The sequence below is a fragment of the Pinus tabuliformis genome, chromosome 6 (assembly GCF_031772625.1).
Source record: "Pinus tabuliformis cultivar Carrire ecotype Pingquan chromosome 6, CPIR1, whole genome shotgun sequence".
Taxonomy (NCBI): Eukaryota; Viridiplantae; Streptophyta; class Pinopsida; order Pinales; family Pinaceae; genus Pinus; species Pinus tabuliformis.
In genome coordinates, this window is record NC_142292.1 from 876,483,269 (window position 1) to 876,627,447 (window position 144,179).

Here is a 144,179-nt window from a genome sequence, read left to right on the forward strand (position 1 = left end):
GTGAGACACAGGTGAATTCTCTGAATGACTTCTCTTGAACATATCGGTGACACTGATGTGATGTATTGGTAGCATTACCCCAAATGTGGATGGTATGATGGGACCATGGTGATGTGATCGGTGAATGAAACAACCCAACCCGACTCGGATACGGAGCGGAAGTGTCATGTTCAAGAGCGACTTGCTACCAACAAAGTTTCTTCAAGTTTTCTTCCCAATTTTTCCCCAGTCATTGCTGACCAGTACCTCTTTATTTTTATCAAGCTTGAGGAGGATAACATATGCTTGTTCTATAATTTTCCCTTTGGGCAAACCCATCGCTATGTTTTAACAAGCCTAGCGATAGTGAAACTCGTTCTCGTCTATAGACAAGTTTGTCGCTATTAATCTTTTTAACGAGTTTAACGACAAAGATAACTCGGTCCTTTTCAATTTTAGAGAGTCTGAAAAGGAACGTAAAGGCAACTCCAAAATTCCTTTTTCGTCATCTAATCCCTTAAGTCCGAAAAATTATAAAACAATACAGAAGGGATGAATTTTCGATACTTTTAACGAGCCGAACAAAACAAGCGCTCGATCTTTTTGTGTAATAATCCCTCAAGTCCAAAAAGATTAAAATTTAGAGGAGGGATAGCACTTCCTGTCCCTTTAACGAGCTGGAGAGGCCAATGGCTCGGCAATCTTTTCATATTTTACGAGTCAGTTGAAAAGAGCTTAAAGGAGACTCGTCTTTTGAGGAACGAGTGATAAAATGGATAGCAACTGATTCCAGGTAAGGTTTGGAATTTTCCAATCACGGCAGTGTTACAAGGATGGCTAGTGAGATCACTCTTCGCAGCTATTCCTCAAAATGGGTAAACAATCAAATGGAGGTGAATGATTGGCCAATGCAAAAGTGGAGGTGATGGTGCAAACACAACCAAGGCTTTAATGGCTGAAATATTACATTCACGATGGTTATTTACCGGAAATTGGTTCATTTTTTAATGAGCTTAAACTCTGGAAGAACATGTGCTCGTCGCTTATGTTTATTTATTAATGAGCATGAATTCCATGCTAAAACTGCTCGATTAATCCAGTCATATGATAAGAATGTCTCATATAAAAACGGCAACTTTTAGATTTTTTCCCCACATCCTTTCTTTATGCAAGTTAGGAAACGACCAATCCTACGAGTTTAGAGGGTTAGAGGACCTACAAATTTAAAAAAATAAATAGTTGCTCTTCGCTTGCATGCCAAAAGGTTTGCATGCCCCCAGGTATAAAACAGAGTTTCAAGGTTACCCCTTCTTCTTCCGCCAAAACATTTGTTTTACCGAGAGAGGCCTACCTCTTACAGGTTACCAAAGAAATCACTTCTTCGGCGATATCTACCGAAATAGACGAAGGTGAGTGGCGATGCCTGCCAATTCACATAACTTTGACAAGAGAATCTTATTCCAGTCCAACTCCCTCTTCCAATCATGGACGGGAGTACGGAGGTCATATTCTCTCGCGGAAACCTACCCTATACCCGAAGCAGACCAGGGTGCATGCCCCCTGGGTTTCAGTCATGTCCCCCCGAATCACTCACGCTCATCGGGTGGATGGACTGGGGACCGAGACATTTCTTGCATGGAAAGACCATTCAGGGATGGTATATGACTATTTTCTATGCGTGATCCGGGAAATGAAAGCTGGTCTACGAGGTTGACCACTCTTCTTTCGTGCGGAAAACACATCACTCTAAAGAGTGATGAGACAATGGCTCTCATGCAATAAATATAGTCTCATCCAAGGAGTAGACTGTAATCCAGGGGTCCTTGAACTACCATCACGTTCATTTGAACGGTTTTCCCTCTCAATGTTAAGGGCACATTGGGAAGGATCCCTAACGGTCGACTGGTTCCTTTATCAAAGCCTGTTAGATTTCTCATCTCAGGCAAAAGCGATGGCGAACCAAGCGCTTTCCAAGCAGTTGAGGAAAGGATACTCACAGAAGCCCCTTCATCTATGATGGTACTGGCCATAACCATTCTATATATTTGAACAATGATTCGGAATGGTATACTAGCTGGTAAACAAGGTCTGCCTAGTTGATTCCAGTCGAAGGAGACAACTAGGTTGCTTGGAGGTGGGACCGAATAGATGGCCGGGTACGACTCTGACGAACTTCCTTCCTGCGGTAAAGGAACGGGTGAATTGCCCCCATGTTCGTTGGAGTCTGTGCTTATGAAAAGAATTTGGACGGTGTCATCCTTGTTCTCTTCGGTGGTTGTATCATCTGAAGATGGAACCTCTTAAGGCAAAACCGGGCCAACTACCGCCTCTACCTTTTGACTTTCGTCTGGTATGGGTCCAGATGGATTATACCAGACCTTTTGACTTTCGACCTTTTGACTTTCGTCTTCAATGATAGATGCTTCAGCCGACCACCTGAGCGGTCCAGCCTGATTTTCAACTAGTGACGGACTCGGCAAGAGTTTTTTATATCCAGGAGGAAGTCGTAATGGTGAAACCGGATGATCGTCCAAAACTCTTTTAGCCTCGTCTAAGAAGGGAAAACGGTGGACGGCATGATCACCTTCGCACAATTTACAAGGAAATCTATATTTTCCTTTTTGTCCATGGGCTTCACTTTCACTAGTCGACAGTGTGTTTTCAACATGATCATCAGAGGTTGACGACACCGGGTTGTGCAAACGAGGAGACTAGTCCCTTCAGATCCGAGGGATGCAAGGACAATCTCTGTGATAGTGGTCTCCTTTGCAAATGACACATGGCGATTTAGGCCTGGTCGGTGCAGTGTGTGGGTTTTCACTAGACGACGCTCATTTGCCCCCATTCGCTTTTGGCTCCTTCTTCTTCTTCTCTTTCTTCTTCTTTTCCTTCTTCTTCTCGGGTACTTGACTTTTGGCTTTACCAGCCCCGTCAAGCGAAGAGGAAGGAGGAGAGGAAGAATTAGGGGAAGTAGAAGGTTGGTGGATAACTCTGGATTCGTCTAGTTGCTGATTCGATTATTCAGGAATTGTGGTGTTCTGAACGACAGAGGTTGAGAAGAGCCATACAGGCAAGCCAATTGTCAGTCCTGGAAGCGACAATGTGGCCATATGGGGTGCACCAACATCTCCCCAAGAGGAGAAGGGACTAGGATTTCCTCCAAGGTGAACTCCTTGGTTCGTGGATTCCATTTTCTCAACCCAAGATCAACGTAGGAAAGGGTAATGAATATTCTGTTTAAAATAAATTTTTAGACGCTTTGACACAAATTGTTTTTTCAATTTTAAAGAGTCGAGAGAAAACAAAAGATGACTCTAGTCTCCTTCGATTTTTAATGAGCCTGAAGTGAAAAGTGCTCAGATGGACCTTTTCTGTTAAAGAGTCTGAAAAGGAATGAAAGAGACTGCTCTGGAAATCTAGGTAGAGGGATTACCAAACCAATCGCAAAACTACAGAATACTTTTTACGGTACGACAGTCAATCTTCCCGAATGCTGTGTTCAGTGCATTGCGATCGATAGGGCGGCAGACATAGCTTCCTATGGATAAAGGATTAAGCCTATTGGGGTCTCCCAAAATATACTCAACGGTACGTGGGAGCACCAGTCTGTACTGGCACTTATCGTCTTAAAGTGGAGGAATCACCCAACCATCAGTAAGAACAACAGTTACCAGGCTTTACGATGCCGGAATACGTCTCTAGCCTAGACTTCTAGATGTTGTGCATTAAGTTCCAAAGCATTGTTAGATTCATTGAATTTATTTTAAGTTGATCTTGTTTATGAAGTTTACCTTTCAGGTTCACCGCGAGATGTAGATGTAATTCCTAAAATGCAATCTAAGATGATAAACAAACTTTTTATCTTCTTTGTGCAATGAAAATCCTAGCTACTAAGGAAAAGAAAGACAGAATCTTTTCACAAAGAGCAAAGAGCACACTCTAGATGCACTTTCCTAAATCAAACCAATCAGACTGTCTATATGAAAATGCACATGCATGTATTTATTTTCAACTTTCTTAGTATATGAATGATAAGAAGAAAGTTGATGCACAAATCTGAATTTCTTTTCAAGCGACAAATATCAACAAGTTTCTTTTCGAAATAAAAAATGGAGACGATCACAACACCTTATGATTTTGAAATGAATAATTGTTTTTGACACTAGAAAATTACAAATTCAGACCAAAAAACAATAGTAACAGGATAATCGACTATCAACAGCAATCAAACTCTTTCCTATGATCGAAATCGACACTTGCGACAGTTTCAAATCAGAGGACGACAGTACGATTATGCTACTTTTGCAAAGGAGAACTATAAATGACTCAACAAACACACAAAAACATCTACAGTTCTTTTGTACAAAGGAGGCGGAATAACAGCAAGGAAAAGGTGTTTCAAACAGACATATACGGATCACAGGCAGCAAAATTCAGGAATAGAACTGGAAAGAATGAATCACAGAAGCCACAATTGCACAGAGCTAGTCTGATCAGCGCACCTGTAACACAGAGAATCTGAAATGCAGCGCAGCTTGTCCACTCGGGAAGTGCGCTGAAATTCAGAATCTCTGAACAGTACCTGTGCTGGGCCAGAAACGAGACTCTGTTCAGGTTCTGGGTCACAATTTGCAGTTCAGTTCTTGGGTTTTGGCCGAACAAAAAAGAAATCAGTAATGCAACAATCAGGGGTAGATCTAAGGAGGATCTAAGAGCTATGACAAGGGCAATCAGAGAATTTTTGAATCAGTTGTTTAAATCATAAACAGATCCTGGAGATTGACTGAAGCGGCATTTATCTACTTTGCATTTGCATAGAAAATGCAGTTCGAAAGCTACCTGGCACGACTTCAGGCTCCGCCTGTAAGTTTATGAAATAGACAACAAGGAAGATAAACAAACAAACTAATTCGTCCCCAGTGGAATCGCCATTTTGTTACAGGGAAAAGTGTCTATATAGAACTGCTCTATCCCACTAAGGTGTGATAGCTGCCTTAGAAACAAACAGAGAAAAGCTACTTTTGTTTTTCCTTTATGAATTATAAATAGAGAAGAACAAGAAGACCAACCTATGCCTTGCGCTAATCTCCTGATTCGATTCCTCTCTTCTTTGATAGTCCTTAGCTACCTGCTCCCTTGCATGCCCAGCTTCACCAAGTACCTGTAAGATCACAGTAGCATAGCACTATACAAAGACATGGATCTATAATCATAAACAATCTAGGATCAGATGTAAATTGACCATACAAATGCAACAAATATCAGTGACACAAGAGTATGGAGGAAAACTAGAATAGCTTTTATTGATAAACAAGAAAAGAGCCAAGAGGAGTTACAACCGGTTGTTCTGACCCAGCATCAACCTCCCAGCAAACAAGCCCCTCTTCACCTCAAACAAAGCTTAGATCACCTAACAATCTGATGTTTTGTCTGAAGAAAGCAACAGCAATTCCTTACAATATGAAAAATTCCAGCCTCTGGATCTGTGGGATGAGGGATCCATATATAGATATTTGTAAGGGGGATGAGTCAGCTTGTGATTTGATTAGTGTCTTCCATCTGGTAGTTCTTGCTTCCACTTGGAGATTGATGATCTCTTACTCATCCTTGGTCGAATTCAGAGAGGCAAGTGTCATAGGAGGAGATTCTGGAAGCTTCCATTGCCTCTCCACCTCACGGAATGACACTGCCATTTGTCATTTCTCGCCCATCACACCCCATAGAAGGGATTTTTGAAGTGCAACGCACCCACACAATGTATTTAGGTGCAATGCAACGCACTTAGCCAGTGGAGCAGCTGAAATGATCCTGTTTTGACCAATTCTAAGCAGTTTTTCATGGAGAACTTCTGGGAGAAGCTGTAATCTGTTGACCTTGTTCCTTTAGGGGTTAGAACAACACTTTTAGGGACTTAGGAGCCCTTGATTTATGGACATTTCATACTTGGGGTTGTAGGGCCCAAAAATTTCTATAACAGGCTTTAACCATTTGTGAGTGGAAGATTTGGCTCTTCACAGAGTTAAAATCACTGGGATGAAAAAGGTCATTCGGAGAGATGAAGGATCAGACTTCTAGGGGACCCATTCAAACTTGCCACCAAGGCAAGTTTTAATATGGTGGTAGTTGTTGTGGCCACAACAAACGGTCAACCACTGGGTGAACCAGTTATCTCTATTTCCAAATAAACCTTGGATCAATAACACATTAGGGTATTAAGATAAACTTGAAATGTAGACTGTACAGATGGACAGGCATGGGTTTCGCTTCAACATTAATTTCTTCAGGTGGGATAAAGACAAATATCTTCCACTGACTGATAGAGTTTTGATAGGCATTCTCCAATGGTAGTATTATGGGATTTATTGACCTTCCTTTACCTGTTTCCAACTTTCAAAATCCCTTTAGAGCCATCACTAGTCTGCCAAAACCTCTTTTAGGTGTGTAACTCAGCTCTTTATGCGGATATGTTTATCTACACTTTCTATAAGAATTTCAGTGCTATATTTTCATATGATTGAATGGGGCGCAGTCATGGATCATGCCATATTTTTAAACCACTTAAGCAAGGTTGGGCTTTCTATGTCAATCGGTACTCTGAGCCCAACAATAGTCCCTACTCTAACCAGCTTCCCAAACAACCTGTCCTTCCAGATTGGCACAAGGACTCGACATTTCATTTTATTTTAAATAAGTCCTTCCAGTTTCAGGCACAATGACTGGAGCACAATTGGATTTTCCACAGGGTATATGACAGTGAGATTAGCCCATGAAAGGAGGTTTACTTGTGGATAACAAGTATTGGACAATTTAGTGTGGTGGATGGGACCAATGGAAAATGACTGTAAACCAAATAAAGATGCCCCTACATGCTCTAGATATTCATGTTATCAATAGATCTTACCCAGTTCTCAACAGATGCCAATGAGTGGTTTGGTTTGAATTCTATAGCTGACTTTCAAGTTCTCGTGGGCTAATAGAAAGTCTTTTTGATTTCCAGGTCAATGATGGATTTAGGAACAACAAAATCATCAACAGCCTAATGAGGATGGGAAAGGCTAAAAGGTGGTGAATGAGGGCAAATCTAAGAAAGGTAAGAACAGGATGGGAGGGTCAAAATCAGTTGGCTGAAAAGGATTGTTATTCAAAATAGCAAGAAAATAGACATTGTAGAAAAAAAAAGGAAAAGACAAAAATACAACTAAACTAACAGCAAAATGAAATGAACTCTAACCTACTCAAGAGGTAACCATCATGCGGTGGCTACTGGAAGTATCTCTTCAGATGTTGGCCATTAACAGGGAGCCTTTCAGTATCTCCCTATAACGTTTTCAACCTGTAAGTCCCTTGACCAATTTTTTCAACAACTTGGAATGGGCACAGCCATAGGTGTTGAAATTTCACGTGTTTTCCTTTCGGCTCACTCAACTTGTCCCATTTCGGGACTAGCTCCCCTACATGGAAATCTTTATCTCCTACCAGATGATGATCAAACCATTTTTTTACAATCATTTGATGATTTTTGAATTTAATTCTGGCTCTATCTCTCAATTCCTCCAACCTCATCAGTTGGTTGATCCTTTCTTGAAGCAAGGCTGAAGGGGTTCCTCTTGAAGCTTGGGAGAGCTGTAAGGAGGGAAGGGTAATGTTTGGAGGCAAGATGGCTTCCTGTCCATAGACGAGGAAGTATGGGAAGTTTCCTAAGGCCACTTTAGGGGTGACCCTATTGGCCCAAAGTGCATTTTTTAGGGCGTTTTGTCAGTTCCTCTAGTTGTTAGTGACGGACTTGTGGATTACGCGAATGAATTTTTTATTTGAGGGTTTCACGACTCTATTTCCCTGGGGGTAATAGCTTGATGCATATCTTATGCGAATTGATTTATCGATAGCGAATTCAGTTAGCTTTAGTGATGAAAAATAGGAAGCGTTATTAAACATGAGAGCGTTAAGGATGCCAAACTTGTTGACAATAGACTTCCTAATGAAAGATATTACCTCGTTTTTACTCTCACTCATAAGACTGTCATGCTCCTTTTTAATGATGAGTTCATTTCTGAATGTCTTCCTACAATGTAGGAGCTTAAGGATCTGCTTGTCACCTTTGAATGCCTGCCAATTTGAGATGTTATCAGGTATGAATGGCCTGAAAATCAATTCAACATAATATTTATTCTTGTTTAAGCTAAGATCAGGCAAAGGTTTTGCAGCCAAACCAGTCATCAGATCCGCATCTTGGTTTTGCCATCGAGGTATGTGTATGATATTAGAAGAATCAAAATTGTTAATTAAACTCCATACCTCATGTTGGTATCTTTCCAAGTATGGTGAATTGTGATGTATCCTTTCCCTCACCTGGTCCACGATTATCTGTGAGTCACCAGAAGCTTTGAGATTTCTCACCTTCATATCAAGGGCCCTTTTCAAGCCCTGTAGCAAGCCTCTGTATTCTGCCATGTCGTTGGTGCATGTGGACTCCAATCAGCTGGCCATCAAATGTTGGTTCCCTTGTGGGTCTACAAGAATGCTCCCAGCACCTGCACCTTCAAGGCAGTTAAAACCGTTAAAATAGAGTGTCCAAAAATTAGAGTCTAATGTTACATTAACTGAATTGCTTCCCATGAGACTAGTTTAATCATCTACTATATTACAAGGTGGTTTGTCAATTGGACTATGGGGGAGAGCTTCCAACCATGTGTTTATTGCAGTTCCTTCACTTGTTTCAGCATGGAATTTCCCAAAATAGGTTTTTGTGGCACAAACATTGAAACTATAATTCCCAAGGATAGAGATGGTAAACATTACAGGTTCATTGGGACCATTTAGCTCTGTCACCACATACTTCATGTATCTTTCACGATCAACTCTTAGCATATCACCTTTTCCCCTTTGAGGCAACAAGAGATGGGACCAATCAGTTGAGAAATATCCATTGAGATTTGATTACAAGTCCCTACTGAGCAACATTCTAGAAGCCTCGGGTATGTCGACTACCACTATGTCAATGACTTGTGTGTATTGTGGTTTAGTAGCCATTCGAATCAACACATCTTTTAACTCTCCAATTACTTTCACATTTGTCCTGTCCAATTGCATAATCTGAGTCCCCATTTTCTTAGGTATACCATGCAATATTTTGGCAACAGTGTGAGGAATAACAATGGATGAGGCACCAGAATCTGCCAAGAAATTGTGCATGTTCATGTTGAGGATTTCAAATGTGATAAGGAAGGGTGGAGTCATGGATTTCGATTTCCTCCCTACCATGGCTGCACTGACATCTTGGGAGTTTCGATTCATTTTTGATAGGGTGGCTTCCATGGCTGCTAGCTTTTGGGTGGAACTGGGAGTATTAACAGGTCTGGAGACCAACTTCTTGGGTTGGCTACTCGGAATGGTGGGAGATTTACAATTCCGTTCATTCATAGCTTTCAGGAGCAGATCCCTTTGCTACATTAATTTTAGCAAATCGAAGTATGTTATATTAGCCCTAGATTTCTTAAGATCATCTACAATGTTGTAATCAATGTTATAAATAGGGTAGGGCAGAGTAAACATACCAGTTTTGATGTTCTTAGGTGGGAGTTTACCATTCAGAGTCGCCTTCGTTGCAGTGGGAGTTGTGTTCTCTTTCTCTGGATGGTTTTCCACTAGGGTATTCTTGGACTGACCACTTGGTCTACTCTTCTCAACAGGAACTTTGGGAGCGGGTGCCTTCAAAGGGTGGACATCTTTCTTTGTTTGGTCAAAAGGCTTCATCACCCCTGGAAGCGGCCCTTTACTTCGTGTGTAGATTTCTGCCATACAATCTTCTTCGTCATCATCATTCTCATTTGTATAAAAATCCCACAGTACATTGATCTGAGATTCTTCGCCCACGAGCTCTTCTACTTGATATTCTTCCTAATTTTCTTGTTTTGGTTCTAGCTCCACTATAGGTTCTTCTTTGTTAAGGAGTGACCCAATAAGAGCTAGCTCTTCCTTATTTAAATCCCCTTCATTGGGTGGAGCAGGAAGCAGAAGTTGACCATGAACACCTTCTATTTTCTTACGATAGAAAGGCTTGAAGGGCTTTCTATTGTTATAGTCTCCTCCACTACCACTAGTACTCTCTCCATGATTCCTTTTCATATCGATGACTGTGTTTGTTAGTTTCTTAATGATCTGATGCAAACCTTCCACATCCATGGTGTCCTTGTCTTTGGTTTCAGCCCCTTTGTTATCACTCCCATTATTCTTCTTGGATGCTTGAGAGGCTTTCTTTTCTCCGGTTATAGGGTGGCATGCTGTGAGACTCAGCATTTCATTCTCGACTTTTACTACTTCATCGATAGCACCTTGTAAGGTCTGTGCGTTACTCCTTTTGACCCACATCGCAGTAGGGACAGGGAGAGCAGTGATGTAGAATTCCATGAGCACCTCCTTAGTAGGTTTAGTGGTGGTTGGGATTCTGTTGAACAAGGTGTTGAACCAGATGTTAAAATCCTTGACCTTTTCTTTGTTTCCCATTTTCAAACAGGATAGTTGTAGCACTAGGGCAGCAGGGGCTTTGTCATTGCCATACTTGTCCAAAAACACCTGTTGAAAGGCAGCCCACGAAGTGATTGATGCTATTCTCAAGGTAAAGTACCATGTGGAAGCTGCACCAATCAGGGTAAATGGGAATAGGCGACAAACTATATCTTCATCATCTACCCCCAGCATGCGCACGGCGAGGAAGAATGAATTGATATGGTTTTTAGTGGTGTCTCCCCACTCAGGGTCGAATCTAGGCAGTACCTTTTCTGTATTCTCGGGTAAGGGATGTTGTTGCCCAAGTATCGCCACGACATCCTGAGTGAGCCGGGGAGGTAGTGCTCCCGGAGGAGGTGGGGCTTGGTTTCAACCTGGTTGAGGAATATTAGCCATATACGGGATAGGGACGTTCTGGTGGAGGTTTTCTCCATTAGGATTTTCCAAATCAAGCCAGGGATTGCCTTCAGAAGGGGAACCCTCAGGAATTTCTTCCCAAGGAGAGTCGATACTCTACAAATAATTAAGCACACTATCGTCAAGAGAAGGGTCTACAGATGTTTCTTCATTTATGTGATAGACCCTTGGATTTCTTTTTTCTATCAGAGGTAATTACTGAAAGATTGGGAGTTCTGATAGGGAACGAGCGTAAGCCCAAGTAAGTCTTCTGACTGGTTGTTACTGAATGACAAGATACTCCCACAATGTCTCTTCTTCGAAATGAGGCTTTTACGAATGAGAGGAGGGGTCTTTTCGACCTTCACAATCCATGTATTAATCTTCTTGAATCCATGCGTGGCACTTATAGATGAAATCTTGAAAAGCTGTGGATGGCGGTTCAGGTCCACCTTCTAGCACCAATTTATTGACATGGTAATTTTTTGCTATACCAACAAAGGGGACTAACCTGATCACCAGCCCCAATTAGACCTGCTTTCATTTGGAATGGCTAGTTCCAACGGGTTTTAAGGGACCCCGTAAACTATTAAATGAGTTGAAAGGCTTTTGAGAAGAAGACTTCAATTAAACAATGAAATAAAATAGCTAACCACTATATATTAAATCCTATCTACACTACTTCTAACTACTCTAATCTAGTTCTAGCTATCCTAATCTATCTTGCAGGAGAAAAATAAAAGAGATTAAACACCATAAATAAATTCCAAGTACAAAAGAATCAATTACTGAGTTCATAGATGAACAAGGTTGTATTAGAGCTTGATTGCAATCAGATTACTCATATAGGAATACACATTCCTTTTCGTACAAATAAACTAGCAACTGGTGTTTAATACGGTTATGAATCAGAGATCGCTCATAAGTTAACCATGTAATTGAATCATATTCAAATAAACAAGACTAATCATGAACAGTATGCCATCAATATGCATAAACAGAGATCACATTTATATGCATGCCAGCAGCAACACCCTACTTCAAAACACCTCAAAACAAAGGAAAATAAATTAGAAACTAAAGGCTCCTTCTTGAACCAAACAATCCTCCTTATTCACAATAAATCAAAATTATTCCTATCCAAACAAAAAAATCCCCTTCTCATTTTCCGAGGTAATACTTATGCAAAAGCCCCTGACTTTAGGTCTTCCCTACCTCTTCATCTTCCCCCACTATTTTCGATATAAAAATTGAGTATACAAAGATAGGATCGTCACCATAACCACTGACACGTAGAAATCATATCTGCTGGAGCGCTTCATCTCCTGAGGAAGTGAACAGATGTTGATAAAAAGGGTGACTGTGTGTCGCCTTCCCATGATGAAAACCAGGACAACTTTGCTTTCGAAATGTACAGGCAACGCGTGGGATTCCGACCTGGAACACTTAAGGCCAAACCTTTAAATACAATGCTTTTGCATGCATGACTCTTCGAATCCACTCCTGCATCCTTTACTTCTCACCTACAGAGACAATTATCATTAGCTTCATGATTGTGAACAATATAACAGAAATGTTCAAACAAAACATAAACGCTACCTTCATTAAATTTTATAAAAATATGGGGAACAGTTGTGAAAAAGGATTTTCACACAAAACACACGGAACACACAATTTCCCACTCAATCCATAGCCTTGGCACAGTTTTTGAGGGATTCACTTAATCGCAATCGGGTATCGACCCCTCCACGGGTTGTAGGACCCATGCCTTGCACTTCCCCGATGTGCAACTACACTATCGAGACTCCACAAGCCCACCTTTTACATGAAAAACCCGCTCCCTTTGTTATATCGAGAATTTTGGAAAACACAGGAAAATAAAGAAAATCCCGTCCCGATCACTCAAGCCAGACCTCAAATTTTATATATCAGGGCCTATAAATATCATCGGGTCTAGCATATCACATATCGCAATATGCACAAGCCTGGGGCTCTACCGATTGCGATATGCGATATGGCCCCGGACCTAAAAACATATATATCATATTTGATAAGCTCGGCGGGTCTGCCATATTGCCGCGCACATTGTGTATAAGGTCCGGGCTCCGCCGATATGCGATATGTGATGGGGGAACTCGACCTGATAATGTATATAATGTAGTTAATAATGTCATCAGGTCCGAAGGCCAGTGGCATGGCATATATATATATATATATATATATATATATATATATATATATATATATATATATATATATATATATATATATATATATATATATATATATAAACCTTGGACCCTGGCCGATTGCGATATGTGACGGGGTTTCAGGCCTGACATATACATGAAGTATGGTTAATAGTTCCGTGGCTTATGGTATGCATTGTGTGCCAAGGTTGAGTGCAATAAGCGAAAAAGGGATGATTTAGGCATGTTTTGAGCATTTCTGCTATAAAGAGCCATGACGGGAATAATGATGCAATGGGGGTTTTGTGAGTTAAATAAATCCCAATGAACATAGGAATGAAGGCCTTAAATGAGGTTGTATGGGAGGGAATTTTCAGAGGGGCTTTAACCATTTGTGAGTGGAATATTTGGCTCTTCATAGAGTTAAAATCACTGGGATGAAAAAGGTCATTTGGAGAGATGAAAGATCAGACTTCTAGGGGACCCATTAAAACTTGGCACCAGGGCAAGTTTTAATAGGGTGGTGGTTGTGGCCACAACACTTTGAGGACCATTTCTTTCATTATTTGCAAACTGTGTGGTAGTGCTTCCCTTCATATAGCCACATGAGCATAGATGCAGATAGCTGTGGAATGCTGGGAGTCCATGATATACAACTGGTCTGAGGCAGTAGTGGTAATAAAAAAGGGCCAGTTGACTAGGTGCAAGAATGGTAAACTGAAAAATTTCGGTTATGGTGCCATTCTAGTTGCTTTTTGCCATAAAGAGGGTTCCTATTCTTCAACCACAATAGATTCTGGCAAACGAGGGGGGTTTGAGGGATCCACGCTTGATGAGATAGGTTGCATTCTTGACATACCATGGCAATGATGGGCCTATAATGAGGTGTATGATAGTTTTTTTTTACTGGCTGAGCCAACAGATTGTTCTAATCAAGGACTTTCCATATGTTAGGATGGATTACAAAGGTGATCCTAATATCCCACTTCCAGTCGGAGCTTAGTGGGGTCATCTAGGTAAGAATTTCTCATTTTGACATATTTTCAAAATTTTCAATTTTCTAAGTGTTTTTGTCTTCAGAGGCTAATTATCCAAAATGCATGCGCAGATGTGGGTCTAACCTAACTAGTCGGGATGAGACGGTATGATAGACAAGGTGAGAAGCCTATGGTAGCTACGACAACGAACCCAGAGGTAGATGAAATCCTGACAGTGTTGGAGCACAACCTTGAGAGGTTGGCTACCAACATCTGAGAGAATGGAGCTTATGACATTCCACACACCTATGAGAGGCACGTAGTTGGGGTTCTAGGGTCTCTCAGATGTTTGTTGCATCGAGTTTCTCGTGCTATCGTGTGTTATCATGAGCATCATCAAGCTTAACTATTCTATTTTCTAGGACCATTTTTGAATTTTTGTGTCACCATTTTTGGAAAATAAAGGGCTACGGGGCCTTATGTCCTCGGATGACATATTCTATAGACACACCCAAACTCTATTTTAGTGAAAAACCTGCTACTTTTTACCTATGTTTATCTTGATCAATGTATGAATATTGTTTTTAATTTACAAATGTGGAAAATGTCTATTTAACACATGATTTTCCAATGCATCTATCAATGTGTTTAAATATCTCAGGATGTGTTGATATTTAATATAATCAAATTGCCTTTCCAAGAGAAGGACTCATAAAAATACCCTTAACATGGTTGGACTCCTTACTGAATAGACACCATTTAAATGTAATACTACGAGCTTCAAATCTAACCTAACGATCCAAATCTGGATACCAATTGTAATGACATCAACTAATAGCTCAATGACTACACTATATTCTGCTATATTGTTTGTTTCTTGACCGACAAATATTTCATGAATAGAGACTAGCTCATCACTGGGTGAATAGATAACCCAGGTTAAGGAAGATAAATTCTGAGTACTATGACTAGCACCATCAGAAAAACGAATGTAAGTTGAAGAAAATGTCAACATCTGCAAATCAAGTGTAAAAACGAGATAAGTAGGAGAAGTAGTAAAAAACACTAATTTATCACACATACCTTAAAATGGTAAATAATGTACAAATATTCACCAAAATTTTATGAAAAATATTTCTTTAGTTAAAGATAATTTGTGAGCTTTCCCAAAGGAACACCACCATAATCAACCAGCTGATAAGCACCTTTAGCTAATATAGGTTTAATTATGATGTAAGGGTGATGCCACATGGCCTCAAATTTCCCTATACCTAGCTTGTCATGATCTTGATCATATACCAAGACTAGGTCACCTTCTGAATATGTACAAGGATTAATGTTTTGATCGTATTGGGCTTTGCCATGTTTCTGGTGAGCTTCACTAGCGAATAATTTGAGGTAGCAGGTAATAATTTGATAGATAATTTAAGAGATGGAATTTCAAATTCAATAGGTAATACAGCTTCCAAACCATAAACAAGTTGGAAAGGGGTAAAATTGGTCGATGTTTTTACAGTAGTACGGTAAGCCCACAGTGCTAGAAAGAGCATAGAGTGCCAATTTCCTTTATTCATACCAGCTATACATTTAATCATATTGGTTAAAACTTTATTGACATCTTCAATGTGACCATTAGATTGTGGATAATACAGAGTAGAGCTATCATGGCAGAGGCCGAGTTGCACCAATAGTTTGACCATCATAACGTTACAAAAATGAATTATGTGGTCTATAACAATAGCTTGTGGAATTCCGAACCGAGCAATGACATGATTGAAAATGAAAATAGTTACAGTTTCGCTGTCATCTTGATATGTAGGCATCGCCTCCAACAATTTTCTAAAGTAATCAACAGCAAGGATAATGTATCAATGCCCCCTAGCCGAGTGAGGGTTACAAGTGATGAAGTCAATGCCCCATTTGTCAAAAGGACCAACAACTATGATATGGTGAAGAAGAGCAGAAGGTGTCCGCATTTTGAGATCATAAATTTCGCAATTATGGCATTTTCGGACTGTAGTGATGCAATCTTTGAACACTGATGACCAAAAATAGCCATCACGTAATATATTTTGGGAAGTAACATACTTAGACATGTGACCACCACATGCTTTAGAGTGACATTCATTTAAATTTTTTTCAATTTCTTGAAAAGTTAAACAACATTGGAATATAGAATCTGCACCACGATGATGAAGAGTGTCGCCAATAATTTTGTATTGTTGGGATTGGTATCAGATTCGCCGATGATCAGTTTTGGATAACTCGTCCCTAAAAGTTTGTGTTTCGAGATATATAATGATGTCTCCTTACCATGGATCTAATGTACTAATAAGATAGAGGGATTCATCAGTAAAATAATCTTCTTCTACAATTTCTATATCAGTATGGGGGAAGACACACAATAGTTCGACGAAAACCAAGGATTTCTTTGATTTGTATTTTTCAAATTCTAAATCAAACTCTTGTAGAATGGCTATCGAGTTCGAGTATTTCCCCCCTAGCAATTGTTTGGTAATAGTGTACACATCATGGGGTTGCAATCTGAAATAATAGTGGTTTTTCAGAGAAGTATATAGTGATGAAATTGTTGAACAACTTATACAACTACCAAGGATAGCTTCTCCACATGTGCATATTTAATCTTAGTTTTAGTGAGACTCCTACTCAAATAGTAAATCAAATGTTTGTTGCTAGAATCATCCTCTTGGACTAACACCATTCCAATAGTGGCATCATATGCAACTAAGTACATAAAGTAGTCTCGATAATAATTAGGTGGATGCAGTAAAGGCACATTAGTCAGCGCATGCTTTAATTCATCAAAAGCTTTATTACCAAGCTCATCGTAGAAAAATGGAATACCCCTTTTCAACAGTCTAGTAAAATCTTGTGTTACTTCAACATAATTGTGGATGAATCTACACAAAAGTTTGCCTTCCCTTGCAAACTTTGGACTTTAGTGAGGCTAGAAGGAGTAGGAAAATTCAAAATTGCTTCTACCTTGACGAGATCGACACAGATTCCTTCCTTCGAAATGATCAAACCTAGAAGCAGACTGGATTGTACACAAAAGATACATTTGTGCGGATTCAAGCAAATATTGTAATGTTTACACCTAATGGAAATTGATTTTAAGTTCAATGGGTGATCATGCAGTTTCATGGAATGAGTCAGGAGGTCATCTAAGTAAGGCTAAACAATATGCTTGATATCGTGGAATGCGTAAGAGATTGCTCATTCAAAATTTGTGCCAACATTTTTTAGGCGAAATGGGAGTTTGCAATAAGCAAAAGTTCCCCATGGGAATATAAATGTAATTTTATATTGATTGGCAGGGAGTATGTTTATCTGATTGTAGCTAGAAAATCCATCAATAAAGGAAAAAAATCTCATTTCCTGCACAATCATCGACAATTTGGTCGATATACGGAGTTGGATAATTGTCCTTGGCACAAGCTTTAATGATATCTTGGTAATCAACACACTCGAATAGTTCCTTGGTTTTTACTAATGGGAACAATATTTGATACCCAATCGGTTAAAGGAACAGGGTAAATGAATCCTACTTTCAAAAATTTCTCAACCTAAGTTTTGATAGCAACAACTTTTTGCGGATGTATAGGATGTAATCATTATCTAACTGGCTTAACATCTGAATAAGTTTTTATTTCATGTACAAAAATTCTAGGGCCAATTCTTGGCATCTCTTCATAGGACCAAGCAAAAATGTCACGGAATTCTTGAAATACGGCTTTGTAAGTTAAAATATCTTCTAACAAACAAGAATCTCCTATATGAATATTTTCAAGTATTCTGGGTTTCACTGAGATATCGATAGGTATCGTTGCCAATATGTTCCCTAAATTCTGTTCAGAACTGGAAGAAAGGGTAGATATTGTATTTTGAGGATTGTTAAGGATCTGAGATGAAAATAATGATGAGAAATTATTCTAAATTTTATCAAAGGATGGTAATAAATTTGAACGATGATGAGTATCGTTCCATGACATTTCATATGAGGTCATAACTTCCATAATCCCTTCATCAGTTAAAAAATATTTGTTAAATGGATCAAGGGTAGAGATTGGTTCCATGCATGACAAATGATAATATTCATCAATTATCATATTCATTTGATCATCATCAGATTTTGATGGGTTGGAAAAAGATAGAATGGCCTCATAGGCTAACTCGAAAGGACTATGAGACATTTCATCACCATATAAAATCATTTATGATTCTGACGGTACTTTCCATGGATCTCCCATTTCAAAAGTACTTGATGTAATCATGTTAATATATGCTTCATTATGAAGAAGAATGGGTGGAGGGAATGTGAAACTTCCCATCAAAGATGAGTCTTTGAGTAGCCCAATACTAACTTCCTCATATGTAGTGGATTTTCTAACAAATGGGATACTATCGGTGGAATTAGGGTTAGAGGTATAGTAGGACAATTGATCCACTTTCACAATTATTCCTTTGTGAAGAACATAATCATCCCAAAATATGACGATATTACTCCCACCATGGTATAAGTCTAGATCCGACCAAGAAAAAGGTTATATTCAAGTTGAGCATCAACAACCTCAAAGTATATTGCAACTGCTTTTCCCTCTAACTCGATTGGAAAATCATTTAAAAGTCCATACAGACGGAAACCTCTTCCATCAAAGGATTTCAAAGCTATGGGAGATTAATTGATTGTTAGAGAACCCAAGTCTCTACAACAAGTGATGGACATAATACATGTTGACGATCCTTCATCAATGACTGTTCAAAAAACTCGTCAACTTTTGACATGAACTAGTATATGAAAAGTCAGTTGGTGTGGGAGACGTGAGACATGATTTTTGAGATCAAAAACAATAAAATGGGAGGCTTGGGGATATACAACTCCTACGGTTGATAATAATAACTTCCTTTATGTTGGACAAGTCTACAGCACTTCAAGGGAAAACATGGCCATAAGTGACATAGCCAGAGCTTCGACGATGCTATAATTTTTCGCAACCCTCACATGAGGATTAAAGGCTAACTTATGAAGCATAGCCTTAGGAGGTGTACAAAATATCATATCAAGATTTGGTTTTTCAATATGTAATGGTTCAGAGGAAGGAGGACTAGATGTAGAAGTTTGACCAATTGAGCTGGAGTCATATCCATTTTCAACAGGACTCTTTGACACGTAATCTTTGGATCTCATTGCTACCATAACATTGGAAGACATCATCATGATATCTGCCGATGGGGATCAGGAGGATTGGTCGTGAGAGACCATTTTACTATCTTGTGGAGGAAAGGTATCCTTTAGAATAGTAGGCGTGAGTGAAATTTTGACGAATTTGGAAACTTCGACACAATAAGGGTACTCCTTAGTATAATTATCTTCTTCACAAATTAAGCAAGGATAGCAAGGTTTCCCCTTTTCGTCAGATTGTTCGTTCTTGGTTGATTTCTACTTAGAGCAGTTGTCTTGTTTAGTTTTCTATTTTCCCTTTTTCTTATTTCCAGATGGCTTACCCTTGCCAGTAGATGAATCTATGATGTTGATTTCAGAGGTAATTCTGGGAGAAGGATCTTCCTCAAGTGAATCAAATAGAGCCGAAACCTAAACATTCTTAGAATTTTTATTTTTGTTTTGATATTTTTGGCTCACAAAACCAATCATGCCATCTGTGACATGTGATCCTCAAAGAGGTGGATTATTTGGAGTAGATCGGGGTAAATCTGGGATCTTTTCATATAAAGTACCAGACTGAGTATAAACAATATGGATATATTGAGTGCGTAAAATTACCTGATCTTCAGTTACAACACCCGCTTTGGCCACATCTTTAGTTATTACTGGTAAAAGAGATTTGATGAACCATTTGGCCAAAATCTAGTCTGGAATGTAAACCTTAACTAGGTGACATCATCATCTCCATTCATGAATGTGATCTGAGATATGGGTTGACGTTGACTACTTCAAATAAGTCAAAAGTTCAGTTTCATTGTCATACCAAAATGACAACTAAAAATGGGTCAAAAAGGTTATCGTAAGGGTATTAAATGTGTTGAAGGAAGTGCACGACAATCCTACATACTATTTGGCTACCAAACCGATCAAGATTCACTAAAAAAATCGTAGTCTCATAAAATTGTCGCTTAATGAGTTGGATGTGCACCAAAGATGGTGGGTAATAACATGGTTGGATGGATCTTCAACCAACTGACCTTCGAACTTAGGAATATCAATGGGAAAATTAGTAGGAATAGTCAGCCAATAGGGTAAATAATTAAGTGGATCATTAGTTAACTGAGAAAGGTTAGGAAAATCCAATGTTGCAATGAAGGGCAACTAGCGATTACATTCATGTGATGGATATTGATAACCCTGAGGGACGAGTCCCCTAGTGGGAGGAGGATATCTAGGATATCCTCGAATAGCATGAGTAGTTGGAATCTGCATATCTCCTGGGTATCCTAGATGAGCTCGATGATATTACGTTTGAATAGGTTGTTGAAATGTATGATGTGGGAACGGTTGATTATGGAAGGGGAGACTCTTACCCATTTCACCTTGAACAAACTATCCTTAAAAGGGTTGACTTTGCAAGGGTTGAACTTGGAGAAATTGAGTTTGAAAAGGTGTACCTTGAACAAACTGACTCTGGGGTAAACCTTGGAAAGGTAGCCCTTGAAAAGCTACTTGCATATATGGGATGCTAGGCTGAACAATAGGTATTTGAGGTGCTAAAGGAATCATAGGAATGGATTGAACACCAGATGCTTGAGGTAAAGAATTAACAAGCGGTTGCATAGTGACCTATGATGTAAGTAGAACAATTAACTACGATACTTCTGGAATGGGAGTTTGAGGTGATCCTGAACCTGGTTTCTGAACAATTGTTGGCATGGCAGACTGCCCTAAGGTTTGATGGGTACCTGGTGCAGACTGCTGAAGTGATTGCTGGATACGTGTCAATGGGTTAGCATGGATGGTTGTTTGGACTTGAAAAGGTATACCTTGAAAAGGCATTTTCTGTGTAGGTTGTCCAAGACGTTGGCTAGGTTTATATGAAGGCACTTGAGAAGAAAAAGGAATTGACTGTTGAGAAGAGTTCAAGATTGTATTCAATCCAGGGAAAGGAATTCCAACAGTGGCTTGAGGCATAATAGGCTGACCAAAACCAGTTTGAGGCATTTTATCATAAGCAAAGTAGTTTTCAATGGGGGGTTGCCCCCTAGTTGTAGGGCAAAGTTCACCAAAAGGTTGTCCTCCGAGCGAAGGATATCATGGTGTCCCCCCAAGCGGATAATAAAAACCTGTTCGGTTACCTTGTGGATTACCAACATTAGCATAAATCATAATAATGAGTTTTTCAAATGCCAAACCTTCATTGGTACGGTTAATTACACCAGTTGACATGTTTGAAGATGAGTTCGAGGAAGAAGCTCCTCAATGAGCTCATGCGAGAGAGTGATATCCAAGTGGTAAAAAACCACCATACAATGTGGACTTCAGAGAATTGGAAAACATAGATGTATCTAACACAACACTTCTAGGAATCATTCATGACTAGTCAAAACTAGGTATGGTATAATAAGGAGTCATGTAACGAGAAGTGTCTTTCCCTAAAAGGTTGAACGTTGTAAAATACCAAGGGTCAGGGTGAAGAGATCGAAACAAAAGTTTCGAGATATTTGTAGGTTCACTGGTAGAAACTGTAGGTTCTCCCTCTTCATTCGAAACAAGTTGTTCAATGCCAATAAGACCAACAAGGAGACTATCAGTAATGATACGTTTCACATGTGGTGAAAGTGGAGGATCTAAAATATGTGCTGTAGCAGATTTATGAATTTCAGGCTCAAAAATATCAAACTTAGGTTCGTCGATATTTGGTTTGGAAATTAGGTTTCTATCGGAAGATTCTCCAGTATCTGATTCAGTTTGAATGAGTTTAGTAACTTGTAAATCAGTTACTGTTGAGTGTGATGTTAAATTTTGAGTTGGATCAAATTCAGTTTCTCTTACTTCAAAATATAAAAAATTAGATGTTATAGGTTGATTAACTTCAGTTCCTCTTACATCAAAATCTATAATAGTATAAGTTTCAGTTTCTGCTGCAGTTCCAATTTCAAATGATTTAGATTTTTCTGCTTTAATCTTTTCTAATTGACTCGGTGTATGCTCAGGGGGATGCTCGAGTATCCCATGTTATTGTCTTGGAAGGTCCACCAAAATGAAGAATTTTCAATTGATTAATCACACAATATCTAAATTACACCAAAGTCTCTAAAAAGTAAAAAAAACAACATAGAAATTAACATGCACTAAAAAATTTAGGAGTTCAAACCATACAAACTTACTCTTCACAAAGATTAATATTTACTAGTTGGTGATGAAATCCAACATCGGAGAGATCAAGGTGAATTTTTTTATAGAAAATGAGTGTTCGAAATCAAATACCTCAACAACATTCTTAATGAAATGGTCTGGTTCAAGTAACTCTGCTATAAACCATCTCAAGCAAATATTACCCTCCAAAGATTCTAAGTGAGTCTAGCCAACATCTATTCCAGGTACAGTAAGACCTTCCCTCTACCATCACCTTAGGTAGAGCCCTAGGATTATAGTCATTATGTTCACCAAATACAACAATTTTACCTGGGGGGACAGTCGTAGATCAGAAGTACACGAAAGGGCAGAGTAACAAGCTCAATCCATTTGAAGGATCCTCCACATGATCAATTAGAGGTTTACTTTCCAGTGACCACAAGTAGCTTTCGGTATCATTTTAATACATGCAAATCATTGTATCTAGGCCAATGAATTGGATCTGATCACTTCACCAGATTCGACACAACCTCATGCTTAGCTCCTGTCTAAGAAAAACTTCCCAGAGAAAAACATAAATAATTGGATTTTCACTCCCTAACTCAAGATTCTATAATTCGTTTGTATCTTTAGAAAGTTTACTTCCTTCCCTATTCCAAAGCTCTACACTTAAGCTACTGTAGGTGAAAATAGCCATAAACAAAATAAAATTCTAGGTGAATTTTAATTAATGTTGTATTATTAAGTTGTTCTTTTACTCAATGGGTGATGAAGGTGAAACTTATGATGTTGTGACATGACTCAAAAACTTAATGTGCTCTAAAATGCAAAAGCAACTTTCAATTTCAATGAAATTCTATTTAGAGAAAAGAAAGAGTTTTCTTTGATTTTTGAGAAATAAAATGTGACAACTCACAACTTTTCCAGTTTTTCTCAAAGCAACCAATTTCACTAATTTTTAATGAAAAACACAGTCCAGCTAATTTCTAGATTTCCCTAATTATCAAAATAAATTAAAACACTCTTTTCTTCTAATCACTCGAAACTTTGAACCATACAAAAATCAATGAAGAAGGTTGGAGAAAAGATGTATTCTCCTATGAATGCTTTTATTTAATGACAGTAATAGTGCAATCGTGAAAATTTTCCGAAGATGAAAGAAACAACTCCTTTTATCAAGCAAAAATAACCACGATGCTTTCACAAAATCACAACGTCTTCAGAAACCCTAATTTGCAATTCAAAGTGATTTTGACTACAAATAAGCAATATTTAAGGCTTAACCAATGTATTTGAGAGAGAAAATAAGGATATCAGTTACAAAAAGGCATTCAAACTTGTTTTGATCAATCAACAAATCAACCAGGAAAAAACGTAAGATATTCTTTAAAGAAGACGTAATCTTCAAAAAAAATCAACAATGTAAACTTTGAAACGGGAACTATAAACTCAAAACAGGAACTTTGGCCAAAAAAACCCGAAAAAAACGTCAAAAATAATGCTAAAACCAAAAAGTGTGTATACTGGAATGATGGTGTTTTTTTTATTAGGGTCAATTTTGAACATGTTTTAAAAATGGCTGTGAAAACGAAATTTTCGTGCAAAAAACACCCTAAAAACGAAAAGTGTTGATATTGGAATGATATTTTTTTTTAGGGCCACTTTTGAACATTTTTAAAAAATGGCAATAAAACGGATTTTTTATGTGCAAAAAAATAGATGTTTATGAGGAAAAAACATACTAATTTTTTTGGTAGAATAACATTTTTCTTTCCTAAGTATAAATGCAATATGTTTTAGTAATGACCATAAAGATAAAATAATGGGATCTGAAATACATTAAAATTCTATTAGTTTTCATCCATGTTGTTAAACATATAATAACATCACACTAAAGATTGCTCAAATTCTAATTGTTTTCAACCATACCATTAAAGATACAATAAAAAATGAAATTTTTTCAACCATAAAATTAGAAAACCATGACATTATGAACAAATTACATCACTAAATTAATCAAAATGCCATTATTTGTATATTGAATGAAACATACATTATATCTCTAATTTAATGTTGCATTGTAGGTATTTTAAACAATAAAAATAATCATAATTACCACATATAATCCAACAACATAAAAATGACTCATAACTTCTGATTTAACACCATATGGAAATCAAAATTTTTATTTCAAGATACGATGCAAACATCAGTTATATAAACTGTCTTAGACAATTATTCAAAATCACTCATATTTTCTTGTACACCATCATAATTCACATCTTCAGATGAATGACTGGATGCAGACAAAGATGTTCCATATTCTTCTCCTTCATCAACTAGTGCCCCATCTGAGTCCACATGCATGCCCACCATTTCAGGTTTCAAAATTCTTCTAGATCTACGACTGGTTTGAGCATACTCCCATCTCAACACTGTTCCTTTTGGTAACAACCTTTTCAGAATCTCTATCGTCTTGAAGTGAAGAGTTCATCTCTTTGTTAAATTGAAGTCATAAACAAGTATGTCAACATCGTCCAGTTTTAAGAGGTCTATGCGGTGACGATTTATATTTGTACCCTTTCTTTTTCTCTTTCCACTAATTTTTTGTCAACTACCATCTCTGGCTTATGCACACCATTGAATGGGGTGTGTATTTGTGGCATACCAACATACTTCAACATCTATAACATCCTCATTTTCTGTAAATACCTTTATAACCGTAGCAACCCAGAATGGATAGCCATTGGAATCTCCATCTGTTAGCACTGCAATCATGCAACCCTCCTTAATTTACTGTATTGAACCCCTCTAAAGGCCTTCCATGGCCTCACATTGTGCATGAGATCTTCTAGAACCAATATACATCTCTCTTTCCTCTGCGTGTGAAGAATTAATAATACCTTGAGATTATTGTTGTTCAACAATGTTTATTTCCTCATGTTCATTTGACACATTTTGTGGCCAAATAAATGGATTTTTCAAAGGTATATCTTCATTTGTTGTTTTTGAAATGATATTACTTTCATTATTGAAAAATGACTCCCACAAAACTAAATCAGCAATGTCAAAGTACTCATATGTATATCTAATACATTTTTTAATTTCTTCTAGGCAATCAGAATAATTTATATCTCTATTCTGTCTGCGTGCATTATGAACTTCACCAACTGATTATAATAACAATATTTTTGATGAAAATATCAGATGATCTAGAATGAACTTAAAAAATTCCAAACCCGATGACGGTGCCCATTCTACAGTAGTTGAATACTTCATGCCCCATATTAGTGTTTTCCCATCAATATTTTTGATACGAAATTGATGTTGGAAGCTAATGTCATTAAGTTGTTCAATGGATTTCTCCTCACCATGCAATCCCAGAATAAACCTTTGCATGTCAACAGTTTTTTCCAACAAATCAAAAGTAGGCTCTGGCATGTATGATTTCTTAATACATTCAATTAATGATGGCAAGCTCCCAACTTCCTTCCTCCTCAATGTGACTGAAAAATGACTGAACATCTGATCAATATGGTCATGAGTGTGCCCAACAAGAAGAAAACTAACCTTTACCTTTTGAAAAATTCTCAATTCAACAAGCATGTTTAGATATCCAAAAACAACCTGAATTTTGTTTTCACGACAAGTGTTGTCCAATTGTAGATACAAAACTTCAGGAAGATTACCAGACCAATGAGAAAGCACATCATGAATTATGGTTATTGTCATATTTGCATCATTGTCAATATTTGGAGCTGTGAACTTCACCCTTGGAAACATTTTCCAATTGAAGACCATACAACCCGCCAAGTGATATTGAATAAAATTTTCCTCTTGTAAATTTTTGGGTGTGCGAACAAAATCTAGTAAAAGCGTTTTCTTCTGGTCCATACCATCAATTATCAAACCCAAATATTTATTCGGATTATCATAACACCTTTTCGATGCTTGTACAACTTTCTCCTTTCACTTGTTTGTTGTTCACAATGCTCTTGAAGTTCTTTGACAATTGGACCTACACAACATAAAAGAAAGCCATTAAGAAATACGTTTCAATAGTTAATGACTATAAAATTTTAAAAGTTAAAGTTATAAATGCTTACCTCTTTCTGACCCTTCACATTTGTCCCTTTTTTATTTAAGAGAAGCACATGTACTACAAATCCCCATCCTTGTCTTCTTCTAGATATGGACATTGTTGAATTATTTCTTCCATACCTTCACAAAATATTGATATGTAATAAACCGACCATGTCCCTCATAAACTTCTTCATATTCTTTGTATAAGTTGTAGATTTCTTGTCTTGAAAAATTATCTCGAATATGTATTGTCTCTCTATTTGGCATACACTCTCCATGCTTTGAAAAGAAATCTTTCATCCATGACATTGCAGTATTTGATAATGGCCCAAACTGTCATTTATGATGTACTTCTGAATAAAATGTGGGATCCTTTTTCAAATTTTCTTGGATTCTCGAGAGATGAAAATTTCCCATCGAATGAAACATTTTGAAAGTCTTTCTACAGATAAATAAAGACCCAATACAATAATCATAACTTGACAATGCAGATTGCATGCACCCAACTAAATATGAATTTTGCATGTTGTTATTCATTGACAAATATCTCTTCCTTTTCTCTAATGCTAATTTGAAATCCATATGTTTCAAGCAATCTTTTTGACAAAATTCACTTGAAATGAGAGTGCTGATAGAACTTATTCTCATCAGATATTATACTCTACCCCTTGTATAACTAGAACATCTTGGATTGATACGAAAAGGTCTGCTCATATTCCTCGATACAATATTTCTTGGCAACATCTCCATCATTGGATCATCATTTGTATAAGCATTTCCATCATCATTCTGAGGAATGTTATCCACACTATGATCAACTGTGCTTTTCAAATACTGACTTGGACGATATTCTTCATCTTCCCCTAATTCAATGCTACTGTCATAGTCCTTAGAATTGGGACTAAATGCAAAATTTGACTCGATGTTTATTGGATATTCTTCCTCATGTGCATTGTCAGTGTTGCTCTCATAGTCCATAGAATTAGGACTATGTCAAAAATGTGACTGTTCACCTACTGAAAATGCTACATCCTGACCTTTTTCACTTCTACTCTCATAGTCCTTAGGATTAGGACTAAGTGCTTCATCATGTCCTTCATCACTACTGCTCTCATAGTCCATAGGATTAGGACTAAGGGGCCACCGTGACACTCCATTCTTTTGAAATTTTTCATCATGCTCTTCATCACTGCCGCTCTCATATTCCATAGGATTAGGACTAAGTGGACACCATGACACTCTATTCTTTTGAAATTCGTCATCATGCTCTTCATAACTGTTGCTCTCATAGTCCATTGGATTAGGACTAAGATGACACCGTGACACTCCATTCTTTTGAAAATTTTCATCATGCTTTTCATCACTGTTGCTCTCATAGTCCGTAGGGTTAGGACTAAGTGGAAACCATGACACTTCATTCTTCTCAAATTCTTCATCATGATCTTCATCACTGTTGCTTTCATAGTCCATAGGATAAGGACTAAGTGGACACTATGACACTCTATTCAGTTGAAATTCTTCATAATTGCTGCTCTCACAATCCATAGGATTAGGACTAAGAGCACACCATGACACTCCATTCTTTTGAAATTTTTCCTCATGCTCTTCAACACTGTTGCTTTCATAGTCCATAGGATTAGGATTAAGTGGACACTGTGACACTCCATTCTTTTGAAATTCATCACCATGCTCTTCATCACTGTTGCTCTCATAGTCCATAGGATTAGGACTAGGAGGACACCATGACACTCCATTCTTTTGAAATTTTTCATGATGCTCTTCATCACTGCTTCTCTCATAGTCAATAGGATTAGGACTAAGTGGACACCGTGACACTCCATTCTTTTGAAATTTGTCATCATGCTCTTCATCACTACTACTCTCATAGTCCATAGGATTAGGACTAAGTGGACACCGTGACACTCCATTCTTTTGAAATTTGTCATCATGCTCCTCATCACTGCTGCCTTCATAGTCCATAGGATTAGGACTAAGTGGAAGAATTGACTCTCTATTCATAGTGGAAGAATTTCCATTATATTCATCAATATGAATAGAGTTGTTACGCAACGAAGATGTTGATGCTTCACAAAGAGAAACTTCACTATCAGGAGAATCCATCCCTTTTAAATAGAAGAGGTTGAATGATACAAATGTAGACTCCCCTAACGATATTATATTAACTTAAATAATGAAATTTACCCTCCAAAAATTTCATTTCATGTATTTCCCTCCATTACTTGATTCTACAATTTATGGTAAATTTCTAACCAAAATTTTCTTATGAAATAAATCTTTAAATTTAAAATTGTAAACTAAATCTTTTACCTAAATTAATTTAATATTTAAACTATATAATATTTACTAGACAATTGAATGTTTTTTTAAATTTTTATAATACCTTCTAAAACAAATTAATCCCACATTCACCGTGTTGTAAAAGAATTCCATAATATTTGCTTTATCATAGTTTCCTATATCGCCATAACAAAATTAACATGTTAATTTTCTTTTGAAAACAAATTAATCCCACATTAACCATACGGAAAAACATTTTCGTAATTTCGCCTATATAATAAATTTCATTATCACTATTACTCACATCACATCAAGGTTTTCTGAGGTTCGTTAAAAGACTTGGAGTGAATTTGTGGAGAAGCTACATTGCTATCAACAGCATATTCAACGGAGGATTCTCGCATTTGAAAGGTTAGTTAATTTTTTTTCTTTGCAAATTTTTAAATTAAAGAAGTTTAATGAAGTTCATTTTTTTTTTAAATTAAAAATTTTTGTGGGCCAAATTTACCTACTATGTCTACAGTGGACATGGTGGGCCCCGTAATGCTCACGGTGGCCAAACAGACCCGTGGGTTAGGGGAGGTGGGGATGGCTACCCGGCACCCCGCCCCACCCTGGTGGCCTAAAGGGCCATGGAATCGCCCCGCCACCCCCACGGCGATTGGGCCGCTGAGGTGTGGTGGGGCTCGGGTTCGGGAGGGGGGGCAGTTGTTGGGCCGCCAAGGTGAGCTAGGGGGGTCGGACCCAACAGTCGGCTCAGTTGGCCGACCGATTTTCAGGGTGGGACAGCAGGGCGATGTATTTTTTAAATTTCTTATTTTTTTTAAAATTGTTATGGTTTACAAAATTAATTATCATTTATCGTTTTCATTGTTAATTTAAGTTATTATTTTTTGTGATTTATTGATTTATATGTGTCTTTTTTTCAAGAAAATGGCATCAAAGAAGATTTATGAGAATCTTTGTGGACCAAAGACTCTTAAAGGTGGATTTTCAAAAAACATTGTTGAACAAACCCCGCCTAAGCTGATGGCTACAAATATTTCAAGTGCCTCAAACGATAAGAAGATGATTTCATACTGGAAGAAATCAAAAGAAGTGAAACTTCCATCAAATGTCTGGTATGTCAAAGAAAGAGAAAGCCAAGATGTGAAGATATATGTATATGTTGATATACCTAATGATAATGGAATTTATGAGGTGATGGGAAAGGTCATTGACATGTGTTCGGTACCAGACACTGAAGTTGTTTACATACTTACAAAACCGCCCAAGTCACATGAAAGGATTAAATACCAATTATCATATTCATTGTATGACACGAGAGAGGTATCTACAAAGTTATGTAAATAAATCATAAATGAGATGACACAAAATATCATCAGTATTGTTATTTATATTTGTGTTTTGCGTTCTTGTAACTATCTCACTATATTTGTATAACTTTGTTTTTATTGACATATGATATTTTGTATGGCAGAATTTTGTTGAAAGTTGTTCAATTATGTTGGGAGGCATTCATTTAATAGAGAATGATATTATGAAAGTTTTCAATAGTTTCTACTCAGTGTCAGAAGAAGATATGTCAAACAAGAAAAATGTAGTAATTCATGATGCTACAAAACTACATCCAAGGGATTAGAAAAAAATCCTATAGTGGATAAATCTAGCAAAGATAGACAAGTTACTTTTGAAGATGAGGAAGTTGAAACTGGTAGTGAAGAATATGTTGTTGTTAGTGAGGATGAAATTGGAACTGAGAAGAGTCGTAAAAGACCAAAAGTAACGATGCCCAAGAATAAATCTGTTCCAGTTAATGAAGAGAATGTTATGAGGAAGAAAAGTAAAGTTGAACATTTTGAAGTAGTCATTACCAACAGTCAAGAACCTAGTGAAACTTCCAAATAAAGTAAAGAAATCATTACACCAGGAGCTGATTTAGAGGATGGAATTATCAAAACAAAACAAAATGCCATTCAACCGAACTTGACAAAGAGAAACTTAATTGAGGGCGGTCGTACATTTCATCTTAATGTCAGGCAAATCTGTTACGCAAGTGAAAGACAATGTAAATATCAAATCACAAAGCCACACCATCTACATGTTCATAACTTGAAGACATCGATGAGGTACAATCCATATGCTCATGTGGTTAATTATGTGCTTCTTGTTGATCCAGTTCAAGTTCCCAACAAAGAAGAATTTGATAAGTCAAAATGTTTTGCATACAATTATTATGTGCTTGGGGGGAACCATTCTGTAGAAGCTCAAAGACCATTGATGGAGGAATATCCCAATAACCCACGTTTTGAAACAATGAAATGTATCATTTATGTTGGTTTATCAGATAGAGAAGTAAGGTTAGTGGCACAGGATCATAATTCAAATAATGAATATAGGATGTCTATGACTTTCATCCAAACAGTTAGATTTATTCATAGTGAATTTGAAGCAAAATGTGGTTGGGATAAGCTAAATGTTACTGTAGATTTCCAAAAGGAATGTTGTATGGAAATAGGCTATCAAATTGAAGAGAAAATAAATTCAAAAGGTGACAGATTTAGTGATTTATTCAGAGGTATTGATAACATTTTCTAGTTCGAATTTAAAACTGGAGAGATATGGGAGTTGATTAATGAGATTTTTATCATGTGGGAGAACATTGGCATTAAAAACCAGAAGGTCAAAAGGTCTAAACCATTGATATGTTGCAACAGTAAATCAAGTCCTAAAATGAAGTATCTTCTAGAAGATATGACTATCACACCTTAGAGAACCTTGCAAGGAGTGAAGGATGAAAAACTTGTCAAAGAAATATTATCTCGTGTGAAGTCAGGGGAATTATCATTGGAGGAAATGTCTGAGGAATTTCAAAAGTAAGTTTGTTGAATTATTTTTATTTATTTCTAGATTATAATTCTCTTTTAAATATAACATATTGTTCTTGGTATTATTTGTTATACATATCATTATATTAACTTCTTTTACTTTATCTATGCAGTCACAAAGTTTACATGAAAATTCAATAACAAATGGTCAAATTGTTGAATGAATATAGTTGGGATGATGTTGTACGTAACTATCTAGATTCAAGTTCTACATCAACATTAAAAAAAAATAATCTTGCATTTAAAAAGGTATGTTGATTTATAAATTCATTTTTATTCATCTATATACTATTTTAAATTTATAGCTTACACATATATTTGTTTATTTTATAAAAGATGAAGAAGGATGCAAAATGAGCACCAGATAGTTTCAAAACCTTTAATGAAAAAATTAAGATCGAAAGACTAAAGAAGCAACGTGTTAAGAATGTTGAACTTAATCCAACTCTTACTCATTTCATTTGGAATGGACTTGACACTATTCAATATCAAGTAATACAAGATGACTCTGAAGAAACTGCTAAACTCATACCTAAAAGGGATTATGCCCTAGTTATTGGAAATATTCCCCATGGTTTCAATATTCCAAACATTGACTATTATAGTGACCCTTATACTTATAAATCTCTTATTAAAATGGTTGTGAGATTTCTAGAGGTCACGCCATCAACATTATGGAGATTTGTGACATTTCATTTAGACACAATTGACAATGTTATTGTCAAACTTCAAGGGGAAAACAAATTCAAGGATGCAACTTACATAGTAAGACGCTTAAAATGTATATTTGATTAATGTTAAAAAAATCATTTATGTACAAGTTAATTGAACTTTTACTATTTCATGTTATAGGCACAAGTCAAATCTTCTTAACCGTGAAGATCAACCATTTATAAATGATTGTGAGTTCATCCATATTGATAGTTGGGCAAAAGATGATAGCTATATGTCTATGATTTTTAATCTGGTATATGGAAAGAGTCATAGCCAAATACAGACTTATGATGATGTTGTGAGAAAGCTAACATATGAAGACAAAGAAGCAAAAGAAGAGATAGTTAACATTTATCATAAACCACAGTTATTGATTAACTATCTTATAGACATATGTTCAAATGAAGGAGATTGGGTTATGGATTTATTTTTTGGCTCAGGTAAGTTTTATTACATGGAATTGAATTTCAATGTGTCATTTCTTAATTTATATGTCATTGTACTAATTTACTTCATTATTTCTTTTGTGCTCCATAATTAGGTACAACACTAGCGTGTTGCCTTCAAAAGGGAAGAAATTGCATTGGCATTGAAAAAGATCCAATACATTGCAATTTTATTAAGTAAAGAATTAATGCTCTTCAATTTCTTCCAGATGAAATGCAAGAAATTGGGTTAAAGAAAGGGGAATTTAGTGAATCTCATGTGGGAAAAAAAGAAAAAGGAACCTCAACCACCATTACATGGTATGATTGGAAAGGCATACATTGGGAGATTCATAGACATAAAAGGTCCATTAGAAGAGGAAAATTAGGAAAATGAAGCAGAAAATATTGTGGAAGAAGACAATGATGAAACTCTAGAGGACGAAGAGTTTGGATTACATGACATTGTTGATTAAATTTAAGTTATGCATGGAAATGAAGCTCATTTTTTTGTAACTATTAATTAGTTATACTTGTAATATTTTGACTTCGACATTTTATGAGAAGAATAAGAACTCAATTAATGTTGTTATGCGTTCAATATTTGTATTATGCGATTTTCGCATTAATTTTTATGTTAATCATTATTCTTTGAAAAAAATAGTGATTATTATTTTTTTTTGACATGAAATTCATATAAAAAACTATTATCTAACCATTTTTAGTTAAAATTTTCTATAAAATTGTGATTTTGACATGTCATTTCTACCAAAAAATTACAAAAAATTATCAAAATATGTAGTTTTTTAGTTATATTTATGTTGAAAATGGTTATTTTTATGTCAATTGTTAGAAATTATTGCTTTTTAGAGACAATTATTTCATGTGGATTGAAAAATTAATTAACGATGTATAAATGTGTAGAATATAAAAAATTCAAAATATCGACATTCTTCTTTAAATATGCAAAACAATAAAAACCTCACTACAAAAAAAAAATTAAAATAAAAACAAGAAAATATGAAGAAGAAGACCACTTCAAAAATTAGTAAATTTAGAAAGTAATTATTTACATTTCATACAGTAGAAAATTTAAAGTCAAAAAATAGGACTTTTAAAAAAAGGGTCTGATGCAAAATTACCACTTTTTAAAATCATCATGAAAATCACTACCATTCTAAAACGTAATGTACATACAAAAATTTAATGTCCCAAAAACTATGTTCTAAAAAAAACATGTGTCTTCTGCATCACCGCTTTTCAAAATTGGGTCACTTTTTTGCTATCTCTACGAAACGAGTAACAATATCAGTTCCCATTTCAAAGTTCACATTTTTAATCAACAACAAAACAACCAACTGAGCTTAGAAAATACAACACATAGTCCAAACAAATAGAATGACACTCTCAGAAAGAAAAATTCAGGTATGGGTTGAAGCTAGCATGAAATTTTCAAAAAAAAATCAAGGCTTGCGCGGGTTTCCAGTATAAAACAGAGCGCATGTGCTCAGTTGCTACGACAGAAAGGGCACAAATCTGCACTCTATGTACAAAGTGAAACAACACAGGGAGGAAAACATAAAGAAAGAATAAAAAAATTGAGAATCAATCAATCAGATCTAAAAGGCCATTAATTTATGAAGACTCAGGTTTGGATAAATCAGAAAAATCAGAAAGCAAGGCTAAGGGAAAAGGTGAGAATCGAGACGTTCCCTAGTATGGTCACCAGTTTGTTACACCAAAAAATCCCTCTTGCAGATAAGAGTGATCTCCCTAGATTCTAAATGGAAAGTAGAAACAATCATGACAAATGAACTGACTCTTTCCCTAAGTTGAACTTGTTTGAATTACAAGCAGTATAGCTAATGCATAGACCTCTTACTAGTTTCACGAAATGCCTGATGAAGATCCCTCATTGTGACTTGATGCAACTTTTCAATGCTTAATAGGACCTACAAGCATAAACCATAAAAGGATCAAAAGCACATGTGATATAATAATCCAAACAACCTAGCCTAATGATCAAGGAAATCGGGGATTGAATTTGTCTTAATAAATATAATAAATAATTGCAAACCATTCATCATCCACAAAAGACAAAATCAATGTGAGAAAGTGTTCATTTGTATTAATCAAAAGATAGCGGGATCCTTACAACCCTCTCTTTGATGTCATGAGGTCCCTCCCAAATGCCTTCAATCTCCTCCTCAGATGACAAGATCTCCAATCTCGGACTAACAACATAAGTTTGTATTCTTTGAATTCTGACCTCCTTCATCCCTGAACCCTCTAGTCCTTTTAGAGATCAAAGAAGAGGATGTTTAAGATTCCTAAGAAGAGGATGAACCTGCTTTAATGTGGGATGAGGTTACCATGAGAAAATGGATGGAGATGCATCTTATGAGGGTTATAGTTCGAATAGTCATCACCTAGAATCTTTTAGTTGGGAAATATTCGAACAACTATGCTTCTAGAATGTACTTTTTATTTTTTCTTTCTGGAATTCACATGTGTGGGCTTAGAGTTAGAGACAGAGCCTAGATTTTCACTGTTCTCAGAGTCAATTTCAACACATGTGCAGGAAACTCTAGAGAAATCAGCACAAGTGGAACTTAGCAAGGTGTGAGATCTATTTGACCCAAATTTCTCATGTACTTCAACATATATTGAGTTGTTTGACTTCTAAGGGAGTTCATTTCAACAGGTTCACAGATGGTAAACTTATCCATATATTGACCAAGTGTCATGGAAATAAATTGATGTGTAGCAATATCATTTGTTCAAATGCGATAGTTCGCTATTACAAAATGACAAAATATCATCTAAAATTTTATTCTCCATTTAAACCATACTTTTGCTAATTTAATCAAGGTTTAAGGATAATAAACAAAACAACTTAGGTGACATTTTGGCTATAGCACTCTTTTGAGGATTATATTTCATTCATTTTTTTTAAATACATTTCGTTTATTATTCTCTTCATTTTTTCTCTATTTTTCTTTCTTTTTCCATTTTCATCTTTTCTATTTTTCTATTTTTATTTTCTTTCTTCTTTCTCTATTTTTCTTTTTTAATTTTTCTTATTTTTTTTTAATAGCTAAAAAAATGAAAATAAAAAATAATTTACAACATCCCACTAGGATAAATGGATAGATAATCATACCTTGATCACTATATTTATAGGACCCTAACAACATAAAAAAAAATGCCTTTCCTTCCCGAAGTCTTAAGCTTGTTCCTCTTATCCTTAGGAACATTAATCCATATTGGACAACCAAAGATTCTCATGTTCCTGACCTATAAATTCATTTTAGAGAAGGCTTCCTTAGAATTCAAAGCTTCCATGATCCTTCACCCAATAAGAACAATGGTAAGTACAGGTCATGCATCATAGTCTTGAAAAATTCTTCAATGTACCTATTCTTTATTTCTACTACACCATTCTCTTGTGGAGTATGTGGAACAATGATCTACCTCTTAATCCGAACTTGCTTGCAGAAAGCAACAAGCTCCTTTGATATGTATTGTCCTCTATTTCTAGATCTCAATATCTTGATCTTTCTTCCTGTCATGTTTTCCAGTCCATCATTGAATTCACGGACCTTTTCAAATAATTCATCCTTAGTATTTAAGATATATATCGATGTATTACAAGAGAAATCATTGGTAAATGTGACAGAGTATGATGAACCACCAAGTGATTTTACATGCATCAGACCATATACATCAGAATGAATCAAGTCCAAAGCTTCCTTAAATCTGTCGACACTATTTGGAAATGGTTTCTTGATGTTCTTCCCAAGATCATAGCCTTTGCATAAACCATCATTCTTAGTTTTTAGTTTAGGAACCCCTGACACTATCTAACTCAATTTTGACAATGTTCTAAAATGAATAATTTCATACCTCCGGTGCCATAACTCACTTGGATTTATTTTGTCATTTGCTAGTGCTTGATATGGTTGATTTAAAAGTATATAGACTCTTCCAACATGAATCCCAATAACTGTAGCATCATCTATACTAAAGCCCTTGGATCAATTGAGTAGTTTTCCATCCACAAAAGCAAGTTTGTCTCCTTTACCTTATAAAATAGAAACAAAGAAAAGACACTTTTCTAAACCTAGTACATAGAGAACATTGTTGAGATGTACAATGTTTCCAAATTCTAGCTCTATGGCCACCTTTCCAAGTCCTTTGAATGCATAGTTATTGTCTCCTAGCTTAACCCTTTGAGACAACTTGTTATCTGTCATTCTTGAGAGATTCCAACACTCTCTAGTTAAGTTTTGTGATGCTCCACTATCTACCAACCACATGTGATGATCATCTACAAAGGAACCTGTTAGGTTCCTATACCAATAGGAGTCATAATTTTGAATGACTAAGGTTAAGCCTTGTAATATTGTACATACCTTTGCTTTCTGCAAATGTTTTCCATATTAAAAAATTAAAAAATGTAAAAAGGGTATGTCCGAATAGAATAATCAAAGGACAAAAAGAATAAGAAAAGGTCAAAAAATGAAAATATATGAACCCTAAAATGAAAAAAGAGACCGTGAAAGTCAGCGAGTCAAAATGCCACTACTATTTACTTTTGTGCATAATAATGATTATGTGCAGCTTGTAATTCATGCCACAATCCATGGTAATCAAACTGTTTAATCTTGATTATACCATGCTTTGAATTTTATGTTTATAGTTAGAGAATAAAATCTGACCAAACAGTTTAACGTTGGCAGATCATTAGATAGGTAGAGTAAATAAAAGGAGCTCATCAGTTTAATCTGAGCCCTTGGATGTTATAAGGTTAGAATTAGATAGTTTTCTTTGTAAAATAAAAGGATTTGAAAAGGGTTTTCTAGCCTAAATTCACCCAAATAAAATGAAGAAAAAATGGTAGGATGAGTAAATGGATAAGTAGTAGAAAGGTTGCAGAAATATCATGTGATTACACGAAAGCACTTATCTCATTGTTTTAAATGCATCATTCAAATATGCATAAGTAGTAAACAAAGCAAAGGCAATGGTTCACAATATGGTTTATTTAACATCCCCTCATTCATTTCACTCATTTACTTCACTAATTTCCCATAAATAAGTTGTAGTACTTAAAACCTACAACTCAAAGAGGCTCAGAGCATTTCTATGACTTTTGGAGGGACCAAACCCTCCGCTTGATGACTTATGAACAACAAGTACTAGAACCCCCTTCATGAAAACACATTCTCCCTTCATTTCTCCTCATTTCCTTAATAAAACCCCACTTTCCTATGGTTGGCATCATTTACCTAGGAAAAGTGGAAACCCCCATGTAAATCCATTTTCACTCAAAAACACACAATAAACCCACAAAAAGCCTTTTCCCTAAGTATAAAGCTAAGTGTGTGAATGTTTAGTTTACCCTTGTACTAAGGAAAAACCCACTCTGCCATTGCATTTTCATATTAATCACTAACTTTATTATATAAATTCCCCGAAATCCCCATTATCCCATATTAAACTAATTCCCTTACGTAAATACCCCCGACACTTAGTTTTCATAAAAACTATATAAACCACCCATATCTTGATACAATCTTACTTATTTGCCTAATCTCGGTAAACTTAAGTTAATCTCGGTATTAACATCACCCGACCCTGTGATCCCTCATTAAGCACGGCCCAATCATTTTAAACTTGTGATTTACCCCTAAACTAATGCCAAACCACCGTGATTAAATCCCTAGGCCCCCCATCAACTCCTGTCATTTCCCCCCGCGCAACTCTTCCGCCCAACTACCATTGATCATCACCCCCCCTCATCGAACGGCGCACAGCCATATCGACCATGCCTAATGGTTGAACATTAACCACCTAATAAAATGGTTTTCCCCAACCCTGCAGATGCTACGTGTCAAGTGATGTATCGCATTGGGTGACCCCTCCTGAATATCGCCCGCGCCATAAAAGCAATGCGATGACCCTCCAAAATTGCTTCCCCCATTTAACCGAAAAACTGTCAACTGTTCATATGAAAGTGAACCCGCCAAAATTAATCATTTTTCTATAAAAGGTTGTGAAGCCCTGTTTTTCCCTTTTAGCCTCTGGGAGTCCAATTTACTGAGATACCAGTTCCCCCAAGTTCATATCTTTCCTGAAATCGTTCATATGTGATATGAATGCTACGTCCCCAGCCATAGAGCCATAATGTCTCATAACCAGAAGGTTCTATTCACTATCACAGCTGAGTCCATTAATAAAATGATGTAGTTCCAACCAGGGCCAAACCTAACCCCACTCTCAATTGGAGACCTATTGGACTAGTATCCCAAGCTAAGCCCATCAAGATTGGTCCAGTTGTTTCAAACCTTCATTAGAGAGAAAAAGCATATCCCTAAGGACCCCCCTCCATATGTATCAGCTATTTTCTCTCAATGGGGCCAAAACATTGTAACCATAATATCATGTGTTTTGGGTTAGTCTACCAGTGAATACATTGATGAACTTATTTTAGATTTCATGTCCATTTATACCCCAGGGCAACCTCCTACAATCACATATGACTTTGCCAAATTCATAGCTGATAGGATGCATGAGTAGTTCACAAGAATGGGCAATGAGAGAGTATTAAAATACTCCTTTGTATTGTACCATCTATTTTTGTATTATCAGTTGGATAAGTTTCCTTTTACACTCCAGAAGCTTGACACCAGAGGCCAGCCTAGATATGTCATTTTTTGGATCCCACTTTTCCATGAGTATAGATCACCTTATACATACTCTGACTTCATAGATTCTTTTGTGTATCCAATCACTACTATGCTCACTAGAAATCCTCCACCTAGGATAAGTCCAAAGATAAAAGGAGTCCTCCAGCTTTCCAAGCAAACCAAAGTGGGAGATTGGTACCTTTACCAAAACCACACAAAAATCAGAATATATGATTCCCTGCTTGCACCATATAAGTTTCTAAGGTACCTCCCCATGAGGTTGTTTGAATTAGAATATTACAGAAATATCATTATTGCAGATGAGGTCAACTTTGGCAATGCTAAGAAGAAGGCCAATTTTGAAATAAAAGACCAGTTAGGTCCCTTCATATGCAATTCTAGAGAGGCAGGGAAAGAGGCAGACCTAATCCTATAAAGCTTGAAATTCCAAAGGAGTTTTGTATGGAGATATAACCCTTTAGAAATCATTACCAAGGAAAGGAAAAAGGTCAAGCTAGGACCTTTTATCCACCACCCCATACCATAAATAGAAGCATATGACAATCACACATAGTGGGTGGAAAATACCTTAGTAGACAGCGACAGCACAAGGGTAGATGTAGAAATTTCTCTAATTGATTTCGAAAAATAGCTTGATGAGAGCTCTTTTCTGCAAGTACCAGAAGAGAAAGAAAGAGCCATGATCACCCCTCCAGTCATGCAGAATCCTTAGAATGAGGAGAAAAATCCAAAAAGAAATAGAGAGGGAGCTTCCACTTAAGGAATGGACACCTCTAATCTGCAGCAGGAAACAAGTCACAGTAAGAGGCAAAGGTTCAATCCAGCCTCTGAACAGGAATATACAGAAGGATTAGCACAGGTAACCAACATAGAGGTAGACAGAAGTAGGCCCACAACTCCATCTGAAGATATACAATAGCCTTCCACATCATAGACTCAAATGTTGGAAAGGCAACTTAATGTGGAGGTGTCTTCCTTCAGTAGGCCTGCTGACAAATACCAAGACATAAAGGATAGGTATAACGAAATCAAAATGAGGAATGAGAGGCTTAAAGCTGAAACATATGCTCAATACCTAAAGCTCACTCCCACAAATCAAATAAGGCTAATGTCAGCCTTTGACATCAAGGAGGGAAAGTTGCAGATGTCCTTTATCAAGCCTACACCTGAGCAGCCCAAAACATCATCAGATTACAAGAGGGTTGACTTTGAAGTGTTGGCAAGGTACATTCATCCCATACACCAAATAGAACTACATAAACAGGCTAGAGAAATGATATACTCCACCCTAAGAGGTAAAGTCATAGCTGCCCATTAGCTACAAAACTTAGTAAACAACATCACAACATAGGTTCAGTTGGAGAAGGCCCCCTCACAAGCCAAGGATACAAGGATTAATTCATTGGAAGACTTGATTATTGAGTTGGGACATGATCCCAAAGATATAAAAGCTACTTAGCAGCTGATAAAGAAGAAGAATGATGATATTGTTGCATTGAAGAAGCAATTGAAAATTCCCCAGCTACAACATCCTCAAACGCTGGAAGTTTTGGAGAGCCAAACCAGACATGAAGAGTTGATGGACTTGGTCCTAAAACTCAATGATCAGCTAAAGGAAATAGAGAAAGAATTGGATAATTTAATCCAAATGAAACAAACTGACATTGCATCAACTTCTGCAAACGTCATCCCTACAGTGTCTACAACAGTCCCTTCCACACTGGCAGCTTCACTTGCACCAACAGCTCCACCTGCCACATCATTGCCAGTTACAACAGAATCTACAACAACAAGTACACCAGGAGAGGATGCAGATAAATTAGTCAAAGCCATGAATGAAATGTCCATCCAAGCCACTGAAATGAACAGACTAAGAGAAAAGGTGGCAAGTTTAGAAACTGATTACAAACTTGCCCAAATTATGCAAAAAGAAGAAACTCAGAAGGCCAACAGGATGAATGAAAGGGTCAAAGCCTTGGAAAAGGACCTAACATTAGAGAAACCCCTTGGACAGGCCAAGGAACTATTATGGGCAAATATCTTTGACTCCGTCAAGGATATTTGGCCATCTATTCAAGTTATTTTTGAGCAAACAGAACTGATAAAGATAGCTACAATAGAAATTCAAAAAGTCAAGGAGGAATTTGGTGACATGCCAGAGGATGGCAATAGAATCATCCATTTCCTTAACAAAAAAAACAGATATGGGGTCCAAGAGTTAAATATAGAAGAGAGAATTGAAACTATTTTGGAAATAAGAAAGGTTCTTTCCAAGAGGAACCTAATGCTAAACTTGGAGGAAAAGTGCAAGAACATGTAGGTGGCCATTGATAGATTCATGGCCAAATTCCAAATTTTGAAGGAAAAAGGATTTCCCAGTCCATTAGTCATAAATGGAAAACTTATGACAAAGCAAGACTATGAAAATAGACTCAGGCAGTTGGCCAAAGAACAAGCTAGCACTTCATCTATTAAAGCCCTATCAACAGGCAGAGTTTTGTATAACACCTTCGAGAACTTGCTTTTTCTCCAGCATGAGATTAAACACTTGTTCATCACTAAGCCCAATTTTACCAATTATACTGAAGCAGATGAGATATACCGAAGGATGATGAATGTCAAATTACCTGATGCAGAATGGTGGGAAAGCATGACTCATTTACTATGAGAAATTTACAGTAAAAAGTTACTGCACAATAAAAATAGAGCATCTAGGTAAATAGATGAAAACATGATAGCATGGTAAAAGAGTATCAAGGTCAAAGAGTATCAGGTAAAAGATAAAAGTTGAAGAAGAACCCAGCATAAAAGACCGTAACTACAAGCCAACATAAAGGGCTACAAATCGAACCATAAAAGCCAGCAGTACCATAATAAACAGGACATCATGAAACTGATCAATAGTTGTCTCTATCTTCTTGCAAGAAGATATTTGTATTCGCTAAATTAAATCTCAAGTTTGTTTTGAGATATTTTGTAATAGTTTTTGTATAAATACTTCACCATTCAAAGTATGTAGGGTGGATTCTTAGACATTTCTATATACCTTTTTGATCTAAGATTGTAAGCTATTGTATCACTTTTTGGACCAACAAGCTGGATTAATGAATAAAGACAAGACATTTCACTAGATTCATGTGTAGAGTGAAGTACAAACAAGTATTTTCTCTTGTGTTGTTATCTTTCTTTAAAAGTTTTTCCACAGTCTTTAATGTATCTAAAATCTGAATGCTATAATATGGAATGATATCTTAGAATTTTCTTTATTGCACACTCTTTTAACTATTATACATTTTAATGTTTCCTGCTAATTATCTAAATTAAGGAATTCTTGATTGCTCCTTAGTCTAGGTAGTCTCCTTGTGGTCTATAGAAAAGGATTTTTAATTGCCCTTTGTTCATGATTATCCTCTATTCCTCATTTTAATCCCGGTGTGAGAATTCTTAAGTGCTCTCTCACCCTGGTTAAGATCATTTCACCCATCTGGCTCAAAAAATTACACTTTACTCTACTAGCTTGCCCTTTGAACACTCCCTTTAGTGAGTTAATTCCGGTTATGTTGCCCTCCTTTAACTCCATAGCCCAATGGTTAAAAGACATCAATCTATCCATCCTCTCAAACAAAGCTAAATCATATAGAGAGAGCCCTCTCGAAGTCATAGGTCGGCTAGAGCCTATGCTTAAAAGATTGGTTTGTGGTCACCTCGGTCCTTTCCTTCTTCTGAAAACTTCTAGGGAAAAGTTGTGAGTGATAACATAGTGTAGTGTTGTCTTCCAGAGTCATCGCATTTAGGTTTTGTTGTAATCGACATTTCGAACCAACCTCTATGGTTCATCATCAGGAATTACATCCATGAGTGAATAACTCAGAACTCGATAGGTTTATTCGAGATCTGACTTCTTCTTTGCAATCAGTGATCTGAACCGTTCTAATAACCGAACTTCTCTTAATTTCTCCCTGCCATACAGGTTGAAAATTGTTGATTTGAGACTTCTCCGATCTATATTCTATGTAGTGTTGTCTTCCGGAGTCATCACATTTAGATTTTGTTGTAATCACTAATTGCAAAGAAGAAATCAGATCCCGGATAAACCTATCGAGTTCTGACTTATTCACTCATGGATCTAATTCCTGATGATGAACCACAGAGGTTGGCTCGAAATGTCGATTACAACAAAAACTAAATGTGATGACTCTGGAAGACAACACTACACAGAATATAGATCGTAGAAGCCTCAAATCAATAATTTTCAACCTGTACGGGAGGGATAAATTAAGAAAAGTTCGTTTATTAGAATGGTTCAGATCAATGATTACAAAGAGGAAGTCAGATCTCGTATAAACCTATTGACTTCTGACTTATTCACTCATTGATCTAATTCATGATGATGAACCACAGAGGATGGTTCAAAATGTCAATTATAACAAAACCTAAATCCGATGACTCCAGAAGACAACACTACAAAGAATATAGATCGCAGAAGCCTCAAATCAACAATTTTTTACCTGTACGGGAGGAAGAAATTAAGAGAAGATCGTTTATTATAACGGGTTCAGATCACTGATTGCAAAGAAGAGGTCAGATATCGCATAAACCTATCAAGTTTTGACTTATTCACTCAGGGATCTAATTCTTGATGATGAACCATAGAGGTTGGTTCGAAACATTGATTACAACGAAACCGAAAATGCGATGAATCTGGAAGACAACATTACACAGAACATAGATCGCAGAAGTCTCAAATCAACAATTTTCGACCTGTAAGGGAGGGAAAAATTAAGAGAATTTTTTTTATTAGAATGGTTCAGATCACTGATTACAAAGAAGAAGTCAGATCTCGCATAAACCTATAGATTTTTGACTTATTCACTCATGGATCTAATTCCTCATGATGAACCATAGAGGTTGGTGCGAAATGTCGATTACAACAAAACCTAAATGCGATGACTCTGGAAGACAACACTACACAAACTATAGATCACAGAAGCCTTAAAAAAGAATTTTCAACCTGTACGAGAGGGAGAAATTAAGATAAGTTCGTTTATTAGAACGGTTCAGCTCGTTGATTTCAAAGAAGAAGTCAGATCTCGCATAAACCTATCGAGTTTTGACTTATTCACTCACGGATCTAATTCCTCATGGTGAAAAACAGAGGTTTGTTTGAAACATCGATTACAACAAAACCTAAATGCGATGACTTCGGAAGACAACACCACATAGAATATAGATCGCAGAAGCCCCAAATCAATAATTTTCAACCTGTACGGGAGGGATAAATTAAGAGAAATTCATTTATTAGAACGGTTCAGATCACTCATTGCAAAGAAGAAGTCAAATCTCGCATAAATCTATCGAGTTCAGACTTATTCACTTATGGATCTAATTCCTGATGATGAACCACAGAGGTTGGTTCGAAACATCGATTAAAACAAAAACTAAATGTGATGACTCCGGAATACAACACTACATAGAATATAGATCGCAGAAGCTTCAAATCAACAATTTTCATCCTGTACGGGAGGGAGAAATTAAGAGAAGTTCGTCTATTAGAACAGTTTAGATCATTAATTGCAAAGAAGAAGTCAGATCTCGCATAAACCTATTGAGTTTTGACTTATTCACTCATGAATCTAGTTCGTGATGATGAACCATAGAGGTTTGTTCAAAACATCGATTACAACAAAACCTAAATGTGATGGCTATGGAAGACAACACTACATAGAATATAGAACGCAAAAGATTTAAATCAACAATTTTTGACCTGTACAGGAGGGAGAAATTAAGAGAAGTTTGTTTATTAGAATGATTCAGATGACCCATTGCAAAGAAGAAGTCAGATCTTAAATAAACCTATCGAGTTCCGACTTATTCACTCATGGATCTAATTCCTGATGATGAACCACAGAGGTTGGTTCAAAACGTCGGTTACAACAAAACCTAAATGCGATCACTCCGGAAGACAACACTACATAGAATATAGATTGCAGAAGCCTGAAATCAACAATTTTCGACCTGTACGAGAGGGATAAATTAAGAGAAGTTCGTTTATTAGAACAGTTTATATCAATGATTCCAAAGAGGAGGTCAGATCTCGGATAAACCTATCGACTTCTGACTTATTCACTCATGGATCTAATTCCTAATGATGAACCACAAAGGTTGGTTCGAAACGTTGATTACAGCTGAACCTAAATGCGATGACCTCCGGAAGACAACACTACACGGAATATACATCGCAAAAGCCTCAAATCAACAATTTTTGACCTGTACGGGAGGGAGAAATTAAGAGAAGTTCGTCTATTAGAATGGTTCAGATCACTAATTGCAAAGAAGAATTCAGATCTCACATAAACCTATCGAGTTCTGACTTATTCACTCATGGATCTAATTCCTGATGATGAATCGCAGAGGTTGGCTCAAAACGTGGATTACAACAAAACCTAAATGCGATGACACTGAAAGACAACACTACACAGAATATAGATCATAGAAGCCTCAAATCAACAATTTTTGACCTGTACGGGAGGAAGAAATTCGTTTATTAGAATGGTTTAGATCACTGATTGCAAAGAAGAAGTCAGATCTTGCATAAACCTATCGAGTTCTGACTTATTAACTCATGGATCTAATTCTTGATGGTGACCCACAGAGGTTGGTTTGAAACGTCAATTACAACAAAACCTAAATGCGATGACTCCAGAAGACAACACTATACAGAATATAGCTCGCAAAAGCATCAAATCAATAATTTTTGACCTGCACGGGAGGGAGAAATTAAGAGAAGTTCATTTATTACAAGGGTTCAGATCACTGATTGCAAAGAAGAAGTCAGATGTCACATAAACCTATCGAGTTCTGACTTATTCACTCATGGATCTAATTCCTGATGATGAACCATAGAGGTTGGTTTGAAACATCGATTACAACAAAACCGAAAAGCGATGACTCCAGAAGACAACACTACACAGAATATAGATCGCAGAATCCTCAAATCAACAATTTTTTACCTGTACGAGAGGGAGAAATTAAGACAAGTTCATTTATTAGAACGGTTCAGATCACTGATTGCAAAGAAGAAGTTAGATCTCGCATAAAACTATCGAGTTCTGACTTATTCACTCATGGATCTAATTCCTGATGATGAACCACAGAGGTTGGTTTGAAACGTCGATTACAACAAAACCTAAATGCGATGACTCTGGAAGACAACACTACACAAAATATAGATTGCAGAAGCCTCAAATCAACAATTTTTGACCTATACAGGAGGGAGAAATTAAGAGAAGTTCATTTATTAGAATGGTTCAAATCAATGATTGCAAAGAAGAAGTCATATCTTGCATAAACCTATCGAGTTCCAACTTATTCACTCATGAATCTAATTCCTGATGATGAACCACAGAGGTTGGTTCGAAATGTCGATTACAAGAGAACCTAAATGGGATGACTCCGAAAGACAACACTACACAGAATATAGATCACAGAAACCTCAAATAACCAATTTTCGACCTATACGGGAAGAAGAAATTAAGAGAAGTTCGTTTATTAGAACGATTTGGATCGCTGATTGCAAAGAAGAAGTCAGATCTCACATAAACCTATCAAATTCTGACTTATTCAGTCATGGACCTAATTCCTGATGATGAACCACAGAGGTTGGTTCGAAACATCGATTACAACAAAAACTAAATGTGATGACTCTGGAAGAAAACACTACACAAAATATAGATCACAAAAGCCTAAAATCAACAATTTTTGAACTGTACGAGAGGGAGAAATTTGTTTATTATAATGGTTTAGATCATTGATTGCAAGGAAGAAGTCAGATCCCACATAAACCTATCAAGTTCTTACTTATTCACTCATGGATCTAATTCCTCATGGTGAACCACAAAGGTTGGTTTGAAACGTCGATTACAACAAAACCTAAATGCGATGACTCCAAAAGACAACACTACACAGAATAATGATCACAAAAGCCTCAAATCAATAATTTTCAACCTGTAGAAGTGGGAGAAATTAAGAGAATTTCGTTTATTAGAAGGGTTCAGATCACTCATTGCAAATAAGAAGTTAGATCTCGCATAAACCTATCAAGTTCTGACTTATTCACTTATGCATCTAATTCCTGATGATGAACCATAGAGGTTGGTTCGAAATGCTGATTACAACAAAACCTAAATGTGACGACTCTGGAAGAGAACACTACACAGAATATAGATCACAGAAGCCTCAAATAAACAATTTTTGACCTGTACGGGAGGGAGAAATTCATTTATTAGAATGGTTTAGATCACTGATTGTAAAGAAGAAGTCAAATCTCGCATAAACCTATCGAGTTCGGACTTATTCATTCATGGATCTAATTCCTAATGGTGAACCATAGAGGTTGGTTCAAAATGTCGATTACAACAAAACATAAATGCAATGACTCCGGAAGACAACGCTACACAGAATATAGATCGCAAAAGCCTCAAATCAGTGATTTTTGCCTTGTACAAGAGGGGGAAATTAAGAGAAGTTTGTTTATTAGAAGGGTTCAGATCACTGATTGTAAAGAAGAAGTCAGATCTCGCATAAACCTATCGAGTTCTAACATATTCACTCATGGATCTAAATCCTGATGAAAAACCATAGAGGTTGGTTCGAAACGTCAATTACAACAAAACCTAAAAGCAATGACTACGGAAGACAATACTACACAGAATATAGATCGCAGAAGCCTCAAATCAACATTTTTTGACCTGTACGAGAGGGAGAAATTAAGAGAAGTTTGTTTATTAGAATGGTTCAGATCATTGATTGAAAAGAAGAAGTTAGATCTCGCATAAAACTATCGAGTTCTGACTTATTCACTCAAGGATCTAATTCCTGATCATGAACCACAAAGGTTGGTTCGAAACGTCGATTACAATAAAACCTAAATGGGATGACTCTGGAAGACAACACTACATAGAATATAGATCGGAGAAGCCTCAAATAACCAATTTTCAACCTATAAGGGAGGGAGAAATTAAGAGAAGTTCCTTTATTAGAACAGTTTAGATCGTTGATTGCAAAGAAGAAGTAAGATCTCGCATAAACCTATCGAGTTCTGACTTATTCAGTGATGGAACTAATTCCTGATGATGAACAACAGAGGTTGGCTCGAAACGTCAATTACAACAAAACCCAAATGCAATGACTGCAAAAGACAACACTACACAGAATATAGATCGCAGAAGCCTCAAATCAACAATTGTTGACCCATACGGGAGCGAGAAATTAAGAGAAGTTCGTTTATTAGAATGGTCTAGATCACTGATTGCAAAAAGGAAGTCAGGTGTCACATAAACATATTGAGTTCTGACTTATTCACTCATGCATCTAATTCCTAATGATGAACCATAGAGGTTGCCTCGAAACGTCAATTACAACAAAACCTAAATGCGATGACTACGGAAGACAACACTACACATAATATAGATTACAGAAGCCTCAAATCAACAATTTTCAACCTGTTCGGGAGGGAGAAATTAAGAGAAGTTCGTTTATTAAAACAGTTCAGATCACTGGTTGTAAAGAAGAAGTTAGATCTCACATAAACCTATCAAGTTTTGAGTTATTCACTCATGGATCTAATTCTTGATGGTGAACCACAGAGGTTGGTTCGAAACATTGATTAAAACAAAACCTAAATGTGATGACTCCGAAAGACAACACTGCATAGAATATAGATCGCATAAGCCTCAAATCAACAATTTTCGACCTGTATGGGATGGGGAAATTAAGAGAAGTTCGTTTATTAGAATGGTTCAGATCACTAATTGCAAAGAAGAAGCTAGATCTCACATAAACCTATCGAGTTCTGACTTATTCGCTCATGGATCTAATTCCCGATGATGAACCACAAAGGTTGGTTCGAAACGTCGATTACAACATAACCTAAATGCGATGACTCCGGAAGACAACACCACACAGAATATAGATAGCAAAAGCCTGAAATCAATAATTTTTACGGGAGGGAGAAATAAAAAGAAGTTCATTTATTAGAAGAGTTCAGATCATTGATTGCAAAGAAGAAGTTAGATCTCACATAAAACTATCGAGTTCTGACTTATTCACTCATGTATCTAATTCCGGATGATGAACCATAGAGGTTGGTTCGAAACATCAATTACAACAAAACCTAAATCTGACGACTTCAGAAGACAACACTACATAGAATATAGATCGCAGAAGCCTCAAATCAACAATTTTCGACGTATACCAGAGGGAGAAATTAGGATAAGTTCATTTGTTAGAACAGTTCAAATCACTGATTACAAAGAAGAAGTCAGATCTCACATAAACCTATCGAGTTCCAACTTATTCAGTCATGGATCTAATTCCTGATGATGAACCACAGATGTTGGTTTGAAACACGGATTACAACAAAACCTAAATTCGATAACTCTAGAAGACAACACTACACATAATATAGATCGCAGAAGCCTCAAATCAACAATTTTCGACCTGTACGGTAGGGAGAAATTAAGAGAAGTTCGTTTATTAGAATGGTTCAGATCACTGATTGCAAAGAAGAAGTCAGATCTCGCATAAACCTATCGAGTTCTGACTTATTCACTCATGGATCTAATTCTTGATGATGAACCACAGATGTTGGTTTGAAACGCCGATTACAAAAAAACCTAAATAAGATGACTCTGGAAGACAACACTACATAGAATATAGATCTCAGAAGCCTCAAATCAACAATTTTCAACTTGTACAGGAGGGAGAAATTAACAGAAGTTCGTTTAGTAGAACGGTTCAGATCACAAACTGTAAAGAAGAAGTCAGATCTCGCATAAACCTATCAAGCTCTGACTTATTCACTCATGAATCTAATTCCTGATGATGAACCATAGAGGTTGGTTCAAAACATTGATTACAATAAAATCTAAATGCAATAACTTCGGAAGACAACACTACACAGAATATAGATTGCAAAAGCCTCAAATCATCAATTTTCGACCTGTACGAGAGCGAGAAATTAAGAGAAGTTCATTTATTAGAATGATTCAAATCATTGATTGCAAAGAAGAAGTCAGATCACGCATAAACCTATCGGGTTCTGACTTATTCACTCATGGATCTAATTCCTGGTGATGAACCACAAAGGCTGGTTCGAAATGCTGATTACAACAAAACCTAAATGTGATGACTCCAAAAGACAACATAACACAAAACATAGATCGCAAAAGCATCATATCAACAATTTTCAACTTGTACGAGAGGGAGAAATTAAGAGAAGTTCATTTATTAGAATGGTTCTGATCACTGATTGCAAAGAAGAAGTCAGATCTCACATAAACCTATCGAGTTCTGACTTATTCACTCATCGATCTAATTCCCGATGATGAACGACAGAGGTTGGTTCCAAAGGTCGATTACAACAAAACCTAAATGCGATGACTTCAGAAGACAACACTATAGAGAATATAGATCACAGAAGCCTAAGATCAACAATTTTCGACTTGTAAGAGAGGGTGAAATTAAGAGAAGTTCATTTATTAGAATGGTTTAGATCAAAAATTACAAAGAACTTAGATCTCGCATAAACCTATCAAGTTCTGATTTATTCACTGATGGATCTAATTCCTGATGATGAACCATAGAGGTCGGTTTGAAACATCGATTACAACAAAACCTAAATGCGATGACTCCGAAAGACAACACCACACAGAATATAGATCGCAGTAGCCTCAAATCAACAATTTTCGACCTGTACGGGAGGGATAAATTAAGAGAAGTTCAATTATTGGAACGGTTTAGATCACTGATTGCAAAGAAGAAGTCAGATCTCACATAAACCTATCGATTTCTAAGTTGTTCACTCATGGATCTTATTCCTGATGATGAACCACAGAGGTTGGTTCAAAACGTCGATTACAACAAAATCTAAATGCGATGACTCTGGAATACAACACTACACAGAATATAGATTGCAGAAGCCTCAAATCAACAATTTTCAACCTGTACAGGAGGGAGAAATTAAGAGAAGTTCGTCTATTAGAACGGTTCATATCATTAATTGCAAAGAAGAAGTCAGATCTCGCATAAACCTATCAAGTTCTGACTTATTCACTCATGGGTTTAGTTCTTAATGATGAACCACAGAGGTTTGTTCAAAACTTCGATTACAACAAAGCCTAAATGCGATGACTCCAGAAGACAACACTACACAGAATATAGATCGCAAAAGCCTTAAATCAACAATTTCCGACCTGTACAGAATGGAGAAATTAAGAGAAGTATTTTATTAGAATGATTCAGATCATCCATTGCAAAGAAGAAGTTAGATCTCGGATAAACCTATCGAGTTCCAACTTATTCACTCATGGATCTAATTCCTGATGATGAACCACAGAGGTTGGTTCGAAACGTCGATTACAACAAATCCTAAATGTGATCACTCCGGAAGACAATACTACACATAATATAGATCGTAGAAGTCTCAAATCAACAATTATCGACCTGTACAAGGGGGAGAAATTAAGAGAAGTTCGTCTATTAGAATGGTTCAGATCATTGATTGCAAAGAAGAAGTCAGATCTCGCATAAACCTATCGAGTTCTGACTTATTCACTCATGGATCTAATTCTCGATGATGAACCACAGAGGTTGGTTCGAAACGTCGATTACAAAAAAACCTAAATGCGATGACTTCGGAAGACAACATAACAAAGAATATAGATCATAAAAGCCTAAAATCAACAATTTTCGACCTGTACGGGAGGGTGAAATTAAGAGAAGTTCGTTTATTAGAATGGTTTAGATCATTGATTGCAAAGAAGAAGTCAGATCTCGCATAAACCTATCGAGTTCTGACTTATTCACTCATGGATCTAATTCCCAATGATGAACCACAGAGGTTGGTTCGAAACGTCGATTACAAAAAAACCTAAATGCGATGACTTCAGAAGACAACACTACAAAGAATATAGATCATAAAAGCCTAAAATCAACAATTTTTGACCTGTACGAGAGGGTGAAATTAAGAGAAGTTCGTTTATTAGAATGGTTTAGATCACTAATTACAAAGAAGTCAGATCTCGCATAAACCTACCAAGTTCTAATTTATTCACTCATGGATCTAATTCCTGCTGATGAACCACAGAGGTTGGTTCGAAGCATCGATTACAACAAAACCTAAATGTGATGACTCCAGAAAGACAAGGCTACATATAATATAGATCATAGTAGCCTCAAATCAACAATTTTCGACCTATACGAGAGGGAGAATTTAAGAGAAGTTCAATTATTAGAACGTTTCAGATAACTGATTGCAAAGAAGAAGTCAGATCTCACATAAACCTATCGAGTTCTGACTTATTCACTCATGGATCTAATTCATGATGATGAAACACAGAGGTTGGTTCGAAACGTCGATTACAACAAAACCTAAATGCAATGACTCTGGAAGAAAACACTAGACAGAATATAGATCACAGTAGCCTCAAATCAAAAAATTTCGACATGTACGAGAGGGAGAAATTAAGAGAAGTTCATTTATTAGAATAGTTCAGATCACTGATTGCAAAGAAGAAGTCAGATCTTGCATAAACCTATCGAGTTCTGACTTATTCACTCACGGATCTAATTCCTCCTGATGAACCACAGAGGTTGGTTCGAAACGTCGCTTACAACAAAACCTAAATGCAATTACTCCGGAAGACAACACTCTACATAATATAGATAGCAGAAGCCTCAAATAAACAATTTTTGACCTATACGGGAGGGAGAAATTAAGGGTAGTTAGTTTATTAGAATGGTTCAGATCACTAATTGCAAATAATTCTTGATGATGAACCACAAAGGTGGGTTTGAAATGTCGATTACAACAAAACCTAAATATGATGACTCCGGATGACAAGACTACATAGAATATAGATCATAGAAGCCTCAAATCATCAATTTTCAACTTGTATGGGAGGGAGAAATTAAGAGAAGTTCGTTTACTAGAACGGTTCAAATCACTGATTGCAAAGAAGTAGCCAGATCCTGCATAAACCTATTGAGTTATGAGTTATTCACTCATGGATCGAATTCCTAATGATGAACCACAGAGGTTGGTTCGAAACATCGATTACAACAAAACCTAAATGTGATGAGTCCGGAAGACAACACTACACAGAATATAGATCACAGAAGCCTCAAATCAACAATTTTTGACCTGTACGGGAGGGAGAAATTAAGAGAAGTTTGTTTATTATAATAGTTCAGATCACTGATTGCAAAGAAGAAGTTAGATCTCGAATAAACCTATCGAGTTCTGACTTATTAACTCATGGATATAATTCAAGATGATGAACCAGAGAGGTTTGTTCGAAACGTTGATTAAAACAAAACCTAAATGTGATGACTCAGGAAGACAACAATACACATAGTATAGAACGTAGAAGTCTCAAATCAACAATTTTTGACCTGTATGGGATTGAGAAATTAAGAGAAGTTTGTTTATTAAAACATCTTAGATCATTGATTGCAAACAACAAGTCAGATCTCACATAAACTTATCGAGTTCTGACTTATTCACTCATGGATGTAGTTCCTGAAGTTGAACCACAGAGGTTGGTTCGAAACGTCGATTACAACAAAAGCTAAATGCGTTGACTCTGGAAGACAACACTACATAGAATATAGATCGCAGAAGCCTCAGATCAACAATTTTCGACCTGTACGGGAGGGATAAATTAAGAGAATTTCATTTATTAAAATAGTTTAGATCACTGATTGCAAAGAAGAAGTCAGATCTCACATAAATCTATCGAGTTCTGACTTATTCATTCATGGATATAATTCCTGATAATGTACCATAGAGGTTGGTTCGAAACACCAAATACAACAAAATATAAATGCGATGACTCCAAAAGAAAACACTACGCAGAATATAGATCGTATAAGCCTCAAATCAACTACTTTCGACCTGTACAGGAGGGATAAATTAAGAGAAGTTCATTTATTATAACGGTTGAAAACAATGGTTACAAAGAGGAAGTCAGACCTCGCATAAACCTATCGAGTTCTGACCTATTCACTCATGGATCTAATTCCTGATGATGAACCATAGAGGTTGGTTCGAGACATCAATTACAACAAAACCTAAATGTGATGACTCCGGAAGACAACACTACACATAATATAGATCACAGAAGCTTCAAATAACCAATTTTCAACTTGTACGGAATGAAGAAATTAAGAGAAGTTCGTTTATTAGAACGGTTTAGATCACTGACTACAAAGAAGAAGTTAAATCTCGCATAAACCTATCAATTTCTGACTTATTCACTCATCGATCTAATTCCTGATAATGTACCATAGAGGTTGGTTCGAAACGCCAATTACAACAAAATCTAAATGCGATGACTCCAGAAGACAACACTACACAGAATATAGATCACAGAAGCCTCAAATCAACAACTTTTGACCCGTATGGGAGGGAGAAATTAAGAGAAGTTCATTTATTAGAATGGTTCAGATCGCTAATTGCAGAGAAGAGGTCAGATCTCGCATAAACCTAGAAATTTCTGACTTATTCACTCATGGATCTAATTCCTAATGATGAACCATAGAGGTTGGTTCGAAACGTCGATTACAAAAAACGCTAAATGCGATGACTCTGGAAGACAACACTACATAGAATATAGATCGTAGAAGCCTCAAATCCACAATTTTCCACCTGTACAGTTGGGCGAAATTAAGAGAAGTTCGTTTATTAGAACCGTTCAGATCATTGATTACAAAGAAGAAGTCAGATCTCGTATAAACCTATCAAGTTTTGACTTATTCACTCACGGATCTAATTCCTGATGATGAACCATAGAGGTTGGTTCAAAACGTCGATTACAACAAAACCTAAATGCGATGACTCCGGAATACAACACTACACAGAATATAGATTGCAGAAGCCTCAAATCAACAATTTTTGACCTGTACGGTAGCATGAAATTAAGAGGAGTTTGTTGATTAGAACGGTTCAGATCACTGATTGCAAAGAAGAAGTTAGATCTCGCATAAACCTTTCGAGTTCTGACTTTTTCACTCATGGATCTAATTCCTGATGATGAACCACAGAGGTTGGTTCGAAAGGTCAATTACAAGAAAACATAAATGCCATGACTCAGGAAGACAACACTACATAGAATATAGATCGTAGAAGCCTTAAATCAACAATTTTTGACTTGTACGGGAGGGAGAAATTAAGAGAAGTTCATTTATTAGAATGGTTCAGATCACTGATTGCAAAGAAGAAGTCAAATCTCACATAAACCTATCGAGTTCTGACTTATTCACTCATGGACCTAATTCCTGATGATCAACCATAGAGGTTGGTTCGAAACATTGTTTACAACAAAACTTAAATGCAATAACTCCGAAAGACAACACTACATAGAATATAGATCGCATAAGCCTCAAATCAACAATTTTCGATCTGTACGGTAGGGAGAAATTAAGAGAAGTTCATTTATTAGAACGGTTTAGATCACTGATTGCAAAGAAGAAGTTAGATCTCGCATAAACCTTTCGAGTTCTGACTTACTCACTCAAGGATCTAATTCCTGATGATGAACCATAGAGGTTCGTTCGAAAGGTCGATTACAACAAAACCTAAATTTGATGACTCTAGAAGACAACACTACATAGAATATAGATTGCAGAAGCCTTTAATCAACAATTTTCAACCTGTATGGGAGGGAGAAATTAAGAGAAGTTCATTTATTAAAATGGTTCAAATCACTGATTTCAAGGAAGAAGTCAGATCTCTCATAAACCTATCGAGTTCTGACTTATTCACTCACGGATCTAATTCCTGATGATGAAACACAGTGGTTGGTTCGAAACATCGATTACAACAAAACCTAAATGTGATCGCTCTGGAAGACAGGACTACACATAATATAGATCGCAGAGGTCTCAAATGAAATTTTTTTTACTTTTACCGGAGGGAGAAATTAAGAGAACTTCATTTATTAGAATGGTTCAAATCACCGACTGCAAAGAAGAAGTTAGATCTCGCATAAACCTTTTCAGTTCTGACTTTTTCACTCACGCATCTAATTCCTGATGATGAACCACAGAGGTTGGTTCGAAAGGTCAATTACAACAAAACCTAGGTGCAATGACTCCAGAAGACAACACTACACAGAATATAGATCACAGAAGCTTCAAATCAACAATTTTCGTCCTGTACGGTAGGGAGAAATTGAGAGAAGTTCGATTATTAGAATGGTTCAGATCACTGATTGCAAAGAAGAAGTTAGATCTCTCATAAACCTTTCGAGTTCTGACTTACTCACTCATGGATCTAATTCCTGATGATCAGCCACAGAGGTTGGTTCGAAATGTCGATTACAACAAAAGTTAAATGCGATGACTCCGGAAGACAACACTACACACAATATAGATTGCAGAAGCATCAAATCATCAATTTTCGACCTGTACGGGAGGGAGAAATTAAGAGAAGTGCATTTATTAGAATGGTTCAAATCACTGATTTCAAAGAAGAAGTCAGATCTCACAGAAACCTATTGAGTTCTAACTTATTCACTTATGGATCTAATTCCTGATAATGTACCATAGGGGTTGGTTTGAAACGCCAAATACAACAAAATCTAAATGCGATGACTCCCGAAGACAACACTACACAGAATATAGATCGTAGAAGCCTCAAATCAACTATTTTCGACCTTTACGGGTGGGATAAATTAAGAGAAGTTCATTTATTAGAACAGTTGAAATCAATTATTGCAAAGAAGAAGTCAAACCTCGCATAAACCTATTGAGTTCTAACCTATTCACTCATGGATCTAATTCCTGATGATGAACCACATAGGTTGGTTCGAAACGTCGATTACAACAAAACCTAAATGCGATGACTCTGGAAGACAACACTACAGAGAATATAGATCGCAGAATCCTCAAATAACCAATCTACGATTTGTACGTGGGGGAGAAATTAAGAGAAGTTCGTTTATTAGAACCGTTCAGATCACTGATTGCAAAGAGGAAGTCAAATCTTGCATAAACCTTTCAATTTCTGATTTATTCACTCATGGATCTAATTCCTGATAATGTACCACAGAGGTTTGTTCGAAACAACAATTACAAAAAATCTAAATGCGATGACTCCGGAAGACAACACTATACAGAATATAGATTGCAGAAGCCTCAAATCAACAATTTTCGACCTATATAGGAGGGAGAAATTAAGAGAAATTCATTTATTAGAACGGTTCAGATCACTAATTGGAAAGAAGAAATCAGATCTCGCATAAACCTATCAACTTCTGACTTATTCACTCATGGATCTAATTCCTGATGATGAACCATAGAGGTTGGTTCGAAATGTCAATTACAACAAAACCAAAATGAGATGACTCCAGAAGACAACACTACACAAAATATAGATCACAGAAGCCTCAAATTAACAATTTTCGACCTGTACGGTAGGGAGAAATTAAGAGAAGTTCATTTATTATAATGGTTCAGATCACTGATTGCAAAGAGGAAGTTAGATCTCGCATAAACCTTTTGAGTTCTGACTTATTCACTCATGGATCTAATAATTGATGATGAACCACAGAGGTTGGTTCGAAACGTCGATTACAATAGAACCTAAATGCGATCACTCTGGAAGACAACACTACATAGAATATAGATCACAGAAGCCTTAAGTCAACAATTTTTGACCTATACGGGAGGAAGAAATTAAGACAAGTTCATTTATTAGAACGGTTCAAATCATTGATTCCAAAGAAGATGTCAGATCTCACATAGACCTATCGAGTTCTGACCTATTCACTTATGGATCTAATTCCTGATGATGAACCAAAGAGGTTGGTTCGAAATGCTGATTACAACAAACCCTAAACGCGATGACTCCGAAAGACAACACTATAGAGAATGTGGATCGCAGAAATTAAGAGAAGTTCATTTATTAGAATGGTTGAGACCACTGATTGTGAAGAAGAAGTTAGATCTCGCATAAACGTATTGAGTTCTGAGAGAAGTTCATTTAATAGAATGGTTTAGGTCACTCATTGCAAAGGAGAAGTCAGATCTCACATAAAGCTATCAAGTTCTGACTTATTCACTCATGGATCTGATTCTTGATGATGAAACTCAGAGCTTGGTTTGAAACGACAATTACCACAAAACCTAAATGCGATGACTCCGGAAGACAACACTACACAGAATGTAGATGCTAGAAGCCTAAAATCAACTATTTTCAACTTGTACTGGAGGAAGAAATTAAGAGAAGTTCATTTATTAGAACGATTCAAATCACTGATTGCAAAGAAGAAGTTAGATCTCACATAGACCTATCGAGTTCTGACTTATTCACTCATGGATCTAATTCCTGATGATGAACCAAAGAGTTTGGTTTGAAACGCCGATTACAACAAACCCTAAATGCAATGACTCCAAAAGACAACACTACAGAGAATATGGATCGCAAAAGCCTCAAATCAACAATTTTCAACCTTTACGGGAGGGAGAAATTAAGAGAATTTCATTTATTAGAATGGTTGAGATCACTGATTGCGAAGAAGAAGTTAGATCTCGCAAAAACGTATTGAGTTCTGAGAGAAGTTCATTTAATAGAAATGTTTAGATCACTGGTTGCAAAGGAGAAGTCAGATCTTGCATAAACCTATCGATTTCTGACTTATTCACTCATGGATCTGATTCCTGATGATGAAACTCAGAGGTTGGCTTGAAATGTTGATTACAACAAAACCTATATAAGATGAATCCGGAAGACAAAACTACACAGAATATAGATGGCAAAAGCCTAAAATCAACTATTTTTGACCTGTACAAGAGGGAGAAATTAAGAGAAGTTCATTTATTAGAACGATTCAAATCACTAATTGCAAAGAAGAAGTCAGACCTCGCATAAACCTAACAAGTTCTAACCTATTCACTCATGGATCTAATTCCTGATGATGAACCATATAGGTTGGTTCGAAACATCGATTACAACAAAACCTAAATCCAATGACTCCGGAAGACAACACTACACAAAATATAGATCGCAGAAGCCTCAATTAACCAATTTTCGACTTGTAGGGGAGGGAGAAATCAAGAGAAATTCGTTTATTAGAACGGTTCAGATTACTGATTGCAAAGAAGAAGTTAGATCTTGCATAAACCTATCAAGTTCTGAATTATTCACTCATGGATCTAATTCTTGATAATGTACCACAAAGGTTGATTCGAAACGCCAATTACAACAAAATCTAAATGCGATGACTCCAGAAGACAACACTTTTCGACCTGTATGGTTGGGAGAAATTAAGAGAAGTTCGTTTATTATAACAGTTCAGATCAATGATTTTAAGGAAGAAGTTAGATCTCGCATAAACCTCTCGAGTTCTGACATATTCACTCATGGATGTAATTCCTGATGTTGAACCACAGATGTTGGTTCAAAACGTCGATTACAACAAAGGCTAAATGCGATGACTCTGGAAGAGAACACTACATAGAATATAGAGAAGACAAGCCTCAAATCAACAATTTTTGACCTGTACGGTTGGGAGAAATTAAGAGAAGTTCATTTATTAGAACCGTTTAGACCACTGATTGCAAAGAAGAAGTCAGATCTCGCATAAACCTATCCCATTCTGACTTATTCTCTCATGGATCTAATTCCTGATGATGAACCATAGAGGTTGGTTCAAAACGTCGATTACAACGAAACCTAAATGCGATGAATCCGGAAGACAACACTACACTGAATATAGATCGTAGAAGCCTCAAATCAACAATTTTCAACCTATATGGTAGGAAGAAATTAAGAGAAGTTTGTTTATTAGAATGGTTCAGATCACTGAATGCAAAGAAGAAGTTAGATCTCGCATAAAACTTTCAACTTCTGACTTATTCACTCATGGATCTAATTCCTGATGATGAACCACAGAGGTTGGTTCGAAAAGTCGATTACAACAAAACCTAAATGCGATCACTCTGGAAGACAACACTTCATAGAATATAGATCGCAGAAGCCATAAATCAACAATTTTCGACCTGTACAGGAGGGAGAAATTAAGAGAAGTTCATTTATTAAAATGGTTCAAATCACTGATTGCAAAGAAGAAGTCAGATCTCTTGTAAACCTATCAACTTCTGACCTATTCACTCATGGATCTAATTCCAGATGATGAACCACAGAGGTTGTTTCAAAATGCAGATTACAACAAAACCTAAATGTATTGACTTCGAAAGACAACACTACACAGAATATAGATCGTAGAAGCCTAAAAACAACAATTTTTGACCTATACGAGAGGGAGAAATTAGGAGAAGTTCGTTTATTAGAACGATTCAAATCACTGATTGCAAAGAAGAAGTCAGATCTCGCATAAACCTATCGAGTTCTGACTTATTCACTCATGGATCTAATTCTTGATGATTAACTACAAAGGCTGGTTCGAAATGCTGATTACAACAAAACCTAAATGTGATGACTCCGAAAGACAACACAACACAAAATATATATCGCAAAAGCCTCAAATCAACAATTTTCGACCTGTACGGGAGGGAGAAATTAAGAGAAGTTCATTTATTAGAATGGTTCAGATCACTGATTGCAAAGAAGAAGTCAGATCTCGCATAAACCTATCGAGTTCTAACTTATTCACTCATGGATCTAATTCCTGATGATGAACCACAGAGGTTGGTTCGAAACGTCGATTACAACAAAACCTAAATGCAATGACTCCGGAAGACAACACTACACAGAATATAGATCGCAGAAGCCTCAAATCAATAATTTTTGACCTGTACGGGAGGGTGAAAATAAGAGAAGTTCGTTTATTCGAATGGTTTAGATCACTAATTGAAAGAAGTCGGATCTCGCATAAACCTATCGAGTTCTGATTTATTCACTCATGTATCTAATTCCTGATGATGAGCCACAGAGGTTGGTTCGAAACATCGATTAGAAAAAAACCTAAATGCGATGACTCCAAAATAGAAGACTACACAGAATATAGATCGTAGTAACCTCAAATCAACAATTTTTTAACCGTACGGGAGGGAGAAATTAAGAGAAGTTCGTATATTAGAATGTTTTAGATCACTGATTGCAAAGAAGAAGTCAGATCTCACATAAACCTATCGAGTTCTGACTTGTTCACTCATGGATCTAATTCCTGATGATGAACCATAGAGGTTGGTTTGAAACGTCGATTACAACAAAAACTAAATGTGATGACTCCGGAAGACAACACTACACAGAATATAGATCGTAGAAACCTCAAATCAACAATTTTCAACGTGTACAAGAAGAAGAAATTAAGAGCAGTTCGTTTAATAGAACGGTTCAGATCACTGATTGCAAAGAAGAAGTCAGATCTCGCATAAACATATCGAGTTGTTACTTATTCACTGACGGATCTAATTCCTCATGATGAACCACAAAGGTTGGTTCGAAATGTCGATTACAACAAAACCTAAATGCGATGACTCCAGAAGACAACACTCTACATAATATAAATAAAAAAAGCCTCAAATAAACAATTTTTGACCTATACGTGAGTGAGAAATTAAGAGAAGTTAGTTTATTAGAATGGTTCAGATCACTAATTGCAAAGAAGAGGTTAAATCTCGCATAAACCTATCAAGTTCTAACTTATTCACTCATGGATCTAATTCTTGATGTTGAACCACAAAGGTTGGTTTGAAACGTTGATTACAACAAAACCTAAATGCGATGACTCCGGAAGACAACACTACACAGAATATAGATCATAGAAGCCTCAAATCAACAATTTTCAACCTATATGGGAAGTAGAAATTAAGAGAAGTTCATTTATTAGAACGGTTCATATCACTGATTGCAAAGAGGAAGTCAGATCTCTTATAAACCTATTGAGTTCTGACCTATTCACTCATGGATCTAATTCCTGATAATGAACCACAGAGGTTGGTTCGAAGTGTCGATTACGAAAAAAGCTAAATGCGATGACTTCAGAAGACATGACTACACAGAGTATAGATCGGAGAAGCCTCAAATAAATAATTTTCGACTTGTACGAGAAGGAGAAATTAAGAGAAGTTCATTTTAGAATGGTTCAGATCATTGATTGCAAAGAAGAAGTTAGCTCTTTCATATACCTATCGAGTTCTGCCTTATTCACACATGTATCTAATTCTTGATAATGTACCACAGAGGTTGGTTCTAAATGTCAATTACAACAAAATCTAAATGCGATGACTTTGGAAGACAACACTACACAAAATATAGATCGCAGAAGCCTCAAATCAACATTTTTCGACCTGTACAGGAGGGAGAAATTAAGAGAAGTTCGTTTATTAGAACGGTTTAGATCACTGATTGCAAAGAAGAAGTCAGATCTCGCATAAACCCATCAAGTTCTGACTTATTAACTCATGGATCTAATTCCTGATGTTGAACCACAGATGTTGGTTCGAATTGTTGTTTACAACAAAAGCTAAATGCGATGACTCTGGAAGACAACACTACACATAATATAGATCGCAAAAGCCTCAAATCAACAATTTTCGACCTGTACGGGAGGGAGAAATTAAGAGAAGTTCATTTATTAGAACGGTTCAGATCACTGATTACAAAGAAGAAATTAGATCTCACATAAACCTATCGAGTTCTGACTTATTCACTCATGGATATAATTCCTGATGATGAACCACAGAGGTTGGTTCGAAATGTCAATTACAACAAAACCTAAATGCGATGACTCCAGAAGACAACAATACATAGAATATAGATAGCAGAAGCCTCAAATCAACAATTTTTGTCTTGTACGGCAGGGAGAAATTAAGAGAAGTTCATTTATTAGAATGGTTCAGATCACTGATTGCAAAGAAGAAGTTAGATCTCACATAAACCTTTCGAGTTTTGACTTATTCACTCATGGATCTAATTCCTGATGATGAACCATAGAGGTTGGTTCGAAACATCAATTACAACACTACATAGAATATAGATCGCAGAACCATCAAATCAACAATTTTTGACTTGTACGAGAGGGAGAAATTAAGAGAAGTTCGTTTATTAGAACAGTTCAGATCACTGATTGTAAAGAAGAAGTCAGATCTCGCATAATCCTATATAGTTCTAACATATTCACTCACGGATCTAATTCCTCATGATGAACCACAAAGGTTGGTTCGAAACGTCAATTACAACAAAACCTAAATGCAATGACTCCAGAAGACAACACCCTACATAATATAGGTAACAGAAGCCTCAAATAAATAATTTTTGACCTATACGGGAGGGAGTAATTAAGGGAAGTTAGTTTATTAGAATGGTTCAAATCACTGATTGCAAAGAAGAGGTTAGATCTCACATAAACCTATCAAGTTCTGACTTATTCACTCATGGATCTAATTCTTGATGTTGAACCACAAAGGTTGGTTTGAAACATCGATTACAACAAAACCTAAATGTGATGACTCTGAAAGACAACACTACACAAAATATAGATCATAGAAGCCTCAGATCAACAATTTTCGACTAGTACGGGAGGGAGAAATTAAGAGAAGTTCATTTATTAGGACAGTTCAGATCACTGATCGCAAAGAGGAAGTTAGATCTCGCATAAATCTATTAAGTTCTCACTTATTCACTCATGGATGTAATTCCTGATGATAAACCACAAAGGTTGGTTCAAAACGTCGATTACAACAAAACCTAAATGTGGTGACTCCAGAAGACAACACTCCATAGAATATAGATAGCAGAATCCTAAAATCAACAATTTTCAACCTGTACGGGAGGGAGAAATTAAGAGAAGTTCATTTATTATATCGGTTCAAGTCACTGATTGCAAAGAAGAAGTCAGATCTCTTATAAACCTATCGAGTTCTAACCTATTCACTCATGGATCAAATTCTTGATGATGAACCGTAGAGGTTTGTTTGAAGTGTCGATTACAAAAAAACCTAAATGCGATGACTCTAGAAGACAACACTACACAAAATATAGATTGCAGATGCCTCAAATCAACAATTTTCAACCTATACGGGAGGGAGAAATTAAGAGAAGTTCATTTATTAGAACAGTTCAGATCACTGGTTGCAAAGAAGAAGTCAGATCTCGCATAAACCTATCGAGTTCTGACTTATTAACTCATGGATCTAATTCCTGATGATGAACCAGAGAGGTTTGTTCGAAACGTCGATTACAACAAAACCTAAATGCATTGACACCGGAAAAAACACTACACATAATATAGATTGGAGAAGTCTCAAATCAACAATTTTTGACCTGTACGGGAGGGAGAAATTAAGAGAATATTGTTTATTTAAACGGTTCAGATCACTGATTGCAAACAACAAGTCAGATCTCGCATAAATCTATCGAGTTCTGACTTATTCACTCATGGATCTAATTGCTGATGTTGAACCACAGAGGTTGGTTCGAAATGTCGATTACAACAAAAGCTAAATGCGATGACTCTGGAAGACAACACTACACATAATATAGATCGCGGAAGCCTCAAATCAACAATTTTCGACCTGTATAGGAGGGAGAAATTAAAAGAAGTTCATTTATTAGAACGGTTCAGATCACTGATTTCAAAGAAGAAATCAAATCTCGCATAAACCTATCGAGTTCTGACTTATTCACTCATGGATCTAATTCCTGATGATGAACCATAGAGGTTGGTTCGAAACATCAATTACAACAAAACATATATGTGATGACTCTGGAAGACAACACTACATAGAATATAGTGTTGGAAATAATACTGAGAGGGGGGGTGAATCAGTATTATCTAGCAATTTAACAAATCTTCCTTATTTGATCTTTTGAATTATTCTTGCATATCAGTACCATAAAATAATGAGCATGAATAAAGAAAATAGACAGTCACACCAAAGAACACAAGATGTAAGGTGGAAACCCAATGTGGGAGAAAACCACCTGCTGCAATATGTCTCTATCTTCTTTCAATTTGGAAATTCTTTTACAATGATTTTGTACTGGTGCAGTCCTTTACCAGTACGCAGGCTGCAACCTGCAGAGAGCTACAACTCTCTCTCGTTTTCCAGTCTCTCCTGGAAGGGAGCTACAACCCCCTACTTCTTTTCATGAAGAATCAAATGATCAACAAGTATATAATAGTTACAGTCCACTACAGTTATCAGATCAGTAATCATAGAACTAACCCAGAACACCTTATGAACAGAAAAATACAGTCAACAGATCATCTTAAGACAGGGACGCAATTTTTCTTTCTGTGGCCTGCGACTGGACGCAGTTTACCTTCTGCTTCTCTGCGTGCCGACGCACTGTTCCTTTAAACTGCTCTGCGTACCGGCGCACCCAACAATACTATCGCGCCGCGTCTTTCGCTTCAGAGATGCATCCAATAACACTATCGCGCCGCGTCTTTCGCTTCAGAGACGCATCCAATAACACTATCGCGCCGCGTCTTTCGCTTCAGAGACGCACCTGAGCCCGGTCTGCCCTGCGTCCCCATGCAGGTCTCTCTCTACTGTACTGCGTCTCGGCGCACTTGCCCTTCACTGAACCTGTGTCCCTTCAGATATAAAAGATATGAAGACTTCAGAACTAACCCAAACAGTCAGATCTACAGATCTGATCATGCGCCATAGAGATCACAGTCCATTAGAAGATTCGCCCTCATAGATCTGGACTAGATCTCACCAAAAGATATTCAACCAAAGACGATGCCAAATCCAAATGAACTCCTTTGCTTTATATAGGCAAGCTCCTCCCCAAAACATGGAACAATACCACGAGCCGACACCATAGAAACACAAAAACCGTCGGCTAGATACCACACAAGAAACCCCCACGTGCTTTTCTCTGCCTTGAAATGTGTGCACTGGGTGGACGCACCCCCTGAACGGCTGGCCTGCGTCCCTGGACGCGGGTTCTGCATGGTATACCTGCGGGGACGCACTTTCTGAACAGATTGTCTGCGTCCTTCTTAAAAATAGAGAGCTCATCATCAAGAATAGTGATCTACCACCTGAATGGGTTGCCATCAAGGACAACACCTGAATCATAATGCCAACAATCTCCCCCTTTGGACTTGATGGCAACCTCATGATCTTCAGCTTCATTCTCCCCCTTTGACATCAAGGGCAAAGGGTATGCTCCCCCTACACTCATGCTCCTCCAGATCTGCAACAAATAACCAGAAATCCACCATGAAAGAGATAGAGACATATTGCAGCTATTTCCAAGATCTCTTTCTCCATAATGCCAACAATGCATTATGTGCTCCCCCTGAGCCTATACCACCAATAAGAAGATGTTCAACAATAAGATGATGCATCAACAACCCCCAGCTTTTGCCTGAGGTATTCAAAAGTGTCCCTGGGCAACGGTTTGGTGAAAATATCAGCAACTTGTTCCTTAGAAGGAACATACTCCAACTTGACCTTCTGTTCAAGTACTTGTTCCCGGAGAAAATGGTACTTGATTGGTATGTGCTTGGTTTTTGAATGCATAACCGGATTCTTTGAGATGCTGATTGCACTTGTGTTGTCACATAAGATAGGGATTGGAGGTGTACAAGTGATTTGATAATCCTGCAAAGTCTGCATCATCCAAAGGAGTTGGGTGCAACAAGATGCAGCAGCAACATATTCCGCTTCAGCTGTAGACAAGGCAATTGAACTCTGTTTCTTGCTGAACCAAGATACCAGTCTGGAACCCATAAAGAACGCACCACCACTTGTGCTTTTCCTGTCATCCACGCTTCCGGCCCAATCTGCATCTGTATAAGCATGAAGAGTGAGATCTGTATCTCTAGGATACCATAAGCCATAATTTTGAGTCCCTTGAAGATATTTGAAAATTCTCTTCACTGCCTGAAGATGAGTCTCCTTCGGATTTGCCTGAAATCTTCCAACTATTCCAACTGCATGCATGATGTCTGGTCGGGTACCTGTCAAATATAGTAAACTTCCAATCATAGATCTGTAGGTTGGTTGATGTACTGCTGCAGATTCATCATTTGCACTGAGACTACATCCTGTGACCATGGGTGTACATACTGGTTTTGCATCTTCCATGCCATATTTCTTCAAAATCTGCTTGAGATACTTGGTTTGAGATAAAAGGATTCCTCCTTCCTTTTGTTGGATTTGCAAACCAAGGAAGTATGTCAGTTCTCCTAGCAAGGACATTTCAAATTCTTTCTGCATGACCGAGGCAAAGCTTTGACTCATAGCTTCTTCATTGCTGCCAAAAATAATGTCATCTACATACACAACAAGTATTAGCAATTTGTCATTTTCAACTTTTATATACAGATTGCTATCTGCTGAACCTTTTGAAAAACCTTGTTGATGAAGATATTTGTCCAACCGGTAGTACCAAGCCCTTGGAGCTTGTTTGAGACCATAGAGAGCCTTTTTCAATCGGCATACAAGATTTGGATCATTTCCAAGAATGAACCCATCTGGCTGTTCAATGTACACTTCTTCTTCCAAGTCTCCATTCAGAAAGGCTGATTTCACGTCCATTTGAAATACTTTGAAGTTCTGAAAACTTGAGAGAGCAAGGAACATTCGGATGGCCTCAAGTCTTGCAACAGGAGCAAAAGTTTCTTCAAAGTCTATTCCTTCTTGCTGCGCATACCCTTTACAAACAAGTCTGGCTTTGTTTCTAATTACTTCTCCATTTTCATTCAATTTATTTTTGAAGACCCATTTTGTTCCGATAACATTCTTATCCTTTGGTCTAGGAACCAGCTCCCAAGTGTTGTTCTTTTCGATTTGCTCAAGTTCTTCATCCATTGCTTTCACCCAACATTCATCTTTGCATGCCTCTTTCACATTTTGTGGTTCAGTAGAGGAGAGTAATGCCAAATAGCTTGAAGCTTCTGCAACTGTTCTTCTAGTTTGTATACCTGCTTCTTTCTGTCCCATGATCTGAGATTCTGGATGGTTCTTCTGAACATATCTGGATGGAGTCTTTTCTTCTATTCTTGTTCGTTCTTCGGATTCTTCGTGAGGTTCTTCTTGAGATTCTTCTTGAGGTTCTTCTTCTTCATCATTCTGTCTTTGAGGGTAGCTTTCATCTTCTTCGATGTCTTCACGATGTATTTGCCTAGGAATGTATCCCTTCTCATCAACCACTACATCAATGCTGTCAACAATTCTGCCAAGTCTTTTATTGTAGCATTTGTATGCTTTGCTATATGGAGAGTAACCAAGAAGAATACCTTCATCTGCTCTAGGATCAAGTTTGCCAAGCTGCTCATCAGTATTCTTGATATAGCATTTGCTCCCAAAGATTTTGAAGTGCTTTACCGAAGGAGTTTTACCACTCCAGAGCTCATGAGGAGTTTGAGTGCTGTTCACCCGGACATTTGTCTTGTTGAGAATAATAACCGCAGCATGTGCAGCTTCACCCCAGAAAGTTGCGGGAGTTCCTGATTCATCAAGCATAGCACGAGCCATTTGTTGGATTGTTCTGTTCATTCTTTCAACAACTCCATTTTGCTGAGGAGTTCTAGCTGTAGAGAATTCTCTCCTTATCCCATGTTCATCACAGAAATCGAAAAATTCATTTGAAGTAAATTCCCCACCTCTGTCGGATCTGAGGCACTTAATTTTGTGACCTGATTCATTTTCAACCAAGGCTTTGAAGGATTTGAATTTTTCGAATGCTTCATCTTTGTGCTTCATAAGTCCTAACCAAACAAACCTGGAGAAATCGTCAATAAATAATATCAAGTATTCCTCTCCTCTAGGTGTTCTTTTCCTGAATGGTCCACATACATCTGTATGTACTAGCTCAAGAGGCATGCTAGCTGATCCTTCTTTCTCTGGAAAGTTAGTCCTGGTTTGTTTTCCAAACTGACATGATCTGCATATGGTGTTGTCAGGAATTTTGATATCTGGAAGATCGCGAACTGCCTGATATTTGCATGCTTTCCTTATTTGTGAGAAGCTTAGATGTCCCAACCTTCGATGCCATAACCAGTGCTCTTCATCCTTGCTTAGATAGCATTGTTGTTGTCCTTCTTCAAATATGTATAGATTATTTGGAGTTCTTTTCCCTTTGAGAACTGTTTTACCTGTATCAAGATCACGAACAAGACATCCATTTGATCTGAATATAACCTCGGTTCTTTGATCACACATCTGGCTGACACTTAGAAGATTATGCTTCAATCCATCAACATACAAAACATTTCCAGCCTTAACATCTTCTTTTAAAGGAGCAATACCTTTTCCTTTTATAGTTGCAGGAGTATCATTTCCAAAAGAGACTTTCTTTCCCTTTTCTAAAATAGAATAAGACTCAAGTTTTTCTTTATCACCTGTCATATGCTTCGAACATCCACTGTCAATGTACCATAGATTTTCCTGTCCTTCTGCATAAAATGCTATCCCACATCTTTCTGTTTGAGGTTCCTTTATTCTCCATGTTTTGGTGCCTGAGGCTTGTTCCTTTTTCCACTCTTGTTCCTTTCTTTCCTGAAACCTGCTCCTGCATTCAGAGTCTTCATGACCAAAATTATTGCAAATAGAACATTCAACTTCATTTTCAAGAGCCGAAAAGTTGTTATAGGTCCTTTTTGTAATCCCTGTCATACTTCTTTGTTTTTGAGCTTCCCTAGTCATGATTGTTTTATACGCAACACATTGAGCTGCTTTGTGACCAAAGTTATGGCAAGAAAAGCATTGTCCATTGAAGAAGCTTCTGCGGTTATTGAATCTACCAGCCAACTGATTGTAATTTCTATTTTCATCTATTCTTGAACCAAACTGAGAAGATTTTACCTGTGGCTGGTTGTGGCTTTTGTTCACCCTTAAGCTGGATTTCCCCTGATAGTTTCTGTTTGAAATTTGTCCCTGCTTTACCTGATGATCTTCATTGTGCTTTTGCTCATTTCTTCTTGCTGCATCAAGATAACTTTTTGAAGTGGATGCTTGAGAAGTTTCTCCATTATAGCCCAGACCTGTCTTATTTAGTGGAGACCGCTGCACACTGATAATCTCATCCAAAGTTTCAGATCCTTTGACAAACTTGAGATTAATAGCTTTTGTTTTCTCAATTTCTTTTCTAAGACCAACAATTTCACCTTCTAATTTTTCAAGATGTTTTTCCTTTTCATCAATTTGAAATTGTAGAGTATCAATGATCATGTTCTTTTCTTCTATACATCTCTTGAGTCTAGTAATTTCATCATAAAGGTTATCCACATCTACAGCATCCTCATAATCATCATCTTCAAATGCCATTAACAACTTATATTTATTACCTTGTTCATCTTCATCACTGTTTGATAAGCCATCACTATCTTCATGGGTGTAGTAGCTTTTCTTATTTGCACTTTGTTTCTTGTTCCATCTAACTGGTTCCTTTCCTTTATCCTTATAAGGACATTTTGCAGCATAATGACCTACTCTTCCACAAGCAAAGCATTTGAAAGGTAGCTTACCTCTGAACCTTCCAGAACCCCTTTGAAGATTTCTGACAAAATTTGATTCTTCTTCCTCTTCTTCTGGAACATGGCTTGCTTCATAGTAATCTTCTTTGCCTGATGCCTTAAAAGCAGCTTCCCTTCTGTCTGATGGACCTCCCTTTCTCATTTCATAAGCAGTTAGAATTCCATGTAGCTGAGACATAGTGAGAACACGGAGATTTTCTTTTTCTTCTATTGCAGATACTTTAGATTCAAACTTGGGGGATAATGATCTTAGAATCTTTTGAACTACTATAGCCTCTTTTATTTCTTCACCCAAATTTTTCATACAATTAACAATCTCATCTACCCGAAGAAAATAATTAGCCACACTTTCATCATTATACATCTTGAGAGTCTCATATTGAATCCTGAGAGTTTGAAGTTTAGCTTGTTTTACCTGTTCATCTCCTTCATAGCTCGTGATCATTTTGTCCCATATCTCTTTTGCTGATTTGAAGTGCATTACCTTCATGAATTCTATTTGGGATATACTTCCTAATAGAGTACTGACTGCTTTTGCATTTGTTTCATACTTCTTTTTCTCAGCTGGATCTGTAGGAGTAGCTGAAGGAAAAGCATAGCCTGTTTCTACAATGTCCCAAACTTCTGTACCAAGAGATTGAAGATATGCAGTAACTCTTACCTTCCAATAATTGAAGTTTGTCCCATCAAAAACCGGTGGCCTGATTGATGCTTCTCTCTCGTAGTTGCTCATGATGAACGATCTACCTTCAAGCGATCAAGCTTTTCTGAAGGACCTGCTCTGATACCAATTGTTGGAAATAATACTGAGAGGGGGGGTGAATCAGTATTATCTAGCAATTTAACAAATCTTCCTTATTTGATCTTTTGAATTATTCTTGCATATCAGTACCATAAAATAATGAGCATGAATAAAGAAAATAGACAGTCACACCAAAGAACACAAGATGTAAGGTGGAAACCCAATGTGGGAGAAAACCACCTGCTGCAATATGTCTCTATCTTCTTTCAATTTGGAAATTCTTTTACAATGATTTTGTACTGGTGCAGTCCTTTACCAGTACGCAGGCTGCAACCTGCAGAGAGCTACAACTCTCTCTCGTTTTCCAGTCTCTCCTGGAAGGGAGCTACAACCCCCTACTTCTTTTCATGAAGAATCAAATGATCAACAAGTATATAATAGTTACAGTCCACTACAGTTATCAGATCAGTAATCACAGAACTAACCCAGAACACCTTATGAACAGAAAAATACAGTCAACAGATCATCTTAAGACAGGGACGCAATTTTTCTTTCTGTGGCCTGCGACTGGACGCAGTTTACCTTCTGCTTCTCTGCGTGCCGACGCACTGTTCCTTTAAACTGCTCTGCGTACCGGCGCACCCAACAATACTATCGCGCCGCGTCTTTCGCTTCAGAGATGCATCCAATAACACTATCGCGCCGCGTCTTTCGCTTCAGAGACGCATCCAATAACACTATCGCGCCGCGTCTTTCGCTTCAGAGACGCACCTGAGCCCGGTCTGCCCTGCGTCCCCACGCAGGTCTCTCTCTACTGTACTGCGTCTCGGCGCACTTGCCCTTCACTGAACCTGCGTCCCTTCAGATATAAAAGATATGAAGACTTCAGAACTAACCCAAACAGTCAGATCTACAGATCTGATCATGCGCCATAGAGATCACAGTCCATTAGAAGATTCGCCCTCATAGATCTGGACTAGATCTCACCAAAAGATATTCAACCAAAGACGATGCCAAATCCAAATGAACTCCTTTGCTTTATATAGGCAAGCTCCTCCCCAAAACATGGAACAATACCACGAGCCGACACCATAGAAACACAAAAACCGTCGGCTAGATACCACACAAGAAACCCCCACGTGCTTTTCTCTGCCTTGAAATGTGTGCACTGGGTGGACGCACCCCCTGAACGGCTGGCCTGCGTCCCTGGACGCGGGTTCTGCATGGTATACCTGCGGGGACGCACTTTCTGAACAGATTGCCTGCGTCCTTCTTAAAAATAGAGAGCTGATCATCAAGAATAGTGATCTACCACCTGAATGGGTTGCCATCAAGGACAACACCTGAATCATAATGCCAACATATAGATCGCAGAAGCCTCAAATCAACAATTTTCGACCTGTACTACAGCGAGAAATTAAGAGAAGTTCATTGATTAGAATGGTTCAAATCACTGATTACAAAGAAGAAGTTAGATCTCGCATAAACCTTTAGAGTTCTAACTTATTCACTCTTGGATCTAATTCCTGATGATGAACCACAGAGGTTAGTATGAAACGTCGATTACAACAAAACCTAAATGTGATGACTTAAGAAGACAACACTACATAGAATATAGATCACAGAAGCCTTAAATCAACAATTTTCTACTTATACGGGAGGGAGAAATTACTAGAAGTTCATTTATTAGAATGGTTCAAATCACTGATTGCAAAGAAGAAGTCAAATCTCCCATAATCCTATCGAGTTATGATCGCAGAAATTAAGACAACACTACAGAGAATATGGATCGCAGAAGCCTCAAATCAATAATTTTTGACCTTTACGAGAGGGAGAAATTAAGAGAAGTTCATTTATTAGAATGGTTGTGATCACTGATTGCGAACAAGAAGTTAGATCTTGCATAAACATATTGAGTTCTGACTTATTCACTCATGGATCTAATTCCTGATGATGAACCACAGAGGTTGGTTCGAAACATTGATTACAACAAAACCTAAATGCGATGACTCTGGATGACAACACTGCACAGAATATAGATCGTAGAAGCCCCAAATCAACAATTTTTGACCTGTATGGGAGGGAGAAATTGAGAGAAGTTCGTTTAATATAACGTTTTAGATCACTGATTGTAAAGGAGAAGTTAGATCTCGCATAAACCTATCAAGTTATGACTTATTCACAAATGGATCTAATTCCTGATGATGAACCGCAGAGGTTGGTTCGAAACGTCCTTTACAACAAAACCTAATTGAGATGATTTGGAAACACAAAACTACACAAAATATAGATCGCAGAAGCCTCAAATCAACTATTTTCTACTTGTACGGGAGGGAGAAATTAAGTGAAGTTCATTTATGAGAACGATTCAAATCACTGATTGTAAAGAAGAAGTCAGACCTCGCATGAACATATCGAGTTCCGACCTATTCACTCATGGATCTAATTCCTGATGATGAACCATAGAGATTGGTTTGAAACATCGATTACAACAAAAGCTAAATTAGATGACTTCGGAAGACAACACTACACAGAATATAGATCGCAGAAGCCTCAAATAACCAATTTTCGACTTGTACAGGAGGGAGAAATTAAGTGAAGCTTGTTTATTAGAATGGTTCAGATCACTGATTGCAAAGAAGAAGTTAGATCTTGCATAAACCTATCGAGTCCTGACTTATTCACTCATGGATCTAATTCTTGATAATGTACCATAGAGGTTGGTTCGAAATGCCAATTACAACAAAATCTAAATGCGATGAATCTAGAAGACAACAATATATAGAATATAGATCACAGAAGCCTCAAATCAACCATTTTCGACCTGTATGGGACGGAGAAATTAAGAGAAGTTCATTTGTTAGAACGGTTCAAATCACTGATTGCAAAGAAGAAGTCAGACCTCGCATAAAACTATCGAGTTCTGACCTATTCCCTCATGGATCTAATTCTTGATGATGAACCACAAAGGTTGGTTCGAAATGACGATTACAAAAAAACCTAAATGCGATGACTCCAGAAGACAACACTACACAGAATATAGATCGAAGAAGCCTCAAATAACCAATTTTTGACTTGCATAGGAGGGAGAAATTAAGAGAAGTTCATTTATTAGAACGGTTCAGATCACAGATTGCAAAGAAGAAGTTAGATCTCGCATAAACCTATCGAGTTCTGACTTATTCACTCATGGATCTAATTCCTAATAATGTACCACAGAGGTTGGTTCGAAACCCCAATTACAACAAAATCTAAATGCAATGACTGCGGAAGACAACACTACACAGAATATAGATCGCAGAAGCCTCAAATCAACAACTTTCGACCTGTACGCAAGGGAGAAATTGAGAGAAGTTCATTTAATAGAATGGTTTAGATCACTAATTGCAAAGGAGAAGTCAGATCTTGCATAAACCTACTGAGTTCTGACTTATTCACTCATGGATCCGATTCCTGATGATGAATCACAGAGGTTGGTTCAAAATGTCGATTACAACAAAACCAAATTGCGAAGACTCCGAAAGACAACACTACATAGAATATAGATCTCAGAAGGCTTAAATCAACAATTTTAGACCTGTACGGGAGCGAGAAAGTAATAAAAGTTCATTTATTGGAACGGTTCAGATCACTGATTGCAAAGAAGAAGTCAGATCTCTCATAAACCTATCAAGTTCTGACTTAATCACTCAAGGATCTAATTCCTGATGATGAACAATAGAGGTTGGTTCGAAATTTCAATTACAACAAAACCTAAATATGATGAATACGGAAGAGAACACTACACAGAATATAGATCACAGAAGCCTCAAATCAACAATTTTCGACTTGTACGACAGGAAGAAATTAAGAGAAGTTCATTTATTAGAATGGTTCAGATCATTGGTTGCAAAGAAGAAGTTAGATCTCACATAAACCTTTTGAGTTTTGACTTATTCACTCATGGATCTAATTCTTGATGATGAACCACAGAGTTTGGTTTGCAACGTCGATTACAGCAAAACCTAAATGCGATGACTCCAGAAGACTACACTACATAGAATATAGATCGCAGAAGCCTTAAGTAAAAAAAATTTGACCTGTACGGGAGGGAGAAATTAAAAGAAGTTTATTTATTAGAACAGTTCAAATCACTGATTGCAAAGAAGAAGTCAGATCTCACATAAACCTATCGAGTTCTGACTTATTCACTCATGGATCTAATTCTTGATGATGAACCAAAGAGGTTGCTTCGAAACACCGATTACAACAAACCCTAAATGCGATGACTCCGAAAGACAACACTACATAGAATATGGATTATAGAAGCCTCAAATCAACAATTTTCGACCTTTACGGGAGGGAGAAATTAAGAGAAGTTCATTTATTAGAATGGTTGAGATCACTGATTGCGAAGAAGAAGCTAGATCTCACATAAACGTATTGACTTCTGACTTATTCACTCATGGATCTAATTCCTGATGATGAACCACAAAGGTTGGTTTGAAATGTTGATTACAAAAAAACCTAAATGGGATGACTCCGGAATACAACACTACACTGAATATAAATAGTAGAAGCCTCAAATCAACAATCTTCGACCTTTACGGGAGGGAGAAATTGAGAGAAGTTCATCTAATAGAATGGTTTAGATCACTGATTGAAAAGGAGAAGTCAGATCTCGCATAAACCTATCGAGTTCTGACTTATTCATTCATGGATCTAATTCCTGATGATGAACCTCAGAGGTTGGTTTGAAATGTCGATTACAACAAAACCTAAATGCAATGACTCCGGAAGACAACACTACACAGAATATAGATCGCAAAAGCCTCAGATAACCAATTCTCGACTTGTATGGGAGGGAGAAATTAAGAGAAGTTTGTTTATTATAACGGTTCAGCTCACTGATTGCAAAGAAGAAGTTAAATCTCACATAAACCTATCGAGTTTTGACTTATTCACTCATGGATCTAATTCCTGATGATGAACCACGGGGGTTGGTTCGAAACGTCGATTACAACAAAACCTAAATGCGATGACTTGGGAAGACATAACTACATAGAATATAGATCGCAAATTGCAAAGAAGAAGTCAAATCTTGCATAAACCTATCGAGTTCTGACTTATTCACTCATGGATCAAGTTCCTGATGATGAACCATAGAGGATGGTTCGAAAGATCGATTACAAAAAAACCTAAATGTGATGACTCTGGAAGACAACACTACACAGAATATAGATCGCAGAAGCCTCAAATCAACAATTTTTTACCTGTACGGTATGGAGAAATTAAGAGAAGTTTGTTTATTAGAACGGTTCAGATCACTGATTGGAAAGAAGAACTTAGATCTCGCATAAAGCTTTCGAGTTCTGACTTATTCACTCATGGATCTAATTCCTAATTATGAACCATAGAGGTTGGTTCTAAAGGTCGATTACAACAAAACATTAATGCCATGACTCTGGAAGACAACACTACAGAGAATATAGATTGCAGAAGCATTAAATCAACAATTTTCTACTTGTACGAGAGGGAGAAATTAAGAGAAGTTCGTTTATTAGAACGGTTAAGATCACTGATTGTAAAGAAGAAGTCAGATCTCGCATAAACCTATTGATTTCTGACTTATTCACTCATGGATCTAACTCCTGATGATGAACCACAGAGGTTGGTTCGGAACGTCAATTATAACAAAACCCAAATGCGATGACTCCGGAAGACAACACTACACATAATATAGATCACAGAAGTCTCAAATAAACAATTTTTGACCTGTAATGGAGGGAGAAATTAAGAGAAGTTCATTTATTAGAATGGTTCAAATCACTGATTGCAAAGAAGAAGTCAGATCTCGCATAAACCTATCGAGTTCTGACTTATTCACTCATGGATCTAATTACTGATTATGAACAACAGAGGTTGGTTTGAAACGCTGATTACAACAACCCCTAAATGCGATGACGTTGGAAGACAACATTATAGAGAATATCGATCACAGAAGCCTCAAATCAACAATTTTCGACCTTTACAAAGAAGAAGTTAGATCTCACATAAACGTATTGAGTTCTGACTTATTCGCTCATGGATCTGCTTCCTTATGATGAACCACAGAGGTTGGTTCGAAACGTCGATGACAATAAAACCTAAATCCGATGACTTCAGAAGACAACACTACATAGAACATAGATGGTAGAAGCCTCAAATCAACAATTTTTGACCTGTACGTGAGGGATAAATTGAGAGAAATTCGTTTAATAGAACGGTTTAGATCACTAATTGCAAAGGACAAGTCAAATCTCACATAAACCTATCGAGTTTAGACTTATTCACTCATGGATCTGATTCCTGATGATGAACCAGAGAGGTTGGTTCGAAATGTCGATTACAAAAAAACCTAAATGCGATGACTCTGGAGGACAACACCACACAAAATATTGATCGCAAAAGCCTCGAATCAACAATTTTCGACAAGTACGCGATGGAGAAATTGAGAGAAGTTCATTTAATAGAACAGTTTAGATCACTAATTGCAAAGGAGAAGTCAGATCTGGCATAAACCTATCGAGTTCTAACTTATTCACTCATGGATTTAATTCCTGATGATGAACAACAGAGGTTGGTTCAAAACATCGATTACAACAAAACCTAAATGCGATGACTCAGGAAGACTACACTACACAGAATATAGATCGCAGAAGCCTCAAATAACAAATTTTCGGCTTGTATGGGAAGGAGAAATTAAGAGATGTTCATTTATTAGAACGATTCAGATCAATGGTTGCAAAGAAGAAGTTAGATCTCGCATAAACCTATCGAGTTCAGTCTTATTCACTCATGGATCTAGTTCTTGATAATGTACCACAGAGGTTGGTTCGAAAAGTCAATTACAACAAAATCTAAATGCGATGACTCCGGAAGACAACAGTACACAAAATATAGATCGCAGAAGCCTCAAATCAATAATTTTTGACTTGTACATTAGGGATAAATTAAGAGAAGTTCGTTTATTATAACGGTTCAGATCACTAATTGCAAAGAGGAAGTCAGATCTCGCATAAACCTATCGAGTTCTGACTTATTAACTCATGGATCTAATTCCTGATGGTGAACCACAGAGGTTTGTTCGAAACATCGATTACAACAAAACCTAAATGCAATGACTCCCGAAGACAACACTACACAAAATATAGATCGCAAAAGCCTCAAATCAACAATTTGTGACCTGTACAGGAGGGAGAAATTAAGAGAAGTTCATTTATTAGAATGGTTCAGAAAACTAATTGCAAAGAAGATGTCAGATCTCGCATAAACCTATCGAGTTCTAACTTATTCAGTCATGGATCTAATTAATGATGATGAACCACAGATGTTGTTTCGAAACATCGATTACAACAAAACCTAAATGCGATGACTCCAATAGAGAACACTACACAGAATATAGATAGCAGAAGCCTCAAATCAACAATTTTCGACCTGTATGGCAGGGAGAAATTAAGAGAAGTTCGTTCATTAGAATGGTTCAGATCACTGATTGCAAACAAGAAGTTAGATATCGCATAAACCTTTTGAGTTCTAACTTATTCACTCATGGATCTATTTCATAATGATGAACCAAAGAGGTTGGTTCAGAACGTCGATTACAACAAAACCTAAATGCGATGATTCCGAAAGACAACACTACATATAACATAGATCGCAGAAGCCTTAAATCAACAATTTTCAACCTGTATGGGAGAGAGAAATTAAAAGAAGTACATTTATTAGAACAGTTCAAATCACTGATTGCAAAGAAGAAGTCAAATCTCTCATAAACCTATCGGGTTCTGAGTTATTCACTCATGGATCTTATTCCTAGTGATGAACCACATAGGTTGTTTCGAAACACCTATTACAACAAACCCTAAATGCGATGACTCTGGAAGACAACACTACAGAGAATATGGATCGTAGAAGCCTCAAATCAACAATTTTCGACCACTACGGGACGGAGAAAATAATAGAAGATCATTTATTAAAATGGTTGAGACCACTAATTGCGAAGAAGATGTTAGAACTCGCATAAACATATTGAGTTCTGACTTATTCACTCATGGATCTACTTCCTGATGATGAACCACAGAGGTTGGTTCGAAAAGTTGATTACAACAAAACCTAAATGCGATGACTCCAGAAGACAACACTACACAGAATATAGATCGTAAAAGCCTGAAATCAACAATTTTCAACTCGTACGGGAGGGAGAAATTAAGATAAGTTCATTTATTAGAATGGTTCAAATCACCAATTGCAAAGAAGAAGTCAAAACTCACATAAACCTATCGAGTTCTGACCTATTCACTCATGGATCTAATCCCTGATCATGAACCATAGAGGTTGGTTCGAAATGTTGATTACAACAAAACCTTAATGCGATGACTCCAAAAGACAACACTACACAGAATATAGATCGTAAAAGCCTCAAATCAACAATTTTCGACTCGTACAGGAGGGAGAAATTAAGAGAAGTTCATTTATTAGAACTGTTCAAATCACTAATTGCAAAGGAGAAGTCAAATCTTACATAAACCTATCGAGTTCTGACTTATTCACTCATGGATCTGATTCCTGATGATGAACCATAGAGGTTGGCTCGAAAGGTTGATTACAACAAAACCTAAATGCGATGACTCCGGAAGACAACACTACATAGAATATAGATCGCAGAGGCCTCAAATCAACTATTTTCGACCTGTACGGGAGGGAGAAATTAAGAGATGTTCATTTATTAGAACGGATCAAATCACTAATTGCAAAGAAGAATTTAGACCTCGCATAAACCTATCGAGTTCTAACCTATTCACTCATGGATCTAATTCCTGATGATGAACCATAGAGGTTGGTTCGAAACGTCGATTACAATAAAACCTAAATGCGATGACTTTGGAAGACAACACTACATAGAATATAGATAGCAGAATCCTCAAATAACCAATTTTCAACTTCTACGGGAGCGAGAAATTAAGAGAAGTTCATTTGCTAGAATGGTTCAGATCACTGATTGCAAAGAAGAAATTAGATCTCGCATAAATCTATCGAGTTCTGACTTATTCACATATTGATTTAATTCCTAATAATGTACCACAGAGGTTGGTTCGAAATGCCAAGTACAACAAAATCTAAATGCGATGACTCCAGAAGACAACACTACACAGAATATAGATTGCAAAAGACTCAAATCAACTATTCTCGACCTATACCGGAGGGATAAATTAAGACAAGTTCATTTATTAGAATGGTTCAAATCATTGACTGCAAAGAGGAAGTCAGACCTCGCATAAACCTATCGAGTTCTGAGCTATTCACTCATGGATCTAATTCCTGATGATGAACCACAGAGGTTGGTTCGAAACATCGATTACAACAAAACCTAAATGCAATGACTTCGAAAGACAACACTACACAGAATATAAATCGCAGAAGCCTCAAATATCCAATTTTCGACTAGTAAGGGAGGGAGAAATTAAGAGAAGTTTGTTTATTAGAGTCGTTTAGATCATTGATTGCAAAGAACAAGCTAGATCTCACATAAACCTATCGAGTTCTGACTTATTCACTCATGGATCTAATTCATGATAATGTACCACAAAGGTTGGTTCGAAACACCAATTACAACAAAATCTAAATGCGATGACTCCGGAAGACAACACTACACAGAATATAGATCGCAGAAGCCTCAAATCAATAATTTTCGACCTGTACGGGAGGGAGAAATTAAGAGAAGTTCATTTATTAGAACGGTTTAGATCACTGATTGCAAAGAATAAGTCAGATCTCGCATAAACCTATCGAGTTCTGACTTATTCACTCATGGATCTAATTCTTGATGATGAACCACAGAGGTTGGTTCGAAACATCGATCACAACAAAACCTAAATGCGATGACTCCAAAAGACAAGACTACACAGAATATAGATAGCAGTAGCCTCAAATCAACAATTTTTGACCCGTACGAGAGGGAGAAATTAAGAGAAGTTCATTTATTAGAATGGTTCAGATCACTGATTGCAAAGAAGAAATTAGATCTTGCATAAACCTTTCGATTTCTGACTTATTCACTCATGGATCTAATTCCTGATGATGAACCACAGAGGTTGGTTCGAAAGGTCGATTACAACAAAACTTTAATGCGATGACTCTGGAAGACAACACTACACATAATATAGATCACAAAAGTCTCAAATAACCAATTTTCAACTTGTACGGGAGGGAGAAATCAAGAGAAATTCGTTTATTAGAACGGTTCAGATCACTGATTTCAAAGAAGAAGTTAGATCTCACATAAACCTATCAAGTTCTGAGTTATTCACTCATGGATCTAATTCCTGATGATGAACCAGAAAGGTTGGTTCAAAACATCGATTACAACAAAACTTAAATGTGATGACTCCGGAAGACAACACTACACATAATATAGATCGCAGAAGTCTCAAATCAACAATTTTCGACCTGTACGATAGGGAGAAATTAAGAGAAGTTTGTTTATTAAAATGGTTCAGATCACTGTTTGCAAAGAACAAGTCAGATCTCGCATAAACCTCTCGAGCTCTGACTTATTCACTCATGGATGTAATTCCTGATGTTGAACCATAATGGTTGGTTCAAAACATCGATTACAACAAAAGCTAAATGTGATGACTTTGGAAGACAACACTACACAGAATATAGATCTCAGAAGCCTCAAATCAACAATTTTTGACCTGTACGATTGGGAGAAATTAAGATAAGTTCATTTATTAGAACAGTTCAGATCACTGATTGGAAAGAAGAAGTCAGATCTCGCATAAACCTATCGAGTTCTGACTTATTCACTGATGGATCTAATTCCTGATGATGAACCATAGAGTCTGGTTCAAAATGCCAATTAGAACAAAACCTAAATGCGATGACTCTGGAAGACAACACTACAAAGAATATAGATCGCAGAAGCCTCAAATCAACAATTTTCGACATGTATGGTAGGAAAAAATTAGGAGAAGTTCGTCTATTAGAACGACTCAGATCACTAATTGCAAAGAAGAAGTTAGATCTCGCATAAACGTTTCGAGTTCTGACTTTTTCACTCATCGATCTAATTCTTGATGATGAACCACAGAGGTTGGTTTGAAAGGTCGATTACAACAAAACCTAAATGCCATGACCCTGGAAGACAAAACTACATAGAATATAGATCGTAGAAGCCTTAAATTAACAATTTTCGACCTGTACGGGAGGGAGAAATTAATAGAAGTTCATTTATTAGAAAGGTTTAGATCACTAATTGCAAAGAAGAAGTTAGATCTCGCATAAACCTTTAGAGTTCTGACTTACTCACTCATGGATCTAATTCCTGATGATGAAACACAGAGGTTGGTTCGAGAGATCGCAGAAGCCTTAAATCAACAATTTTCGACCTGTACGGGAGGGAGAAATTAAGAGAACTCCATTTATTAAAACAGTTTAAATCACTGATTGCAAAGAAGAAGTCAAATCTCTCATAAACCTTTCGAGTTCTGACTTATTCACTCATGGATCTAATTCCTGATGATGAACCACAGTGGTTGGCTCGAAACGTCGATTACAACAAAACCTACATGCGATGACTCCAAAAGACAAGACTACACATAATATAGATCGCAGAAGTCTCAAATCAACAATTTTTGACCTGTACGGGGGAGAGAAATTAAGAGAAGTTCATTTATTAGAATGGTTCAAATCACTGATTACAAAGAAGAAGTTAGATCTCACATAAACCTATCGAGTTCTGACTTATTAACTCATGGATCTAATTCCTGATGATGAACCACAGAGGTTGGTTTGAAACGCCGATTACAACAAACCCTAAATGCGATGACTCCGGAAGACAACGCTACGGAGAATATAGATCGCAAAAGCCTCAAATCAACAATTTTTGACCTTTACAGGAGGGACAAATTAAGAGAAGTTCATTTATTAGAATGTTTGAGATCACTAATTGTGAAGAAGAAGTTAGATCTCGCATAAACCTATTGAGTTCTGACTTATTCACTCATGGATCTACTTCGTAATGATGAACCACAGAGGTTGGTTCGAAACGTCGATCACAACAAAACCTAAATGCGATGACTCCGTAAGACAATACTACACAGAATATAGATCACAGAAGCCTCAAATCAACAATTCTCGACCTGTCCGGGAGGGAGAAATTAAGAGAAGTTCATTTATTAGATCGGTTCAAATCACTGATTGCAAAGAAGAAGTCAGATCTCACATAAACCTATGGAGTTCTAACCTATTCACTCATGGATGTAATTCCTGATGATGAACCACAGAGGTTGGTTTGAAACGCTGATTACAAAAAAACCTAAATACGATGACTTTGGAAGACAACACTACATAGAATATAGATCGCAGAAGCCTCAAATAACCAATTTTCGACTTGTACGGGAAGGATAAATTTTCGAGTACAGACTTATTCACTCATGGATCTAATTCCTGATGATGAACCACAGAGGTTGGTTTGAAATGTCGATTACAACAAAACCTAAATGCAATGACTTCGGAAGACAACACTACACAAAATATAGATCACATAAGCCTCAAATCAACAATTTCCGACCTGTACGGGAGGGAGAAATTAAGAGAAGTTCATTTATCAGAACGGTTCAGATCACTGATTGCAAAGAAGAAGTCAGATCTCACATAGACCTATGGATTTCTAACTTATTCACTCATGTATCTAATTCCTGATGATGAACCAAAGAGGTTGGTTCGAAACGATGATTACAACAAACCCTAAATGCAATGACTCTGAAAGTCAACACTATAGAGAATATGGATCGTAGAAGCCTCAAATCAACAATTTTCGACCTTTACGGGAGGGAGAAATGAAGAGAAGTTCATTTATTAGAATGGTTGAGATCACTGATTGTGAGGAAGAGGTTAGATCTCGTATAAACATATTATGTTCTGAGAGAAGTTCATTTAATAGAACGGTTTAGATCATTGATTGCAAAGGAGAAGTCAGATCTCGCATAAACCTATCGAGTCCTAACGTATTCACTCATGGATCTGATTCTTGATGATGAAACTCAGAGGTTGGTTCGAAACATCGATTACAACAAAACCTAAATGCCATGACTTCAGAAGACAACACTACAGAGAATATAGGTTGTAGAAGCCTAAAATCAACTATTTTCGACCTGTACGAGAGGGAGAAATTAAGAGAAGTTCATTTATTAGAACGGTTCAAATCACTGATTGCAAAGAAGAAGTCAGACCTCGCATAAACCTATCAAGTTCTGACCTATTCACTCATGGATCTAATTCCTGATGATGACCACATAGGTTGGTTTGAAATGTCGATTACAACAAAACCTAAATGCAATGACTCTGGAAGACAACACTACACAGAATATAGCTCGCAAAAGCCTAAAATAACCAATTTTCGACTTGTATGGGAGGGAGAAATCAAGAGAAATTCCTTTATTAGAATGGTTCAGATCACTGATTGCAAAGAAGAAGTTAGATCTCGCATAAACCTATCAAGTTCTGAATTATTCACTCATGGATCTAATTCCTGATAATGTAACATAGAGGTTGATTCGAAATGCCAATTACAACAAAATCTAAATGCGATGACACTGGAAGACAACACTACACAAAATATAGATCGCAGAAGCCTCAAATCAACAATTTTCGACATGTACGGTAGGGAAAAAATAAGAGAAGTTTGTTTATTATAATGGTTCAGATCACTGATTGCAAAGAAGAAGTCAGATCTCGCATAAACCTATCGAGTTCTAACTTATTCACTCATGTATCTAATTCCTGATGATGAACAACAGAGGTTGGTTCGAAACGTCGATTACAACAAAACCTAAATGCGATGACTCCGGAAGACAACACTACACATAATATATATCGCAGAAGTCTCAAATCAACAATTTCTGACCTGTATGGGAGGGAGAAATTAAGAGAAGTTTGATTATTAAAATGGTTCAGATCACTATTTGCAAAGAACAAGTCAGATCTCGCATAAACCTTTCAGTTCTGACTTATTCACTCATGGATGTAATTCCTGGTGTTGAACCACAGAGGTTGGTTCAAAACATCAAATACAACAAAAGCTAAATGCGATGACTTTAGAAGACAACACTACACAGAATATAGATTGCAGAAGCCTCAAATCAACAATTTTTGACCTGTACAGTTTCACGAAATTAAGACAAATTCATTTATTAGAACGGTTAAGATCACTAATTGCAAACAAGAAGTCAGATCTTGCATAAACCTATCGAGTTCTGACTTATTCACTCTTGGATCTAATTCCTAGTGATGAACCATAGAGGTTGGTTCAAAACGTCGATTACAACAAAACCCAAATGCGATGACTCCGGAAGACAACACTACACAAAATATAGATCGCAGAAGCCTCAAATCAACAATTTTCGACCTGTAAGGTAGGAAGAAATTAAGAGAAGTTCGTTTATTAGAACGGTTCATATCACTGATTGCAAAGAAGAAGTTAGATCTTGCATAAACCATTCGAGTTCTGACTTATTCACTCATGGATCTAATTCCTAATGATGAACCATAGAGGTTCGTTCGAAATGTCGATTACAACAAAACCTAAATCCAATGACTCCGGAAGACAACACTACACGGAAAATAGATCACGGAAGCCTCAAATCAACAATTTTCGACCTATACGGTAGGGAGGAATTAAGAGAAGTTCATTTATTAGAACGGTTCAGATCACTGATTGCAAAAAAGAAGTTTTATCTTGCATAAAGCTTTCAAGTTCTAACTTACTCACTCATGGATCTAAGTCCTGATGATGAACCACAGAGGTTGGTTCGAAAGGTTGATTACAACAAAACCTAAATGCGATGACTCTAGAAGACAACACTACATAGAATATAGATCGCAAAAGACTTATATCAACAATTTTCTACCTGTACGGGAGGGAGAAATTAAGAGCAGTTCATTTATTAAAACGGTTCAAATCACTGATTGCAAAGAAGAAGTCAGATCTCTCATAAACCTATCGAGTTTTGACTTATTCACTCATGGATATAATTCCTGATGATGAACCATAGAGGTTGGTTTGGAACGTCGATTACAACAAAACCTAAATGCGATGACTCCGCAAGACAAGACTACACATAATATAGACTGCAGAAGTCTCAAATCAATAATTTTCGACCTGTACGGGAGGGAAAAATTAAGAGAAGTTCATTTATTAGATTGTTCAAATCACTGATTGCAAAGAAGAAGTTAGATCTCACATAAACCTATCGAGTTCTGACTTATTCACTCATGGATCTAATTCCAGATGATGAACCACAGAGGTTGGTTCGAAATGCCAATTACAGCAAACCCTATATGCGATTACTCCAGAAGACAACACTACAAGGAATATAGATTGTAGAAGCCTCAAATCAACAATTTTCGACCTTTACAGGAGGGTGAAATTAAGTGAAGTTCATTTATTAGAACGTTCGAGATCACTAATTGCGAAGAAGAAGTTAGATCTCGCATAAACGTATTGAGTTCTGACTTATTCACTCATGGATCTACTTCCTGATGATGAACCACAGAGGTTGGTTCGAAACGTCTATTACAACAAAACCTAAATGCGATGACTTCGGAAGACAACACTACACAGAATATAGATCGTAGAAGCCTCAAATCAAAAAAATTTGACCTGTATGCGAGGGAGAAATTGAGAGAAGTTCGTTTAATAGAGCGGTTTAGATCACTAATTGCAAAGGAGAAGTTACATCTTGCATAAACCTATCGAGTTCTGACTTATTCACTCATGGATCTGATTCCTGATGATGAACCACAGAGGTTGGTTCGAAACATCGATTACAACAAAACCTAAACGCGATGACTCCAGAAGACAACACTACATAGAATATAGATTGCAAAAGCCTTGAATCAACAATTTTTGACTTGTACGCGAGGGAGAAATTGAGAGAAGTTCATTTAATAGAATGGTTTAGATCACTAATTGCAAAGGAGAAGTAAGATCTTGCATAAAGTTATCGAGTTCTGACTTATTCACTCATGGATCTGATTCCTGATGATGAACCACAGAGGTTGGTTCGAAACATCGATTACAACAAAACCTAAATGCGATGACTCCGGAAGACAACACTACAAAGAATATAGATCACAGAAGCCTCAAATTAACAATTTTTGACCTATACGAAAGGGAGAAATTAAGAGAAGTTCATTTATTAGATCGGCTCAAATCACTGATTGCAAAGAAGAAGTCAGATCTCACATAAACCTATCGAGTTCTAACCTATTCACTCATGGATCTAATTCCTAATGATGGACCATAGAGGTCGGTTTGAAACGCTGATTACAAAAAAACCTAAATACGATGACTCCGAAAGACAACACTATATAGAATATAGATCGCATAAGCCTCGAATAATCAATTTTAGACTTGTACGGGAGGAAGAAATTGAGAGAAGTTCATTTAATAGAACGGTTTAGATAAATGATTACAGAGGAGAAGTCAAATCTCACATAAACCTATCGAGTTCTGACTTATTCACTGATGGATCTAATTCCTGATGATGAACCTCAGAGATTGGTTCGAAACATCGATTACAACAAAACCTAAATACGATAACTACGGAAGACAACCCTACACAAAATATAGATCGTAGAAGACTCAAATAACCAATTTTCGACTTGTACGGGAGGGATAAATTAAGAGAAGTTCATTTATTATAACGGTTCAGATCACTGATTGCAAGGAAGAAGTTAGATCTCGCATAAACATTTCGAGTTCTGACTTATTCACTCATGCATCTAATTCCCAATGATGAACCACAAAGTTTGGTTTGAAACGTCGATTACAACAAAACCTAAATGCAATGACTCCAGAAGACAACAATACACATAATATAGATCGCAGAAGTCTCAAATCAACAATTTTCGACATGTACAGGAGGGAGAAATTAAGAGAAATTTGTTTATTAAAAACGGTTCAGATCACTAATTGCAAAGAACAAGTCAGATCTCACATAAACCTATCGAGTTCTGACTTATTCACTCATGGATGTAGTTCCTGATGTTGAACCACAGAGGTTTGTTCAAAACGTCGTTTACAACAAAAGCTAAATGCGATGACTCTGGAAGACAAAACTACAAAGAATATACATCGCAAAAGCCTCAAATCAACAATTTTCGACCTGTACAGTTGGGATAAATTAAGAGATGTTCATTTATTAGAACGGTTCAGATCACTGATTGTAAAGAAGAAGTCAAATCTCGCATAAACCTATTGAGTTCTGACTTATTCACTCAGGGATATAATTCCCGATGATGAACCATAGAGGTTGGTTCGAAACATTGATTACATCAAAACCTAAATGCGATGACTCTGGAAGACAACACTACACAGAATATAGATCCCAGAAGCCTCAAATCAACAATTTTCGACCTATACGGTAGGAAGAAATTAAGAGAACTTCGTTTATTAGAATGGTTCAAATCACTGATTGCAAAGAAGAAGTTAGATCTAGCATAAACCTTTCGACTTCTGACTTATTCACTCATGGATCTAATTCCTGATGATGAACCACAAAGGTTGGTTCGAAAGATCAATTACAACAAAACCTAAATTCCATGGCTCTAGAAGAAAACACTACATAGAATATAGATTGTAGAAGCCTTATATCAACAATTTTTGACCTGTACGGGAGGGAGAAATTAAGAGAAGTTCATTTATTAGAACGGTTCAGATCACAAATTCCAAAGAAAAAGTCAGATCTCGCATAAGCCTATCGAGTTCTGACTTATTCACTCATGGATCTAATTCCTGATGATCAACCATAAAGGTTGGTTCGAAACGTCGATTACAACAAAACCTAAATGTCATGACTCCGGAAGACAACACTACACAGAATATAGATTGCAGAAGCCTCAAATCAACAATTTTCGACTTGTACGGTAGGGAGAAATTAAGAGAAGTTTGTTTATTACAACGGTTTAGATCAGTGATTGCAAAGAAGAAGTTAGATCTTGCATAAACCTTTCGAGTTCTAACTTACTTACTCATGGATCTAATTCCTGATGATGAACCACAGAGGTTGGTTTGAAAGGTCGATTACAACAAAACCTATATGCGATGACTTTGGAAGACAACACTACATAAAATATAGAACACAGAAGCCTTAAATTAGGAATTTTCGACTTGTACGGGAGCGAGAAATTAAGATAAGTTCACTTTATTAAAATAGTTCAAATCACTGATTGCAAACAAGAAGTCAGATCTCTCATAAACCTATCAAGTTCTGACTTATTCACTTATGGATCTAATTCCTGATGATGAACCACAGTGGTTAGTTTGAAACGTCGATTACAACAAAACCTAAATGCGATGACTTCGGAAGACAAGACTACACATAATATAGATCGAAGAAGTCTCAAATCAACAATTTTCGAGCTGTACGAGAGGGAGAAATTAAGAGAAATTCATTTATTAGAATGGTTCAAATCACTGATTGCAAAGAATAAGTTAGATCTCGCATAAACCTATCGAGTTCTGACCTATTCACTCATGGATCTAATTCCTGACGATGAACCACAGAGGTTGGTTCGAAACGCCGATTACAGCAAACCCTAAATGCGATGAGTCCAGAAGACAACACTACAGAGAATATATATCGCAGAAGCCTCAAATCAACAATTTTTGACCTTCACAGAAGGGAGAAATTAAGAGAAGTTCATTTATTAGAATGTTTGAGATCACTAATTGCGAAGAAGAAGTTAGATCTCGCATAAACATATAGAGTTCTGGCTTATTCACTCATGGATCTACTTCCTAATGATGAACCACAGAGGTTGGTTTGAAACATTGATTACAACAAAACCTAAATGCGATGACTCCGGAAGACAACACTACATAGAGTATAGATCACAGAAGCCTCTAATCAACAATTTTCGAACAGTACAGGAGGGAGAAATTAAGAAAAGTTCATTTATTAGAATGGTTCAGATCACTGATTGCAAAGAGGAAGTTAGATCTCGTATAAATCTATCGAGTTCTCACTTATTCACTCATGGATCTAATTCCTGATGATAAACCATAGAGGTTGGTTCGAAATGTCAATTATAACAAAATCTAAATGCGATGACTCCGGAAGACAACGCTACATAAAATATAGATAGCGAAAGCCTCCAATCAACAATTTTCGACCTGTACGGTAGGGAGAAGTTAAGAGAAGCTCATTTATTATAATGGTTTAGATCACTAAATGCAAAGAAGAAGACAGATCTTGCACAAACCTATCGAATTCTGACTTATTAACTCACGGATCTAATTCCCAATGATGAACCAGAGAGGTTAGTTCGAAACGTTGATTACAACAAAACCTAAATGCGATGACTTTGGAAGACAACACTACACATAATATAGATCGTAGAAGTCTCAAATCAACAATTTTTGACCTGTATGGGAGGGAGAAATTAAGAGAAGTTTGTTTATTAAAATGGTTTAGATCACTGATTGCAAACAATAAGTCAAATCTCGCATAAAGCTATCGAGTTCTGACTTATTCACTCATGGATCTAATTCCTGATGTTGAACCACAGAGGTTGGTTCGAAACATCGATTACAACAAAAGCTAAATGCGATGACTCTGGAAGACAACACTATAGAGAATATAGATCACAGAAGCCTCAGATCAACAATTTTTGACCTGTACGGGAGGGAGAAATTAAGAGAAGTTCATTTATTAGAACGGTTCAGATCACTGATTGCAAAGAAGAAGTCAGATCTCACATAAACCTATCGAGTTTTGACTTATTCACTCATGGATCTAATTCATGATAATGTACCACCGAGTTTGGTTCGAAACGCCAAATACAACAAAATCTAAATGTGATGACTCCGGAAAACAACACTACATAGAATATAGATCGCAGAAGCCTCAAATCAACTATTTTCGACCTGTAGGGGGGGGATAAATTAAGAGAAGTTCATTTATTAGAATGGTTCAAATCAATGATTGCAAAGAAGAAGTCAGACCTCGCATAAACCTATCGAGTTCTGACCTATTCAGTCATGGATCTAATTCTTGATGATGAACCACAGAGGTTGGTTCGGAATGTCGATTACAACAAAAGCTAAATGCGATGACTCTGGAGGACAACACTACACAGAATATATATCGCAAAAGCCTCAAATAACCAATTTTCGACTTGTACGGTAGGGATAAATTAAGAGAAGTTAGTTTATTAGAATGGTTCAGATCACTGATTGCAAAGAAGAAGTCAAATCTTGCATAAACCTATCAATTTCTGACTTATTCACTCATGGCTCTAATTCTTGATAATGTACCGCAGAGGTTGGTTTGAAATGACAATTACAACAAAATTTAAATGCGATGACTCCGGAAGACAACACTACACAGAATATAGATCGCAGAAGCCTCAAATCAACAATTTTCGACCTGTACGGGAGGGAGAAATTAAGAGAAGTTCATTTATTAGAATGGTACAGATCACTAATTGCAAAGAAGAAGTTAGATCTCGCATAGACCTACAAGGTTCTGACTTATTCATTCATGGATCTAATTCCTGATGATGAACCACAGATGTTGGTTCGAAACATCGAATACAACAAAACCTAAATGCAATGACTCCAGAAGACAACACTACACAGAATATAGATCACAAAAGCCTCAAATCAACAATTTCCGACCTGTACGGCAGGGAGAAATTAAGAGAAGTTTGTTTATTAGAATGGTTTAGATCACTAATTGCAAAGAAGAAGTTAGATCTCACATAAACCTTTCGATTTTTGACTTATTAACTCATGGATCTAATTCTTGACGATGAACCACAGAGGTTGGTTTGAAACTTTGATTACAGCAAAACCTAAATGCGATGACTCCGGAAAACAACACTACATAGAAGATAGATCACAGAAGCTTTAAGTCAACAATTTTTGACCTGTATGGGAGGGAGAAATTAAGAGAAGTTCATTTATTAGAACGGTTCAAATCACTGATTGGAAAGAAGAAGTCAGATCTCAGATAGACCTATCGAGCTCTGACTTATTCACTCATGGATCTAATTCTTGATGATGAACCAAAGAGGTTGGTTCGAAACGACGATTACAATAAACCCTAAATGCAATGACTCTGAACGACAACACTATAGAGAATATGGATCGCAGAATCCTCAAATCAACAATTTTCGACCTTTACGGGAGGGAGAAATTAAGAGAAGTTCATTTATTAGAGTGGTTGAGATCACTGATTGTGAAGAAGAGGTTAGATCTCGCATAAATTTATTGAGTTCTGAGAGAAGTTCATTTAATAGAATGGTTTAGATCATTGATTGCAAAGGAGAAGTCAGATCTCACATAAACCTATCGAGTTTTGACTTATTCACTCATGGATCTGATTCCTGATGATGACACTCAGAGGTTGGTTTGAAACGTCGATTACAACAAAACCTAAATGCGATGACTCCGGAAGACAACACTACACAGAATATAGATGGCAGAAGCCTAAAATCAACTATTTTCGACCTGTACGGGAGGGAGAAATTAAGAGAAGTTAATTTATTAGAATGGTTCAAATCACTGATTGCAAAGAAGAAGTCAGACCTCGTATAAACCTATCAAGTTCTGACCTATTCACTCATGAATCTAATTCTTGATGATGATCCACATAGGTTGGTTTGAAACGTCGATTACAACAAAACCTAAACGTGATGACTCTAGAAGACAACACTACACAGAATATAGATCGTAGAAGCCTCAAATAACCAATTTTCGACTTGTACGGGAGGGAGAGATCAAGATAAATTTGTTTATTAGAATGGTTCAGATCACTGATTGCAAAGAAGAAGTTAGATCTCACATAAACCTATCGAGTTCTGACTTATTCACTCATGGATCTAATTCCTGATAATGTACCATAGAGGTTGGTTCAAAATGCCAATTACAACAAAATCTAAATCTAATGACTCTGGAAGACAACACTACACAAAATATAGATTGCAGAAGCCTCAAGTCAACAATTTTTGACCTGTACAGTAGGGAGAAATTAAGAGAAGTTCGTTTATTATAACGTTTCAGATCACTAATTGCAAAGAAGAAGTTAGACCTCACATAAACCTATCGAGTTCTGACTTATTCACTCATGGATCTAATTCCTGATGATGAACCGCAGAGGTTGGTTCGAAACGTCGATTACAACAAAAGCTAAATGCGATGACTCCGGAAGACAACACTACACATAATGTAGATTGTAAAAGTCTCAAATCAACAATTTTTGACCTGTACGGGAGGGAGAAATTAAGAGAAGTTTGTTTATTAAAATAGTTCAGATCACTATTTGCAAAGCACAACTCAGATCCTGCATAAACCTCTGAAGTTCTGACTTATTCACTCATGGATGTAATTCCTGTTGTTGAACCACAGAGGTTGGTTCAAAACGTTGAATACAACAAAAGCTAAATGCGATGACTCTGGAAGACAACACTACACATAATATATATCGCAGAAGCCTCAAATGAACAAATTTCGACCTGTACGGTTGGGAGAAATTAAGACAAGTTCATTTATTAGAATGGTTAAGATCACTGATTGGAAAGAAGAAGTCAGATCTGGCATAAACATGTTGAGTTCTGACTTATTCCCTCATGGATCTAATTCCTGATGATGAACCATAGAGGTTGGTTCAAAACGTCGATTACAACAAAACCTAAATGCGATGACTCCGGAAGACAATGCTACACAGAATATATATTGCAGAAGCCTCAAATGAACAATTTTCAACCTGTACGGTAGGAAGAAATTAAGAGAAGTTCGTTTATTAGAACAGTTCAGATCAATGATTGTAAAGAAGAAGTTAGATCTCGCATAAACCTTTCGAGTTCTGACTTATTCACTCATGGATCTAATTCTTGATGATGAACCACAGAGGTTGGTTCAAAAGGTCGATTACAACAAAACCTAAATGCCATGACTCTGGAAGACAACACTTCATAGAATATAGATCGTATAAGCCTTAAATCAACAATTTTCGACCTGTACGGGAGGGAGAAATTAAGAGAATTTCATTTATTAGAATGGTTCAGATCACTGATTGCAAAGAAGAAGTCAGATCTCGCATAAACCTTTCGAGTTCTGACTTACTCACTCATCGATCTAATTCCTGATGATGAACCACAGAGGTTGGTTCGAAAGGTCGATTACAACAAAACCTAAATGCGATGACTGTGGGAGACAATAGTACATAGAATATAGATCACAGAAGCCTTATATCCACAATTTTCGACCTGTACGGGAGGGAGAAATTAAGAGAAGTTCATTTATTAAAACGGTTCAAATCACTGATTGCAAAGAAGAACAATGTAAACTTTCAAACGGGAACTGATATTGTTACCCATTTCGTAGAGATAGCAAAAAAGTGACCTGATTTTGAAAAGGGGTGATGCAGAACGAACATGTTTTTTTTAGAGCATAGTTTTTGGCACTTTAATTTTTTTTATGTACATTACGTTTTAGAATCGTTTTAAAATGGTAGTGATTTTCATGCTGATTTAAAAAAGTGAGTATTCTGCATCACCCCCTTTTTTTAAAAGACCTGTTTTTTGGCTTTAAATTTTCTAATGTATAAAATGTAAATAATTATTTTGTAAATTTGATCATTTTTGAAGTGGTCGTTTTCTTCACATTTTCTTGTTTTTTATTTTAATTTTAACCTTTTTTTTTAGTGAGGTTTTTATTGTTTTGCATTTTTAAATTAGGAGGTCAATATTTAGAATTTTCGATATTCTACATATTTATACATCCTTAATTAATTTTTCAATCCACATGAAATAATTGTTTCTAGAAAACAATATTTTTTAACAATGGACATAAAAATAACCATTTTTAACATAAATATAACTAAAAAACTACACGTTTTGATAATTTTTTGCTAGAATTGACATGTCAAAATCACAATTTTTATACGATAATTTTAACTAAAAATAGTAAAGTAATAGCTTTTTTTTATGAATTTCATGTCAAAAAAATAATAATAATCACTTTTTTTTCAAAAAATAATGATTAACTTAAAAATCAATGCGAAAATCAGATATTACAAATATTGAACGTATAACAACCCTAATTGAGTGTTTATTCTTCTCATAAAATGTCAAAGTCAAAACATTGCAAAGCTTGATTTACAAGCATAACTTAAATTTAATCAACAATGTCACGTAATCCAAACTCTTTGTCCTCTAGAGTTTCGTCATTGTCTTCTTCCAAAATATTTTCTGTTTCATTTTGCTCATATTCCTCTTCTAATGGGTCTTTGATGTCTGCGAATCTCCCAATGTATGTCTTCCCAAACATTCCATGTAATGGTGGTTGGGGTTCCTTTGCCTTTTTTGCCACACCTGATTCACTAAAGTCCCCTTTCTTCAACCCAATTTCTTGCATTGCATCTAGAAGAAATTGAAGAGCATTAATTCTTTGCTGAATGAAATTGCACTGTACTAGATCTTCTTCAATTGCAATGCAATTTCTTCCTTTTTGAAGGCAACATGCTAGTGTTGTACCTAATTATCAAGCACAAAATAAATAATGAACTAAATTAGTACAATGACATATTAATTAAAAAATAGCATATTGAAATTCAATTCCATATAATAAAACTTACATGAGCCAGAAAATAAATCCAGAACCCAATCTCCTTCATCCCAACAAATGTCTATAAGATAGTTAATCAATAATTGTGGTTTTTGATAAATGCTAACTATCTCTCCTTTTGCTTCTTTGTCTTCATACGTTAGTTTTCTCACAACAGCATCATAAGTCAATATTTGGCTATGACTCTTTCCGTCTACCCGATTAAAAATCATAGACATATGGCTATCATCATTTGCCCAACTATCAATATGAATGAACTCACAATCATTTATAAATTGTTGATCTTCATTGTTAAGAAGATTTGGCTTTTTCTTGTAACATGAAATAGTAAAAGTTCAATTAACTTGTACATAAATAAATTTTTCAACATTAAGCAAATATACATTTTAAACGTCTTACCATGTAAGTTGCATCCTTGAATTTGTTTTCCCCTTGAAGCTTGACAATATCAATGCCAATTGTGTGTCTGAATGAAATGTCACAAATCTCCATAATGGTGATGATGTGACTTCTACAAATCCCGCAACCACTTTACTAAAAGCTTGATAAGTATAAGGGTCACTATCATAGTCAATGTTTGGAATATTGAAACCATGGGGAATATCTGCAATGACTAGGGCATAATCCCTTTTAGCTATGAGTTTAGCAATGTCTTCACAGTCGCCTTGTATTACTTGATATTGAATAGTGTCTAGCCCATTCCAAATGAAATGATTAAGACTTGGATCAAGTTGAACATTCTTAATATGTTGCTTTTTGATTCTTTCGATCTTTATCTTTTCAATAAGGGTTTTGAAACTATCTGGCGCTCCATTATCATCCTTCCTCATCTTTTATAAAATAAACAAATATATGTGTAAGTTATAAATTAAAAATAGTACACAGGTGAATAAAAATGAATGTATAAATCAAGATACCTTTTTAAATGCAAGATAAAAAGCTTTTAATGTTGATGTAGAACTTGAATCTGGATAGTTGCATACAACATCATCCCAAGTATCTTCATTCAACAATCTAACCATTTGTTCTTGAATTTTCATATAAACTTTGTGACTGCATAGATAAAGTAACAAAAAGTTAATATAATGATATGCATAACAAGTACTACCAAGAACGACATGTTTTATTTAAAATATAATTATAATCTAGAAATAAATAAAAATAATTCAACAAACTTACTTTTGAAATTCTTCAGACATTTCCTCCAATGATAATTCCCCTGACCTCACACGAGATAATATTGTTTTCACAATTTTATCATCTTTCACTCCTTGCATCGCCCTCCAAGGTGTGATAGTCATATCGTCTAGAAGCTGCTTCATTTCAGGAGCTAATTTACTATTGCCACATATCAATGGCTTAGACTTTTTCACCTTCTGGTTTTTAATGGCAATGTCTTCCCACATGCTAAAAATCTCATCAATCAACTTCCAAACATCTCCAGTTCTAAATGCCAATTAGAAAATGTTATCAACACCTCCGAATAAATCACTATTTTTGTTTCCTTTTCCACCTTTTGAATTTGTTTTCTCTTCAATTTGATATCCTATTTCCATACAACATTCCTTTCGGAAATCTGCAATAACATTTATCCTATCCCCACCACATTTTTCTTCAAATTCACTATGAATAAATCTAACCCTTTGGATGAAAGTCATAGACATCCTATATTCATTATCTAAATTATGATCCCATGCCACTAACTTTGCTTTTGTATCTGATAAACCAGCGTAAATGATACATTTCATTGTTTCAAAATGTGGGTTATTAGGATATTCATCCATCAATTGTCTTTGAGCTTCTACAGAATGGTTCCCCCCAAGCACATAATAATTGTATTCAAAACATTTTGACTTATCAAATGCTTCTTTGTTGGGAACTTGAAGTGGATCAACAAGAAGCACATAACTAACCACATGAGCATATGGATTGTACCTCATCAATGTCTTCAAGTTGTGAACATGCAGATGATGTGGCTTTCTAACTTGATATTGACATTGTCCTTCACTTGCTTTATAGGTTTTCCTGACATTAAGCTTAAATGTGCGACCACCATCAATTAAGTTTCTCTTTGTCAAATTCTCTCGAATGACATTTTGTTTTGTTTTGATAATGCCATCCTCTAAATCAGCTCCTGGTGTAAGGATTTCTCTGCTTTCTTTTGAAGTTTCACTAGGTTCTTGACTGTTGGTAATGACTGCTTCAAAAATTTCAGCGTTACTATTCTTGGTCATAACATTCCCAACAGATTTATTATTGGGCATTGTTACTTTTGGTTTTTTATGGCTCTTCTCAGTTCCAATGTCATCTTCAGTAATGACAACATATGCTTCACTGTCAATTTCAACTTCATCGTTCTCAAAAGTAACTTGTTTACCCTTGCTAGATTTATCCACCAGAGGCCTTTTTTTTCTCATTCTTTGGATGTAGTTTTGTAGCATCATCAATTACTACATTTTGCCTATTTTCCATATCTTCTTCTGACACTGAGTAAAAACTGCTGACAACTTTCATGATATCATGCTCTATGAAATGAATGCCTCCCAACCTAATTGAACAACTTTCAACAAAATTCTGCCAAACAAAATATCATATGTCAATAAAAAACAAAGCTAAAAAATATAGCGAGACACTTTCAAGAACGCAAAATACAAATATAAATAACAACACTTACAATGTTTTGTGTCATCTCATTTATGATTTGTTTACACAACTTTGTAGATACCTCTCTTGTGTCATACAATGAATATAATAGTCGATATTTAATCCTTTCATGTGACTTGGGAGCATTTGTAAGTATGTAAACAACTTTAGTGTCCGGTACCGAACACATATCTATGACTCTTCCCATCACCTCAAAAATTCCATTATCATTATGTATATCAATATATAGATATATATTCACATTTGTCCTTTCTTTTTCTTTCACATACTAGATTCTTGATGGAAATTTCACTTCTTTCGAATTCTTCCAGTCTGAAATCATATTCTTATCACCTGAAAGATTTGTAGTCATGAGCTCAGGTGGAGTTCATTCACCAATGTTTCTTGAAGATGCACCTTTAAGAGTCTTTGCTCTAGAAAGATTCACTGAAATTCTCTTTGATGCCATTTTCCTGAAAAATAGAAACATATAAATCAGTAAATAATAAAAACATATTAACTTAAATTAACAACGAAAATATATCATAAATTTTTTATTTGTATGATCAACAATCACCCCACCAACCGCCCCTCACATTCCAGAAGGGCATGCATTAACATTCTAGTGTAAAAAAGGTAAATCGTGAATAAAACATTTCAAAATTAACTATATATATATATATATATATATATATATATATATATATATATATATATATATATATATATATATATATATATATATATATATATATTATATGAAATGTTAATTTTTTTTAATAAGTACAAAAAAAATATGTAATGGTGCCTCACCCCAACCCCTCAGCACCCCAGGCACACCCACCTAGGCCCCCCTGCGGGCGCCCACGCAGCCCCCCCCCACCAGTGCCCCTGCGGCCCAACCCTCCCACCACACCCTCGGGCGCCCTCACCCACCCCCCCGCCTGGGCGCCCTCACAACCCCATGCGCCCCAACCCTCCCAAACCCCCCCCCCCACCAACTGCTCGGCCGGACGCCCTCACCCACCACCCCGCCCGAGTGCCCTCGCAACCCCCCCGGGCCGGCGCGGGTGGCCTTACCCACCCGCTCACCCTAACCCTCCCAACCCCACCTGTAAGGTCCTCGGGCGCAGGCGCGGTTGGGCGCCTAGCGAGTCGGCATGCACGACGGGCGCGGGTGTGGGTGACCGGCGAGTCGGGCTGCACGATGGGCACACGGGCCGGCGCGTGGGCCGGCACACGGGCGAGCGCACGGGCGGGCGGGCGCGCGCTGCACGACAATGCGACAAAACGGCGAGTTCCATGCGATGAAACGGTGACAGATTTACGACACTTGGAAAATTGTGATGGAATGATAGAGCACTTATACCCACGGTTGAGAGCGCTTGCAAAGAAGGCTGGCCGACCTATCATGGGAGATGTGGCTGACTTAAAAAGAAGCGTGCAGGGGTGTGTATAGTAGCTTTGGGGCGGTCGGTTGGGCAGCCCACCCACACGCTATGGTGACTATATATTGGCATGCGTTGGAGCATCAAAGGACAACCAATTCGACAAGCATCATTCGCTTGAGAATAGTGCGCAAATCTTAAGTGCGCAGAAGTGGCAAGAGGTGAGCGCATAACTCATGCGCTAGTCTTGGTGAACGCATGAGATAGTTCGCACTTGGAGATTGGGTGAAGGCGTGGGCAAGGTGTGCCCGATGTTCGGTCAAAGTGCAGATTTGTGCTGGGATTGACAAGAGTGTCTTGGTGACTCGGGTGAGCACCCACTCTTTGTGCAAGGCGTGCACATGGTTATTGTAAAAGGCTGATTTGCCTATATTGTAAAAGAAGCTAAGTATTGGCTTGGAATTTGCCAAGCATTACTTGTGATGATTGTATTATTGAAGAAAGATTGATTATAATATATTGTCGGGCAGACTCATTGTTCAGGGAGTTGCCCCTCCCCTTTATACTGTGCAATTGTTGTTCTCTTTTATAATTGTTGTGGATAATGAATGATTATGGGTGTTCATTAGTATAAAGGATAAACATAATTTTACTTGGTTGCGAAAAACAAACTAAGTAAGGACAAGTGAATTAGGCGTAGTCCATGAATGCTAGTATTGGTGAAAAGAAAGCATTCGGTGGTTTCGCACCTCGCTATAAGCAGTTGGAAGACTACCGCAAGTGTAGGGGCATGACAGGTGGTATCAGAGCTTCGGTTTGAAGCTGGTGAGTAGGGTTGCTCGTGACTGTGGAAAGGGTACTTGCAGGTGAAGGAAGCCATTTCACACAAGTGGAACAAGGGTTGGTTCAGGTTGCAGGCTACTTGGTGAAGCTGTTGGATGGTCGAAACTAGATTGCAAAGAAGAAATATGCTGTTAGAGATGGCAGCTGAATCTCAGGCTGGGTCTGGTCATCAGGGTGTGCAGGATGCTACCATCACACTTATGGAGAAAGTGTTGATAAGAATGGAGGTTATGGAGACTTCTTGGGATAAGAAGATGGACTTGCTTGCTAAAGAACAAGAGGCCAATTCGAAGATGAAGGAAGAACTCGATGCACTCCGAACACAACACGATGAACTCCGGACACAATATGAGTACACTGATCTTATGTGTACATAACTTGAAGGAAGGGTCAAAGAGGTTGAAGAAGCAAGGGATCGTGATCTTGCAGAGATCGTGAACTTGAAGAAAACTCTTGACGAAGCCAAGGATGAGATCGCGGTGTTGAAGAAGTCCGTGAGGCATAACTCAGGTGGAGGAGTGCCTCATGTGAAGGTCAAAGAACCGGAATCTTATGATGGCACAAGGAATGCAAAGACTCTTGGCAACTTTCTATGGGACATGGAGCAATACTTGGAATAGTTGGGCCTATCTGATGATGAGACGAAGGTCAAGGTAGCTGCTCAGTTCTTAACAAAGGATGGTAAGATGTGGTGGCGAAGGAGGTTAGATCAGATTGCCAATGGCAGTGCTGATGACATTACTTCATGGGATGACATGAAGAAGGCTTTGCAGACCCATTTCAGTCCTCAGGATGAAACATGGGAAGCAAGGGCAAAGATTAAGTACATAAAGCAGACCGGGAGCCTACAAGCATATCAACGAGAGTTCACAAGTGCAGCTTTGGAACTTCCTGACATGGCGGAGAGGGACAAGGTGTTCAACTTCATTATTGGGTTGAAGCCTTGGGCACACAATGAAGTGAAGAGGCAGAAGATTGGGACACTTGAAGAAGCTTTTGCTGCTGTTGACAGGTTGGTGGAGCATTATGATGAGACTTCTAATGACAAGAAGAAGAAGTCCGATAAGCCGAAAGATAAGAAGAAGGATGATGCTTCGAAATCGGATGATAGTTCGAAGACGAGGAAAGCCTTGAAATGTTGGATATGTGCTAGACGACACACGGTGAAGAATTGTCCTTCTAAACCAAAGGTGGCTGCTATTGCACAATCTGATGCAAAGAATGAAGGTGCTTCTGTGGGGATGATGCAGATACTTGGTGCTTCTACTACTACGGAGGTGGTCTCTAGGAGGGATCCTGAGAGGAACAAATTGGAGTATGTTCGAATGAAGGTTGGAGGTGTTGATGTACTCACTATGGCAGATAGTGGGGCTTCTCACAACTTCATGGGTGAAGATACTGCAAGAAGGATTGGGCTGAAATTTGTACCGGCAAAGGAACAAATGAAGACAGTGAATTCTCCTCCTATTGAGATTTTTGGTATCGCTGAGAGGGTGAACACTACACTTCGTGAATGGACAGGGAAGGTTGACTTCACTATAGTGCGGATTGATGACTATGAAGTTGTATCGGGGATGGAATTCATGAAATAATTTGATGCCATGATTGTTCCACATTTGAATAAGCTCTACATTTATGATGGAAGGGAAGATGTACCCATTGGTGTGCCAACCATTGGTGTGACAAGGCCTGATTGTAAATTGGGAGTGATGCAAATGGAGGATGAGAAGAGAATGGGAGACATGAGTAAGCGATTGTCTACCGTTGAGGCAAAGCTTACCGAGCAGTCATTGGTCATTAGATGACTTTCAAATAGCATCTTGGATTTATCAAGAAGGCTAGAGTTGGTTGAGGATGATGATGATGATGAGGAGGTGTATGTGAGGCCGGATGTCCAGAAGGAAGACCAGGTTGCTTATCTACAAAGGATGGAGATTGAGGATCCTGATAGGTGGATCGAGTTGATTAGTGAGGGAGAGCCTTCAGGCTCTACTCCCTCTACATCTTCTTAGGTGGATGAGAAGATGGGGCTCATTGTTAGCTGCTCATGGCAGTGAGTCCCTAAACATATTGAGCAGGTATGACTGATGGTGCAGGGATGGCTTGGCATCAAGCATCATGACATGTTGCAAATGGATGGAGTTTCCATGGACCTGAGCATGGATTGCACTTATGGAGATAGATTCTTGATGAGTCAAGAATGTGGCAGGATGTTTTGACGAACAACTGATGATGGCATGAGGATGTTCACTCTCATGGTTTTGAGCGTGGCAGTTGGATTAGCTACCCAACTAGTTCAGACATGGGGTCGCGAAGTGTGCAGAGATGTGTTAGCATTTTGTTGGAGTATCATGATAGAGGTTCACATGGAGACACATGATGAGGTCGACACAGATGTTGCAGTGGAGATTGTGGGAGAGGGGTCGATGATCATGGATCGAGATGATATCTGATGGAGGACATACTGATGAGGTGTATACCTTGGTATGGTGAGCTTGGTGGCAGTTGGTCACTAAGGTGAGACATGATGGAGATGGAGTTCTACATATGTTGCAGGGATGTTTGCCTTATGTGGAAGAGTTGACATCATGGATAGTGATGATCCTGGTGGATAGCTACCGGGATGGTATGTTGTCGAGGACGACAATGATTTTAGGTGGAGGAGGATGTAAGGTCCTCGGGCGCAGGCGCGGTTGGGCACCGGGCGAGTCGGCGTGCAAGACGGGTGCGGGTGCGCGTGACTGGCGAGTCGGGCTGCACGATGGGTGGGCGAGCGGGCGTACGGGCCAGCGTGCGGTGCACAGGCAGGCACGTGCTGCACGACAATGCGACGAAACGGCGAGTTCCATGCGACAAAACGGTGACAGATTTATGACACTTGGAAAATTGCGATGGAACGATAGAGCACTTATACCCACGGTTGAGAGCGCTTGCAAAGAAGGTTGGCTGACCTATCATGGGAGATGTGGCCGACTTAAAAAGAAGCGTGCAGGGGTGTGTATAATGGTTGTGGAGCGGTCTGCTGGGCAGCCCACCCACATGCTATGGTGACTATATATTGGCATGCGTTGGAGCATTGAAGGACAACCAATTCGACAAGCATCATTCGCTCAACAATAGTGCACAGATCTTAAGTGCATAGAAGTGGCAAGAGGTGAGCGCATAACTCATGCACTAGTCTTGGTGAACACATGAGATAGTTCGCACTTGGATATTGGGTGAAGGCATGGGCAAGGTGTGCCCGATGTTCGGTCGAAGTGCAGATTTGTGCCGGGATTGACAAGAGTGTCTTGGTGACTCGGGTGAGCACCCACTCTTTGTGCAAGGCGTGCACATGGTTATTGTAAAAGGCTGATTTTCCTATATTGTAAGAGAAGCTAAGTAATGGCTTGGAATTTGCCAAGAATTACTTGTGATGATTGCAATTGTTGTTCTCTTTTATAATTGCTGTGGATAATGAATGAGTATGGGTGTTCATTAGTATAAAGGATAAACATAATTTTACTTGGTTGCGAAACAAAAAGTAGGTAAGGACAAGTGAATTAGGCGTAGTCCATGAATGTTAGTATTGGTGAAAAGAAAGCATTCGATGGTGCCGCACCTCGCTATAAGCGGTTGGAAGACTACCGCAGGTGTAGGGGCGTGACACCGCCCCCCTCGGCAGCCCCGACGCCCCCTACCCAACGCCCTTCACCCGGCGCGGGCGCCCACACCCCCCCACCCCAACCCCCCCAATCCCCTCTGTAAGGTCCTCGAGTTCTCACCGGGCGCGGGCACAGTTCGGCGCCGGGCGAGTCAGCGTTCACGACGGGAACGGGTGCGGGTGACCGACGAGTTGGGCTGCACGATGGACACGCGGGCGGGTGCACGGGCGGGCGCGTGGTGCACGGGCGGGCACGCGCTGCATGACAATGCGACGAAACGGTGAGTTCCATGCGACGAAACGGTGACAGATTTACGACACTTGGAAAATTTCGATGGAACGATAGAGCACTTATACCCACGGTTGAGAGCGCTTGCAAAGAAGGTTGGCCGACCTATCATGGGAGATGTGGCCGACTTAAAAAGAAGCGTGCAGGGGTGTGTATAGCGGTTGTGGGGCGGTCGGCTGGGCAGCCCTCCCACACGCTATGGTGACTATATATTGGCATGCGTTGGAGCATCGAAGGACAATCAATTCGACAACGCACTTGATCTTCGCTCTTGAGAAGAGGTTGGAGTGCGCAGATTTAGAGAGGAGATGAGCGCATAGCTCATGTGCTCCTCTTGGAAACGCACTTGTTGAAGCCGCTCATGGTTGAAGGTGATGGTGTTAGGCAAGGTGTGCCCAGGGTTCGATCGAAGTATAGATTTGTGCCGGGATTGACAAGAGTGTCTTGGTGACTCGGGTGAGCACCCACTCTTTGTGCAAGGGGTGCACATGGTTATTGTAAAAGGCTGATTTGCCTATATTGTAAAAGAAGCTAAGTATTGGCTTGGAATTTGCCAATCATTACTTGTGATGATTGTATTATTGAAGAAATATTGATTATAATATATTGTTGGGCAGACTCATTGTTCAGGGAGTTTCCCCTCCCCTTTATACTGTGCAATTGTTGTTCTCTTTTATAATTGCTGTGGATAATGAATGAGTATGGGTGTTCATTAGTATAAAGGATAAACATAATTTTACTTGGTTGCGAAACACAAACTAAGTAAGGACAAGTGAATTAGGTGTAGTCCATGAATGTTAGTATTGGTGAAAAGAAAGCATTCGGTGGTGCCGCACCTCGCTATAAGCGGTTGGAAGACTACCGCATGTGTAGGGGCGTGACAGGTGGTATCAGAGGTTCGGTTTGAAGCTGGTGAGTAGGGTTTCTCGTGACAGTGGAAAGGGTACTTGCAGGTGAAGGAAGCCATTTCACACAAGTGGAACAAGGGTTGGTTCAGATTGCAGGTGACTTGGTGAAGCTGTTGGATGGTCGAAACTAGATTGCAGAAGAAGAAGAAGCTGTTGGAGATGGCAGCTGAATCTCAGGCTGGGTCTAGTCATCAGGGTGTGCAGGATGCTACCATCACACTTATGGAAAAAGTGTTGATAAGAATGGAGGTTATGGAGACTTCCTAGGATAAGAAGATGGACTTGCTCGCTAAAGAACAAGAGGCCAATTCGAAGATAAAGGAAGAGCTCGATGAACTCCAAACACAACATGATGAACTCCGAACACAATATGAGTACGCTAATCTTATGTGTACACAACTTGAAGTAAGGGTCAAGGAGGTTGGAGAAGCAAGGGATCAGGGTCTTGCAAAGATTGTGAACTTGAAGAAAACTCTTGACGAAGCCAAGGATGAGATCGCGGTGTTGAAGAAGGCCGTGAGGCATAACTCAGGTGGAGGAGTGCCTCATGTGAAGATCAAGGAACCAGAATCTTATGATGGTACAAGGAATGCAAAGACTCTTGGCAACTTTCTATGGGACATGGAGCAATACTTGGAACGGTTGGGTCTATCTGATGATGAGACAAAAGTCAAGGTAGCTACTCAGTTCTTAACAAAGGATGCTAATATGTGGTGGCGAAGGAGGCTGGATCAGATTGCCAATGGCAGTGCTGTTGACATTACTTCATGGGATGACATGAAGAAGGCTTTGCAGACCCATTTCAGTCCTCAGGATGAAACATGGGAAGCAAGGACAAAGATTAAGTACATAAAGCAGACCGAGAGCCTACAAGCATATCAGCGAGAGTTTGCAAGTGCAGCTCTGGAACTTCCTGACATGGCGGAGAGGGACAAGGTGTTCAACTTCATTATTGGGTTGAAGCCTTGGGCACGCAATGAAGTGAAGAGGTAGAAGATTAGGACACTTGAAGAAGCTTTTTTTTCTGTTGACAGGTTGGTGGAGCATTCTGATGAGACTTCTGATGACAAGAAGAAGAAGTCCGATAAACTGAAAGATAAGAAGAAGGATGATGCTTCGAAATCGGATGATAGTTCAAAGATGAGGAAAGCCTTGAGGTGTTGGATATGTGCTGGACCACACACGGTGAAGAATTGTCCTTCTAAACCAAAGGTTGCTGCTATTGCACAATCTGATGCGAAGAATGAAGGTGCTTCTGTGGGGATGATGCAGATACTTGGTGCTTCTACTACTACGGAGGTGGTCTCTAGGAGGGATCCTGAGAGGAACAAATTGGAGTATGTTCGAATGAAGGTTGGAGGTGCTGATGTACTCACTATGGTGGATAGTGGGGCTTCTCACAACTTCATGGGTGAAGACACTACGAGAAGGATTGGTATGAAATTTGTACCGGCAAAGGCACAAATGAAGACAGTGAATTCTCCTCCTATTGAGATTCTTGGTATGGCTGAGAGGGTGGACACTACACTTGGTGAATGGACAGGGAAGGTTGACTTCACTATAGTGCAGATTGATGAAGCTATATTGGGGATTCATGAAACAATTTGATGCTATGATTGTTCCACATTTGAAGAAGTTCTACATTTATGATGGAAGGGAAGATGTACCCATTGGTGTGACAATCATTGGTGTGACCAGACCTGATTGTAAATTAGGAGTGATGCAAATGGAGGATGAGAAGAGAATGGGAGACATGAGTAAGTGATTGTCTACTGTTGAGGCAAAGCTTACCGAGCAGTCATTGGTCATTAGATCACTTTCGGATAGCATCTTGGATTTATCAAGAAGGCTAGAGTTGGTTGAGGATGATGATGATGATGAGGAGGTGTATGTGAGGCCAGATGTCTAGAAGGAAGACCGGGTTGCTTATTTACAAAGGATGGAGATTGAGGATCCTGATAGGTGGATGGAGTTAATTAGTGAGGGAGAGCCTTCAGGCTCTACTCCCTCTACATCTTCTTAGATGGATGAGAAGATGGGGCTCATTGTTAGCTGCTCATGGCAGTGAGTCCCTAAACATATTGAGTAGATATGACTAATGATGCAGGGATGGCTTGGCATCAAGCATCATGACATGTCACACCCCTACACCTGCGGTACTCTTCCAACCGCTTATAGTGAGGTGCGGCACCACTGAATGCTTTCTTTTCACCAATACTAACATTCATGGACTACGCCTAATTCACTTGTCCTTACTTAGTTTGTGTTTCACAACCAAGTAAAATTATGTTTATCCTTTATACTAATGAACACCCATACTCATTCATTATCCACAGCAATTATAAAAGAGAACAACAACTGCATAATATAAAGCGGAGGGGCAACTCCCTGAACAATGAGTCTACCCGACAATATATTATAACCAATCTTTCTTCAATAATACAATCATCACAAGTAATGCTTGGCAAATTCCAAGCCAATACTTAGCTTCTTTTACAACATAGGCAAATCAGCCTTTTACAATAACCATGTGCACGCCTTGCACAAAGAGTGGGTGATCACCCGAGTCACCAAGACACTCTTGTCAATCCCCGCACAAATCTGCACTTCGACCGAACATCGGGCACACCTTGCCCACGCCTTCACCCAATCTCCAAGTGCGAACTATCTCATGTGTTCACCAAGACTAGCACATGAGTTATGCGCTCACCTCTTGCCACTTCTGCGCACTTAAGATCTGCGCACTATTCTTGAGCGAATGATGCTTGTCGAATTGGTTGTCCTTCGATGCTCTAACGCATGCGAATATATTGTCAGCATAGCGTGTGGGTGGGCTGCCCATCCGACCGCCCCACAACCGCTATACGCACCCCTGCACGCTTATTTTTAAGTCGGCCACATCTCCCATGATAGGTCGGCCAACCTTCTTTGCAAGCGCTCTCAACCGTGGGTATAAGTGCTCTATCATTCCATCGCAATTTTTTAAGTGTCGTAAATCTGTCACCATTTCGTTGCATGGAACTCGTCGTTTCGTCGCATTGTCGTGCAGTGCACGCTCGCCCGTGCGCCCGCGCCCGCGCGCCTGCCCGCCCACCCATCGTGCAGCCCAACTTGCTGGTCACCTGCACTCGCGCCCGTCATGCACGCCGACTCGCCCGGTGCCCAACCACGCCCGCGCCCGGTGAGAACTCGAGGACCTTACATCCACCAAGATCATCACTATCCATGATGTCAACTCCTCCACATAATGCAAACATCCCTGCAACATATGTAGAGCTCCATCTCTATCATGTCTCCAACTTAGTGACCAACTGCCACCAAGCTCACCATACCAAGGTATACACCTCATCGGTATGTCCTCCATCAGATATCATCTCGATCCATGATCATCGACCCCTCTGTCACAATCTCCACTGCAACATCTCGTGTCGACCTCATCATGTGTCTCCATGTGAACCTCTATCATGATACTCCAACAAAATGCTAACACATCTCTGCACACTTCGCAACACCATGTCCGAACTAGTTGGGTAGCTAATCCAACTGTCATGCTCAAAACCATGAGAGTGAACATCCTCATGCCATCATCAGTTGTTCCTCAAAACATCTTGCCACATTCTTGACTCATCAAGAATCTATCTCCATAAGTGCAATCCATGCTCAGGTCCATGGAAACTCCATCCATCTCATCTGCAACATGTCATGATGCTTGATGCCAAGCCATCCCTGCATCATCAGTCATACCTACTCCACATGTTTAGGGACTCACTGCCATGAGCAGCTAACAATGAACCCCATCTTCTCATCCATCTAAGAAGATGTAGAGGGAGTAGAGCCTAAATGCTCTCCCTCACTAATCAACTCGATCCACCTATCAGGATCCTCAATCTCCATCCTTTGTAGATAAGCAACCCGGTCTTCCTTCTGGACATCCGGCCTCACATACACCTCCTCATCATCATCATCATCCTCAACCAACTCTAGCCTTCTTGATAAATCCAAGATGCTATCTGAAAGTGATCTAATGACCAATGACTGCTCGGTAAGCTTTGCCCCAATGGTAAACAATCGCTTACTCATGTCTCCCATTCTCTTCTCATCCTCCATTTGCATCACTCCCAATTTACAATCAGGCCTTGTCACACCAATGGTTGGCACACCAATGGGTACATCTTCCCTTCCATCATAAATGTAGAGCTTCTTCAAATGTGGAACAATCATAGCATCAAATTGTTTCATGAATTCCATCCCCAATACAGCTTCATAGTCATCAATTCACACTATAGTGAAGTCAACCTTCCCTGTCCATTCACCAAGTGTAGTGTCCAGCCTCTCAGCTATACCAAGAATCTCAATAGGAGGAGAATTCATTGTCTTCATTTGTGCCTTTGCTGGTACAAATTTCAGCCCAATCCTTCTCGCAGTATCTTCACCCATGAAGTTGTGAGAAGCCCCACTATCCACCATAGTGAGTACATCAGCACCTCCAACCTTCATTCGAACATACTCCAATTTGTTCCTCTCAGGATCCCTCCTAAAGACCACCTCTGTAGTAGCAGAAGCACCAAGTATCTGCATCATCCCCACAGAAGCACCTTCATTCTTCGCATCAGATTGTGCAATAGCAGCCACCTTTGGTTTAGAAGGACAATTCTTCATCGTGTGTGGTCCAGCACATATCCAACACTTCAAGGCTTTCCTCGTCTTGGAACTATCATCCGATTTCGAAGCATCATCCTTCTTGGAAGACTACCACAGGCGTAGGGGCGTGACATCGCCCCCCCCCCCCAGCGGCCCCGGAGCCCCCTACCCAAGCCCCTTCGCCCGGTGCGGGTGCCGACACCCCCCCCAACCCCCCCTGTAAGGTCCTCGAGTTCTCACCGGGCGCGGGCGCGGTTGGGCAACGGGCGAGTCAGCGTGCACGACGGGCACGGGTGCGGGTGACCGGCGAGTCGGGCTACACGATGGACGCACAGGCAGGCGTGTGGGCACGCGGTGCACAGGCGGGTGCGCGCTGCACGACAATGCGACGAAATGGCGAGTTCCATGCGACGAAACGGTGACAGATTTATGACACTTGGAAAATTGCGATGGAATGATAGAGCACTTATACCCACGGTTGAGAGCGCTTGCAAAGAAGGTTGGCTGACCTATCATGGGAGATGCGGCCGACTTAAAAAGAAGCATGCAGGGGTGTGTATAGCGATTGTGGGGCGATCGGCTGGGCAGCCCACCCACACGCTATGGTGACTATATATTGGCATGCGTTGGAGCATCGAAGGACAATCAATTCGACAACGCACTTGATCTTCGCTCTTGAGAAGAGGTTGGAGTGCGCAGATTTAGAGAGGAGATGAGTGCATAGCTCATGTGTTCCTCTTGGAAATGCACTTGTTGAAGCCGCTCACGGTTGAAGGTGATGGTGTTGGGCAAGGTGTGCCCAGGGTGTGGTTGAAGTATAGATTTGTGCCGTGATTGACAAGAGTGTCTTGGTGACTCGGGTGAGCACCCACTCTTTGTGCAAGGCGTGCACATGGTTATTGTAAAAGGTTGATTTGCCTATATTGTAAAAGAAGCTAAGTATTGGCTTGGAATTTGCCAAGCATTACTTGTGATGATTGTATTATTGAAGAAAGATTGATTATAATATATTGTCGGGCAGACTCATTGTTCAGGGAGCTGCCGCTCCCCTTTATAATGTGCAATTGTTGTTCTCTTTTACAATTGCTGTGGATAATGCATGAGTATGGGTGTTCATTAGTATAAAGGATAAACATAATTTTACTTGGTTGCGAAACACAAACTAAGTAAGGACAAGTGAATTAGGCGTAGTCCATGAATGTTAGTATTGGTGAAAAGAAAGCATTCGGTGGTGCCGCGACTCGCTATAAGCGGTTGGAAGACTACCGCAGGTGTAAGGGCGTGACACCCCCCCGGCTCGGGCGCCCTCACCCAAAACGTCCCCCCCAACCTGCCCAATCCTCCCCCTCAACCGTCGGCCCAGGCGCCCTCATCAGCCCAGCCCCCTGGCACCTTCACCCGCCTCACTTGCCGGGGCGCCCTCACCCGCCCGCCCGCCTCCCCCACCCGGGCTCCCTCACCCGCCTCGCCCACCTCACCCACCCGACGCCCTCGCCCGCCCACCCCGCCCGGCACCCTCACCCGCTTGCCCCGCCCGGTGCCCTTGCCCGCCCTCCCCACCCGGCGCCGTCGCCCGCCTCGCCCACCTCACCCATCCCGGCGCCCTCGCGCGCCCGCCCAACCTGCTCGGCGCCCTCGCCCGCCTGCCCCACCCGCCCGGTGCCCTCACCCACCCTCCCGCCTCCCCTGCCCAGGTGCCCTCACCCACTCACCCTCCCGGCACCCTCGCCCGCCAGACCCGCCCGGCGCCCTCGCCAGCCCGACCCGCCTTATAACGTCTTGCGGTTCTGCCCAAAGTGTGACCGCGTTCGGGAGATGTGCGCCCGCGGGTGAGCACGCGGTTGGAGGGCGAGTTGCGATGTGCGACGGTCATGCGACGGTTGTGCGACAGACTTGCGACGAAATATGCAACGTTCTCTTGGATGTATGCGCACATATATGGAGAGCGTTGGCGTTTATATACACCTTGGAGCATGAATGATATGTTTGGAGGGCCGACACATGGTTGGGCATTTTAAGGGGTGGGCAAAAGCATTGGGCAAGTCGGCTGGGTGCCAGACTTAGCCCCAACACATGACTATATATTATGAATACGTTTGGAGCATTTCAACATCGAACCATCACTTGTCATCTTTGCACAAGAAAGAGAAGTGCACAGATTCTAGTGCGCAAGACAAGAAGGTGAAGGTGCACATCTGATGCGCGAATTCTTGGGTGAGTCGCATGGTGGAAGGTTGCACTTGGTGTTGGGGGAAGGTCCGGGCAAGGGGCGCCCAGTGGTCGGTTGAGGCGTGCATGGGTGTGGAGCTCGTTTTGTGCGAAGGTGCCTCATGGTGAAACAGAGGAGTACCCGTTTGTACAACGGCTTGGCGTGGGTGTCTTGCCGACTCGGGTGAGCACTCACCCATCGTGCAAGTGTGCACAAAGTCTTGTTGGTGTGTTGGGTTGTGAACGGGAGTGTGTCTCGAGTAGAGGCGCCCGTGTGTGGCGACTTGGGGGCGCGCCCGAGTTGGGCAAACAACACGATCATGCGACGAGGTGAACGAAGGGTTGGAGAGTCATGCGGCGACTGTGCGGAGGTGCTGACGAGCTGGGAAACCGAGTTTGCTGAAGTTGGAAATTTGGCTAAGTGTAAATTTGGGGTTTCCCATGATTTAACTTGTACGGTGTAAAAGTGAAGATTGTATAATATATTGATTCGGGTAGACTCATATTGCAGGGAGTTGCCCTTCCTTTATACTGTTGTGCATTCCTCTTGTATAATGTTGTTGATAATGAATGTGTATGGGTATTCATTGGTATAAAGGAACACACATTAATAATACTTGGTTGCGAAACACAAACTAAGTAGGATAAGTGGAATGTTAGGCGTAGTCCACAAACATAAGTATTGGTGAAAAGAAAGTGTTCGGTGGTGTCGCACCTCGCTATAAGCGGTTGAAAGACTACCGCAGGTGTAGGGGCATGACAGGTGGTATCAGAGCTCGGTTGGAGCTGGTGAGCAAGGTTGCTCGTGACGAAGTGACAGTGGAAGCAGGTACTTGCAGGTGAAGGAAGTTGGTTTCACGTACAAGTGGAACAAGGGCTGGTTCATGGTTGCAAGGAACTTGGTGAAGCTGGTGAATGGTGAAATAGGTTTAGCAGAGGTGAAGCATCGTGCTTGGACCAAACTTAACGGCAAGACATGGCAGGTTTGGAAGAATGCGAAGGGAAGCTCTTACTTACCTTATACAGGTTGAAGCGGTTGAAAGAAGAGAATCCCCAAATTCGAAAGGAACTTGAAGTCTTGGAAAAGAATGTTGAAGACGAACTTCTTCAACTTGGTTGGACAATGGAGCAAGGTGAAGTTGCAGATTGTGCTATCAAGGAAGAGGAAGCCGTGATGACCGAGGATGTTGCAGATGTGACAACGATGGAGGATGAACTTGAGATTGATCAAGTTGGACCAGGATCGTGCAGTTTGCAGACATGGATGGATGAGGATACTCATATGGAGGAACCTCATGATGATGATGTAAGTAGTATTGATACTTGTGTTTCACTTGAGAATTTGGTAGATGAACCGTATGCAGAGAAGGGAAAAATCAGTTTGCCGATGCAGAAAAACATCTTACGATGGATGTCTATGATGAGACCTTGTATGGAGAAGCAAGGATTGTTGATTGTTGCAGGGCTTGTTGGGGTTGTTTGTGGCCTTATGGTAGAAGGTGCAAGAGCCCGTGACAAGGGAGGAACATGATGATTGTTGTGGAGGATTGGGTCATGCATTAGCCACATGGAGAATTGGCTAAGTGCCTGGCATGACTCATGGAAATATTGGGGAAGGGCACACACTTGAGATACTTGGGTGGACTTCTCATGGCCGAGACCAAGAGCAAGTCTTGGTGGAACCTTCAGTGGGGAAGCTATAATGGAAGGGACTCGTGATGATGATGATATGGTTGGGTGACCGAGTTCACTAGACTGAAGATTGCAGACTTGGATGAGGATGACTGATTGTTGTGATGGGTTTACTTGGTTGGACTACATGGACAACTTAGTCATGGACATCAGGTTGGAGACATGGAGCATGGCAGTCTTATGCAGGAACATTGTGCAGGAGCACTTATAGAGGTGTCATATAGGCATCCAATGAGGAGTGCCAAGGCAAGGATGTTGTGGAGGTAGATTTGTTGATGTGACATGGAGACTTAGCACTTATGAGCCGATGGAGAGGTTGTGCACTTATGTACAACAAGGCCATGGACTGGATGGAGTTGTGAGCAGACTATGGAGCATTCCTACTACATGGAGAGCTGAGGCATCTTGCAGAGACCTTCAGGCCGAGACTTGTATGCTTGCTAGGATGTTGGTTGGGGATGACTTATGGAGATCATGATGACATGAGATTATTGTGACTTTTGGGGACTTCACATATAGTGGACTTGGAGACACTTTGGAGTGATGAAGTCACGACGATGATGATGCCTTGGTGGCAACACTTAGGCATGGGTTGAGCCTAGACTCAACCACTTTTTACACATGGGAGCTGATTGATCTATGATCATGGGCAGCACATGGATAGATGAGACAAGTGTATACTTGTTTATATGGCAGACTTTAGGGATGACACATTCTAGATATGATGGAGGTTGCTTCATGGACCTGGATGTGGCACACCGAGAGTTGGAGATTGATGAGATGATCTCTTCATATGGAGGAGATACACATATGGATGATGTTGGGATAGATGTAGCTGATTTCATGAAGCACATTGACACCAAACATCATGGACAGCATGTCGCAGATGAGAAGAGGACTACTTCATGGACCTGAGCATGGCTTACGCTTATATGGAGATGGATTCTTGATTGAGTTGAGGATGTGACGGGATGTTTTGAGAAACAACTAATGGTGGCATGAGGATGTGCATTCTCATGGTTTGAGCGTGACAGTTGGACTGGCCATCCGACTAGTTCAGACATGGGGTCGCGAAGTGTACAGAGATGTGTTAGCATTGTGTTGGAGTATCATGGCAGCAGTTCACATGAGGACAACACATGATGAGGTCGACACAAGATGTTGCAGGAAGCATGTAGCTTGAGATGGAGGGATCAGCCTTCCACGATGAGGAGCAGCATGTGGAGATTGTGACAGGGTGATCGATGATCATGGATTGAGATGATCTCTGATGTATGACATACTGATGAGGTGTATACCTTGGTATGGTGATCTTGGAGACAGATGGTTGCCGAGGCGAGACATGGTGGAGACAGTGGTTCTACATATGTTGCAGAGATGTTTGCAATATGTGGAGGAGTTGACATCATGGACATTGATGATCTTGGTGGATGGCTACTAGGATGATATGTTGTCGAGGACGACAACGACTTCAGGTGGAGGAGGATGTAACATCCTACAGTTCTGCCCGAAGTGTGACCGCATTCGGGTGATGTGCGCCCACGGGCGAGCGCGCGGTTGGAGGGCGAGTTGCGATGTGCAACGGTCATGCGACGGTTATGCGACAGACTTGTGACGAAATATGCGACGTTCTCTTGGATGTATGCGCACATATAAGGAGAGCATTGGCGTTTATATACACCTTGGAGCATGAACGATATGTTTTGAGGGCCGAAACATGGTTGGGCATTTTAAGGGGTGTGCAAAGGCATTGGGAAAGTCGGCTGGGTGCCAGACTTAGCCCCAACACATGACTATATATTATGAATACGTTTGGAGCATTTCAACATCGAACCATCACTTGTCATCTTCGCACAAGAAAGAGATGTGCACAGATTCTAGTGCGCAAGACAAGAAGGTGAAGGCTGCACTTGGTGTTGGGTGAAGGTGCGGGCAAGGGGCGCCCGGTGGTCAGTTGACGCATGCACGGGTGTGGCGCCCGTTTTGTGCGAAGACGCCCGACGGTGTAACAGAGGAGTGCCTGTTTGTGCGACGGCTTGGCGGGTGTCTCGGTGACTCGGGTGAGCATCCGCCCATCATGAAAGTGTGCACAAAGTCTTGTTGGTGTGTTGGGTTGTGAACGGGAGTGTGTCTCGGGTAGAGGCGCCCATGTGTGGTGACTTGGAGGCGCGCCTGAGTGGGCAAACAACACGATCGTGCAACGAGGTGAACGAAGGGTTGGAGAGTCGTGCGGCGATCGTACGGAGGTGCCGACAAGCTGGGCAACTGAGTTTGCTGAAGCTGGAAATTTGGCTAAGTGTAAATTTGGGGTTTCCCAAGATTTAACTTGTACATTGTAAAAGTGAAGATTGTATAATATATTGATTCGGGTAGACTCATATTGCAGGGAGTTGGCCCTTCCTTTATACTATTGTGCATTTCTCTTGTATAATGCTGTTGATAATGAATGTGTATGGGTATTCATTGGTATAAAGGAACATACCTTAATAATACTTGGTTGCGAAACACAAACTAAGTAGGATAAGTGGAATGTTAGGCGTAGTCCACGAACATAAGTATTGGTGAAAAGAAAGTGTTTGGTGCTGCCGCACCTCGCTATAAGTGGTTGAAAGACTACCGGAAGTGTAGGGGCATGACACACCTGACGCCCTTTCCCGCCTCGCCCGCCTGACCCACCCGGCACCCTAGCCTGCCCACCTCGCCCGGCGCCCTCGCCCGCCTCGCCCGGGGCCCTCTCCCACCCGCCTCGCCCGGGCGCCCTCCCCTTCCCGCTCGCCTGGCGCCCTCGCCCTCCTCGCCTGCCTCACCCGCCTGGCGCCCTCACCCGCCCACCCTGCTTGGTGCCCTAGCCCACCCGGCCCGCCTCATAACGTCCTACAGTTCTGCCCGAAGTGCGACTATGGGCGTGCGAGCTGCTGTGCAACAAAGGAAATGCGACGAAGTATGGGAGCTCCTTCGAACATGTGACGATATAATGCGACGATGGGAAGGAGGTTGACATGTTTATAGGTGTGGTGACTTGCGTTACGACTTATGAAGGCCAACCACACTTGAAACAAAGGCCGACTTGAGATAAGGGGCTTTTGCGATGAAGTGTGGGCATTGGGAGGTCGGCTGGGCAAGCCACCACCCCACCTTACGATGTGTATATATTGCTGCACGTTGGGAGGCATTTGTAACCAACCAACTCACTCTACATCTTCGCTCATATGAGGAGTGCGCAGTTCTAAGTGCGCAAGTCTAAGGGGAAAAGGTGTATATTCAATATGCACCCATTCTTGGGCAGGTGCGCACGGTGAAGCGCGTTTGTGGGTGAAGGCGTGGGTAAGAGCGCCCGATGGTTGGGTGAGGTGTGCACGGTGAATGTGTGGCGCTCGGTTTGTGCGAAGGCTTGGCGTGGGTGTCTTGGTGACTCGGGTGAGTGCCTGCCCATCGTGCAAGTGTGCACAGAGACTTGTTGGTGTGTTGGGTTGTGAACGGAAGTGTGTCTCGGGTAGAGGCGCCCGTGTGTGGCGACTTGGAGGCGTGCCCAAGTTGGGAAAATGACACGACCGTGAAACGAAGGTTGGAACCAGAGGTCGTAGAGTTGGGCAGGCGGTACTACGTGCTGTTCACATGATTTGGGAATTTTCCAAGAGTTGGCAAGTGGGACTGCGTGTGGGCAGGTGTACATGGTTTGGGCGCTTGCGACCAAACGAAGATCGAACCGGTGAAGACGTGCAACAAGGTGAACGAAGAGTTGGTGAGTTGTGCGGTGACCGTGCGGAGGTGCCAACGAGCTGGGCAACTGAGTTTGCCGAAGTTGGAAATTTGGCTAAGTATAATTTGGGGTTTCCCAAGGACTTAGTCTGTACTTTGTAAAAGTGGAAAAATTATATATATTGATATTCGGGTAGACTCATATTGCAGGGAGTTGCCCCTCCCTTTATACTGTTGTGCATTTCTCTTGTTTAATGCTGTTGATAATGAATGTGTATGGGTGTTCATTGGTATAAAGGCACATTAATAATACTTGGTAACGAAAATAAAACTAAGTATGGAATGTTAAGGCGTAGTCTACAATCATTTGTATTGGTGAAAAGAAAATGGTTGGTAGTGCTGCACCTCACTATAAGCAGTTGAAAGACTACCGCAGGTGTAGGGGCGTGACAGTTGGTATCAAAGCAGGCTGATGACCGGGTTGACGATGAAGTGCTGATCCCACTACACTATCGTGATAGTTGGTATCAGAGCATGGTTGCTCGTGACAAAGTGACAGTGGAAGCAGGTACTTGCAAGTGAAGGAAGATGGTTTCACACACAAGTGGAACAATGGCTGGTTCATGGTTGCAGGGAACTTGGTGAAGCTGGTGAATGGTGAAACAGGTTTAGCAGAGGTGAAGCATCGTGCTTGGACCAAGCTAAACGACAAGGCATGGCAGGTTTGGAAGAATGCGAAGGGAAGCTCTTGCTTACCTTATACAGGTTGAAGCAGATGAAAGAAGAGAATCCCTGGATTCGAAAGGAACTTGAAGTCTTGGAAAAAAATGTTGAGGACGAACTTCTTCAACTTGGTTGGACAATGGAGCAAGATGAAGTTGCAGATTGTGCTGGCAAGGAAAAGGAAGCCGTGATGATTAAGGATGTTGCAGATGTGACAATGATGGAGGATAAACTTGAGATTGATCAAGTTGGACCAGGATCGTGCAGTTTACAGACATGGATGAATGAGGATACTCACATGGAGGAGCCTCATGATGATGATGAAGTAAGTATTGATACTTGTGTTTCACTTGAGCATTTGGTAGATGGATCATATGCAGGGAAGAGAAAAGTCAGTTTGCCGATGCAGGGGAGCATCTTACCATGGATGTCTATGATGAGACCTTGTATGGAGAAGCAAGGATTGTTGACTGTTGCAAGACTTGTTGGGGTTGTTTGTGACCTTATGGTAGAAGGTACAAAGGCCCATGACAAGGGAGGAACATGATGATCGTTGCAGAGGATTGGGCCATGCTTTAGCCACATGGAGAATTGGCTAAGTGCCCGGCATGACTCATGAACAGATTGAAGGGCACACACTTGAGGTATGATGATGCTTGGGTGGACTTCTCATGGCTGAAACCAAGAGATAGTCTTGGTGGAACCTTTAGTGGGGGAGCTATGAAGGAAGGGACTCGTGACGATGATGATATGGTTGGGTGACCGAGTTCACTAGACCGAAGATTGCAGACTAGGATGAAGATGACCAATTGTTGTGATGAGTCTACTTGGTTGGACTACATGGACAACTTAGTCATGGACATCAGGTTGGAGACATGGAGCATGGCAGTCTTATGCAGGGACATTGTGCAGGAGCACTTGTAGAGGTGTCACTTATGGGCATCCAATGAGGAGTGCCAAGGTAGAGATGTTGTGCAGATGGAATTGCTAGTGTGACATGGAGACTTATTACTTATGAGCCGATCGAGAGGTTATGCACTCTTGTACAACAAGGCCATGGACTTGGATGGAGTTGTGAGCAAGCTATGGAGTATTCCTACTACATGGAGAGCTGAGGCATCTTACAGAGACCTTTGGGCCAGGGCTTGTATGCTTGCTAGATGTGGGTTGGGGATGGTTTGTGGAGCTCATGATGACATGAGGTTGTGACTTTTGGGGACTTCATATATGGTGGACTTAGAGGATCTGTTGCATTGAGGAGCTGAGATCAGAGACTTTGATGGAGGTGCATACTTTCAAGTACATGTATGGGTGTGGCTTGGAAGAGTGACTTGATGTGGAGGATCGATATGAGACACTTTGGAGTGATGGAGTTACGACGATGATGATGCCTTGGCGGCAACACTTGGGCATGGGTTGAGCCGAGTCTCAACCACCTTTGACACATGAGAGCTGATTGATCTATGATCATGGGCAGCACATGGATAGATGAGACAGGTGTATACTTGTTTCTATGGCAGACTCTAGGGATGACACATTGTAGATATGATGGAGGTTGCTTCATGGACCTAGATGTGGCACATGAGAGTTAGAGATTGATGAGATGATCTCTTCATATGGAGGAGATACACATATGGATGATGTTGGGACAGATGTGGCTGATTTCATGCAGCACATTGACACCAAACATCATGGACAACATGTTGCAGATGAGATGAGGGCTACTTCATGGACCTGAGCATGGCTTACACTTGTATGGAGATGGATTCATGATCGAGTTGATGATGTGACGAGATGTTCTGAGAAGCAATTGATGGTGGAATGAGTATGTTCACTCTCATGATTTGAGCGTGACAGTTGGACTGATCACCCGACTAGTTCAGACATGGGGGCATGCAGTGGGTAGAGATGTGTTAGAATTATATTGGAGTATCATGGCAACAGTTCAAATGATGACACATGATGAGGTCGACACGAGATGTTGCAGGAAGCATGTAGCTTGAGATGGACGGACCAGCCTTCCACGATGGGGAGCAACATGTGGAGATTGTGACAGGGTGATCGATGGTCATGGATTGAGATGATTTCCGATGTGTGACATACTGATGAGGTGTATACCTTGTTATGGTGATCTCGGTGACATATGGTTGCCGGGACGAGACATGATGGAGACGATGGTTCTACATATGTTGCAGAGATGTTGCAGTATGTGGGGGAGTTGACATCATGGATATTGATGATCTTGGTGGATGGCTACCAGGATGATATGTTGTTGAGGATGACAATGACTTCAGGTGGAGGAGGATGTAACGTCCTGCAGTTCTGCCCGAAGTGCGACCGTGGGTGAGCGCGCGGTTGGGCGTGCGAGCTGCGGTGTGATAAAAGAAATGCGACGAAGTATGCGAGCTCCTTTGAACATGCGACGACATAATGCGATGATGGGAAGCAGATTGACATGTTTATAGGCGTGGTGACTTGTGTTACGACTTATGAAGGCTGACCACACTTGAAACGAAGGTCGACTTGAGATAAGGGCCTTTTGTGATGAAGTGTGGGCGTTGGGAGGTCGGTTGGGCAAGCCACCACCCCACCTTACGATGTGTATATATTGCTGCACGTTGGGAGGCATTTGTAACCAACCAACTCGCTCTACATCTTCGCTCATATGAGGAGTGTGTAGTTCTAAGTGCGCAAGTCTAAGGGGAAAAGGCGCAGATTCAATATGTCCCCATTCTTGGGCAGGTGTGCACGGGGAAGCGCATTTGTGGGTGAAAGCGTGGGTAGGAGTGCCCGATGATTGGGTGAGGGGTGCACGGTGAATGTGTGGCACCCGGTTTGTGTGAAGGCTTGGCATGGATGTCTTGGCGACTCGGGTGAGCGCCTACCCATCATGCAAGTCTGCACGGAGACTTGTTGGTGTGTTGGGTTGTGAACGGAAGTGTGTCTCGGGTAGAGGCGCCCGTGTGTGGTGACTTGGAGGCGCGCCCAAGTTGGGAAAACGACATGACCGTGAAACGAAGGTTGGAACCGACGGTTGCAGAGTTGGGCAGGCGGTACTACGTGCTGTTCACACAATTTGGGCATTTTCCAAGAGTTGGCAAGTGGGAATACCTGTGGGCAGGTGTACACGATTTGGGCGCTTGCGACCAAATGAAGAGCGAACCGGTGAAGATGTGCAACAAGGTGAACAAAGAGTTGGTGAGTCGTGCGGCAACCGTGCGGAGGTGCCGACGAGCTGGGCAACCGAGTTTGCTGAAGTTAGAAATTTGGCTAAGTATAATTCGGGGTTTCCCAAGGACTTAGTCTATACTTTGTAAAAGTGGAAAAATTATATATATTGATATTCGGGCAAACTCATATTGCACGGAGTTGCCCCTCCCTTTATACTATTGTGCATTTCTCTTGTTTAATGCTATTGATAATGAATGTGTATGGGTGTTCATTGGTATAAAGGCACATTAATAATACTTGGTAACGAAAATAAAACTAAGTATGGAATGTTAAGGCATAGTCTACAATCGTAAGTATTGGTGAAAAGAAAATGGTTGGTAGTGCTGCACCTCGCTATAAGCAGTTGAAAGACTACCGCAGGTGTAGGGGCGTGACACACCGACTCGCCCGCCCGACGCCCTGGCCCGGCCCGCCCGCCCGACGCCCTGGCCCGCTCACCCGCCTCACCCGCCCGCCCGCCTGGGTGCCCTCACCCACCACCCCGCCCGGCACCCTCACCTGCCTCACCCGCTCGGTGCCCTGACCTGCCTGCCCCCCCGCCTGGGTGCCCTCACTCGCTCGCCCTCACCCACCCTCCCTCAGCCGCGGCCTCGCCCGACAGTCGGTAGGGCGATTCCCGGAATTGCCCTGCCGCCTGCCGGGTGAGGGCGAGGGCTGCCCGGGTCGTGTAGGTGTCGGCCGCGCCACCCGGGCAGCCCTCGTCCCCACCCGACAGGCAGCAGGGTGATTTCGGGAAATGCCCTCCCGCTTGCCAAGTGGGGGCGAAGGTCGCCCGGGTCGCACAGGCCTCGGCCGCGCCACCCGAGCAGCCCTCGCCACTACCCTGCAGGCGGCAGGGTGATTCCCGAAATCGCCCTTTCGCCTGCCGGGCTGGGGCGAGGGCGGCCCATGTGGCGCGGCCGAGGGAGGGTGGGTCAGGCTGCCAGGGAGGGTGGGCGAGTGAGGGCGCCCAGGAGGGGAGGCAGGTGGGTGAGTGTGCCAGGTGGGCGGGCGGGCAGGGCGGGTGAGGCGGGTGAGGGTGTCGGGCGGGCGGGCGGGTGAGGGCGCGGGCGGGCGGGCGGGCGGGCGGGTGGGCGGGCGAGCGAGGGCGCTCGGGGGGTGAGCGGGCGGGCGGGCGGGCAGGTGGGCGGGCGAGCGGGTGGGCGGGGGCACCAGGCTGATGGGCAGGCGGGTGAGGGCACCCAGGCGGGAGAGGGGGGTGAGGGTGCCGGGTGGGCGGGTGACGGCGCCGGGCAGGCGAGCGGGCGGGTGAGGCGGGTGAGGGTGCTCGGGCTGGGTGGGGGTGAGGGCGTCGGGCGGGTGAGGGTGCTGGGCGGGCGAGGGAGCCCGGGTGGGTGACGCGAGTGAGGGCGCCCGGGCTGGGTGGTGGCATGGCTGAGACAGGCGGGCGAGCGGGTGAGGTGGGTGAGGGTGCCTGGGCGGGCGAGCCGGTAGGCGGGGCGCCGGGCTGGCGGGCGGGCAGGTGGGCGAGTGAGGCGGGCGGGCGGGTGAGGTTGCCGGGCGGATGAGGCAGGCAGGTGAGCGCACCCGGGCAGGAGAGGCGGGTGGGTGAGCGCACCCGGGTAGGAGAGGCGGGCGAGGGCGCCGGGCGGGAGGGCGGGTGAGGCGGGTGAGGGCGCCCGAGCCGAGTGGGGGTGAGGGCGCCGAGTGGGTGAGGTGGGCGAGGACATCGGGAGTGCGAGCGAGGGCACCCGGGGGGTGAGGTGGGCGAGCACGCCGGGCGGGCGAGCGGGCGGGAGAGGACGTCGGGCAGGCGGGCAGGCGAGGGCGTCGGGCGGGCGGGCAGGGAAGGCCGCCCGAGCGGGTGAGGCGGGTGAGGGTGCCCGGGTTGGGTGGGGGCACGGTTGAGGCAGGCAGGCGGGTGGGTGAAGGCACCTGGGCGGGTGAGGCGGGTGAGGGTGCCCCAGCCGGGTGGCGGCGCGGTTGAGGGTTGGTGAGGGCGCCCGGGCAGGGGCGCGGGTGAGAGCGCCCGGGCCGGGGGGCGGGTGAGGGCACCAGGGTCGGGGGGCAGGTGAGGGTGCCCGGGCCGTGGGGGTGGTGGTTGAGAGGGTTGAGGCGCGGGGGGTTGTGTGGGTGCCCGGGCGCGGGGGGGGGGGGTTAGCACGACGCCCGGGCCGGCAAGGGGGGTAGGGAGGGTTGGGGCGCGGGGGGTTGTGAGGGCACCCGAGCTGGACAAGGGGAAGGGTGAGGGCGCTCGGGCGGGCAGTGGGTTGGGTTGGTAGGGATTAAGGAGGCAGGGGCACGGGGTGTCGGTGAAGGTAGTGAGGGTGTTGGGAAGGGGGTTGGAGGTAGGGGACGAGTCGGTCTGTGGTGCCCACCTTAGCAGCTCACCCGCTTGCCGCGGCGATTACATGATTCTGAGAATAGCCCAACCCCACGATAGGCAAGTGAGCTACTGGGCCGCCCCCACACCCCCTATCCCCCCCATGCCCTCACACCCCGCCCGCTCGCCCGACCTCCCCGCCCCTATGACACCACGGTGGTCCACCCACGAGTATTGGGCGATTGAGTTTGATCGGGCCCATCATGCTTACGATGGATGTAATTATTATTTTGGCTCAGAAAAATTATTAATTTAAAAAAAAAAACTTTGAGGAAAAAAATTTAACTTACCTTTCAATTGCGAGAATTCTTCGTTGAATATGTTGTTGATAGCGATGTAGCTGCTCCACAAATTCACAAGTCTTTCAACGTTTTTCAGAAAGCTTGGATGTGATGTGAGTAATAGTGATAATGAAATTTTAATATATAAGTGAAATTACGAAGATGTTTTACTGTAACCAATAGTCTAGTTTAAAGACTACCACCTTGTTTTGAGGCATTTTATGTTGTTGGATTATATCTCTTAATTATGATAAATTTTATTTTCTAAAATATCTACAATGCAATATTAAATTAGAGATATAATGTATGTTTTATTCAATATACAAATAATGACTTTTGAATTCATTTAGTGATGTAATTTGTTCATAATGTCATGGTTCTTTAATTTTATAGTTGAAAAAATTTCAATTTCTTTTGTATCTAGCATGTTATGGTTGAAAACATCTTAAATTTATACTTAGGAAAGAAAAATAATATTCTACCAAAAACATTAATGTGTTTTTTTCCTCATAAACAACTTTGTTTGACACATAAAAATTTGGTTTTATTAGCATTTTTTAAAAATTTTGAAAATTGACCCTAAAAAAAAAAATCATTATTCCAGTATCATCACTTTCATTTTGAAGCTATATTTTTCACAAAAATTTCATAGTAAATTTCGTAGTCACTACCATTTTTAAAACATGTTCAAAAGTAATGCCTAAAAAATATAAACATTGTTCCAGTATACACACTTTTCATTTTTAGCACTGTTTTTGATCTTTTTTTGGGATTTTTTGGATAGAGTTCCCGTTTTGAGTTTATAGTTCCCGTTTCAAAGTTTACATTGTTGAAGAAGTTGGTTCCTGATAATGAACCACAAAGGTTTGTTCGAAACGTCGATTACAACAAAACCTAAATGTGATGACTCTGGAAGACAACACCACATAGAATATAGAACGGAGAAGCCTTAAATCAACAATTTTTGACCTGTATAGGAGGGAGAAATTAAGAGAAGTTCATTTATTAAAACGGTTCAAATCACTAATTGCAAAGAAGAAGTTAGATCTCTCATAAACCTATCGAGTTCTGACTTATTCACTCATCGATCTACTTCCTGATGATGAACCACAGTGGTTCGTTCAAAACGTCGATTACAACAAAACCTAAATGTGATGACTTCAGAAGACAAGACTACACATAATATAGATCGCAGAAGTTTCAAATCAACAATTTTCGACCTGTACAGGAGGGAGAAATTAAAAGAATTTCATTTATTAGAATGGTTCAAATCACTGATTGCAAAGAAGAAGTTGCATCTCACATAAACATATTGAGTTCTGACTTATTCACTTATGGATCTACTCCCTGATGATGAACCACAAAGGCTGGTTCGAAACGTCTATTACAACAAAACCTAAATGCGATGAGTTCGGAAAACAACACGACAGAGAATATAGATCGTAGAAGCCTCAAATCAATAATTTTTTACCTGTACGCGAGGGAGAAATTGAGAGAAGTTCATTTAATAGAATGGTTTAGATCACTAATTGCAAAGGAGAAGTCACATCTCGCATAAACCTATCGAGTTCTGACTTATTCACTCATGGATCTGATTCCTAATGATGAACCACAGAGGTTGGTTCGAAACATCGATTACAACAAAACCTAAATGCGATGACTCCGGAAGACAAAACAAGATATAATATAGATTTCAAAAGGCTCGAATCAACAATTTTTGACCTGTACACGAGGGAGAAATTGAGAGAAGTTTGTTTAATAGAACGGTTTATATCACTAATTGCAAAGGAGAAGTGAGATCTTGCATAAACCTATCGAGTTCTGACTTATTCACTCATGGATCTGATTCCTGATGATGAACCACAGAGGTTGGTTCGAAACGTCGATTACAACAAAACCTAAATGTGATGACTCTGGAAGACAACACTACATAGAATATAGATCACAGAAGCCTCAAATCAACAATTTTTGACCTGTACGGGAGGGAGAAATTAAGAGAAGTTCATTTATTAGATCAGTTCAAATCACTGATTGCAAAGAAGAAGTCAGATCTCGGATAAACCTATCGAGTTCTAACCTATTCACTCATGGATCTAATTCCTAATGATGAACCACAGAGGTTGGTTCGAAACGCTGATTACAAAAAAACCTAAATACGATGAGTTTGGTAGACAACACTACATAGAATTTAGATCACAGAAGCCTCAAATAACCAATTTTAGACTTGTACGGGAAGGAGAAATTTTCGAGTACAAACCTATTCACTCATGGATCTAATTCTAGATAATGTACCACAGAGGTTGGTTTGAAATGTCAATTACAACAAAATCTAAATGCGATGGCTCCGGAAGACAAGAATACATAAAATATAGATCGCAGAAGCCTCAAATCAACAATTTTCGACTTGTACGGGAGGGAGAGATTAAGAGAAGTTCGTTTATTATAACGGTTCAGATCACTGATTACAAAGAAGAAGTCAGATTTCGCATAAACCTATCGAGTTCTGACTTATTCACTCATGGATCTAATTCCTGATGATGAACCACAGATGTTGGTTTGAAACATCGATTACAACAAAACCTAAATGTGATAACTCCAGAAGACAACACTACATAGAATATAGATTGAAGAAGCCTCAAATCAACAATTTTCGACCTATATGGGAGGAAGAAATTAAGAGAAGTTCATTTATTCGAATGGTTTAGATCACTGATTGCAAAGAAGAAGTCAGATCTTGCATAAACATATCGAGTTCTTTCTTATTCACTCATGGATCTAATTCGTGATGATGAACCACAGAGGTTGGTTCGAAATGCTGATTACAAAAAAACCTAAATACGATGACTCTCGAAGACAACTCTACACAATATACAAATTGCAAAAGCCTCAAATCAACAATTTTCGACCTGTACGAGAGGGAGAAATTAAGAGAAGTTCGTTTATTAGAATGATTCAAATCACTAATTGCGAAGAAGAAGTCAGATCTCGCATAAACCTATCGAGTTCTGACTTATTCACTCATGGATGTAATTCCTGATGATGAACCACAAAGGCTGGTTCGAAATGCTAATTATAACAAAACCTAAATGTAATGACTCTGCAAGACAACACAACAAAAAATATAGATCGCAAAAGCCTCAAATAAACAATTTTTGACCTTTACGAGAGGGAGAAATTAAGAGAAGTTCATTTATTATAATCGTTCAGATCACTGATTGCAAAGAAGAAGTCAGATCTCGCATAAACCTATCGAGTTCTGACTTATTCACTCATGGATCTAATTCCCGATAATGAACCACAGAGGTTGGCTCGAAATGTCGATTACAACAAAACCCAAATGCGATGACTCCAGAAGACAACACTACACAAAATATAGATTGCAGAAGCCACAAATCAATAATTTTCAACATGTACGGGAGGGTGAAATTAAGAGAAGTCTGTTTATTAGAATGGTTTAGACCACTAATTGCAAAGAAGTCAGAACTCGCATAAACCTATCGAGTTCTGATTTATTCACTCATGAATCTAATTACTGATGATGAGCCACAGAGGTTGGTTCGAAACATCGATTACAACAAAACCTAAATGTGATGACTTCGAAAGACAAAACTACACAGAATATAGATAGCAATAGCCTCAAATCAACAATTTTCGACCCGTACGGGAGGGAGAAATTAAGAGAAGTTCGTTTATTAGAATGGTCGAGATCATTGATTGCAAAGAAGAAGTCAGATTTCGTATAAACCTATCGAGTTTTGACTTATTCACTCATGGATCTAATTCCTGATGATGAATCATAGAGGTTGGTTCGAAACGTCGATTACAACAAAACCTAAATGCGATGACTCCAGAACACAACACTCTACATAATATAGATAACAAAATCCTCAAATAAACAATTTTCGACCTATATGGGAGGGATAAATTAAGGGAAGTTAGTTTATTAGAACAGTTCAGATCACTAATTGCAAAGAAGAGGTTAGATATCGCATAAACCTTTCAAGTTGTGACTTATTCACTCATGCATCTAATTCTTGATGTTGAACCACAAAGGTTGGTTTGAAACGTCGATTACAATAAAACCTAAATGCAATGACTCCGAAAGACAACACTACAAAGAATATAGATCATAGAAGCCTCAAATCAACAATTTTCAACCTATATGGGAGGGAGAAATTAAGACAAGTTCATTTATTAGAACGGTTCAAATCACTGATTGCAAAGAAGCAGCCAAATCCCACATAAACCTATTGAGCTATGAGTTATTCACTCATGGATCTAATTCCTAATGATGAACCACAGAGGTTGGTTCGAAACATCGATTACAACAAAACCTAGATGCGATGACTTTGGAAGACAACACTACAGAGAATATAGATCATAGAAGACTCAAATCAACAATTTTTGACCAGTACGAGAGGGAGAAATTAAGGGAAGTTCATTTATTAGAATGGTTTAGATCACTCATTGCAAAGAGGAAGTTAGATCTCGCATAAATCTATTGAGTTCTCACTTATTCACTCATGGATCTAATTCCTAATGATAAACCACAGAGGTTGGTTCGACACATCGATTGCAACAAAACCTAAATGTGGTGACTCCAGGAGACAACACTTCACAGAATATAGATCGCAGAACCCTCAAATCAACAATTTTCAACCTGTACGGGAGGGAGAAATTAAGAGAAGTTCATTTATTAGATCGGTTCAAATCACTGATTGCAAAGAAGAAGTCGGATCTCTTATAAACCTATCGAGTTCTAACCTATTCACTCATGGATCTAATTCTTGATGATGAACCATAGAGGTTGGTTTGAAGTGTAGATTACAAAAAAACCTAAATGCGATGACTCCGGAAGACAACACTACACAGAGTATAGATCGCAGAAGCCTCAAATAAAAAAATTTCGACTTGTACGGGAAGGAGAAATTAAGAGAAGTTCATTTATTAGAATGGTTCAGATAACTGATTGCAAAGAAGAAGTTACATCTCGCATAAACCTATCGAGTTCTGGCTTATTCACTCATGTATATAATTCTTGATAGTGTACCACAGAGGTTGGTTTGAAACGTCAATTACAACAAAATCTAAATGCAATGACTCTGGAACACAACACTACACAAAATATAGATCGCAGAAGCCTCAGATCAACATTTTTCAACCTATACGAGAGGGAGAAATTAAGACAAGTTCGTTTATTAGAATGGTTCAGATCACTGATTGCAAAGAAGAAGTCAGATCTCACATAAACCTATCAAGTTCTGACTTATTAACTCATGGATCTAATTCCTGATGATGAACAAGAGAGGTTTGTTTGAAACGTCAATTACAACAAAACCTAAATGCGTTGACTCTAAAAAACAACACTACACAAAATATAGATCGCAGAAGTCTCAAATCAAGAATTTTTGACTTGTACGGGAGGGAGAAATTAAGAGAAGTTTGTTTATTTAAAAGTTTCAGATCACTAACTGCAAACAAAAAGTCAGAGCTCGCATAAACCTATCGATTTCTAACTTATTCACTCATGGATCTAATTCCTGATGTTGAACCACAGAGATTGGTTCGAAATGTTGATTACAACAAAAGCTAAATGCGATGACTCTGGAAGACAACACTACACATAATATAGATCGCAGAAACCTCAAGTCAACAATTTTCGACCTGTATGGGAGGGAGAAATTAAGAGAAGTTCATTTATTAGAACGATTCAAATCACTGATTGCAAAGAAGAAGTTAGATCTCACATAAACCTATCGAGTTCTGACTTATTCACTCATGGATCTAATTCTTGATGATGAACCACAAAGGCTAGTTTGAAATGCTGATTACAACAAAACCTAAATGTGATGACTCGCAAGACAACACAACACAAAATATAGATCGAAAAAGCCTCAAATAAACAATTTTCGACCTATAAGGGAGGGAGAAATTAAGAGAAGTTCATTTGTTATAATGGTCCAGATCACTAATTGCAAAGAAGAACTCTGATCTTGCATAAACCTATCGAGTTCTGACTTATTCACTCATGGATCTAATTCCCGATAATGAACCATAGAGGTTGGCTCAAAACATCGATTACAACAAAACCCAAATGCGATGACTCCGGAAGTCAACACTACACAAAATATAGATCGCAGAAGCCTCAAATCAATAATTTTAAACCTGTATGGGAGGGTGGAATTAAGAGAAGTTCGTTTATTAGAATGGCTTAGATCACTAATTGCAAAGAAGTCAAATCTCACATAAACCTATCAAGTTATGATTTATTCACTCATGGATGTAATTCCTGATGATCAGCCACAAAGGTTGGTTCGAAACATCGATTACAACAAAATCTAAATGCGATGACTCTGAAAGACAAGACTACATAGAATATAGATAGCAGTGGCCTCAAATCAACAATTTTAGACCCGTACAAGAGGGAGAAATTAAGAGAAGTTCATTCATTAGAAGGGTTCAGATCACTGATTGCAAAGAAGAAGTCAGATCTCGTATAAACCTATCGAGTTCTGACTTATTCACTCATGGATCTAATTCCTGATGTGAACCATAGAGGTTAGTTCGAAACTTCGATTACAACAAAACCTAAATGTGATGACTCCGAAAGACAACACTACACAGAATATAGATCGAAGAAGCCTCAAATCAACAATTTTCGGGTTGTACGAGAGGGAGAAATTAAGAGAAGTTCATTTATTAGAATGGTTCAGATCACTGATTGCAAAGAAGAAGTCAGATCTCACATAAACCTATCGAGTTTTGAATTATTCACTCATGGATCTAATTCCTGATAGTGTACCACAGAGTTTGGTTCGAAATGCCAAATACAACAAAATCTAAATGCGATGACTTCGGAAGACAACACTACACAGAATATAGATCGCAGAAGCCTCAAATCAACTATTTTCGACCTGTACGGGAGGGATAAATTAAGAGAAGTTCATTTATTAGAATGGTTCAAATCAATGATTGCAAAGAAGAAGTCAGACCTCGCATAAACCTATCTAGTTCTGACCTATTCGCTCATGGATCTAATTCCTGATGATGAACCACAGAGGTTGGTTCGAAATGTCGATTACAACAAAAGCTAAATGCGATGACTCTAGAGGACAACACTACATATAATATATATCGCAGAAGCCTCAAATAACCAATCTTCGACTTGTACGGGAGGGAGAAATTAAGAGAAGTTCATTTATTAGAATGGTTCAAATCACAGATTGCAAAGAAGAAGTCAAATATTGCATAAACCTATCAATTTCTGACTTATGCACTCATGGCTCTAGTTCTTGATAATGTACCGCAGAGGTTGGTTTGAAACCCCAATTACAACAAAATTTAAATGCGATGACTACAGAAGACAACACTACACAGAATATACATCGCAGAAGCCTCAAATCAACAATTTTCGACCAGTACGGGAGGGACAAATTAAGAGAAGTTCATTTATTAGAATGGTACAGATCACTAATTGCAAAGAAGAAGTCAGATCTCGCATAAACCTATCAAGTTCTGACTTATTCACTCATGGATCTAATTGCTGATGATGAAACACAGATGTTGGTTCGAAACGTCGATTACAACAAAACCTAAATACGATGACTCCGGAAGACAACACTACACAGAATATAGATCACAGAAGCCTCAAATCAACAACTTCTGACCTATACAGCAGGGAGAAATTAAGAGAAGTTCGTTTATTAGAATGGTTTAGATCACTGATTGCAAAGAAGAAGTTAGATCTCACATAAACCTTTTGATTTCTAACTTATTAACTCATGGATCTAATTCTTGATGATGAACCACAGAGGTTGGTTTGAAACGTCAATTACAACAAAACCTAAATGCGATGACTCCGGAAGACAACACTACATAGAATATAGATCGCAGAAGCCTTAAGTCAACAATTTTTGACTTGTATGGGAGGGAGAAATTAAGAGAAGTTCATTTATTAGAACGGTTCAAATCACTGATTGCAAAGAAGAAGTCAGATCTCACATAGACCTATCGAGCTCTGACCTATTCACTCATGGATCTAATTCTTGATGATGAACCAAAGAGGTTGGTTCAAAACGCCGATTAAAACAAACCCTAAATGCAATATCTCTGAAAGACAACACTACAGAGAATATGGATCGCAGAAGCCTCAAATCAACAATTTTCGACCTTTACGGGAGGGAGAAATTAAGAGAAGTTCATTTATTAGAACGTTTGAGATCACTGATTGTGAAGAAGAGGTTAGATCTCGCATAAATGTATTGAGCTCTGAGACAAGTTCATTTAATAGAACAGTTTAGATCACTGATTGCAAAGGAGAGGTCAGATCTCGAATAAACCTATCAAGTTCTGACTTATTCACTCATTGATCTGATTCCTGATGATGAAACTCAGAGGTTGGTTCGAAACGTCAATTACAAAAAAAACTAAATGCGATGACTCCAGAAGACAACTCTACACAGAATATACATGGCAGAAGCCTAAAATCAACTATTTTCGACCTATAAGAGAGGGAGAAATTAAGAGAAGTTCATTTATTAGAATGGTTCAAATCACTGATTGCAAAGAAGAAGTCAGGCCTCGTATAAACCTATCAAGTTCTGACCTATTCACTCATGGATCTAATTCCTGATGATGAACCACATAGGTTCGTTTGAAACATCGATTACAACAAAACCTAAATGCGATGACTATGGAAGACAACACTACACAGAATATAGATCGCAGAAGCCTCAAATAACCAATTTTCGACTTGTACGGGAGGGAGAAATCAAGAGAAATTTGTTTATTATAATGGTTCATATCACTAATTGCAAAGAAGAAGTTAGATCTCACATAAACCTCTCGAGTTCTGACTTATTCTCTCATGGATCTAATTCCTGATAATGTACCACAGAGGTTGGTTCGAAATGCCAATTACAACAAAATCTAAATGTGATGACTCCGGAAGACAACACTACACAAAATATAGATTACAGAAGCCTCAAGTCAACAACTTTCGACCTGTACGATAGGGAGAAATTAAGAGAAGTTCGTTTATTATAATGATTCAGATCACTAATTGCAAAGAAGAAGTTAGATCTCGAATAAACCTATCGAGTTCTGACTTATTCGCTCATGGATCTAATTCCTGATGATGAACCACAGAGGTTGGTTCGAAATGTCGATTAGAGCAAAACCTAAATGCGATGACTCCGAAAGACAAGACTATACGTAATATAGATCGCATAAGTCTCAAATCAACTGTTTTTGACCTATACGGGAGGGAGAAATTCAAAGAAGTTTGGTTATTATAACAGTTCAGATCACTATTTGCAAAGAACAAGTCAGATCCTGCATAAACCTCTCAAGTTCTGACTTATTCACTCATGGATGTAATTCCTGATGTTGAACCACAAAGGTTCGTTCAAAACGTCGAATACAACAAAAGCTAAATGCGATGACTCTGGAATACAACACTACACATAATATAGATCGCAGAAGCCTCAAATCAACAATTTTCGACCTGTACGGTTGGCAGAAATTAAGACAAGTTCATTTATTAGAATGGTTAAGATCACTGATTGGAAAGAAGAAGTAAGATCTCGCATAAACATGTCGAGTTCTGACTTATTCCCTCATGGACGTAATTCCTGATGATGAACCATAGAGGTTGGTTCAAAACGTCGATTAGAACAAAACCTAAATGCGATGACTCTGAAAGACAATGCTACACAGAATATAGATTATAGAAGCCTCAAATCAACAATTTTCAACCTGTACGGTAGGAAGAAATTAAGAGAAGTTAATTTATTAGAACAGTTCAGATCAATGATTGTAAAGAAGAAGTTAGATCTCGCATAAACCTTTCGAGTTTTGACTTATTCACTCATGGATCAAATTCCTGATGATGAACCACAGAGGTTGATTCGAGAGGTCGATTACAACAAAACCTAAATGCCATGACTCTGGAAGACAACACTTCATAGAATATAGATCGTAGAAGCCTTAATTCAACAATTTTCGACCTGTATGGGAGGAAGAAATTAAGAGAAGTTCATTTATTAGAATGGTTCAGATCACTGATTGCAAAGAAGAAGTCAAATATTGCATAAACCTTTCGAGTTCTGACTTACTCACTCATGGATCTAATTCTTGATGATGAACCATAGAGGTTGGTTCAAAAGGTCGATTACAACAAAACCTAAATGCGATGACTATGGAAGACAACACTACATAGAATATAGATCACAAAAGCCTTATATCCACAATTTTCGACCTGTACAGGAGGGAGAAATTAGAGAAGTTCATTTACTAAAACGGTTCAAATCACTGATTGCAAAGAAGAAGTTAGATCTCTCATAAACCTATCGAGTTCTGACTTATTCACTCATGGATCTAATTCCTGATAATGAACCATAGAGGTTGGTTCGAAACGTCGATTACAACAAAACCTAAATGTGATGACTCTGGAAGACAACACCACATAGAATATAGAACGGAGAAGCCTTAAATCAACAATTTTTGACCTGTATAGGAGGGAAACATAAAGAGAAGTTCATTTATTAAAACGGTTCAAATCACTGATTGCAAAGAAGAAGTTAGATCTCTCATAAACCTATCGAGTTCTGACTTATTCACTCATCGATCTAATTCCTGATGATGAACCATAGTGGTTGGTTCGAAATGTCGATTACAAAAACGCCTAAATGCGATGACTTCAAAAGACAAGACTACACATAATATAGATCGTAGAAGTCTCAAATCAACAATTTTCGACCTGTATAGGAGGGAAAAATTAAAAGAAGTTCATTTATTAGAATGGTTCAAATCACTGATTGCAAAGAAGAAGTTAGATCTCACACAAACATATTGAGTTCTGACTTATTCACTTATGGATCTACTCCCTGATGATGAACCACAGAGGTTGGTTCGAAACGTCTATTACAACAAAACCTAAATGGGATGAGTTCGGAAGACAACACTATAGAGAATATAGATCGTAGAAGCCTCAAATCAACAATTTTTGACCTGTACGCGAGGGAGAAATTGAGAGAAGTTCGTTTAATAGAATGGTTTAGATCACTAATTGCAAAGGAGAAGTCACATCTCGCATAAACCTATCGAGTTCTGACTTATTCACTCATGGATCTGATTCCTGAAGATGAAGCACAGAGGTTGGTTCAAAACATCGATTACAACAAAACCTAAAAGCGATGACTCCGGAAGACAACACAAGATAGAATATAGATTTCAAAATCCTCGAATCAACAATTTTCGACCTATACACGAGGGAGAAATTGAGAGAAGTTTGTTTAAGAGAACGGTTTATATCACTAATTGCAAAGGAGAAGTGAGATCTTGCATAAACCTATCGAGTTCTGACTTATTCACTCATGGATCTGATTCCTAATGACAAACCACAGAGGTTGGTTCGAAACGTCGATTACAACAAAACCTAAATGCGATGACTCCGCAAGACAACACTACATAGAATATAGATCAGAGAAGCCTCAAATTAACAATTTTCGACCTATACGGGAGGGAGAAATTAAGAGAAGTTCATTTATTAGATCAGTTCAAATCACTGATTGCAAAGAAGAAGTCAGATCTCGGATAAACCTATCGAGTTCTGACCTATTCACTCATGGATCTAATTTTTAAGGATGAACCACAGAGGTTGGTTCGAACCGCTGATTACAAAAAAACCTAAATATGATAAGTTTGGAAGACAACACTACATAGAATATAGATCACAGAAGCCTCAAATAACCAATTTTAGACTTGTACGGGAAGGATAAATTTTCGAGTACAAACTTATTCACTCATGGATCTAATTCCTGATAATGTACCACAGAGGTTGGTTTGAAACGTCAATTACAACAAAATCTAAATGCGATGGCTCCGGAAGACAACAATACACAAAATATAGATCGCAGAAGCCTCAAATCAACAATTTTCGACCTGTACGAGAGGGAGAGATTAAGAGAAGTTCGTTTATTAGAATGGTTTAGATCACTGATTGCAAAGAAGAAGTCAGATCTCGCATAAACCTATCGAGTTTTGACTTATTCACTCATGGATCTAATTCCTGATGATGAACCACAGAGGTTGGTTCGAAGCGTTGATTACAAAAAAACCTAAATACGATGACTCCGGATGACAACTCTATACAGTATACAAATTGCAAAAGCCTCAAATCAACAATTTTCAACCTATACGAGAGGGAGAAATTAAGAGAAGTTCATTTATTAGAACGATTCAAATCACTAATTGCAAAGAAGAAGTTAGATCTCGCATAAACCTATCAAGTTTTGACTTATTCCCTCGTGGATCTAATTTCTAATGATGAACCACAAAGGTTGGTTCGAAATGCTGATTACAACAAAACCTAAATGTGATGACTCCGCAAGACAACACAACACAAAATATAGACGTAAAAGCCTCAAATAAATAATTTTTGACCTGTACGGGAGAGAAAAATTAAGTGAAGTTCATTTATTATAATTGTTCAGATCACTGATTGCAAAGAAGAAGTCAGATCTCGCATAAACCTATGGAGTTCTGACTTATTCACTCATGGATGTAATTCGTGATAATGAACCACAGAGGTTGGCTCGAAATGTCGATTACAAAAAAACCCAAATGCGATGACTCCGGAAGACAACACTACACAAAATATAGATCGCAGAAGCCTCAAATCAAAAGTTTTCAACATGTACGGGAGGGTGAAATTAAGAGAAGTTCATTTATTAGAATGGTTGAGATCACTAATTGCAAAGAAGTCAGAGCTCGCATAAACCTATCGAGTTCTGATTTATTCACTCATGGATCTAATTACTGATGATGAGCCACAGAGGTTGGTTCAAAACATCGATTACAACAAAACCTAAATGCGATGACTCCAAAAGACAAGACTACACAGAATATAGATACCAGTAGCCTAAAATCAACAATTTTTGACCCGTACGAGAGGGAGAAATTAAGAGAAGTTCGTTTATCAGAACGGTTTGGATCATTGATTGCAAAGAAAAAGTCAGATTTCGTATAAACCTATCGAGTTCTGACTTATTCACTGATGGATCTAATTCCTGATGATGAACCATAGAGGTTGGTTCGAAACGTAGATTACAACGAAACCTAAATGTGATGACTCCAGAAGACAACACTCTACATAATATAGATCACAAAAGCCTCAAATAAACAATTTTTGACCTATATGGGAGGGGGAAATTAAGGGAAGTTACTTTATTAGAACGGTTCAGATCACTAATTGCAAAGAAGAGGTTAGATCTCGCATAAACCTATCAAGTTCTGACTTATTCACTCATGCATCTAATTCTTGATGTTGAACCACAAAGGTTGGTTTGAAATGTCGATTACAACAAAACCTAAATGTGATGACTCCAAAACACAACACCACAAAGAATATAAATCATAGAAGCCTCAAATCAACAATTTTCAACCTATATGGGAGGGAGAAATTAAGACAAGTTCATTTAATAGAACAGTTCAGATCATTGATTGCAAAGAAGCAGCCAGATCCCACATAAACCTATCGAGTTATGAGTTATTCACTCATGGATCTAATTCCTAATGATGAACCACAGAGGTTGGTTCGAAACATCGATTATAACAAAACCTAGATGCGATTACTCCGGAAGACAACACTACACAAAATATAGATCATAGAAGCCTGAAATCAACAATTTTTGACCAATACGGGAGGGAGAAATTAAGAGAAGTTCATTTCTTAGAATGATTTAGATCACTGATTGCAAAGAGGAAGTTAGATCTTGCATAAATCTATTGAGTTCTCACTTATTCACTCATGGATCTAATTCCTAATGATAAACCACAGAGGTTGGTTTGACACATCGATTACAACAAAACCTAAATGCGGTGACTCCGGAAGACAACACTCCATATAATATAGATCGCAGAACCCTCAAATCAACAATTTTCAACCTGTACGGGAGGGAGAAATTAAGAGAAGTTCATTTATTAGATCGGTTCAAATCACTGATTGCAAAGAAGAAGTCGGATCTCTTATAAAACTATCGATTTTTTACCTATTCACTCATGGATCTAATTCTTGATGATGAACCATAGAGGTTGGTTCGAAGTGTTGATTACAAAAAACCTAAATGCGATGACTCCGGAAGACAACACTACACAGAGTATAGATCGCAGAAGCCTCAAATAAACAATTTTTGACTTGTACGGGAAGGAGAAATTAAGAGAAGTTTGTTTATTAGAACGGTTCAGATAACTGATTGCAAACAAGAAGTTAGGTCTCGCATAAACCTATTGAGTTCTGACTTATTCACTCATGTATATAATTCTTGATAATGTACCATAGAGGTTGGTTCGAAATGTCAATTACAAAAAAATATAAATGCGATGACTCCGGAACACGACACTACACAAAATATAGATCGCAGACGCCTCAAATCAACAATTTTCAACCTATACGGGAGGGAGAAATTAAGACAAGTTCGTTTATTAGAATGGTTCAGATCACTGATTGCAAAGAAGAAGTCAGATCTCACATAAACATATCGAGTTATGACTTATTAACTCATGGATCTAATTCTTGATGATGAACCAGAGAGGTTTGTTTGAAACGTCGATTACAACAAAACCTAAATGCGTTGACTCCAAAAAACAACACTACACATAATATAGATCGCAGAAGTGTCAAATCAACAATTTTTTACCTGTACGGGAGGGAGAAATTAAGAGAAGTTTGTTTATATAAAATGTTTAGATCACTGACTGCAAACAACAAGTCAGATCTCGCATAAACCTATCGAGTTCCGACTTATTCACTCATGGATCTAATTCCTGATGTTGAACCATAGAGGTTGGTTCGAAATGTTGATTACAACAAAAGCTAAATGTGATGACTCTGGAAGAAAACACTACACATAATATAGATCGCAGAAACCTAAAATAAACAATTTTCAACCTGTACGGGAGGGAGAAATTAAGAGAAGTTCATTTATTAGAATGATTGAAATCAGTTATTGCAAAGAAGAAGTCAGATCTCGCATAAACCTATCGAGTTCTGACTTATTCACTCATGGATCTAATTCTTGATGATGAACCACAAAGGCTGGTTCAAAATGCTGATTACAACAAAACCTAAATGTGATGACTCGCAAGACAACACAACAAAAAATATAGCTCGCAAAAGCCTCAAATAAACAATTTTCGACCTGTACAGGAGGGAGAAATTAAGAGAAGTTCATTTATTATAATGGTCCAGATCACTGATTGCAAAGAAGAAGTCAGATCTCGCATAAACCTATCGAGTTCTGACTTATTCACTCATGGATCTAATTCTCGATAATTAACCACAAAGGTTGGCTCGAAACATCGATTACAACAAAACCCAAATGCGATGACTCCGGAAGACAACATTACACAAAATATAGATCACAGAAGCCTCAAATCAATAATTTTCAACCTGTATGGGAGGGTGGAATTAAGAGAAGTTCGTTTATTAGAATGGTTTAGATCACTAATTGCAAAGAAATCAGATCTCACATAAACCTATCGAGTTCTGATTTATTCACTCATGGATCTAATTCCTGATGATGAGCCACAGAGTTTGGTTCAAAACATCGATTACAACAAAACCTAAATGCGATGACTCCGAAAGACAAGACTACACAGAATATAGATAGCAGTAGCCTCAAATCAACAATTTTCGACCCGTATGGGAGGGAGAAATTAAGAGAAGTTTGTTTATTAGAACGGTTCATATCACTGATTGCAAAGAAGAAGTCAGATCTCGCATAAACCTATCGAGTTCTGACTTATTCACTCATGGATCTAATTCCTAATGATGAACCATAGAGGTTGGTTCGAAACGTCGATTACAACAAAACCTAAATGTGATGACTCCGGAAGACAACACTACACAGAATATAGATCGCAGAAGCCTCAAATCAACAATTTTCGACCTGTACGAGAGGGAGAAATTAAGAGAAGTTCGTTTATTAGAACGGTTCAGATCACTGATTGCAAAGAAGAAGTCAGATCTCGCATAAACCTATTGAGTTCTAACTTATTCACTCATGGATCTAATTCCTCGTGATGAACCACAAAGGTTGGTTCAAAACGTCGATTACGACAAAACGTAAATGCGATGACTCTAGAAGACAAACTCTACATAATATAGATAACAGAAGCCTTAAATAAATAGTTTTTGACCTATATGGGAGGGAGAAATTAAGGGAAGATAGTATATTAGAACGGTTCAGATCACTAATTGCAAAGAAGAGGTTAGATCTTGCATTAACCTATCAAGTTTTGATAGGTTTATGCGATATAGCAGAACCCTCAAATCAAAAAATTTCAACCTATACGGGAGGGAGAAATTAAGAGAAGTTCATTTATTAGATCGGTTCAAATCACTGATTGCAAAGAAGAAGTTAGATCTCTTATAAACCTATCGAGTTCTGACCTATTCACTCATGGATCTAATTCTTGATGATGAACCATAGAGGTTGGTTCGAAGTGTCGATTACAAAAAAACCTAAATGCGATGACTCTGGAAGACAACACTACACAGAGTATAGATCGCAAAAGCCTCAAATAAACAATTTTCGACTTCTACGGGAAGGAGAAATTAAGAGAAGTTCGTTTATTAGAATGGTTCAGATCACTGATTGCAAAGAAGAAGTTAGATCTCACATAAACCTATTGAGTTCTGACTTATTCACTCATGTATATAATTCTTGATAATGTACCACAGAGGTTGGTTCGAAACGTCAATTACAACAAAATCTAAATGCGATGACTCCGGAAGACAACACTACACAAAATATAGATCGCAGAAGCCTCAAATCAACAATTTTCAACCTGTACAGGAGGCGAAATTAAGACAAGTTCGTTTATTAGAATGGTTCAGATCACTGATTGCAAAGAAGAAGTCAGATCTCACATAAACCTATCGAGTTCTGACTTATTAACTCATGGATCTAATTCCTGATGATGAACCAGAGAGGTTTGTTCAAAACGTCGATTACAACAAAATCTAAATGCGTTGACTCCAAAAAACAACACTACCCATAATATAGATCGCAGAAGTCTCAAACCAACAATTTTTGACATGTACGGGAGGGAGAAATTAAGAGAAGTTTGTTTATTTAAAAGGTTCAGATCACTGACTGCAAACAACAAGTCAGATCTTGCATAAACCTATCGAGTTCTGACTTATTCACTCATGGATCTAATTCCTGATGTTGAACCACAGAGGTTGGTTCGAAATGTCGATTACAACAAAAGCTAAATGTGATGACTTTGGAAGACAACACTACACATAATATATATCGCAGAAACCTCAAATCAACAATTTTCAACCTGTACGGGAGGGAGAAATTAAGAGAAGTTCATTTATTAGAACGGTTTAGATCACTGATTGCAAAGAAGAAATCAGATCTCTCATAAACCTATCGAGTTCTGTCTTATTCGCTCATGGATCTAATTCCTGATGATGAACCGTAGAGGTTGGTTCGAAACGTCGATTAAAACAAAACCTAAATGCGATGACTCTGGAAGACAACACTACATGGAATATAGATCGCAGAAGCCTCAAATCAACAATTTTCGACCTTTACGATAGGGAGAAATTAAGATAATTTCATTGATTAGAATGGTTCAAATCACTGATTGCAAAGAAGAAGTTAGATCTCGCCTAAACCTTTCGAGTTCTGAATTATTCACTCATGGATCTAATTCCTGATGATGAACCATAGAGGTTGGTTCGAAACATCAATTACAAGAAAACCTAAATGTGATGACTCCGGAAGACAACACTCTACATAATATAGATAACATAAGCCTTAAATAAACAATTTGCGACCTATATGTGAGGGAGAAATTAAGGGAAGTTAGTTTATTAGAACGGTTCAGATCACTGATTTCAAAGAAGAGGTTAGATCTTACGTAAACGTATCGAGTTATGACTTATTCACTCATGAATCTAATTCTTGATGTTGAACCAGAAATGTTCGTTTGAAACGTCGATTACAACAAAACCTAAATGCGATGACTCCGGAAGACAACACTACACAGAATATAGATCAACAATTTTTAACCTCTATGGGAGGGAGAAATTAAGAAAAGTTCATTTATTAGAATAGTTCAGATCACTGATTGCAAAGAAGCAGCCAGATCCTGCATAAACCTATCGAGTTATGAGTTATTCACTCATGAATCTAATTCCTAATGATGAACCACAGAGGTTGGTTTGAAACATCGATTACAACAAAACCTAAATGCGGTGACTCTGGAAGACAACGCTACACAGAATATAGATCACAAAAGCCTCAAATCAACAATTTTCGACCAGTAAGGGAGGGAGAAATTAAGAGAAGTTCATTTATTAGGACGGTTCAGATCACTGATTGCAAAGAGGAAGTTAGATCTTGCATAAATCTATTGAGTTCTCACTTATTCACTCATGGATCTAATTCCTGATGATAAACCATAGAGGTTGGTTCGAAACATCGATTACAACAAAACCTAAATGAGGTGACTCCAGAAGACAACACTCCATAGAATATAGATCACAGAAGCCTCAAATCAACAATTTTCAACCTGTATAGGAGGGGGAAATTAAGAGAAGTTCATTTATTAGATTGGTTCAAATCACTGATTACAAAGAAGAAGTCAGATCTCTTATAAATCTATCGAGTTCTGACCTATTCACTCATGGATCTAATTCCTGATCATGAACCACAGAGGTTGGTTCGAAATGTCGATTACAAAAAAACCTAAATGCGATGACTTCGGAAGACAACTCTACATAGAGTATAGATTGTAGAAGCCTCAAATAAACAATTTTCAACTTGTATGGGAAGGAGAAATTAAGAGAAGTTCATTTATTAGAATGGTTCAGATCACTGATTGCAAAGAAGAAGTTAGATCTCAAATAAACCTATCATGTTCTGACTTATTCACTCATGTATCTATTTCTTGATAATGTACCACATAGGTTGGTTCGAAACATCAATTACAACAAAATCTAAATGCGATGACCCCGGAAGACAACACTACACAAAATATACATCACAGAAGCCTCAAAACAACAATTTTTGACCTGTACGGGAGGGAGAAATTAAGAGAAGTTCGTTTATTAGAATGGTTTAGATCACTGATTAAAACAAGAAGTCAGATCTCGCATTAACCTGTCGAGTTCTGACTTATTAACTCATGGATCTAATTCCTGATGATGAACCAGAGAGGTTTGTTCAAAATGTCGATTACAACAAAAACTAAATGCGTTGACCCCAGAAAACAACACTACACATAAT